General features: G+C 34.9%; 4 protein-coding genes and 1 pseudogene across 5 annotated transcripts; 3 read left to right on the top strand and 2 right to left on the bottom strand.

Moving 5' to 3' along the window:
* Nucleotides 1-7,490: 7,490 nt before the first annotated feature.
* On the top strand, nt 7,491-9,462 carry LOC107894418 (uncharacterized). Its single transcript, XM_016819695.1, has 2 exons — nt 7,491-8,865; nt 8,966-9,462. The coding sequence occupies exons 1-2, from the start codon at nt 7,491-7,493 to the stop codon at nt 9,460-9,462; spliced, it is 1,872 nt and encodes a 623-aa protein (XP_016675184.1).
* A 33,966-nt stretch (nt 9,463-43,428) lies between these two features.
* Nucleotides 43,429-44,238, bottom strand: LOC107894417 (uncharacterized). The gene is made up of 2 exons (XM_016819694.1): nt 44,036-44,238; nt 43,429-43,960 (listed from the first exon to the last, which is right to left on the bottom strand). The coding sequence occupies exons 1-2, from the start codon at nt 44,236-44,238 to the stop codon at nt 43,429-43,431; spliced, it is 735 nt and encodes a 244-aa protein (XP_016675183.1).
* A 2,801-nt stretch (nt 44,239-47,039) lies between these two features.
* LOC107893134 (uncharacterized) lies at nt 47,040-50,244 on the top strand. Its single transcript, XM_016818054.2, has 3 exons — nt 47,040-47,458; nt 48,655-48,916; nt 50,062-50,244. Exons 1-3 carry the CDS (start codon nt 47,282-47,284, stop codon nt 50,127-50,129), a joined length of 507 nt encoding a protein of 168 aa, XP_016673543.1. The 5' UTR covers nt 47,040-47,281; the 3' UTR covers nt 50,130-50,244.
* A 288-nt stretch (nt 50,245-50,532) lies between these two features.
* LOC107893132 (FT-interacting protein 3-like) lies at nt 50,533-53,625 on the bottom strand (annotated as a pseudogene).
* A 10,756-nt stretch (nt 53,626-64,381) lies between these two features.
* On the top strand, nt 64,382-74,029 carry LOC107893131 (transcription factor IIIB 90 kDa subunit). Of its 2 annotated transcripts, none has more exons than XM_016818052.2 (19): nt 64,382-64,890; nt 64,986-65,067; nt 65,445-65,517; nt 65,786-65,874; nt 65,969-66,045; nt 67,394-67,450; nt 67,577-67,689; nt 67,798-67,877; nt 67,963-68,049; nt 68,831-68,911; nt 69,451-69,612; nt 69,728-69,832; nt 70,231-70,282; nt 70,386-70,504; nt 71,370-71,450; nt 71,880-72,017; nt 72,449-72,538; nt 72,980-73,033; nt 73,389-74,029. In XM_016818052.2, exons 1-19 carry the CDS (start codon nt 64,829-64,831, stop codon nt 73,599-73,601), a joined length of 1,815 nt encoding a protein of 604 aa, XP_016673541.1. In that variant the 5' UTR covers nt 64,382-64,828; the 3' UTR covers nt 73,602-74,029. The 2 variants fall into 2 exon arrangements, with proteins under 2 accessions (XP_016673541.1, XP_016673542.1); XM_016818053.2 differs by having other exon boundaries at nt 64,482-64,890; nt 67,810-67,877.
* Nucleotides 74,030-144,179: the final 70,150 nt, after the last annotated feature.

The following is a 144,179-nucleotide window of genomic DNA, read 5'->3' as shown; positions in this document are numbered from 1 at the left end:
TAATCAATATCTCTTTCTTCTCAGGCACAGTTGCTTTCCTTGATTCGGGCACAGTGTCTTCGACAAATCGTTGTCTCAGTATCTGTCTCATCTCTGGTCCTGTGGGTTAGTAACCTTAGTCCAGTGTATCAGAAAGCACATCTGTCTTTCCGAGACATAAGGAGTTAGACTCTGCCGTGATATATGAGCAAGGTCAAAGCATAAAAACCAAAACGAATCTCGTTCAACCCCGCTCCTCGGCCTTCTTTAAAAGCCTTGTGACTCCCATCCCATCAAGTCAGGACCCAAACACTGAAACTAGCCTAGCCCCGGTTAGGCGGAGCTCAATCCTTTTTGTTAAGGTTCGGGAATCATACATCCCTTATCTGTGAGTCGAGAAAGATTTCCATCGCTGGCGTACTTGAAGCAGAAAGCTAAATTCAAAGAGAGGGAAAACCCCTCGATAGAAGGAGTGAGACTATACCCTTACCCTTATCTATGAAAGACCTGTTTAGAGGGAAGCAAGCCTATGACAGAGCGTACAAGCCGAAAGAAGCAACCAAACCTACCAAAGAAAGCTGGCATAAGCAAAGCAACTAAGAAGCCCATAATAAGGTCCCTCATAAGGCGCTGCTATGCATCTTTCTATAGTCCACTGGAACGAACTCACAACTCAATGGGATAATTCGAGGTGCATTCCTAGGGGAACTATAGTCTCGGTCAGAGCTGAGTTAACCATAGCTTTTGATCAATAGGGAAGAAGAGGAGGAGAGGAATAAGAATAAGCTTTCCATGGGAAAGAACGATAAAGACTTGTTGACTCTTCAAAGGGAAGAAGAAAGTAGTCTTAAGAAGAAAGATTTGATGGATAAGTTCGTCAAAATAGTGGATTTTCTTTGGGAGACGAAGTCCATTTCTAAAGAACTAACGCCCGAAGGGAAATTAAAAGAAGTAAGAAAGGCACTCTTGAACTCTACCTTTCAGTTTTCCTCAATGTACCGTTCTTGGATTCCCAAACCAAACAAACCTGGCCAGCTAAGACCCATTACACAGCCAGACAAAGCCGATCTCATCGTAATGGACGCCCTTCCCCAGAAAGAAAATATTGTTTTTGAGGATCTTTTTTTGACTCAATCCCACGGCTTTAGGAAAGGAAGAGGGCCGAGAAGAAAGGATAACTCAGAGCTTCAAGTAGCTTCCCAATGTTCGATGCACAGGAGAGGCGTTAGAACTATTAAGCAGGAAACCTCCGGATATAGGGTTGACATTCTAACGTGAAAACTCTTTTAACCAATTCTCTTTTTGACCTCTTGACGGAAGATCTATCAACACCTTCCTTGATCCATTGACTGATCAAAGAATTTATCAAGGAATACTCAAGGGGATTTGGAGGACCAGCGAGGCGAGGGGAGTGAAAAGCCTCCAAGCTAGTAAAGGATTGGTTCTTCAACCGACGCAAAGACCTAGCGCTTTCCCCTTGAACTGGACTTGATTCCCGCACTTAGCTTAAGAGCTAAACTGCCGAAAGCCCTTTTCTATATAGTATCATCACAGCACCCGAAAAGCAGGGAAGGGAAAGGCTTACCGAACATGCCCGGCCCTAACTGAGTTAATTGATCAATCATCACCGCAACTTTGACTCTCAAACAGAAGAGACGGAAGAAGCGGAACATTTCATATAAGCAATCACCTATGCCCTAACAGCTTTCACCGAGTCTACCTTTAGAGCGACTTGCCCTCGAGTACAGGCTAACCAAAAGCTACAAGCGCACAGTTCGGCAAGCAAAGCAAACGGGAATCAATCAATCAAGACGCTGCATATAAAGAAGTGATCTACGACCTTCCCTAATTTCATGAGAACTCTTGCTCTTAGAAGTCAAAGAAAGCCTTAGAGCACAGAAACGGAACTATAAGTCCTAGCCCCGGAACAAGACAGATTGTCTTTGATCCTTATAACGGTTTGATAGAAAGAGCGAATAACCTGACTTGACTAAGAAAGAGTACAGGACCAAGACCGGAAAGTCACGCTTTGATCTCCTTTAGCAAGGAAAAAGCTTTCAAACGCGTATTCGCTGTTGCGAGCCGACTGAACAAGTGGATTTGATTCCTTTGCCTTCTGCCTTCATGCTGACCTAATACCCATCAACTATTATCCGCTGCCGCTTCTTCTTCTCCTCCGATCAAGACCGGAAGAAGGTAGGTCAGCTCGATCTAGCTATCCTGTTTCGGATTGGACGGGGATGAAGCTAGTCTTCTCTCTGGCATGGATAGGCTTTATTCTCGCTCAGCGAGTTTCTCACCTTCCGGGGACAGATGGGCTGGGTCGGGAGCTGTGACAATAGGAGTTTCAGTCTTAGGCTTTTCTGTGTACCCAGACAAAAGGAAAGGGGCTTATGTCTTCAGTTGCTTATTCTTTTTTACTCAATACTTATTTGTATATAACGATTTCATAAACTTACTTTGTATATTATTTTGTATCATATATTGTTATACCTTCATATTTAATATTTTATTTAAATTATCTTGTGAATTATCATTTTTTTAATAAATTTGTGTTTTACATATTTTATGCATGATTTGATTTGAACCTTGAAATTTATAATAACTATTTCAATAAATGTATATCCCAAGTTTTATGCAAATGTGTCAACTTATATATGTTATATAATTCTTCATTTTGTTTCATACATATTTTTGTACATCATTTTATTTTGTGTTATGATTATGTATAATTTCTTTATCTATGCTTAAAGATTATTTTGTTACATTATACTTAGAATGATTGTTAGATAAGGTTTATTGTATTTTGAGCATATTGCTTCATATGTTTTTTACAATGCATTAAATATTTCGGCTTCGTTTGGATGGGCGATTGACTACGGTGCGGTGCGTTTAACTTACTTTTTGTCTCACGCTACAGTATCGCTACAGTATCTAATCTCACCGCCACCGCTGTTTTTACACTAACCGCAGCTAAACGCACCGCCCATCCAAACTCACCCTTCATCAATTTTAAAATGAATAAACATGTTTTTAAGTGAATTTCTAAGTTTTTGTTATTCAAAATTTGAAGTAAGGCAATATCTAGTGTTTGGGGAATTTGGGAAATTGTGCTCAATCGTACTGGGTATGTCTTTCTCGAAGAACCAAATATTTAGATAACCTCTTTTATGATTTTTCAAAAGTCAAAAATTGATCACAGCTTAAAGGTATAAGGGATCATATCCAATCGTACTGGGTATGAAACCACATATCTTTGGAACGAGAGATTTTCGATCACCAACTTGAACTATTTAAACATTTTTATATATTTCAAAAAAATCTTTTCTTTTAAATCTTTAAGGACAGCATCAAATCAATTTGGTACCAGTTTTTGGGCGTAATGAGGGTGCTAACCCTTCCTCATACGTAACCGACTCCCGAACCCTTTTTTTTACCTAAACCAAATTTACCTTGTTTTTTTTCATTAAATAAAGCATTTTAATAGGCGATCCAATCACACCTAAATCAAAAGATTGGTGGCGACTCCACACTCGATTTTTAAAGTCGATCCCCATTATTTTCAAAATAAAATAGGGTTTCGACAGCTTGGCGACTCCACTGGGGATTGAACAAAGAGAGTCAGGCCATAAAATTGATTGTTTGCTGTCCTTTTAATTGAAAATTTGTTTTGAAAAAATATATGATCCTTTTAATTGCCACTGCTTGTGTGATAGTTGTGTTTCGAATCTTGTCCAATAAATATGGCATTACATTGCATGACTGTTGTGGTTATACCTATTAAGTGGGAGTAAGAAACTATGCTTTCGTGAGGTTCTCACCTTCGTATGGGCTAGTGGATTACTTCCGGAATACATCCGTACCTATGATTCCGTGAGATTTTCATCTCCGCATGGTCATAGGGAAATGTATTCCCCTGAATCGAACTCGATCTATATGAGCCTATAATGGGTGAGGATCGAGGAATCTGCTGGTTTGGGTACCTTTACTCTAGAACCAAGCTTCATATAGTGAACCTTAAGAACTATCCTTAGGTAGAGCCGCGTTGAACCTTAGTTATCACCCATTTGTGTGTTATGATTATTTTTGTTGTTATACTTGTGTTTATTGTGCATATTTGATACTAATTTGTGCTTTGTTTTGATTGTGTTTTGCATGGCATTACATATTAAAGGAGGTGTTGGTTCGTGTTCAATTGCTAAATTAGAAAGTTTAACATGGAGAGTGAATTTCTAAGTAAAGTTGAGGATAATGCGTCCGTCCGTACATGGTCTGAGAAATTGCAAACTGAGAAAAGAGATAGCTTGACAGAAGGATATACATCAAAGTTGCAGAATTTTACCCGTATCATTGTAACACAGAATGAGCTGCAGGAGTTGAAGGATATATGGACTAGTTGGGATGAGGGCACTAAACAGTTGTTCTACCAAAGTTATGGTGATATACCGTACTTGCTCGATGTTAAGGTGGATAAGCGATTGTTCCGAGGTATGGCTTAATTTTGGAATGCTGCTTATAATTGTTTTACATTTGGAGAAATAGATTTGGTTCCCACCTTAGAAGAATACACTGCTTTGTTGAGAAGTCCAAAGGCTCAAGTTAGGAAAATTTATGCTAAGCTTACTAATAGTCAAACTTTTGCTAAGAGGTTGGTGAATATTTTGGGGATGAGTGAATCTTGGGTCACTGCTCGAATTCAACAGAAAGGGGATAGCAAGTGTGTTCCTTGGGAAAATTTGAAGGATCTGATTTTGACGCACCCAGATGAGAAGAAAATGGTTGAAATTTTTGCCCTAAGCATCTATGGGTTGGTGATTTTTCCTAGGGCTTTAAGACATGTTGATGAGGCAGTAACTGATTTGTTCGATCGTCTCGGGAAAGGAGTCACACCTGTACCCGCAATATTGGCCGAGACGTTCAGATCTTTGAGCATGTGCCGGAAGGCCGGGGAAGGTTAATTTATTGGCTGCGCACAACTGTTAATGGTATGGTTTCACGGGCATTTTTGGAAAATAGATAAGGTATCGTATCGAGTTTTCTCTGAAGGTTACTCCTCGTTAAAAGAAGAGATAGCGATGCAAAGGAGAGACAATATTTCAGAAGAGAAATGGATAGAAATTCTCCAAAATCTCAAGGAAGGAGATGTAGAGTGGAAGGCTTTCTAGATGGTTCCCGACGAAATCTTGTATCGATGTGGAGATTATAATTGGGTGCCGTTTAGGAATCTGGGGAGCTACGGGATATACTCCTTTACTTGCGCTAAAGCAGTATAAATCGAGGCAGTTTATACCTACGACGCGCGGGTTGGCCCAGTGTGAACTTCTGTATAAAGGAGATCATTATAGGAAGAAGGTTCGAGAATTGTCTGATGCTTGGAGGCAGATGCATTGGATGAAAAGGTTGACTGTTGGTTCTATAGTAACACCCGAATATAATGGATGGTTTAGGAAAAGAGTCAATGACAATATTCCTAGACCAAGTTCAGAAAGCGCTCGACCAACTGAGGAACAGTTACAAATTGCCCCGTCGGAGTTGGAAATTATAAAACAGGATTTTGAGAAGAAGAGTTCCGAGTTTGGGAAGAAAATCGAGCAGTTGGAAGAAGAAAAGATGCACTTGAAGTTGGAAGTGGAGATTCAAAAGTCAGAGGTAGAAAAACTACAGAAAAGAAAGGGTAAAGTTGAGGAAGATTTAGAAAGTTTAAAAACAGATTATAAGAAGCTACGCTTATCAATGAGGACTGCTGGGCTAGGAAAGACTTCGGAACAATGGCGCCAAGAGGTTCGAGAAGAAAAGACTAAGGCAGATCAATGGGAAAAGAAATTCCAGGGGGCTCAAGCTCGGAATGAAGCCTTGGAGAGAAGTTTATCGGAGAGTAAGAATGAAAAAGATGAATTAAGAGCCAAAGTAGCTGAACTTGAGAGATCTCTGTGTTTATACCGGAATCGCAATTCTGTGACAGAGTTGAAAGCAAGCTTAAGTAAGTTAGAGGTGATGAAAGGAAAAATAGAAGAACTAGAAACAGCATTGCAAAATTGTGAAATGAGGATTGAATTCTTGGAGGCAAATGAGGAGCAATGGAAGAATCAGCTTCATTATTCTCAAGACCAGGTGAGAAACAGAGACTACATCATGGGAGAAACTGTAACACAAATTCGAGAAGTAGCTGACTACTTACAGTCCATGGCAGTACAGGTAGACGTGTTAAGTGTGAAGTACGAGCTGGAGTCAGATAGGGGGTAGGAACTAGCTTCATTACTTAGGAAAATTAAGGCCCTGAGTGTTAGGGCGAAGTCGTATTTGTAACTCAATTTTATGTAAAGAGTTTTATTTTCTAGTGAAATTTTCTAAAAGGAATTGAATCAGAATTGATGCCTCCTTTGCATTCATGCATTTGCATTACATTACATCATATGCATTAAAGATTGTAATAAGATTCTAATTAATTAAAAAATTATTTCAATAATCTGTAAACCAACCAAAATACACCAAATACGCATACTTACGGTACGAGGAAAAATACTAAGTCAATGGACAAAAGACTGGAAAAGTTGGAACAAATACAAAAGGATATGCAAGAGCAAATACAGTTACAGATGCAAGAACGGCTTGATAAGATGCAGCAAGAGATGAAAGAACAGATGATGGAGACTCAAAGAGAGATGATAAGTCAGTTGTCCCAACTGCTGATTGGAAGAATGGATAAGGGAAAAGGTCCAATGGATAACATGGGAGAAAGTAATGATGACCCCCAATATCCTCCTGGCTTCACTCCTGTTCATATGCAGACACAACCAGAAATTAATTTGCAGAAGCCATCTGTTACAATCAGGCCTCAGCAGTTTCAAGCTGGGGTTTCGGTTCCAATAAATTTTCAAGCTGGTTCAGGTTATAATCCTGGTAATAACTCACATAATCCAATGGTCCCTAATTTGGATGAAGTTGCAAAAGAGGAAAGAGCAAAGGCAGAATCACAAAGGCAGTTAGAAGAACGGTGTAAGTGGCTGGAAGAAAAGGTCAAAGCAATGGAGGGTGGTAACAGACACCCTGGGATTGATGCAAAGGATTTGAGTTTAGTGCCAGACTTAGTATTGCCATACAAGTTCAGGATGCCAGAATTTGAGAAATACAATGGAACGAGTTGTCCTGAAGCCCATATCACTATGTCTTGCAGAAGGATGACAGGGTATGTTCATAATGACCAATTACTGATTCATTGCTTCCAGGATAGTTTGGTGGGAGTAGCTGCTAAATGGTACAATCAATTGAATCGAAACAGAATTAGTTCATGGAGGGACTTAGCACAGGCATTCATGAAGCAATACAGCCATGTGACAGATATAACTCCTGATAGAATTACTCTGCAGAATATGGAGAAAAAATCAAATGAAAGTTTCAAGCAGTATGCTCAGAGATGGAGGGAAATGGCCATTCAAGTTTAGCCACCGCTCTTAGAAAAAGAAACCACAATGCTCTTCATTAATACTTTAAAAGCTCCGTTTATAACGCATATGCTGGGAAGTGCCACGAGAAGTTTTGCAGATGTGGTCATGACAGGAGAAATGATTGAAAATGCTATAAAAAATGGAAGGATAGACGCAGGAGAAAGTACTAAAAAGTCTGTGCCACGGAAGAAGGAGAATGAGGTGAACAATGCGAACCTGGGATACTCGAAGTCTATTACTGTGAGTCAACCAAAGGCAACAACTGCTGGTCAGGGTTCATCACGTCAAGAGTCAGGGACTAGGCAAAATAATGAGAAAATTCAATTTACACCGATTCCTATGACATACAAGGAGTTGTATCAAAGTTTATTCGATGCACATGTGGTGGCACCTTTTTACCTAAAGCCCATACAGCCTCCGTTCCCTAAATGGTATGATGCTAATGCTCAATGTGAATATCACACAGGAATTGTGGGTCATTCGATAGAAAATTGCACCACTTTTAAGAAATTGGTTGAGAGATTTATCCAGATGGGTATTGTGAAATTTGATAATGCGCCCAGCGTTGAAAATCCACTGCCTAATCATACTGATGGTGGGGTGAATGCAATAGAAGGAGGTACTGGAAAAAGAATCAAGAGGGATGTTTCGGAAGTAAAGACTCCTTTGAGACGAGTCTGGAAAGAGATGGTAAGAAAGGGATTGGTTACTTCAAGCATAGAAGGAAATGATAATGGGATGGAAGATTATTGCGACTACCATCATAAAGAGGGACACAGAATCCAGGAATGTGAAGAGTTCAGAACTGTTGTTCAGGGCCTGATGAATAATAAGGAAATGAAGTTTTATGAGGAGATTAATGAGGAGGAATATATATGTGCGCCAGAATCCGCATCAAGCTCAAAAGTCAATTATCCTGTAGTTATTATCTCGCGTCCTAAGAATGAAGTAGGAGTTCAAATGGCGCCAAAGATTATAATTCAGAAGCCCGCAATTTTCTCTTACAAGGATAATAAACAAGTCCCATGGAACTATGAATGTAATGTGACTATTCCGGGAAAGGAGAATTCAGCTAGCCTGTTAAAGGAGGATCAAAATATAGGATCTCATACACGCAGTGGAAGGCGATATGATACCCGAACAGAATTGGTGAAGGAAAGAGAGATGTTGGTTGAGCAAAAAAAAGGAAAAGCAGTCGAGCTCGATGTGCCTGTTAATGAACCAGTGAAAGAAGAAGAAGCTAAGGAATTCTTGAAGTTTATGAAACATAGTGAGTACAGTGTAGTAGAACAATTGCGTAAACAGCCGGCCCGCATATCTATATTGGCTCTACTCCTGAGTTCTGAGGTGCATCGGAGTGCATTAATGAAGGTGCTAAATGAGACATATGTAACCAACGATATTTCTGTCAGCAAGCTGGATCGGTTGGTTAACAACATAAGTACAGATAACTTTTAATGGTGACGAAATTCCACCAGGAGGGATGGGATCTACCAAAGCTTTGCATATAACGACCAGATGTAAATGATACACGCTGCCAGGGGTATTGGTAGATAACGGTTCAGCATTAAATGTGTTGCCTTTGTCCACACTGAATAAGTTACCTGTGGACAGTTCTCATATGAAAGGGTGCCAGAACATAGTACGAGCATTTGATGGCACAGAGAGGAGAATCATGGGGAGAATTGAGGTACCCTTGTTAATTGGCCCAACCACGTATGAAGTAGATTTTCTAGTAATGGATATAAAGCCCTCTTACAACTGTTTGTTGGGAAGACCTTGGATACACTTGGCAGGGGCAGTATCTTCATCATTACATCAAAAACTGAAGTTGGTGTCAGAAGGGCGGTTGATAACAGTAAATGCTGAAGAAGATATTATCGCAGCTGTAAACAGTAATGCACCATATGTAGAAACAGATGAGGAAGCCAGTGAATGTTCTTTCCGGTCTTTGGAATTTGTGAATGCAACATTCGTCACTGAGGGAAGTAGGATTCTGGAGCAAAAAATGTCCAAAACTACGATGATGGGTTTATAGTTGACAGTGGGTCGAGGAGCTATGCCAGGAAAGGGACTTGGAAGATGCCTTCAAGGAAGAATTGCAGTTCCAATGCTGAAAGACAAACATGATCGCTTTGGTTTGGGGTTCAAGCCAGATGCAAGGTAAAGGAAAAAAGAGCTGGAAAGAAGACAAGAAAGACGAAGAGCCCGAGTGAGTGGTGGGGAAATTAAGTGGGAGCCCATGATAATTCCTCATATCTCCAAGTCATTTGTATCAGGTGGCATTATTTATCCCGAACGGGGAATGTTGGAGAAAGAAAGCATGGAAGAAGCATTGGGAAATGTGTACATTAATGCCATATTTGAAGAGACAATTGAAGAGGGGATTTCGTCAAATATTCGTCCATATGAACCTGAGAGTGTTCTAAACAATTAGACTGTTGAAGATCTCCCTGTAGTTTTTAGAGCTTATTCAGAGTAATGTTCGAAACAAACTTGTTGTTTTAAGCCTAAAAACAATAAAGATTTCTTTGTGAAATAGGCTCGTGTTCAAACATCATTATTTCAATGAAGTACATTTTTTGCTATCATTTTGAGTAAATGTTATTCTTCTCATAAGCAATTCTTTCTATCTAAATAATTATCTTAATTCTTTCTTCAATTCATAAATACGTCATACAAAGCAATCAAATTCATTCATTCTTTGTATATTTTTGTACCTTTAATAGGTCCCTAGATATCAATGTCATGAGCGACGTTGTTACTGATTCAGAATCACTATTTGAACAAGACATGTGTTTAGAGGGATCTCAGAACTTTGAAGATGACAGAGACTGTGATTTATCTCTAGATTTGTTAAGGATGGTAGAACAAGAGGAAAAGCAAATTTTGCCTCACAAAGAAACTGTAGACATGGTAACTTTGGAGGAGGGGAAAGTTGTAAAAATTGGAACATGCATAGCTGAAGAAACAAAGCGAGATCTTGTTGAGTTACTTCGGGAATTTAAAGATGTTTTTGCATGGTCGTACCAGGATATGCCTGGTTTAAGCCCTGATATTGCGGTACACTGCCTGCCCATAAGAGAAGATTGTAAGCCAGTACAGCAAAAGCTTCGACGAATGAGACCAGATATTGTCTTAAAGATCAAAGAAGAGGTTAAAAAGCAGTTTGATGCAGGATTCCTTCAGGTGATCAAGTACTCAGAATGGGTAGCCAATGTGGTGCCAGTTCCTAAGAAAGACGGCAAGGTACGAATGTGTGTGGATTATAGAGATCTAAACAAGGCGAGCCCAAAGGACAACTTCCCTGTGCCTCACATTGATACACTAGTGGATAATACAGCTGGTTACTCGTTATTTTCCTTCATGGATGGTTTCTCGGGGTATAATCAGATCAAGATGCATCCTGAAGACATGGGAAAGACTACTTTTATAACCTTGTAGGGTACATTCTGTTACAAGGTGATGCCATTTGGGTTGAAAAATGCTGGAGCGATATATCAAAGAGCCATGGTAACTTTATTTCATGATATGATGCACAAAGAAATTGAAGTGTATGTTGATGATATGATAGCCAAATCTCGAACTGAAGAGGAGCACATCCAAGTGTTGAGAAATTTGTTCATGAGATTGAGGAAATTTCAGTTAAAGCTTAATCCAATAAAGTGCACTTTCGGGGCTAGATCAGGAAAGCTATTGGGCTTTGTGGTCAGTAAGAAAGGAATTGAGATTGATTCAGACAAGGTCCGGGCTATATAGGAGTTGTCTCCACCACGTACCCAAAAAGAAGTTCGAGGTTTCCTTGGAAGATTAAATTACATTGCGCGGTTTATTTCTCAATTAACGGAGAAGTGTGACCCTATATTTCGTCTTCTTAAAAAGCATAATCCAGGGGAATGGGATGATGAATGTCAAAAGGCTTTTGATAAAGTTAAAGAGTATTTGTCAAGCGCTCCAATATTATCACCCCCAAGTTCAGACAAGCTGTTGATATTGTACTTGACCGTGTTCGGTAATTCAATGGGGTGTGTGCTTGGTCAACATGACGAATCAGGAAGAAAAGAAAATGTGATATATTACCTCAGTAAGAAATTCACTGAGTGTGAGTTGAGATATTCGCCAATTGAAAAATTGTGTTGCGCTTTGGTTTGGACAGCACGAAGATTGAGGCAATATATGTTATATCATACAACCTGGCTAATTTCAAAATTGGATCCTTTAAAGTATATGACGGAGTCAAATGCTTTGAATGGAAGGATGGCTAGATGGCAAGTTTTGCTTTCTGAATTTGACATAATCTACACGAGTCAAAAAGCTATAAAGGGGAGTGCAATAGTGGATTTTCTGGCCAGTCGAGCCCAGGAAGATTATGAGCCCTTGAATTTTAACTTCTCGAATGAGGAGATAGTGTATGTAGCAGCTGCTAAGGAAGACAGTGCAAAAGGTCACTATTGGAAATTGAATTTTGACGGAGCCTCAAATGCAATGGGTAATGGAGTTGGGGCAGTTTTGGTATCCCCAGATGGAAAACATTATCCATTTACATGTAAATTGGATTTTGATTGTACAAATAATATGGCAAAATATGAAGCATGTATCATGGGGCTCAGAGCAGCTATAGAACGCAAGATCAAATCGTTGGAAGTATATGGAGATTCTGCATTAGTAATTTACCAACTTCGAGGTGAATGGGAGACAAGAGATTCCAAGCTAATCAATTATAGAAGGCTGGTGTTGGGGTTAGTAGAGGAATTTGATGATATTACTTTTAATTATCTCCCACGTGAAGAAAACCAGATGGCAGATGCCTTGGCTACTTTGGCTTCCATGATCAAAGTAAGCCAACAAGAGGATGTGAAGCCTATTCAGATGAGTATTTATGAAGCCCCGTCTTATTGTTATAATATAGAGGAAGAAGAAAAGGATGATCATCCTTGGTATCAGGATATATTGCGGTATGTAAGAAATCGTGAGTATCCAGATCAAGCTACGGAAAATGATAAAAGAACGTTGAGAAGGCTTGCTTGCGATTATGTTTTAGATGGAGAAATCTTATACAAAAGAAGAAAAGATCAGGTACTTTTGAGATGCGTGGATGCTGTGGAGTCTAAGAAAATTTTGGAAGAAGTGCACGAAGGGGTTTGTGGAACTCACGCCAATGGGTTCACAATGGCCAGACAAATTATGCGGTTTGGATATTATTGGTCTACCATGGAAGGGGACTGCATCAATTATGCTAAGAAATGTCACAAATGTCAAATTTATGGTGATAAAATTCATGTACCTCATTCACCCTTACATGTCATGACTTCTCCATGGCCATTTTCCATGTGGGGCATGGATGTCATAGGGCCAATTTCACCTAAGGCTTCAAATGGGCATCGTTTCATTTTTGTGGTCATTGATTATTTTACCAAATGGGTGGAAGCTGCTTCGTACGCCAGTGTAACTAAATCGGCAGTCAGTAGATTTTTAAAGAAGGAAATTATATGTCGATACGGAATGCCTGAGAAAATTATATCTGATAATGCACTGAATTTGAACAATAGTACAATAGCAGAGGTCTGTAGTCAGTTTAAAATCAGACATCATAACTCGTCACCATATCATCCGAAGATGAATGGGGCAGTGGAAGCAGCTAACAAAAATATCAAGAAGATTGTGGGGAAAATGACCGAAACTTACAGAGATTGGCATGAAAAGTTGCCATTTGCTCTTTATGCTTATCGAACATCTGTCAGAACTTCTACTGGGGCAACACCGTTCTCATTGGTCTATGGAATGGAAGTAGTTCTGCCTATTGAAGTGGAGATACCTTTTCTTCGAGTTTTGTTAGAAGTGAAGTTAGATGAAGCAGAATGGATACAGTCTCGTTATGATCAGTTGAATTTGATTGAAGAAAAAAGGCTAAAAGCTATTCAGCATGGACAGATGTATCAAAAAAGAATGATGCGAGCTTATGACAAAAAGATTCACCCAAGAGAGTTTCATGAGGGAGATTTGGTTTTGAAGAAAATTCTCCCCATACAAAAAGACTTCAGAGGTAAATGGATGCCGAATTGGGAGGGGCCCTATGTGGTGAAGAAAGCTTTCTCTGGTGGTACTTTAATACTGGCTGAAATGGATGAAAGAAATTTATCTAATCCAGTGAACTCAGATGCAGTCAAAAAGTACTACACTTGACAAGGGAGGGAAGCCAAAGTGAAAACCCGTAAAGGGCGCTTTGGGGCTTTCAAAAAAAAAGAGGCTAAAGTGAAAACCCGCAAAGGGCACTTTGAGACCCAATAACAACAACAACAACAACAATAATAATAATAATAATAATAATAATAATAATAATAATAATAAAGAGAGGCCAAGGTGAAAACCCGCAAAGGGCGCCTTGTGACCAAAGGGGATTTGAGTTGAAAACCCGAAAAGGGCAGTTCAAATATGGATCCAAAGTATGGGGGCTGTGATCTTGATATACTTGAATTAACCATGAAAGGGATATGTTGCATCTTGGGGCATTAACAAAGTGCTTTTGATCTCTTAAACACATATTGAGTTTGAATTGGTCTTCAAGAAGTTTGTACAGAGAAGCTCAGGTTGCGATAACAAGGGTACCTAATATTCATCTTCAGTAAAGTGGTCATCTTTATCTTTCTTTTTCCAGATACACATTTCCAAATTAATGGCCAATGTTGTTCTTTTTGATAATTGACTTTGAATTCAAGATTAATTTCCATTCTTGTTCATTATCACGAGTTGATTGCAAGCATGTTGCATTGGCATAATGATGAATAAACTAGTGATGTTTTCACAAAAGAAGTTTTGCATATTACTCTAGGAGTTTCTAGATAAATACAAGAATTTGAAGTAGAATAATTGTTTAGAACATGCCCAAGTTCAAGGATAAATTTGAATAAATCGCCTTTTGAGATCTCTGTTCAAATGATGACAGTATTTTTCTCGAGGAGAAAGAAACGACATTTTGTATTCATACAAAGAGCAAAAATACACATTTTGCTATAACACCTGAGGAGTGAGGTAGCAAATTGATGAGAGAAAGATTCAACTAGGAGTTGCAAAGTTTTGTCTCAAAAAGAATAGTAGAAGGGATATGGGAATTACAATGGGGCAAGCTCGCCAGACATGATAAGTTTTTTCTTTGGGATACTTCTTCAAGAGGATGTAGAATATTAATGAACAATGAATGACGATACCCTAATTTGTTAAAATGGAATCATCCTCATTTTTTGCATATATTATGCATACCACATTTAGTTAGGAGCATTGAGTCATTTCGATCATAGCATCCTAATTATTTGGCATAAGCATGTGCATATAAAATAAAGTCTACAGGATAGGTCCCCCAGAGAGCAATATAACAATATTGGTAGAGAATGGAAGATCTTATCTCCCTGAAGTTGCAGCGGAGCAGATCTCCATAGATGATGAATCTTATCTCCATGTATCAGCAATGGAGTAGATTTTACTACCAAGCCTCATCTCTCTGAGGTAGCAAGGAAGCGGACTAAGAATTGAAGATTTTATCTCCCTGAGATTGCAGCGGAGCAGATCTTCGCAGATGGTGAATCTTATCTCCATGTATCGGCGATGGAGCAGATTTTAGTCACTGACCTTATTTCTCTGAGGTAGCAAGAGAGCAGGTTGAAGAATGAGTCTTATCTTCCTGAGGTAGCAAGGAAGCAGATTGAGAATTGAAGATTTTATCTCCCTGAAGTTGCGGCGGAGCAGATCTTCATAGATGGAATCTTATCTCCACGTATCGGCAAGGGAGCAGATTTCACCACCAAGCCTTATCTCTCTGAGGTAGCAAGAGAGCAGGTTGAAGAATGAGTCTTATTTTCCTGAAGTAGCAAGGAAGCAGACTGAGAATTGAAGATCTTATCTCCATGTATCGGCAATGGAACAGATTTTACTTACCAAGCCTTATCTCTCGGACGTAGTAAGAGAGAAGTTTGAAGAATGAATTTTATCTTCCTGAGGTAGCAAGGAAGTAGACTAAAAATTGAAGATTTTATCTCCCTGAAGTTGCAGTAGAGCAGATCTTCGTAGATGATAAATCTTATCTCCATGTATTGGCAATGGAGCAGATTTAAGCCTTAAGAGCAGGTTGAAGATTGAAGTCTTATCTTCTTGAGGTAGCAAGGAAGCAGACTGAAGACTGAAGATTGAAGGTTGGAAGAGGCGAATCTTATATCCATGTACTGGCAATGGAGCAGATTTAAACCTCAAAGCCTCATCTCTCTGAGGTAGCAAGAGAGCAGGTTGAAGAATGAGTCTTATCTTCTTGAGATAGCAAGGAAATAGACTGAAATTTGAAGATCTTATTTCACTAAGACAGTAGCGGAGCAGATTGAAGATGGTGAATCTTATCTCCATGTATTGGCAATGGAGCAGATTTTACCACCAAGCCTTATCTCTCTGACGTAGCAAGAGAGCAACGGAGCAGATTTTCGTAGAAGATGAATCTCATCTCCATGTATCGGCAATGGAGCGGATTTGAGCCACCGATCCTATTTCCTTAAAATGGCAGTCAAGATTCAGCAAAATCGGGCAAAATTGGCCCTATTTGAAGTCTTTACTCTATTCTCGTTACATGACAATAAGCAAAGAGGAGCAGCTGTAATAGGACCATTTTGCCCGGGCCATTTACAAAACACCTAACCCAATTAAACAAATACCCCAAAACCCTTTACATAAAATTAAAACCCAATTCTAATAAATTCATTTTCTAACCAAATACCCCAAAATTTTAGCCCCAATTACATAACAGATGCCCAAATTCTAAGTCCCCAAACCCAATAAGAATTAGCCCTAAAACTCGAGGCCCAATACACCCAAAATTCTCAGCAGCACTAGGAGCTTCTGGAATGTACCAGAATAGGCCAAAAATTGGAACTCCCACGAGTGATTCCTCGCGCGCACACCTCTACTGTACGGCCAAATCTGCACAAAGAATATACCAGAAGGGATTACTAACAGAATACAGCTAATTATGTAATTATTTTATTGTATTTTAGAATACAACTTCATTTTGTGAAGGCAATTGTAGAAGAATCCAAGAATCATTATTATAGATGAAGTATAGGATAGGAGAGGTGGGGTTTGGCAATAAACATTAAAGATTCCCTAGTGTATTCCTTTCAACATTACATTTATCCTAATTTTTGTTTTATCTTGAGACTCTCATCCCATATCAAATTATTATTATTATTTTTACTTCTATTTAAGGTAGTTATGTAGCACTTTCAAAAGGCATCAGGTGGATGCTTGAATACAGTTATCTATCTCTTATTCATCAGACTATCCTCAGTTGCTTAGGTTTTTAAACTAATCACTTATCGAGAGATCACCTGTTAATAGAAGAGTGTCCCCTTTTATCAAGCTATCTGCTTACCATGGTCTAGTCATTCGCTTCTTAGTGTGAAAACTCTCTTCAGGGAATATTGAAACCCACCTGAGCATAACAACCTCATATGCCCGTAAAAGGAATAACAGAATAGAGCCCACCATGCATGTCCTTTATGTACTCCATGATGGTAACCACCCTACCATTTCATCACTTTCAGGGGTATATCTTATAAATACCTTCCAAGACGACGAGAAAGGGATCTTCCCTATTAGCAATCTTTAACAATTACCCTTAGCCTTCACATCAACCATCTTCCTTCTCTTATCTTTCTCCGGCTCTCCACCTATTTAGGTGAAATCGATCCCCTTTCCACGACTATTTTCCTCTCCTTAATTTTTCCCTTGTTGAGACTTATATAAAAAATTCTATATCTTTATAAAGCCATATTATTTTGAAAATTCTATACTAATTAGTTATGCAATATTAAGCTTTGATTTACATAATATAAAAATTTTAAATTTTTTACATCAAACACATACTAAATATGAGTACTACTACCAAATATAAATATATTCGTTTTTTTATATAATGTGACAGAAATATGATCTTATCTTAAAAACTGTAAAACTTGAAAAAACTGTGTTATACCCTTACCCCAATTGGGACACGTGGCAACACAAGAACCAACTAGGTCTAGATGGTCACTCAATGACCGACTATTCACGTGCATCGTACCCCCCGGCAAGAGGGGTCATCTGCCCTTAATCACCCGATTTGAATCATGTTAAGATATTTGTTATTAACGGGTGCATTCTCCTCGAAAGGGGACCATTTGGGAACCCTCACTTGCCTATAAATACCCTTAATGCACAACATAGAAGGGGCTCTCTCCTTTCCTCCCAAAAAATCCTAAGAGGTTATGTCCTCTCCATTTTCTTTACTTTTCTATCTCTCAATCCCGACGTGGGTGAACTGACTCCCCTCAGCACCAACCTCTCTCCTTTTTCTTTGCCTTGGTAAGCTGAGCGTGGACCAAGCACCAAGTACATCTTTTTACCATCTCTCGACAATATTAAAAAGGTAAAATAGTTCTCAAATCTCTAATAAATCCAATAACTCAAAACTCCCCATTCAATAGCGGCCATCAACGCCACCATTATTATTATTCTCATTATAAACAAATCATTTTGTCCTACCTGAAAAACTTCAGCTTTATCAGACTTCTTCGATGTTTTCTTTTAATATTATATTTATGTATAATGGTTATAACAAAAGCCTCCATAAAAACCCATATTTTTTCTCTTTTATGTACAATTATTCTCTTGATTTTCATGTTATATTTTCATTTTCATTAAGGCCCCCATTTTCCTCTTCCTTTTCCTTTCTTTTTATTTTTTTTGTGTGGGAGTAGGACCACTGTAAGGCTTCCCCTATATGCAGGAGTAGGACATTCGTTACTCTCTACATAATTTCGGTTTGCGAGAGCCAATGGTAGTGCGATTGACATATAATACCTCATTTTGTTAAATATGACTCTTATTTTCAGTCAAATTTGAGAAATAATCATTCAGTTAAACTCTGTTTATTTGTTTCAATCAAACACTGATTAGTTTAGATTATTTTATTATTATTTGACCTATGAATTTAAAATATAAATAGGCTCTTTTACAACCTTAGAAAATACACCCATTAGATATTAGAACTCATAACACATTTAAAGAATTTTGTGTTTACGTTTTGATGGTTCTTTGTTTTCGGGTTTTCGGGGTTTAGTTTTTATCTCCATCTTTTGTACTCTTCATTCTTTTGTCATTATAGTAAAATTATTTTTGCCCGTGGTTTTTTATCCTATTTGGAGGGGTTTTTCCACGTTAAATTTTTGTGTTCAATTTCTCAATTTATTCCGCTATTTTTTTTACTTGTTGCTTAATCGGGTCGATCCTAATAAGTAGTATCAGAGCTAGCTCAATTTTCATAGATCAACTCATTCAAAGATGACAATAACAATGTTTGAAATTGAGAAGTTCGATGGTGAGACCAATTTCAATCTGTGGCAAGTTCGAATGATGACAATTCTAGTTCAATCCGGCTTGAAAAAGGTTGTTACAAGGAAAAAGCCTGAGAATCTAAATAAAACAGAATGGGAAGAGCTTGATGAAAAGGCTTTGTTTGCAATCCAATTGTGCCTCGCGAATACGGTATTGCAGGAGGTATTGATGGAGAAAACCTCATCCGCATTGTGGAAAAGGTTAGAAACTCTTTATGCGACTAAGTCTTTGGCTAACCGTTTAGTGTTGAAACAACGTCTATTTACGTTTCGCATGAACGAAGGTGAGCTTCTTAGAGATCATATCAGTCAATTCATTACTCTTTTAAATGATTTAAAGAATGTTGAGGTTCATATTGATGATGAAGATTAGGCTATGCTATTATTGTGCTTTTTTACCCCTTTCATACAAGTTTTTCAGGGAGACCCTAATTTTTGGCAGAGACAAACTCTCATTCGAAGATGTGAAGGGTCATTTGTTGAGTAGAGACAAACTCGACAATGAGTTTCATTTGGATAGCAAGGCAGATAGGCAAGCTTCCATTTTGGTAGCATCAAAGACACGAGACAAAATGGTTTGCTATTGTAGAAAGTTCACGTTAAAGCAGATTGTTATAAACTGCGAAATAAAAGAGCTACTGAGAGTAACGAGGAAGATGTAGCTGATGCTAATTTGGCCTATGAAAACGGTGATGATTTCTTGTTAGTGTCAACAAGCGATAAATCCAAGCTTACATCCGAGTGGATCCTAGATTCGGGTGTTCTTTCCACATGTGTCCCAATAGAGGATAGTTCTCTATATACAGTTCGGTTGAAGGTGAAGTTATACGCATAGGAAACGATTCACCTAGTAAGTTAATTGGTATTGGTACTGTTAAAATTAAGATACACGATGGGGCGATTATGACACTCTCAGATGCTTGTATGTACCTGATATACGAAAGAATCTCATCTTATTGAGTATTTTATACTTGAAAGGATGCAGAATCAACATCAAGTTGAGTGGCATTAAAGTATCTCGTGGAGCTCTCATTTTGTTAAAAGGTAAAAGAACCGACAATCTTTATATTCTGGAAGATTTTATAGTGACCGGTGAAATTGGACGTCCCTCGTCCGTTATGGAGTCGAAGTCAACTTATTTGGAGTGGAGGCAACTTGGTCATAGGAGGGAAAAAGGTATGACCGTTTCGTTAAAGAGAAGTTCTCTTTTAGATACAGGTTTTGAAAAGTTAGGGCACTGTGTTTGTGAAAATCAGACTCGGGTTAGTTTTGATTTGGTAGTGTACAAGTCGAAGGTTAGAAGTCTTCCAGTTTCTAAGCACAAATTCGACTCAGTTAACTCCTTGCATAGTTCAAGATAGGCTCGTGGCGGGCTTAAGCAAAGATGGCATTGTGGAAATATGAGTCAATGTAGAGATTTGTTAAATATGACTCCTATTTTCAGTCAAATTTGAGAAATAATCTTTCAGTTAAACTCTGTTTATTTGTTTCAATCAAACATTGATTAGTTTAGATTATTTTATTATTATTTGACCTACGAATTTAGCCGATAAATAGGCTTTTTTTCAACCTTAGAAAATACACCATTAGATATTAGAACTCATAATACATTTAGAGAATTTTGTGTTTACATTTTGAAGGTTCTTTGTTTTCTGGATTTCGGGGTTTAGTTTTTGTACTCTTCGTTCTTTTGCCATTATAGTAAAATTATCTTTGCCCGTGATTTTTTATCCTCTTTGGAGAGGTTTTCCCATGTTAAATTTGTGTGTTCAATTTCTCAAGTTATTCCACTATTTTTTTTACTTATTGCTTAATCGGGTCGATCCTAACACATTTAAACCTCCATTTGTGTGCGAGAGCAACGATCAACCTCCAAATTGGGTTAACAAATAAATTTTATAACTATAGTATGCACACACTTAACACTTATTCAATTTTTACTCGTCAAAGGCTAAGGCCAAAAGTTATGTTCGCTACAATTATTTATAAGATGGATAGTCTTCCCGCTCATATTTCAATGAATACTTTGCACATTTTAAATCAGCAACATATAGTTCATACATTTTACATTTGATATCACTAGTAAACAATTTACACACCTCTTACATTTTATATTGCCAACAGATGGCCTAAACCTCTTATATTTTACATTTCCAATGATTGTATCCTTGGTATATATATGATAGATCTCCACTACATAACTCCAGATCATTCAATCAACAATTACACCACTTGAATATACATTATACATTCTCGGATTGTCAACTCGATAGGCCTACCACTCGCTAAAATTTAACAACGAATAAAAGTACCATCCGTCAATGCATTATTAAAAAAAAGGGTAGGCATAAATTTCAATAGCTTCACAAGGCATTTTATATACTAGATCGTCAGGTCAACACGCCAAACTACAAAGCAAAGTCTTAGGGATTTTTTCCTCTTTTCACCGTTCAATCATCGAAAGCATTTCTCCATACTCTCTCCTCTCACTTCCAAATTGCCACTTGCTACCTTTTTTACAGTAACTATCATCTGTGGAAGTAGCTTACATATGGTTTCGAGGTAGGCCACTTTCTAACCTACTTTTCGACTAGGAGTGTTGGAAAAATTTTGATTTAAAAAGGGTTTTCTGTCACAACATAAAATTAAAATTTTGAAAACTGACTCAATCTGTGATATTTATAGTAATAAAATTTTCTCAAAAAGTATTTGTGCTTTGAGCAGGACGGGTCCTAGACGTTCGCAGCTTTCAACTGAATTGTCTTCTCAGCTATTCTTGTACAATGAATCGCTTCGAGTGTAGGCTCAAACATTCATGAATCAAATACAGAACCAGAAACAATCTATTGCTTTTAAAAGGAAAGTAATTTTCTCTCAATAGAATTCAGTAGAATTGTTATTCTTAGAAAATAGAATTTATACTTAGGAAGTAATTTTTTTACTATTTTCGGATAAAATAAAAATATCTCAAAGTTGTGTCAAATAATACTTATTTGATATAAAAACTAGTTTCCTAGTTTATCTAGAAGAAGGGGGTGACACACCTTAGTTAAATATACCAGGGTTGCTGCCCCTCATATTTATATGAAAGGTTTTAGGCTTCTCTTGTATTGGGTCGAATTATATGTGATTCTTGGACTTTTAACCCAACACCTTATTGTTTAATCCAACCAATACATGTTTCTCTATTTCCCAAAATAAATATTATTTTTCTAAATTAATTTACCAATTAAATAGTTTTCTCAACCCAATTCTAATTTCGTTAAAATCATGACAAGCTTATCGTTAAAATCATAACAAGCTTATCTTAAAAGAATCACTGCGAAAATATATTTAATTTCCATATTCAACGGATTCACAATGACTAATTAATTTAATACTATTTTTGAATTTCAATTATTTGATTTAAATAATAATTTGAAAAACTTGAATTAACTTTTAAGTCATTTCCATGCTTGGAAAAAACATATTCATTTTCGAATGTAACCCATTTCACTAACTTTATCATTTCCATCAATTTATGTTCATTTGATTTTATATGCAACTCATTTATGGTTTCAAAGAGCTAGTAGATAGACCACTTGGTAACATGCAACCAGGGATAAAATATGTAAGCAAGTCCATGGTCATGGTATATGAAAGTTATGAAAGTCCGTACGATTTAATTGATAAGTTTGCCAAGAATGAGCTATCTGTTTATACAAGTCCGTATGTGCAAGATAAGACAGTTTGTTAGGACTATATTACGAGTTTGATTCCATATTAGGGAATTCGTTATTAAGTATCTGCCCATATGTTATTTATTGCTAAAGGTGGACCGCTATGAATGGGGTATTTATTGATGATCCGCCAGATTTGTTAGTTGGATATCATGAGTTGATTTTCTTATTAATTTGAAATGGGGGTTTTCCTTATGAATCCACCAGTATGTCTCGTAAAGCATAAATTCGAAGATTTGAGTCTGAAACAGGAATCCGTGAGGACCATGAGACAAATTTGAGTCTATTAGGACAAGCCACTAATAACAGTCTACAACAAGGTCTATACACCTAGATTGTCTTATTTGGATTCTTGTATATATATTAGTGCAAGATGCATTATGGTTTTCTTTCAGACATCTGCAAGTAAGAATCCGTAAAGATTTTCTCTCAAAAAAATAGTTGCATATGGGTTTGCCAAGACAACTAATGAAGAATATGTAGGGATAATCCGCCAAGCTTTCAAACATTTATTTGAATTCTTATATTACATTTGTGAAGTCTCATCAATGAGAGCTCTTTATGTGCAAGGTTGTGCAAGTATTTAAGCGATGGTATCTTTGAGGATAATATACCAAGTACAAAAGAGCCAGATTGTGCGACGTAAATACTACGCCAGTGAGATTGGTGAACCATCGTAGTGTAGACAGTCAGTATTTAATTCAAAACCATAAAGTGCCAGTTTATTTGCATGCTGCTAATACGAGGTATGGATAAGTCACTAAGTTCATTTGAACTTACTTTTGTGACATTATGTATTGCAGGTAGTAAAGGAATTTGATAGTTCATGGAGGGACCAGACCCTAGTAGTTGTACTTCCTAGTCGTAATATGCATACAACGGGATGACCTAGAGGCAGAGTCTCAAGGTTTGAGTCTTATTTATAACTAGTTTTAATAAGAATATTATTTCCAAACTAAGTAATATTCGGTATGTTTAAACTACTTTGTAAAATATTTTATAACTTAAGTTAAAGTTGTATAATTAAAATAAATTCATATGGTGTGATCAATTAGGTAATTGTATTTTAATAGCTACATTAAGTTAGAATGTCGAGATTTACATTAAAGAATGTGTTAGTAAATTTTCGATTATGAAGTGTAGCACCCTGTAGTCCAGATCCAACTATTGGGTTGAGTATGGGTGTTACAATTTACCCATTTCTTGGGCTATGAATTCTACTATTTTGAATGATGTTACATGCTGCAGAAGTCGTATATCCAATGCACCAGCTTTCGATTCCTTATCTATTTGAACTCAGGATTTTACTTACATCAAAATATACGAATCACACATACATAGTCCATCATCTACTCAGGATTAAGGTACTTCACACTATGAACGTCACAAATGAATAAATCCATTAACAAATTCAAGATCTATTCTACTTGGATCCTATCCAATGTATTGTCAGTTCAGTCAGTCACATCTATGTCTCTATCATCTAGGAGTCATCCACTCCAATGCTTAAGAAAAAACATCTCTCCAATTGGACTTGATAGACGACATATTAATCTTTCAATGGGTTTGCAAATTTCCAATTAGACTATGAACATGTTTAGTTTCATCTACTAATATAACTTGTCTTTTCATATTACGATCCGACCTCGTAATACCTCTTAATATTAGTTAAACCTTAGATAACTAGTGAGCCAATATTTGCTTCCATTTTGTTTTGCATGTTAAAATCATTGACAACAATATACAAATGGTATTAATGTAATTTATAGATATACACTTACCCTGATTGGGACATATGGCAACACGAGAACCAATGGAGTCTAGATGGTCACTCAATGACTGACTATCCGTGTGCATCATACCCCCTCCCCCCAATGGGAGGGATCGTCCATCCTTAACCACCCAGTTGAATCCACTGTTAAGCCATCCACTATTAACATATGCACTTGATTGAAAAGAGGATCATCTGGGAACCCTCTCTTGCCTATAAATACACCCAAAGCACAATATAGATGGGCCTATTTTCTTTCCTCCCAACAAATCCTAAGGGGTTAAATCCTCTCCATTTTCTTTACTTTTCCAACTCTTGATCCTGGTGTGAGTGAATCTATACTCCTCAATATTAAACTCCTCTCCTCTTTTTCCACCTTCATTGATATTATGTATCAACACACCAAAAATGAGATAGGACATTGATGTGAATTATGGTTAGGTACTATAATTGTAACAACATATAAAACAATGAAGCTTCCACTGGTCCAGAAAATGCTAACAATAAACAATAATACAATTGATTGTGGTTACTGTCAAGTTTCTGAAAACTACTCTCTTTTAAAGTTTCATTTATTTATTATTTTATTTTATTAAGATTTCGTATTAATATATTTTTATTTGAAAATTCTCAAATCTTTTACATGACGCATATTTTCGGGCAAGGATTTTATTTTACTTAAAAGTATCTTATTATGTTTTATAATATAAAAATCCTTTTACTTAAATTGTGACAGCCCTAGTGTGACCCCAGTCAGAAAGTGGTTTCGGGACCACAAAACCGAGTCATAAAAATAATTAATTGCTATATTCTATGCTTATTATATGTGTACATGCATATGTGGAGGTTTCATTCCCTAATTTTGCCAATTTCATGAGAAATTATTGAATAGGGATCAATATGAGACATGGTGAAATATGATAGGCTAATTTAAAATGGTCTATTAGTGCATGTACCAAAAAGGGTGGTTTTGCATGTCAATTTACCCAAAAGAAGTAGAGTGGCCGGCCAAGGGGTGATGGAGCTCCACTTATTCTAATTTAATATGTTTTGTTTAGTTAACAATTAAAATAAAAAGGAATTAAAAAAGGAAAAAGGTGAATAAAATAAGGAGGGAAGAGGGAGTGTTCATCTTTTTTTTTCTTGGCAATTGCCGTGAGTGAGGAGAAGGAAGGGAGACTTGGTTATTTGATTTTGGCTTGGAAGATGGCTAGAATGAGGTATGTATTGAATGATTCTTGAAAATCTATGCATGTTTGAGATGGTTAGTTCCAATTCTACTTATCCTATAGATTAGACTTAGGATTTTTGGGGTTGAAATTCGGCCAAGAAGTTTGAAACTCTTAGTAGATGTGTTAATGTCATTAAAATGGATAATAATGTAGGAGATGGTGAGTGGTTAATTTCTTTTAACTTGAAAGTTGAGGTTAAAATGGGTTAAGTGATTGCCGAATCTACTTTAGGGGTGGAGGATTGTGTTCATGTTATATTGAATAGGTAGAGGTTGTAATGAGGTTGAAATTGTTGAATTGTTAGTTGGGTAACAAATGAAGCAATCGGCTATATGGGATAAAAATGAGATGTTCATTTTAGTTGTTGTTTTATTTTTTGTGAGAAATGGGTCAAGTGTTCATGAGATGAAATGTTGTGATTTGAGGAATTATAGGTGATAGTATAGATATACATATTCGGCCATCACTTGGGAGCTTATGTGATGTTGAGTATAAAATTAGCAAGGTGATTGCCGAATGTCCAAGTATGCATATGCATGTGTGATTAGATTATTGAAAGTATGGTAATTGCATAAGGTTATTAGCCGAATATCTAAGAACACAAGGTAGCAAGATAAAAATTTTACCATGCCATTCCGTATGTCATAAAATCATTAAAATGTGAATACCAATATATGTAGCAAAGCGGTTGAATGAGTTAATTTATTTGTTTAAGCTCAAGATCCTAAAGGAGAGGCGTCCAACAAGGGGAAATCGAAGATCATCGAGTAGTCGACTTGGAGTTATTTTACCCAACACAAGGTAAGTCATTAAGCATATATTTGGTATTGATTTAAATAGTCATAATGTCTATGTAATTATGTCGAATGAAATGATAAATATATATACACGTATGCATGGGGTGATGAAAGTATTGAATGAAAAAGAAAAGAGGTGAGGTGTATTGAGATGTTGATTTCGGCACTAAGTGTGCGGGTATAAACAATTATGATCATGAGATTGGCACTAAATGTGCGGGTTTAAATTGCATAGCACTAAGTGTGCAAGTTTGATTATATAGCACTAAGTGTTCAAGTTTGATTATGTAAGCACTAAGTGTGCGAGTTTGATTATATAACACTAAGTGTGCGGACTTACTATATGTTTTTGAAGCACTATTGACACTAAGTGTGCGACCTTATTGAGTTGGTCACGGATAGCGGACGAGTAAGTGTCTTGAGTTCGTGGCTAATAGACGTTATGTTTATATTTGGAATTCTTGCTTGATAAGTTTTGAACCTATGTGATAATTATACTTGAAGTGACGTACATGAGATTCATCGTGGAATAGAGGGAATGTTATTTAGTTGCATGAATGTAACGAGAATGAAAACATCCATGGAAAATGCCTCAAATACCATGTTGAGTAGCATATGAAAAATTGATGTAGTACTTTGTATGATATTGAGCCGAAAGGTCTAAGGAACCATGGCATAGTTGGTATGGGTGGAGAGAATTAACCCCTTTTCACTTGTTTTCTCATGTGATAATTTATTAATGGATGATTATGTAATGCTTATGACTTACTGAGTTATATACTCACTCGGTGTTTGCTTGTCACCTACTTTAGGTTTCTTGGACTCGTCTTTTTGCATGCTTGGGACCGTCATCGAAGTCATCACACCAGCTAGCAAGTTTTGGTACTTTCTTCTTAGTCGGTCTAGGAGAACATTTCGGCATGTATAGGCTATTATGTTGTGTTTGAACTTTGGTATGTAAACTTTCAGCCATGCGAAAATGGCATAAATGTTAATTTGGACTTTGGGTCCTATGATATTTAGTTATAAATCTTAGTAAATGGGTTTTATAATGTGATCATGACTGATATTGGGCCAATTCGGTTTTGGTTGAATAATAGTTGAGGCCTATTCGATTTTTATGCCATATGTCATGGTTGATTATTTTTGGTGTTAAAATTCATGATATGGCAATAGTGTAGTAGGGAGATGTTTGACAATGATTAGCCTTTGGCATGGCTAGTCATGATCATAATTTGTGATATGTATGATGAATTATTAGTTAGATCAAGGAGAAATCACGAAATAGGCATAGTTGCTTTAGTAACAGATGCTGGCAGCAGCAGTGATGTGAGATTGAAAAATCACTAAAAATAGTAGGGATGGAATTAAATAATGAATAAATTATGTAATCGAAGCTCGATGAGTCTATTTTCATATGGAAGAAACGAAACGACCATATGAGCTGTATGTTAGGAGATAATTAAACTCTTGTGAAACAGGGCCAGAGCGATTTCTGGATCCCCTGTTCCGACTTTAGAAATTCACCATAAATTAATCAGAGACAATTAGAAGTCATGCCTTATATGTATAGATTCCCTTTTGAGTCTAGTTCCGGGGAAAATTTACGGAACTGGATTTCGAGTTTCAGAACTCAAGATATGATTTTTAAAGTGACTAGTACGCAGATTGGCAGCTTGTCTGGGAAATTTTTAATAAGTGGTTTGAAGTCTGTTAACACCTCGTGTTCGACTCTGGCGACGGTCTCAGGTTCGGGGTGTTACATAAATAGCTTAATATTTTGGTCGTTGTCTATAGGGAAAATGTGAATAAAAATCTAAAGTCAAGATACTTGTTGAACAAACTTTTTTATTAACAAAATAAAGGGAATCTAAAGTCAAGATGCTTGATGCATTTGTTTACAATTAATTCCGTTTTTATTAATTAACTGATTGTATTTTTTTATAAAAAATAAATAAATTTAAAAGTAATTTTTAAAAATATTGGACCAAAAATTAAATCGATGAAGAAATTCAATAATAGAATCAAATGAGGTAATTAAAATTAACTATACATATTAAATATAATGAAATATCACAAGGCTCGTTTTTTAAATTTTATTTCAAAATAAAAAACCAACACAAAAACATAGTTTCTATAGTAAAGCAATGTCAAACTAGTTGTTGCAATAATCAGTTTGGATCTCCTCCATTGTAGGGGTGAGCAAATGGCTTTGTGGTCGGTTTTTTAATATAATCTAAAATAATCGACTTGATTCGGTTCATTAAGTTAATTAATTGACTTATTATAGAATATATATTTAAAATAATGAAAATATAAATATAAATTATTTCGATCAAATCAATTGATTCGATCATAAAATTAAAATATCGATAATAAATTAAAATAATCAAAATAAATAGATCATATAACTGATTTAATTAACTTAACTAAATTGATCAATTAAGTGATCTGAATCCGCTTATGTTCTTTCCTACTCCATTGACATTTAAGACAAAACCTTGCACTAAATGAATCACTCAATCTCATACATCAAAAACTAAATAAGCATACTCTCCCTATTGATATGCATCTTCAAGTCATCAAGTATCATAAACAATTATAATTTTAATGAAAAACATCATGACTAAACCTCAATCAAAAAATGAGAGTAAACAACTATACAAGTTAATGCATGGTAGATTTATTTATGATTTGCGTCAATCATTTAAGCTCGAAAGCCCACCTAAAATTTGAAAAAAATTTAGAGTAAAAAGAATATATTCCGAAAAATGGACTTGGCAAAAATTTAGACCCACTTATAATATGAGCTAAACTCTAACTTGAATATTTAACATGACTGATAGGGATGAATTTTAGTCATTGGAAGTATAAACTCGAGTTTAAAAATTATTCCTGCAACCTAGGCCTCAAGACTTGCCAAGATGTCTTGAGACAGGCTATGTCTCAAGACATGCAACTCCTAATGCATTAAAACTTTCTCGAGACATATAATCTTATGTCTTGGGATTTAACTACCAAAGTGTTTCAAAAATATTTTAAACATTTTAGACACTTTAGTATTAACTCAAAAATATTTAAACAAAATAAAACATTTAAAAAATATTTTTGAATATATTCAAAGTTTTAAAAATGTTTTGAAAATGTTTAATAATATTTTCACGAAATGACTTACAAAAATATAATATATAATATTTTTAAAATATTGTTATAATGAAAACCTATCAATTATTCATTTTTATTTTCACTCTACTGAACAAAGACATAATGATTAAGAAAGCAATACTAATAATTAAGTAAGATATTATTGTAATTGCAATTTTCAGTATTGGAGGGGAAGCTTTTCAATATATATGATAAAGACGTCGCACCTTGAGAAAAGAACATGAGATTTGAGATGCTACAATCCAAATTATACCCATCTATCTATTGGATATTATCTTTTATGAAAAGTTCGATGATTAAGATTTAGTAATCATCGCAGGTTGCTGATCATGTACGAACATCTTGGTCATTGCATCAGCTGATGCATTCACTGCTCGGCCAACATGGTTAACAACCACTGTTCAAGGCCTAAAAAAAAGTCGCCTGAGATGGAGCAGTAGCGCATCTTCCTCTACAACAAATTTACCAAAGATAGGTTATCACTTTCTGCTTTGACGCTCTTATATCCCATTGATCAAGCTAATTCAAGTCCTTCAATTAACGCCCAGGCTTCAGCTTGCAGAACAGAACAAAATCCTATTTGTCGGTCACGTATCAATCCACCAACAGTTGCTTCCTCCCTTTCAACCGACACAACCCATCCACATTAAGTTTGACCCACCCTCTTCGTGGCCTTTCCCATCGAATAACAGTCTGATTACTGGCTTCATCATTCCTCAACTTCACCTTTGAATCAATCATATGTTTAGCCCAAACGAGACACTCACTTTTCAAAGCCATAGCTCCCACATTGTTTGAATAAAACATAAATGAATTCCTATTTTTCCACAGCTTCCAACAACACATGGCAAAAAGGGCCCCCCCCCCCCATTCCGCTTCCTCAACAAGAATACCTTCTGAATTTGAAAGGTTTTCTTGTAACCACTTATCCAGTGAAAGAGAGAAAAACCAGTTTTGAGACTGTGATGGAACAAGGCTTTTCCATAATACAACCGCTGCCCAACAATCCCGCATGGCACGAAGGTTGGATTCCCTTGTTTGGCCACAAATTGTGCAAAACTCATCCGTTGTCATTCCCCAATGATGGCGGACCGCATTTGTCTGTATTTTGTCATTGGGTAACAACCAAAGGAACTGCTTAATACGCTGAGAAAAGGAACCCCCCCCATATTAAAGCCCACTTTGGATTCTTATTATTCCAGCTTTGTTTTGCTAACTGTTCATGCGTCTTAGCAACCGGGAAAAGACCCCCGGATGACCATCGCAACGCTAATATATCTATGCTTGCCTCGTTCGATGGTGGTCTTATGGCTGCAATTCTTGATAATATATTAGCAGGCAAGTTACGAACAAAGATGTCCCAACTCCAACCACCTTCCTCGTTAACCACGTCTCAAAACGACATATCAGAACCCTCTACTGGAGTTACATAGCTATTATCCTGAAGCGGTCTTAAATTGGGATCTAAGGATCTGTCCAAAAAACTTATTGTTCTCCCATTCCCTACAGTTCAATAAACACCATCAAGAACATCAAACCAGATATCCCTCCAAAGGAATGAGCAATTGAAGCCGGCCATCTACTAATCACCCCATATTTATTACAAAGAACCTTCACCCAAAACGCATCGTTATTGGAGATAATACTAAATGCCACCTTTAGAATAAAAGCTTTATTCTGGTCTCCTACCCTCCTTAATCCAAGCCCTCCATTATCAAAAGGCATACAACATTTATCCCAACTCACTAGGGCAGATTTCTTGCTGCCATTGGTATTCCCCCATATGAAACCACGAACCAGCTTTTCGATTTCATTACACACTCAAGGAAGAAGCGTCGTTTGCATGAAATGGCTCGGAATGGCAAGGTGTACTGACTTAGCAAGAGAGACTCTTCCAGCTAGGATAAGAGAGTTAAACTTCTGAGAAGAGAAACTCTGAAGAATACAACTCTACTATCTTTATTATCTTGTTTTATGAATGTAGTACAAGCAGGTTATATAAAGAAAATATCAACAGCTTTAACAAACTGCAACTGCTTAACATATTCTTTTAATAGCAACTGCTGTTAACAACTTACTGGTATTATTTGACTACTCTAACATTCTCCTGGTTTTCTTCTTGTCTTTGGAGAACTGATGCACTAGCAATGGATATCACACGAAGTGCCTGTCGAATAGAGTCAAAAGCCTTGGGTGTGATTGGCTTGGTGAGAGCATCAGCAACCTGTTTGTCAGAAGGAACATAGTTGACTTGTAATGTGCCATCAAGCACTCTTTCTCCGACAAAGTGATGATCTATCTCAACATGTTTGACCTTAGCATGATGCGTGGGTTTGGCAGCCATGGACACAGTGGATGTGTTGTCGCACCAAATGACAGGAGTTTGACAGGGGACCACTCCAACTTCTTCTAATAGTTGTTTGATCCACAAAAGTTCAGACACGCAATTGGCAAGACTTCTGTATTCTGCCTCAGATGTTGATCGAGAGACAACAACCTGTTTCTTAGAACACCAGGCAATGGGATTGGATCCTAGATACACCACATAACCAGTTGTGGATCGTCTGTCTTCAATGGAAAAAGCCCAATCAGCATCGGAATAGCCAGTCAGTTGAAACGAACCGGTGGAGTAGAAGAGTCCATGATTAACAGTGCCATTTAGGTAGCGTAAAACACGCTTGACTGCTCTCCAATGAACCTCTCTTGGAGCATTCATGTATTGACTCAATTTGTTGACACAATAAGCCAGATCAGGTCGAGTGATACAAAGGTATTGCAGCTTGCCAATCGTACTTTTGTATAGAGAACCATCAGTTAAAAGTGGACTTTCATCAACTACCACCAATTTTGGAAAACCTACCATAAGTGTTGGTGTGGGTGCTGAAGTGGACATATCAGTACAAGCGAAAAGCTCATGAATGTACTTCTGTTGACTAAGAAACAGTCCCTTAGAGGACCGTTCAACAGTGATGCCCAAGAAAAAATTATGAGAGCCCATATCTTTAAGAGCAAACTTTGTATGAAGTAGCTGAACAACCCTGTCAATCTCGGAAGTTGAGCTCCCAGTTAAAACAATATCATCAACATAGACCATGAGCAACAGAACATTGTCAGAGGCAACACGTATGAACAATGACGGATCGGCCTTAGCAGCCCGAAAATCAAGTTGATCAACAAGATACTGCTTAAGTGTTTGCAACCATACGCGAGGAGCTTGGCGCAGCCCATAGAGAGCTTTATTCAGTTTACAGACAAGCTTCTCTCCATGAGGACCAGACTCTTCAAACCCTGGCGGTTGTTCCATGTAGATATCTTCAGCCAGCTCCCCGTTAAGGAAAGCATTGTTGATATCAACCTGCCTTAAAGACCAGTTTTTCATGACTGAGATAGCTAGAACTGTGCAAATCGTAGTAGCACAAACTACTAGACTGAATGTGTCGTGATAGTCGAAGCCAGCATGCTGCGAAAAACCCTTTGCAACTAGACGAGCTTTGTACCGGTCAACAGTACCATCGGCCCTTGTCTTCACCTTAAAGAGCCACTTGCAACCCACAACTCGTCTATCGGTTGGTAGAGAGCACAACGTCTAGGTGTTGTTGTGAAGGAGCGCCCGTAGCTCACTCTCCACAGTAGCCTTCCAAGATTCATAAGACATGGCAGCATGGATGGAGGAGGGAACATCATCAAGAGAAGAGGGTGCGACGGTGACATAAGCTTTAGGTTTAAACACTCCAACTTTACTACGGGTTACCATAGGATGTGTGTTACAGGAAATAGGTAATGGGGATGGATGATCGGGGATACGTTGAACTTGGGTGGAATTGGATGAAGAAATAGATGGGGTTGAAGGTTGAGAAGGACGGTTGAGGTGAGAAACTGAGCTAGGTGATAAAGGGCTACAGTTGTGTGAGGGAACAGGTGTAGTGGGTGAGGGAGTTGATGTTAAAGCACAAGGTGTAGGGTGGGTAGATGTCGGGGATAGGACAAGAAGTTTAGACCTGGACTTTGACTGTGGTATAAAGCTAGCAGGCTTAAGGCTATTATTATGAAAAAGAAACACGTTTTCATTGAAGGTGACATGACGGGTAATATATATCTTCCTAAAAGAATCCAAACAGCGGTACCCTTTATGAGATGGAGAGTAGCCTAAAAAGGTGCATGGTGTAGACCTAAACGCCAACTTGTGTTTGTTGTAGGGCCGAAGGTTAGGAAAGCACAGGCACCCAAAAACACGCATGAAGGTATAGTCTGGTGTGGTGTTAAACAACTTTTCATGTGGAGAAGCATGATTTATAGGATGAGAGGGCAATCTATTGAGCAAGTATATTGCACTAGCAAAAGCATCACTCTAGTAGACCAGAGGCATAGAGGCATGAACTAACATGGAAAGCCCGGTTTCGACAATTTGCCTATGCTTTCGTTCAACCAATCTATTTTGAGCTGAAGTATAAGGACATGTCAGGCGATGTACTATCCCTTGTTGAGCTAGATACCTTTTCAAGGCTTGAAACTCTCCACCACCATCTGTTTGCAGTGTTTTAAGCTTGTGTCCAATAACTCTTTCAACTTGCCTTTGAAAATGAGGAAACACATGAAGCACTTCAGACTTGGTTTTTAAGAAATAGATCCAAGTATACCTTGTATAGGCATCTGTAAAAGCAACATAGTAGCGAAAAGCACTGGAAGGAACTAGAGCTGGTCCCCAAACATCAGCAAGCACAAGTTGAAGCGGAGCAGTATACTCAGTTGTAGATTTCGGAAGAGGCTGTTTGTGTTCTTTGCCTAAGTGGCAAGCAATACAATGAAATAAGCTTTTATTAACACCAAGAGGAATGTTACATTTGTGTAGAGCCTTTGTAAGAATGTTTGTACAAGGGTGACCTAGCCTACAGTGCTAAACATCAAAAGGTACAGTAGATGTAGCAGTCAGGCCTTGAGTTGAGGTAGACGTTGTTGCACCAGAATCGGTCAAATGAAGCTTGTACAACCCACGCTGCTCCGACCCCTTAAGAAGAACCTCCCCCGTGTGCATGTCCCGAACCTAGCACTGTGAAGGAAGAAACTCAAAGATTACCTGATTATCTTTGGTAAACTTTGAGACAGACAAGAGATTTTTTGTGATGCCTGGCACAAGCAATAAAGAGCGCATGAACAATGGACGTGAATGAGTGAGTAAAGAAGACTGACCAGAAGATAGGACAGACAGAGCATCGCCATTGCCAACATAAACCTTACTTGGACCCTTGTATGGAGTGCTTTCTGCTAGAGAAGTAGGTGAATGAGTAAGGTGATGTGTTGCCCCAGAGTCAGGATACCAGGCATTGTCCTCAACAGTTTCATGTGTGGCAATGTACGCTTGAGGTTGAGGCTGAGGTGCTGTCAGACTAGACGTATTGACTGGAGAGCAAGTAGTGGCAGCAAATGGATTTGACCAAGGCATAGTAGACATTGGAGACTGATAAACCCAACTTGGTTGTGTATGGTGAGCAGGTACGGACATAAGTATAGAGGACATCCATGGTGACATAGGTGAACTTGCACCAAACATGCAAACATTAGCCTGTGAAGCTGGTGGAGGTCTATATCCAGCACTCTTGTACGATGCATCAAATCTATAATAAATATGATCAACAAGGTGTCCTTGTTTGTCGCATAACTGACATTGAAACCTCGAGCCAGACGCACGACCACGCCCTCGCCCACGAGCATTTGTAGATGGCGATACAGAGGTGTTGATTCAATTTCAGCATCTGCCTTCATGGGCTAGTGTAACGCCCCAATTTTCGGGAATTCTGTGAATATTGGCAAAATTTCATGCTTTGATTTTTGTCATTTGTGAGTGAAATTATGAAATAGAACCTATGTGAAAATGTTTGAAAATGCTATAGGCTAATTTGTAGTGGCCAAACAAATAGGAGTGCAAAATAGGAGGATTTGCATGACAAACCTCCCATTTTACATGAAGTGGCCGACCATCATGTTGTTGAAGACAATATGTGCACTTGATATCCATAATTTATGGTACAAAATGATAAAAATTGATAATGGGTTAGGTAAATGTTCCAGATGGGCATTTCATGCCTTTTGTATTAAAGAATTAAATGGATGAAATATGAAATTTTACTAAAAGAAAAAGGGGTGAAAAGAACAAAGTTTTGTCCATCTTTGTTCATCATAGCCGAAAGTTAGAGAAGAGAAAGGAGAGGAGAAAGTTCTTGAATGTTCGGTCACTTGGGGAAGAAAATAGAAGGTAAGTTCATGGTAGTTTGCTTCTATCTTGATGTTCATGAGTTCTTCTTGATTCTACCTTAACTCTTGAAGCATATTTTGGTTTTTAGTTGTGTTGTGAGCATTTAGTCATGAATTAAAATGAAGGAAATGGTTGTTGTTTCATGTTCTTTTGATGAAAAATGGAAGATAGGTGAAGTTGAGCCAAACAAATGAGCATGCATGTGCCTTAGATGCTAAAGGGAAAAATCGGCTAACATGTTGTGCTTTAAAATGATGAAATGAAGATTATACTTAGTAAATACATAGATATGTGATGATTGATTGGTGATATACATGTTTAAATAACATGCATGCAAGTTATGTGTGAAAGAGTGAATTTGGTAATAAATCTGCTTGGGACAGCAGCAGTAATGTGACTTTGGAAAATCACCATAAATTGTGGGAGATGAATTAGAAGCTGAATAAATTATGTAATTAAAGTTTAATGAGTCTAGTTTCAAATGAAATAAATGAGAACATATTTTGAATTCTGTACAATGAGAAATTTGATTCGTAATGAAGAGTGGTCAGATTAGTCAAATAGTGAAACATGGGAAAACTTTGAGAAAAATCTGGTATTGATTGGCTAAACCAAAAATTCTAAAAATTTTATGGATAGAAGATATATGAGTTTATTTTCATGGAAAATTAACGGAACTTGATTTGGAGTTTCGTAGCTCCAGTTATAAATGATTTAGTGACTATTGCTTAGCAAGACAGCTTGCAGTGAAATTTTGATTATGTGGTAAACATTGACAAAAAAATTGTTAATGGGTTGCTTATTGATTTCTTATAAGCTTACGATGATCTGTAGGTGTGGTTGGCTGAATATTGTAAGGGGTTAATACGTAGTTCGTATTTGAATAGTTAGATTAATGTGCTAGTAATCCAATTGTAGGCAGTTCGTGTGTGGATCTCGTCAGCATATCGTCGCAAACAGGTGTGTAACTAACACCCTCTTTCTTAGTCTAGATCGACAAAAGTCGAAATACCGAAAATCGGTATTTTGTAGATTTGCGAGTGTGTGAATGCTCGTGAGGTAAATCAATTAATGTTTTTGGTAAGCTGCAATGTTTGGACTGCAAAGTGCATGATTTCTGTGCCCTCGATTTTTTTGGGCTTAATGGGCCAAAATTGGAATGATGAGCCAAGGGGCCCAATTCGGTAAGAACACTCGGTACGTAATTCTGTTAGTACGTGAAAGGTAGGAATATGCATGAAAAACCCTAAAATAGATAAATTACTGAAATACCTTTAAAAGTGGAAAAATTTACAGTTTTACCCCTAGGAGATAAATTACCGAAATACCCCTAGGGTTAAATTGACTTAAATGCATGTTTGACTGTTATTATTTAATGCATGCCATGTTGTTATTATTTGATGCATGAGACTGGGATATTGACAGAGGAAGTATTGAAAGTGGCTTGTCCACGTACTGGAGGCTTTGCCTCAATTTACTGTTAACTGAGCAGCAAGGCTGCAACTGTGGAGTGTTGGGCTGGGTGGGTTGAGCTATTCCCCACATGGAGTGTAGGGCTGGTACGGGTGGAGTGTAGTGGTTGGTGGGTTGAGTAGTCTCCCAAAATGGGCTTGCATATGTTTATTGATGTTACATGTATTTTGAAATGGGCCTATGGGCCATACTGTTATCTGAATAAGGGGCTAAGCCCAGTTTATTGTAATCTGAAAAGGGCTCTGGCCCAGTGCCACTGTTACCTGAATAAGCTTAGGCCCAATGGGCATGAGCTGACTTGGGCTTTGAATGGGTTTTCCTTACACACTGAGTTTCCCCAAACTCACCCCTTCTTTAACCTTGCAGGTGAGCCTTGATGTGGGTGACTTGGAGCCGGAGGGGATTCAGAGTGGCCATGGTGAATACTTTTGGGTTTGAAAAAGAGACTGGTTTTCTTAAGTTATTTTTAATTACTATTTAATTTTTGGGTTGTAATAAGGCCATTTTAACTTTATTTTCTTCTTTGATTTTCTGGGATTATATTATTTTAAACAACTTTAAATTGATGGATAATAATTCAAATGGGTTAGACTTAGGACACGATTTCAAAATGATACTTGTTTTTTTTTAAATAACACGATGTCGCGAATATTCAATTTACCAAAGATAACCACTCAAAGAAATTTCAACTTGTTATAACCAAGTGTGGCAATGGATGTGGGCATATCTAGGATTGGATCCAATCAGAGAGCTTGGTACTTAAGCAGCCTTCATGGCTCACCTCCTCTATTATGGATACCTACCTAGTGCCCAGCTTCCATTCACTTGGTTAGTGTAACAAAAGTCGGCTTTTAAAACACTGAAAAGGGAACACGGGTTTTTGACTTCAAAGTGGCACGTCGGATTCGGCCTTAACGTCTGGGCCGAGTTTGGGGTGCTACAGCTAGTGAGTAACCATATTAACAGAAGCAGGAGTTTCAGTAACACAGAGTTGATGCGCCTCAGGGTCCAAAAGCATCGTAGTGACCCCTTGAACAGTTTAGGGTGTGGGACTAGCTATGATAATGGTGATTACAGACTCATATTTGAAGGGCAGCCCATTTAAAATAGCCGTGACATGCTTATGTTCACTAATAGACTCTCCACAATTGGCAAGATTAGCACAGTATCCTTTGATCTTTACTAAGTAATCACGCATAGACAATTCACCTTTTTTTCTGAGAGTGTAGGGCATGCCTATAGAACATTAGACGAGACGTGGTTTTGCTGCCATAGAGATCCACAATGGCATTCCAAATGTGAGCGCTGGTGTCCAAGCCAATAAGGTGGGGAAGAACCTCTGAACTTACAGAGGACAGAAGCCAAGATGCAAAAGCACTATCTTGTTGTTCAAACCGGACAAAATCAGCATTTTCCTGAAACTCCCCACCACTATTAGAAAGAAACTGTGGAGGAGCAACAGTTCTGGTATCTAAAAACCGCTGAAGCTTGAAAGTTTTAATCACCAAAAGAATCTGTTGACGCCACAACATATAATTAGTGTCATCAAGAAGGACACTAATCTTCTTGGTCGACAGAAACCTGCTATCAACCACACCATCAGGCAAGCTGGAAGCCATCGGAGATGCGCCAGACTGAACTGCAGATGGACTGGAGGGCCGAGACATGAAAGCCACAGAAACTAATTCACCAAGGATCAATGGCAGTCTGATACCAAGTTAAACTCTGACAAGAGAAACTTTGAAGAATACAACTCTACTATCTTTATTATCTTGTTTTATGAACGTAGTACAAGCAGGTTATATAAAGACAAATATCAACAGCTTTAACAAACTGCAACTGCTTAACATATTCTTTTAATAAGGAGCACGCTTCCCAACCATTGAATTTGCTCTTAACTTTGTCAATGAAGAATTGAAAAGTACCCAACGAAACTCTTTTGTGAAAAAGTGACATTCCGAGATACCTTCCCAAGTCATCAACCTGTTGAAATCCCAGCGTACCACATATCTCTGCAGCTAGATTAGAACCCTTATATTATCAGAGAAATATACTTGCGCTTTTGCAACACTAACCCAATGGCGGGGAAAAAGACAAAAAAAATCCACAATTCTTTTAACTGTTAATGCTTGTTCCATATCCACTCTACAAAAAAGAATAAGATTGTAAAAAAAAAAGATGAGAGATGGCCGATCCTCATCTAAAAAGTTGAATTGGAACCATTTTCCCCTTTCTACTGCTTGAGAGATTTAAGTGTCCTAGCCATTCCAAACACAAATAGATACGTGAGAATGGATCTTCTTATCTAACACCACGCTGCAGCTTGAACTCTCTTGGAAGTTTACTGTTCCATAGAAGTTGCATGGTTAAAAAAAGACAGTTCATGATCAAGTAGATAATTTTAGTAGAGAGACCAGCCTCACTTATAGAACAGATTCATACCTTTTTCGAAATCTACTTTGATAGCCATCCTTGATATTCTTCCTTTATACAAACACATAATATGAATAACTTCTATAATATTATTAAAAGTACTCTGACCTCTAATAAAATTGGCTTGACTCTAACCAATAAATTTTGATATAACCAATCTTATCAGCCTAAATTAAGATAGAAGTTCAGATCCTTCCACTTTGGGAATCAATACGAAAAGAGTTCCATATAATTCAATTGGGCCACCCTCAAAGCACATCTGAACTTGTTGGAACAAGGGCAGCAAAACAAAGTTAAACAAAGCAAAAGAAGAATTGAAGCAAAAATAAAAAATGGAGAGAGTTTGAATAAGAAGAAAACCTAACAACAAAACTAATTTTTTATTGATAATTTGAAAAATATAAGCAATTAAGTTACATAGAATTGGACAGTTACCTAATAATGTAACTGCTCCCACTAATGCATAGCAAATACAATATTTGAATTACATACAAAAGTAAGCTGACATACCAGCTATTATATCAAAATTCAAATAAAAAACTAATCTTACTAACTTTAATAACAAGTTACAAGTTACATGTCAACTTGAACAAGTTACAATGGGACCAAAATAAACAAAATGAATCAAACTAGCTGCTGCACTCAGTTCAGCTCCGATGTTGGTCTGCTTGATGAGCTGTTGCTGGTCACATGTTGCATTGCAGGCCATTGCTCAACACTCCTCTTTGAACTGTATACAACATACACCAATTTTGCTTCTTAAAACTTTAAACCTTGTAACACAGAGTGGCTTAGTTAAAATATCAGCTAATTGGTTTTCTGAACTACAGTGAACAAGGCTGACCTCTTTTGATTGTTCTGCTTCTCGAACAAAATGGAATTTGATTTTGAAATGTTTAGTCTTGCCATGAAAGATTGGATTTTTGGCTATGGCAACTGCTGATTGGTTGTGAACCCTGATCTCAGTGGCTTTACTTTGTTCTTCATTCAAATCACATAATAGCTTTCTAAGCCAAATGGCTTGATTCACAGCAGCTGCAGCTGCAATATATTCTGCTTCAGCTATGGACTGAGCAACAGTTTGTTGCTTCTTTGAGCTCCAACTGAAAACTCCTGAGCCAAGGGTAAAGAAGTAACCAGAAGTGCTCTTCATGTCATCAACAGAGCCAGTCCAATCATTATCAGAATATCCTATCAATTTAAGCTCTTTTCCTTTCTCAAACTTAACTCCATAGCTCAAAGTTCCCTTGACATATTTGAGAATTCTCTTAGCAACCTTAAAATGAATAACATCACAGCAGTGCATGAATCTCGAAAGGAGGCTAACACCAAACATAATATTAGGCTTAGGTGCTGTTAAGTAAAGCAAGCAACCTACTAGGCTTCAATATTCCTTCTCATAAACCCTTTCTTGATTTTCACTGCTAGTTAGCTTCTTCCATTGAGCCACAAGTGTGCTGACTGTTTTGCAGTTTAAAATGCAAAATCTATTGAGAATCTTCAAGGCAAAGACATGTTGGCTTATGAAGATACCTTGATCAGATTTATTTACTTCTATGCCAAGGAAGTATGTCATAACTCCCAAATCTGTCATTTCAAAGACTGCTTGCATTTGCTCTTTGAATTCATTAATTAATTCATCTTTGCTTCCAGTCACAAGCAAACCATCTACATAGAGTAATAGAATCAGCAAGGTTTCACCTTTTGACCTTTTTACATAAAGTGTAGCTTTACTAACACTTTTCTTAAACCCGAGCCTAGACAAGTATGTGTCAACCCTGTCATACTTGCTTCAAGCCATACAGGGACTTTTTCAGCTTAACCTTGTCCTCTTCTCCTAGGACCTTAAACCCTTCAGGTTACTCAATAAAAATATCCTCTTTGAGAAAGCCATTAAGAAATTCTAACTTGACATCCAATTGGTGAACCCTTCATTTTTTTTTAGTAGCTAAGGCAAACAGTAGCTTGATTGTGTCAAGCCTTGCTACCGGTGCAAAGGTCTCCATGAAATTGATGCAATATTGCTGACTGTAGCCTTTCACCACAAGCATTGCTTTGTGCTTGTTCAGTGAGCCATCAACATTATACTTGACTCTAAATACCCACTTGACACCTATGACTTTCTTATGATCTGGTCTGTCCAATAATTCCCAAGTGTCATTCTTGTGGATCATGTCTAATTCAGCTTCCATAGCCTTTTTCCAACTCTTGTCCCTAGCAGCTTCTTCAAAATCTAAAGGTTCCACTATTGCAACATCACATCTTTGGTAGATGTCTGCAATAGTTCTGGTGCCTCTCATAGGAGCATCATCAAAGTTTTTATTGCTGGGCTCATTTTCAACTAGTTCCAGGTTCTTGTCAAGTTGATATTCTTCAATCAGCCTTGCATCTGCTCCATTCCAGCTCTAAACCTTTTCTTCATTAAACCTTACATCCCTACTTACTAAAATTTTATTTGTTGAGGGATCAGACACTCTATAGTCCTTCTTAGTGTTACTATAGCCAACAATGATTCCTAGAACAACACTTCTTTCAGGCTTGGTTCTCTTTTCAGCTGGAATGAAGACATAACAAACATAGCCAAACACTTTCAAGTATGAAGCAGTTGGCTTGAATCCATGCCAGGCTTCAAAAGGAGTCTTTTCCTTCACAGCATAAGTAGGTAGCTTGTTGAGCAGATATATTAAGGTGTTCATAGCCTCAGCCCAAAATTTGTTTGGCAGCTTGCTTTAAAATAACAAACATTTGGCCATATCAAGCACAGTTCTATTCTTCTCTCACATACTCCATTTTGCTGAGGAGTATAAACATTTGTGAGCTGACGATGAATTCTAGATTGCTCACACAATTTTTAAAACCTTTTAGATAGGTACTCAGTGCCATTATCAGTTCTCAAAGCCTTGATCTTGCAACCAGTCTGGTTTTCAGCTAAAGCTTTGAATTTGCTAAATGCTTCAAACACTTCAGACTTCTGTTTTAAGAAATAAACCCAACAAAATCTGGTCAAGTTATCTATGAACAGTACAAAATACTAGCTGTCATTCAAGGAAGGAGTCCTCATTGGCCCACAGACATCAGAATGGACCAACTCAAGTCTGTCTCGAGCCTTCCATGCCATATTAACTAGAAAAGGCAATCTAGCCTGCTTACCAAGCTGGCAGACTTCACAAACAATGTCTCTAGCCTTAACCTTAAATGTGTCTTCTACAAAATTCAACTTATGCAACAGATCAAGTGATCTAAAATTGACATGGCCTAGTCCCTATGCCAAAGACCATCATTATCAGCAAGACTTGTGTAAGCCTTCTTCTCAAGTTGATTCACATTAAGCATAAAACACCTATTAGTCATTGCTACTGTGACCAACTCCTGACCATGTGTGTCTTCAACAATACAAGTGCTATTCTTAAAAACCAGTGAATACACTTTTTCTACTAGCTGTCCAACACTAAGTAAATTCTGATCTATATTAGGAAAAAATAGTACATCAGAAATTACTTTGTTACCTGAACAAGTGTTGATCACCACATTACCTCTTCCTTTGGCTTCAATCATGCTCCAATTATCAATTCTGATTTTAGAGGCAACACTTCTGTCAAGGTTCTTGAACAACTTTTCATCAGCTACCATATGGTGTGTGCAGCCATTATCCACTTGCCAGTCACATTTGACTTTGATTGAGGATGTAAAACAAGAAGTTGTGGAAACACGCTCCTCCTGAGCTTGAAGGTCTTCAGCAGCTTGAGTTTGCATTTGCTACTGACTTTGTGCCTTTTTTTTGTTCTTGTACACCTTCTCAACATGGCCAAGCTGTTTGCAACTTTTGTACTGGATATCTATCCTGTACCAACAATATTTCTCCAAATGTATGGTCTTCTTGCAGTGAATGCATGATGGGAACCTTTTCTTACCTGCATCCCTCCTTGGTTTCTCCCTTTTATCGAGCCAAGGCTTCTTACCTTTATGGCTTGAACCTGAGTCTTCTTTGGCCTTTGCTTGGAAAGCCCTTTCAGGGTGCTCTTCCTGCCTGTTGGCCCTCCTTTGCTCAAGTGTATACCAGGAGTTTATCAGCTCAGATAGTGAGATGGTTGACAAGTCTCTCGAGTTCTCAAGTGATGAAATTTTGGACTCAAACTTCTCAAGGAGAGTGGTGACGACCTTTTCAACAACTCTGCTCTCACTGAAGTCTTTTCCAAGGAGTCTTATGCTGTTGACAGTCACCATTATCCTGTCTGAGTATTGCTTGATGGTCTCTGACCCTCTCATCTTCAAATTCTCAAAATCTCTCCTGAGATTGATCAATTGTTACTGTCTTGTTTTATCTGAACCTATGAACTCCTCATTCAGCTTCTCCCTTGCTTACTTAGGTGAGCTGCAAGCCATTATTCTGGTAAAGATCACATCAGACACCCCATTTTGTAAGCAAGCCAATACTTTATGCTTCTTAGTACTCTCTTCACTATGCTGTCTTATTTGAGCAATCGTGGGATTGGCATTCAATGGAGGTGGTCCAGCATCATTCTCTGCTACATTCCACAAATCTTGTGCCTTGAGATATGTCTTCATTTTTACCACCTAAATGTGATACTTTTCTCTAGTGAACACTTGTGGTGGAGGTAGAGTAAAGCTCATTTTATTGAAACAACTCAACAGCTTCAATTTCTTTCTTCTCGAGCTTTTTTTTCTCAAATAAAGCAACCAACAAAAGAGGCCCTCAAAGATGACAGGCTCTGATTACCATTTATTGGAACAAGAGCAGCAAAATAAAGTTAAACAAAGCAAAAGAAGAACTGAAGCAAAAATAAAAAACGGAGAGAGTTTGATGAGAAGAAAACCAAACAACAACACTATTTTTTCATTGATAATTTGAAAAATATAAACAAGTTCCATAGAATTAGACAGTTACCTAATAATGTAACTGCTCCCACTAATTCATAACAAATACAATCTTTGAATTACATACAAAAGGAAGCTGACATACCAGCTGTTACATCAAAATTCAAATAAAAAACTAATCCTACTAACTTTAATAACAAGTTACAAGTTACATGTCAACTTGAACAAGTTACAATTGGACCAAAATAAACAAAATGAATCAAACTAGCTATTGTACTCAGTTCAGCTCCAATGTTGGTCTGCTTGATGAGCTGCTGCTGGTCACATGTTGCATTGCAGGCCAATGCTCAACAGAACCAGCTGAAAATTTTGATCCTTCACAAGTACCCATTGGGATTGAAAGAAATGAACTTGAAACCCATCAATACTTGGGGCCTTTAAGGGCGCCATGCTGAACAAGGCTTTTATCACCTCCTCCGAAACACTGTTGTCCAAGGCCAGAATGTCTTCATCTTTCAAAATAGGGAAGCTGTTGTACAAAAGTAACTCTTCTAAGAACAAATCCTCCAATGAGTATAGCTGCACATATAACTTCACTGCCTCAGCTTTCAAAATTTCATTGTTATGACACTATTCACCATGATCAATCTTAAGTCCACCAATAAAATTCCTCCTTCTCCCTAAGGTTTGGTTATGAAAGTATTTAGTATTCTGGCCCCCAAATGCAAGCCACTCACACCATGCTTTCTACACTAGGGGGACTCTTTCCAGTCCAAAACTACTTCTAATTCCGATCTGATCTGAATTTCCAACTGCCTTAGATAAGATGATTCGCTTTGATCAAGGGAGGCCTGAATCCTTCTCAATCTATTGCTAAGGCTCCTCTTCATCGAGAAAATGTTACCAAAAGTAACTTTGCTCCCCGCATATTGTGTTTATATATGAACTCGAAAAATAACTTTTTATGTATTTCTTGGGGCATTTATTTTAGAAATCTCGAAGCAGTTGAGTGATAACATTGTATGAGTATGATTATGAACATATAATTAAAGAAGGAAAGGTAACGGTGTGGTATCTAATGTATTCGTATTTAATGATATTCTAAAAAATAGTGATGGATGGTATAATTTGAATAAATTGGTGGAGTCAGAAAAGGTTGGCAGGAGTCCTGGGTTTCTCTAAAATAATTTTTTTATTTAGACTCTTTATAATTTATAAAATTTTAAATTAATAATAATAAAATTACACTTTAGCCCCCAAATTGATAAAATTTTAATTTAATCCTTTAAAATTTATAAAAATATAGATTATTAAAATGATAAGATTACATTTTTACTATCATAAAAATATATAATTTAATTCCGCCTCCCAATCAAGATCTAAGTAAATCAAAGGTAAGATGATAAAGTTAACTTGAATAACCAAACTCAATAGCAACCAAAAAAAAGCTTAACTTTGAAATGGGAAAAAGATTGAAAAAAATAAATGGGGAGTTGAAATAAGAAGATGGTACAAGGAGAGTAGAAAGAAAGAGAGGGAGCATAAAAAACCTTGAAGAAAATGGAAGGAATAAAGAAAATAAAAGAGAAGGGAGAACCAGAAAATTTCAACTTTGAAAGAGAAAATTAAAAAAAAAATGGAAGTATCGTGAGTTTTAGGAAGAAGAAAAATGGAGTTCAGAAATGCTTTTGGCTAAGAAAAGCTAAAAGATTTAGCTTTTTCATATGAGTAAAAATGTTGTTTAAAAGTCAAAATTTTCAAGCAAAAGATGCTTGCTTAGTATAATTTTAAAGTCAAAAGTGTTTTTTAAACTAAAAGTGCATAAGTAAACAAAGCCTTAATCTATGATCTTATTTTCATTTATGTCGTTTTTCAATCTGAAATACTTGAGGCCAATCAATAGGATTTATATTTCTTTTACCCGGGTGGGTTATTGAAAAATAAATAAAAGGTTAAAAGTAATGATGAAATAAGAAAGGGTTAAAATTACATTGGCAGAAAGTGTGAAAAAGAATAAAACAACAAGAAATAGGAAAATTATAGATATAAGAAGTATGGTATTTTACTTCTAATCATTATTAAAGTTTTAAAGTTCATTAAATTTATGTTCATCTTAATAAATATTCGCTTAATAATAAAATATTAATAACATATGGATTATTATTGGACTAAAAATTAATTTTCTATTTTAAAAAAAACAATATTAAAAAATTTTAAATTAAAATATGTATATAAAAATATTAAAAATCATTAATTTGTTATAATATAAAAAGAGATGGAGAGAATATGAAAGCAATAAAGAATGTAATTTATCGATCAAGCACATAATTTATAATATTTTATTAGAGTCTTTATTTATAAGAATAAGAAGTATAAAAAATATAGATATATAATTCATTTAAAGCATATTAAAACTTTATCTTTATCACAACAGACGTCCACTTAATAACATATTCATAATATAATCTAATTTTTACTTAACAAAATAATTCTCTCCCTCTATTTTCTTTCCAATTGTTTTTACCCAACCCGATACCCGACCCATTTAGACCGGAATAATCCAACTTCCTTTTTTTCCACCAAACATCATCGTTAACAGCGAGAGTCACCCAAACAACAAAACAATTCTTCGATTTCGTCGAAGCTCTCTTTAAAAATTTCTAATTTACTTCAAAACCCCATTTCTCCAATTCCCAACTTTTCATCAAAGAAACTCATTTCGCTGTTGTTTTTGTTTTCAAATTATTATCAGTTGTTTAAAGCTTGGGATACAATGGAGTTAGCCCTGAACATTTCGTCTCCAACAATATTTCCCATAAATTCAACACCAAAATTGAAAAAAGTTCACAAAATTTCTTATGGTTTCGGATCCAATGGATACTACCCGATCTCTAAAATCTGCGCTGTTTGTTCCAATGGCTCTGTTTCATCATCATCTTCTTCTCATGGGGTTAGTTTAGTTCCATTTCTTTCCTTTCACACTTTTTCTTTCATAAATTTTATCTATATTCATATTAAGCTGTGATGCGTTCACTAAATTTTCTTAGTTGAAGAATTGTAGGATGAAAAGGGAACCTTTTTTTTTGTTAATTTTAGTTTGTCATTTTTTTTTTGCTAATTGAATCACAGTGAATATTTCCTGCTAAAAAATGCTATTGTATGTGAATTTCTTTTCAATTTATATTTTTTCCTTGTTTGGTTTGTTCTGATTTTATTTAGACTTCTACTTCTAAGATGTTGAACTTTAAATTTCACCATTTTTATGCATTAAGAAAAGCTTTAAGAAGGTATAATAGTGCTCTTATTTAATCTTCATTAACCTTTAGAAACACACATGCAATGGCAATTTTGGTCTAACTAGCGGCTGCCCATTGAAAAATTATATAAACTTGTTTACAATTTGGATGTTGCATTTTTTGTTTTCTATGCCCGGTTATGTCGACTACTACATTTTTCTTGAAATACCAATGTCCGGCACCATGTCGGATCCATATTCAGAAATAAGTACCTATAGGGATATGGTCCTTTCAAAGATTTTTTTAAATACATGAAAAATGTAGGCTTATTCGGACATAGGTCCCTATAGAGACATGACCCTTTCAATGGTTATTCAAAATACGTGCAAAAACTTTGAAATTTTTACAAAATACTGTGTCGGATACATACCTGTATCACACATTCACGCTCAATCTGAGTAAGAAAGGTAAACACCAAATTACAGAAGACACATTGGATAGGAACCCCAACAATATGCTTAAACAATTAAGAAATCCAATAAAGAAGTTAATGTTTTTACTTTTTGTATAGAACTATTTTAGAAATGGTACTAAATTTTACTATATTTTTCATTTTTAACCAACTTTTGAATTTTATTTAGACTTTTTTTCATTCTAGAAGCTTTTTACAAATGCGAATAGTAAAATGCAAGTAGCAATAGAACCAATCAAACTAATCCTTTATTGTTTGGAAAACTTGTTGATTTTTTTTTATTGTGTTGCTTTTATTAGGTTCATCGAAAATCATTATCAGATTACTTTGTTGTGGTCGCTTTGATATCTGATACTGTTAAGATAATTGTGCTGTCGGGTTGTCTGAATATTTTGATTCTGATGTGCCATTAAATAAGTTGTCTATGACGTGTATCAGGCTGAGGCAAGGGCTGTGGGTGATGCACACAGACGAAGAAGCAGTCTCGAATCACTATTTTGTTATGACAAGCCTATCCCCGAGGAGCGAATTGAAGAACCAGTTGGGGTATCGTTGGCTGAAAAATTAGTTGGAGATAACCCCCGTTGCACTGATTGTCAGGCCAAAGGTGCTGTCCTTTGTACCACTTGCTCTGGTTCAGGATTATATGTGGACTCAATACTAGAGAGCCAGGGTATCATTGTCAAAGTCCGCTGCCTAGGTAAAGTTAATTCTTCTTCAATGATTTTATTTGTTTGTATAAGGATTTTTATGCTGTCAATGTCCTACATCTGTTCATGTACTTATTTTGCATTACTATAAAAGGCAACTATTCTCAATCCGAAAACCTGAATCTGCATGAAAACAGATGGAGTTCTAAATACAATCCTTAAAAACTGTTTTATTATGTGAAGGTTTCTCATGAAATGATTAAATTAGGATTAATTACTGGACTCGCTCCAGTGGATACCTTGGGAAAGCAAGAAAGTAAAATTAGGGTTTTGCATTGATGCTTCTAGATTAACAAAACTTCAAATTATATTGAGTATCTATAGGTCATTTCTTGCCTTAAGGCTCTCAGTGTTTCTTGGTGGAATGGATTATGTTTTTACATTGGCAAAACAAACTGTGCTATTCATATTAAAGTTGATGCACATGGATTGGCTGGACTACTCTACCTATTAACACTGTGATTGTGGTTTCTGTGACGTCTCTTTTCATCCAGTTATGATAGACTTTGTAGAACACAATAGCTTGTCAAAACTCCCTTGGTCGTTGCTATCACATTGAGGGCCAGCTGAGCATTCTAAACCCTTAAACATAATGAGTCATTAGATTTTTATTTTTTGCTTCAAAGGAGGCTGCGATTTGTGAATAAGAGAAGAGGTTGATGATATTGGATTCAAACCCCAAAAATCTGTTAGATATCGCCTCTTAAAGATGAAACATGAATTAACTGGATAGAACTTCAGGTTACATATGCCCTAAGTTTTTATTTTTGCTCTTTTAGGAAATGATTATGGGAAGGGATTTACATACCGGATTTGAACCCGCATTTGTTAGATGCGGACTTCTTAAATGTGACAGCATGTATCAACTGAACTAAGCTTCGTGCCCTATGTGTCCTAATGTGTTCTTTTTGCTGCTTCAAAGCAGATCACAGTCTAATATTATGGGTAGGGATTGTATGCATTGGATTCGAATCCCGGACTTGTTAGATGCCTCTTTTAAAAGTGGTTATATGAATCAATTAGATTAAGCTTTCGGTTCCATGTGTTCAAACTTTTTTTAGCATGGTTTGCTGTAATGTTTATATGCTCTGCTGAAATGTTGTAATAATAACGTATGGAATTTGTTACTGTTCAGGTTGCGGAGGAAGTGGTAATATAATGTGCTTGGAATGTGGTGGCCGAGGTCATCTAGGATCCGAATAATTCGTTGGACTCTTCACCTCTTTGGAAAAATTGTTTTAGCCTTTCATTTTTTTACATATATCTGTTTATACATTCTATCTTCTCATAACGTTGAAAAATTATATACTTAAAGTTATATTCCTGTTTTTTATATATAATAAATCAATAAAAAGTAATTATAATAAGATTTAAACTTAAAACATTATACACAATTGAATAATTACTGAATCTTTTTTTATAAAATAATAATTATTGTGGAATTATTTTTGCTATTTCGAAATCTAATCAACAATTATATTTTTTAAATTACCAACATGTAATTACTAAATGAAAACATGTGGCCAAATGCAAGCGCGCCTAGTTTGCCTTTAACAATGCCAACGGTCACCTTGCCCAACTACTCAAAACATGATGTCAAAATAAATACGTACAACATCTATTATTTATTTATCAGAATTTATATGAATATTTATGAATAAAAAAGTTACACCAATAAAATATGAATAAAGTATCAAATTTTTCAGTCTACATAATTTGATCAGAAAGCGACGGTAGTCGCCGGAAGAAGTTGATCGGAAGGGATGGCATGTCGTCTCGAAACCTAGGGTGGCGGATATAGTAAAATCCTGCGCCTAACACTAACACCTTCAACGGTACCAAGTAAAATAACAATGAAACAAATAGGCAAAACACTAAAAAGATGCCTGTAGCTCTTGGATCCTTCCAACTAAACAATGCCTCTAAACGCTCCCCTTGGACTGCTACATCACCTAACAATGTTTGAATCCGACTTGCTAGTACCCGTAGACGATCGTATCGTATTCGTATAGTATCTGATGATTTATTGGTCAGGAATTCATCGAATTCTTCATCCAGCTCATCGGGACTCTCAACATCCACATATGAGAGTCTCGACTCCACGTTGTATGGGATCCGTCGACAATAACGAAGTCTTAGTGCTAGGATCAAGAAGGCGTACATGAATGTCGTGGGGAGCACTAGATGCGAACATACCACCGCGGCTACAAGCAACCCATGAACTAAAACCGTAGTTGGAGGGTGAACCCACGTGCGAATCTCATCTAACCAACGTACCAAACTTGCCACACGTGATAAACACCCCACAACCCTAAACCAATTTGCCTTGCTCCTCCTCATGCTCCACACGTGTGTATCACTGTCCAACATGAATTGAACCACTTCTTGTCCTAAAGCTGGCTCGGACCTGGCTAACCTAGCCGTCACTATGCGCATGGCCGTGTAACGCAGTATGTCTTGCTGGGCTGGACCTAATGGGCTAACATGGTGCATTCTTGGTAACATTGGGCTCCCATAAGCTTGGATTAGGCTTAGCCATGATGAACAACAAAATCGAATGGCTATCTCAATTTCACCCATTTTCTTAACCCCATCGGTGACAATACAGTGAGGGTGTAGGAATTTCGGTACACCTTGTTCGTATCTAATGTCGATAACCGTATACGTACTTTACCAATACTTACATCTTTATCACCCTTATACCTTCCATTATCGAATACGCCTATAGTAAGTACCGTACATGGATCATATACATCCCACGTATATTGCTCGTTCCAACGAGGATTAAATAGATCAAGAATCGTACGTGTACGAATCCACTTGGGTCCATATTTGGCCACCACGTAAGCATCGGTGGTTCCACACGGACCATCCTTGGTCTTGACAGGTAACATATTGTTGGCCCCTCGGATCCCAACATCCAGCAACCCAATTGGAGGCTTAGTTAGCTGCTTAGCCGTAGCTCGAACATCACTGGTCACGTGAGCAGCTTCGTCAAGCACGTGATACCCACCTTCTAAACACACTCTGACGTGGATTCTCCCTGCGTAAGGCTTGTTTTCACCTCCAATCAAATTGAACCACCTCGATTTTACCTCCGTTTTGTCATCTGTCCTCCTATCAATGCTTGACACGTGGATTTTAACATCACCCACTGACTGCCTGTTACTCGCATCTTCAACTTTGACCACCAAAAACGGCTCAAATGGCTCAGCCGCCACAAAAACCAAATCCTCATTCCAAGCTGACCCAACTTCAGTCCTACTGGTTTTAAAAAGTTGAGCACCAAGCAGAGCCTTAACATAGATCTCAGGACTCCGAACCTTAGCTTCGGATACCAAATCAAGCTGTAAATCTTGGGTTTGGATAACCGTTAGTCTCAAATACCAAAGCTTTGGAGACAAGTAAACCTTAGCTCGGGTTTCGGGTATTAACCCACCCGAATCCGACTGCCAAGCTTCCTGGAAGGCTTCGTCGGCCTGAGTCCCGACCCAAACGGCAACCATCACATCATTTCCGGTTTCGGATTCGGATTCAAGACTATACCATTGAGGAGCTAACGGACTATCCGGCGGAACCCTTTTCGGCACTTCTTGCAAATCAAACGACACCGTTCCTAACCAACTCTCCACCAAAGATGAAGGAGCTTCTTCGTTTTTCCCTTCTTCAGTCCAAACTGAAACTTCTAAAGAACTTGAATTCAATCCCTCTTTATCGAACGCGAAAACTTGGTCCCAGTCTCTGTTGATTTGGGTTTTGGCTTTGATACTATGAGTGCCGATGACTATCTTGGCATGAAGAGGACAAGCCAGTTCTTTGTTGGCTACTTTTGCTTTTACGACTCTGACGTATAAAAATGGCATAGGGTCTACGAGATCGTACCCCATACGGTTATGGTCGCCGGAGAGTGATCGGAGTTCGAGGTTGTTGATGATAAGTTCAGTACTTTTTCCTGTTTCTGCCTTGTCTTTAGCAGTCTCTGTTGGCGGCTCTTCTTTATTCGCCAATGGTTGGTTATTCTCCTCTTCCGGCGCTGGATTCGTTTCTGAAGTGGAAGCTGCGACGGCGTCTTGTGGGTTACTACTCTCTGGCGGCGGTGGGTTTGGTTTCTCTTCTTCTTTGGGTGCTTCTTCTTTGTTTTCCTCGGCTGGCTTTTCTTCCTCCGGTGGCTTCTCCTCTGCTGTCTCTTCTTTCTGCTCCGCCGAAGTTGGAGCAGCTTCTTCATCAACATAAAAAATTTTAACACCAATCTCACCTTTAACCTGGGAAAAGACACTCCTTTTCTCCAAGGAATAATAAACAAGACTCTCAGCTCCGGCACTAACAAAAACAGTGCCAGCCAACTTGATTTTCCCGAGAAAATTGCTTCTTTTCCTAATTTTCTTATCATTGTAGAGGTTGATCTCCAAAATCTCGGAGGCCATTGAACCGATATCATGAACCAGGAACTCCAGCTTCTCATCCCAGACAGGGTTCAGATCTCTGAACTTGGTCTTTGTCCTTCTTCTTTGACCAGCGAAATCAACTATAGCGTAAGCACTAGCTGTTCCTTGCCCATCTTTGGGCATCAGGTTATTGGCGTTGCAGATTTCAACAATCAGCTTCCTGGTGCAATTTTCTGCCATTTTTTATTTGGAGGGGTCGTGGAAAGAAAGCAATAAAGCTAGAAAATGAGAGAGAGCCGTTGTTTTGAGAGCGCTGGTAGGAGGGTTTATAAAGGGAGGCTTTCAAATTGAAAGCGAGTGGAGCGTGAACGACTCAGCCATGATAAATGAACCGTATTGAATGATGCTTTTCAATTAATATAAATAAATAAAATCCATTTTGATGGAATTTTTTAAATGCAGTCAAATATATTAAATAACATAAAATATTTTACCTACATTTATCTAAACACTAAAATTTATTAAAAAAAATTCAAAAATAAATTTTCGAAAATCATTTTCACTAAAATATGGAAGGCCAAAATATAAATAAAGTAGACTGAACGAACAAAATTAGAGGCAGTGGTGGGTGGATGACTTTATTAACGGCCGGAGGACCTTCCTTAACAATTGAGACCATATGAGTGCACGTTAATTTCAAAATCCATTCCCCCAAGGAAACTATGCCGAAGTAACCAAATTTTGCGTTCAAAATTTTCTACAATAGCAGGAGCGTCTGTCTTCCCTCAAAATAATTCAGTCGTTCAACTATTTTTACAGTAAAATTAACTTATTATTTTAATTATAACAACACTATTTTAAAATTATTAAACTAATTATATATATTATTTTTTATACAATTAATATTTAATTCATCATTATTATTGTATTTATCAATTTCAAATAAGTTTAATATCTTTTTTATCCATCCAAAATACATAATTTATCAATATATGTTTAACAAGGGAAAGTTTTTAATCAAATAGTTAAACATTTTTAATTAAAGAATTTTGACATACATGATATATGTGAATAGATTATAAAAAATATGATAGTTAGAACTATTAAAATATTTGTTGATAAATTAATAAGAGAGAAAACAAAAAGGAGAAAGCAGTGGTGCGAAAAAAGCCAATTTACCTACGATACACTGTAAGTTGATCCCTCCTATATACATATCCATTAAATTTATTATCTTACCTATATATATATAGAGAGAGAGAGAGAGATTTTTACTAGATTGTGTGTAACACTCCTTACCCGTGTTCGACGCCGAAACAATGTATGAGGCATTATCAGACTTATATCACAACATACATGCATCTTCGAGTCATAAACTTGCATCCGAATTAAAACTTTTGCACAACATTCATATTGTCCCTTAATCGAGCTTACGAGGCCCAAAACATACATTGAGATCGGTTTGAAACTAAACCAAGATCTTAAGAAAATTTTATGAAACTTAGAAAAATTTTGAAGTTTTAGGGGCACACACCTATGTGGGTCAATGGACACGCCTGTGTGGCATGTCACAGCCTGTGTGCTTAAGCCGTGTCGATTTTAGGGTGCATTCTATTTATGACATCAGCATCAAATGGTAGTCACACAGCCAAATCACACACTCGAGTGCGAGCCAGTATGGTCGATTTTATTTTTATGATTTTTTATAAGTTAGGTGCAGACTTCACACGGCCAGGGCACATGCCCATGTTCTAAGGCCGTGTCATTCATATGGCCTTGACACATGTCCGTGTCTCATCCCGTGTGGCCAATTCTAGACATTCTATTTTGCCAAATTAAGATGCAGGGGGTACACAGCCGGATCATATGCCCATGGGGCAGACCGTGTGTCACACACGGCCTAGGCACATGCTCGTGTGTCTACCCATGTGGACGAAATAGGCCGTTTTAAGGCCACATTTCTCACCCTTTTTATAACTAACCTGCAAACAAACATCCAACACACAAATATATCCAAACCAAGCAACCAAATAAACCAAAACACGAAGTTTTCATCTACCTTTATAGCTTAATACTTATTTACTTAAGTTTACCAAAATGACTTCATTCATTATCCTACCAAATCCAACTTCAAACACATATTTTAACAAATATATCCATATTACCAAATTACATCCTTTAAACTTTATTCCTATACATGCCATATAAACCATAAGTTGTGTACAAAAGCTACCAGTGGAAATCTGAATGTTGATTCGATCCACCGATATCCTCAAATCTACAGAAACGGTTAACACATAAAGTGAGCTTATAAAAGCTTAGTAAGTTCATAGGCTCACAATAACAATCTTACCAAAACTCACTAATAATTCAGTAAATAAGTATTTCACAACAATTCCTGCCAATCACAATCACAACAATGAATTTATTTAATTGAGCTCAATGTCAAATGTTTCCATAAATTCCAACACTTAGCTTTATTTGTCACTTACCAACTCTTGTCAAATTAAAGAACGTCTTACGGATTTGAGTATGTGGTATACTCGGTGCCACAATTCACTTAAATCTTTTACAATGCTATAACTCAGTATGGTTTTTTTTACTGAAATACCATACCTACATTTCACAACTTAGTATCGGTTTCTTCTCTGAAATACCATACCTATATTTCATAACTCAGTATAGTTTCTGAAATACCATACCTACATTTCACATTTTGTCATGGATCAACCATGGACTTTTAAGTCAATTCATCACTTGTCTCAACACGAACCTACTCAATCCTGCGTTTTTTTTTTCAATTTGAACTTTCAACTTAATTTCTACATTATTTCACAACATAAACAATTCAGTAGCAACCATATGAAATAATACATTATATCATTTCCAATTTAACAAATAATCATACAAGTTCAACCATATGAACTTACCTGGCCAATTCGTAGAAATTGTAGAAGTTCAGAGACTAATCGACAATTTTCTCTTTTCTACGCCTTTCTTTAGATTCTTGATCTATAATATAAAATTTTCCATTCATCAGCATCAAACTCAATTCTAATTCATTTCACACTTTATACTCTTAAATTTTTAAAATTACGCATTTACCCCAAAATTTACAGTTTTTACTTAACCCACCAATTTAGTAAATTTTCCTCATATAACACTTTATCAAACTAATTTGGACTATTTCACAACCTTTGTTATTCAGAATTTTCACATCAAACCCTTATTTCTAACTTTTTCACAACTAGGTCCTAAAATCAATTTCTCTTAAATTCACTTGATAAAATCATCATAAAATGAAATTAAAGCCTCAAACACATGATAATTCATCATAAACTTCCAGCACTCACTCATGGCAACTTTCAATTTTGTCCATAGAATTAAAAACTAATGAATTAAACACTTGGACCTAGTTGTAAAAGTACCAAAATAAAAAAAATTGTAAGAAATAATCAAGAATTGAACTTACTTGCAGCAAAAATATGAAAAACCAGCTTAGAGAAACTCTTTAATGGCTGTTTTTGGCTGGAGAAAGATGAAGAATTGCCTAGAAATTCAATTACATCCTTTTTAACTATTAACTTTATTTGTTTTCCAATTTTGCCCTAATTTCACTTTGTTTTCTTGCCTATTTCATGCCCAACCGTCCAGCCCATATTTTTTAAGGTCTAGTCTAATTCCCTTTTTAAATCCTTCCTTATTATACACTTAGACTATTTAATCACTTTAGTAAATTCTGTACATTTTACAATTTAATCCTTTTCAATTAATTAACTATTCAAACATTAAAATTTTCTAACAAAACTTTAATACTAACTCAATAACACTCCATAAATATTTCTAAAAATATTTATGGCTCGGTTTATGGATTCAAAGTCTCAATACTTCGTTTTTTTACCCAATTTACCTAATAATTTCTTTTTAAACACATAATTTACCAATTCCAAAAATTCTTCCATTATCACTCTTAAATTATAAATATTAATTTATTAAGTTTTTTCAACTCACTCATCAAATTTAGTGGTCTCAAATTATTATTTCTAACACCACTGAAAATTAGGCCGTTACATTGTGGTATACCTACTATGTGACTAAAAGCAATTATATAACAAATTTATAAAAAATATATAAAAATTAAATATGACTTTAGTCAAATGGTAATGTTGAAGGAACGAAAGCCATGGCGTTTTGGTTCAAATATTTTCATATGCATGTGTTTTCTAGATTTTATATAAAATATAAAAAATAAAATACACTTAAAATAAAATATATTGTTTGTATAAAATAATGTTTTTTAATAAATTCACGACCAAGTTGGGTGACACCTACTCCGTTAAAATCTTAAATAATAGTATAGATAGACAAGTATGAAATTATGTTAGTTCTATAAGTTTTCTTAAGCTTTGAAAGGTCTAAAAGGTCCTTAATAAAAAAAAATCAAGTAAACCCTTAGGAAAAAAGGTACACCAAATTGAATACTTAAGTGAAAAAAAAAAATCAATTAAGCTCTTATTGATTAGTTTGACTATTAACAAATGTTGATGTGGCTATTGAAAGTAGAGGTGTGCATGGGTCGGGCGGCCCGGCCCGGCCCGAAGGTCCGCCCGAAAAATGAGAGGGTTTGGGTAAAAATATAGGCCCGAAAAATGGGCTTAGACAAAAACTGAAACCCGTTTAAAAAACAGGCCGGGCCTCGGATAAGATTTTTTTGGCCCGGACCCGGCCCGAATTTATATTAAATTATTTTTAATCATTTTTTTATTTTTAACTTTACTCTTTTAACTTTACTTATATTTTTCCACTTTCATTTTGTCAGTTAGTGCTGCTGCCTTCCTCCCTTTTTTCCCATTTTCAAAACCTAAATCCCTAGCTCACACCACCTCCACCAATCCACCGATCCATCGATCCAGTGTCTGTTGGCCACCTCCAGCTAGCCTCAAGCTCAGCTCAACTTCTTCATTTTTGTTTCTTCATTTGCAGTCTCGGTAGCCAATCTCGGTGCTCCCCAAAGTTTGGTCCTTACTCCTTAGTCCTTACTAAGGCTCCCCATAGGCCTATACTACTGGCTGCTGCTGTTGAAGACTGCTGCTGTGCCTTTATCGCAGAAAGCCCCTTCTTCACGGTAAGCTTCTTCTTCTTCTTCTTCTTTACTGCTGCATCTTCTTCTTCACTGCTGCATCTTCTTCTTGCAGGTTTTTGACAGTGCAAAAATAATACAAAAATGAAACGTGTATATAAACTCTTAATTATATAAACTATCTTAGGGTTTAAATTATTTAATTTAATTTAATGAGTTGAAATTGTGACAATTTCATAAATTAATAAACAAAATACATGTGTACACAAAAGAAAGATTTTGTTAATTTCATCACCTGTTTATTTTTTTCGTCTTAGAATTTATACATTTTATAAATTAATAAGTTTAGCTTTAAATATTTATTAATTTATGTTGGCTCTAAAAATTCAAAGAAAAAGTTAAATTAACTATATCAGTTCATCACCATGCTCCTTCTCAACTTATCCCACAAACATGAGTTAATTTTTAATGTCTATTTTAAATTGGGGAAAAACTGAGGTAGAGGCAAAATCAATTGCTTCAAACGACGCCATTACTGTTTTTTAGATGTGGTGGCATTAAGGGGCTAAGACCATCAGATCATAACGTTGTGTATAAGAATAGAAAAAATGTTGGAAGAAGGTTATGCCATCAAATTCCCAAATTTTGATTGGTAGAAATAATGTCAACAAGATGCTAGACTGATGTTTAAAGATGTTGATCCATAAAATAGGGATGATTATTTAATTTCAACCACTGAAACCAAGCATCATCAATGCTACTTAATTATATAAACTATCTTAGGGTTTAAATTAAATTTTGTTACAATAATTAATTTGTTTAACTCTGAAAATAAAGAAAAATTATAACTTACATTTTGTATGCATTTTGATGTATTATTATTATTATTATTTAATGGAGTGTTTGACGAAATTGATTTGTCACGTAATTTTTTCTGTTAGGATACATTAGTAGATTTGTGAGTGAAATGTCCTTCATCATGATATCGATGTTTTCCTTTTCTTTTCAATTAAAAAAAATCCAATCATATGGGAATTTAGTAAATCTTCTAATTAAGCTTCAATTTAACTAAGGAGCATTCCAAATGATAAGTGTATTTACTGGATTATGCTATACTCAACCTTAATCTTATAACCAATGTAATGATACTTATTATTATAATAATAATGCATGTGGAATTGTGGATTAATTTACTCCTGTCGATGCATGCTTCTGTTATGTTTCTGTATTTACTATTTTTTAAGCTTTATATTTTATTTCAATTGTATTTTAATTTTTAAATCAACATTCAAAATTCTTTTAAATAAAATTTCAAAACATAAAATTTTAATTTAGAACTAAATAAGTTAATAAACTTTAATTTATATTTAAATAAAAAGCTTTAAATTAAATTGTCTTCGTATGAAAATTATAAATTGTATCATAATTATCAGATATTTTTAGTATGAAAATTAATTATCTTTTGGTCTATTTGGATTTTAGGACTTAATTTTTATGACTATGGCTAGTTCGAACAGTCCTATACCTGTGGATGATGGGTTTAATGAGTATGAAAGTGTTGCTAAACGTCAAAAGTCTACCACTTCAAAGGTGTGGGATGAAATGACAAAGCTTGAATGCGAGAACAAAAATGAATTGAAGGCACAATGTAATCACTGTAAGACTATCTTCTCTGCTAAATCTTCTAGTGGAACTTCTCATTTAAGACGTCATCTAAATAGTTGTTTGAAAAAAGTTAGTAAGGATATCACTCAATACACCATAGCCACTCAACCATCATTAGGAGGTGTTCCATTTATAAAAAACTACAAGTTTGATGCTGATGAGTGCCGTCAAGCTGTTTCTACTTTTCTTGTGTGTGGCAAGCATTCATTTAGGACAGTTGAAGAACTGGGATTTAGACACATGATGAGAATTGCTAGTCCTAATTTTAAGAATATAAGTAGATATACAGCTGCTAGGGATATCCTAATGTATTATGCAAAAGAGAGAGATCGTGTTAAAGAAGAGTTGGCTAAAGCACCTGGTTTAATTTGTCTAACTTCCGATAATTGGAACTTGGAGCATACTAATGATGAATATATTTGCATTACTGCTCATTGGGTTGACAAAGATTGGAAGCTACAAAAGAGAATCATAAGGTTTAGAGCTTTATTTCCTCCGTATGATGGTTTGAACATAGCGGATGAACTTGTTTTATGTTTATCTCAATGGGGTATAGACAAGAAAATTTTTAGCATCACTTTGGATAATGCTTCTTATAATGATGTTATGGTTTCTTGTCTTAAAAATCGTTTTCGTGCAAACCGAGCTATTTTGTGTGATGGTGCTTTTTTTCAAGTTAGATGTTGTGCACATATATTGAATCTTATAGTTAAAGCTGGTTTGGAACTTGCTGATGATGTTGTTAGTAAGATTCGAAATGGAATTAAGTACATAAAAAAGTCAGGAATTCGTAGGAAAAGATTTTATGATGTGGCCGACAAAAGTTTTCATTTGAATGTGACCAAAAAGTTGCGTCAAGATGTGTGTGTGAGATGGAATTCTACTTATTTGATGCTTGAATCTTCTCTTTACTATAAAGATGTGCTAGATTATTGGGGCCAAAGAGATAAAGATTATCAAATATTTGCACTTTCTAACGAGGAGTGAAGAAATGTTGCTATTCTTTGCAAATTTTTGAAAGTCTTTTATGATGTAACTTGTATTTTTCTGGTTCTAATTATCCAACGGCTAATCTTTATTTTAGAGGGGTTTGGAAGGTTCACAAGCTCTTGCTTGATACAGTTAAAGGTCCTCATTCGTTTTTAACTCCAATGGTTAAGCAAATGCAAGAGAAATTTAATAAATATTGGGCTGAGTATTCATTGATATTGTCATGTGCTGTAATTTTAGATCCTCGTTACAAGTTGAATTATGTGCAGTATTGCTTTACTACAATCTATGGTATTCATGCTTCAGATTTTGTTGAAACCATTCTTAGCAATCTTAGACTCTTGTTTGACGAGTATGTTAAGAGATTTAAATCCACGTCTTCCTCTTTGGCTGGGAGTTCTAATATTTCAGATAAAAATCTTGTTGATTCTAGTTTGGATGAACACAATGTTAATAGTGTTGATTTTGGTTTTGGGGGAGATTTTGATGAGAGTGATGACTATAAACGATATTTAAATGAATCTAGCACTATGAGTGGAAAGTCACAATTGGACATTTATTTGGAAGAACCGGCGCTTGAGTTGAATAGTCAAATAGATGTTTTGGATTATTGGAGCAAAAGTTCAGTTCGATATAATGAGCTTTCATTATTGGCTCGTGATCTTTTGGCAATTCCAATATCGACTGTAGCTTCCGAATCGGCTTTTAGCATGGGTAAGAAAGTTATCACACCTTTGAGGAGTTCACTTAAGCCAAAAACGGTTCAAGCCGTTGTTTGCTTGGATGATTGGATGCGAGCTAAGGGATTTTCAACAGGTAATTATTACTCTCGTTTTATTGTTGTAATTTTATATTATTTTTTATCAATTTGATTATCTAATTATTTATTTTTATTTCATGTTAGAAATTAGTTGCAAGAATGATGATGACGATGAAGACGATGAGGACGATGAGGATGATGAGGATGATGTTTCTTCAATTGCTTTTTAGGTTATCTTTCTTTCTAATTGTTGATAATTTAATTTAGCTTATAATTTATAGTTTGTTATAAAATTAAATATATTGATTGGTTAATGTGTAGATATTCTGGTTGGTTGATTATATTTTGCAGGTTTTTGGTGTTGTTTTGGTGTTGTTGGTGATGCTGTTCTCACTGCTGCTGTTTAGTGCTGTTTTTTTTGTGCTGTTTCGGAGCTGTTTTGGAGCTGTTTTGATGCTATTTTGGTGCTATTTTAGTGCTACTTTTGTGGTGTTTTATTGTTCTTTTGCAGCTATTTATTATGTTATCTGTTGTCGTTTTTAATATTATTTCGATGTTGTAAAACTTTTATTTTATTATTAATTTGGTTATTATTTTAGTTCTAATTTGTTTCAATTTTAATATGACCACTTTTTTATTCTATTTCTAATTTGTATATTGTTTTAAGAAGGCCACCAACAGCCCACTTAAGGAATGATTAGTTTGCGTCAATTGCGTGTATTTGTTATGTGCGGCATGTTTAAGCATTGACTTATAAAACTCGATTTGTTTAACTTATAATAATTAAAACAAGTTAAATTCACTAATTTGCTATCAAGTATACTTGTTTCTCTTTCATTTTGATATTTAAAATATTTTATTTATTTATTTTTTATCATCATTAAAAGAAAACTGGTAATTGTTTTAGGTAATTTAGACAAGAAACACACGCTACATATCATTCTTTTAGCACATGTGTATATAATTTTTTTTATAAAATATATATTGTTCTAAATTAGCTAAAAAACAATTTTAAAACATTATAAAAAAGAAAAAATAAATAATATAAATAATTAAGATACGTTTTAAAAGTTTATAAAAATAGGGATAAATGTATAAAAATAAAATATATCATATGTAAAATATCTAAAAATATAAAAAAATTATCAAATAAACAAGTCTCATTTTTTATTTGTTTTTTGTTTTAATATTTTTAAATGAATTTGATTTATTATATTTTTAAAATTTTTATTTAATGAAATAAGAAAAAAAAATTAATATTGGTCGGGCCGGGCCGGGCTCGGGCCTATCAATTTTGTTTCGGGCCGGGCTTGGACAATTTTTCATGCCCATATTTCGGGCCGGGCCTGGCCCGGGCCTAGAAAACTGGCCGAAATTTTTTATGGGCCCGGCCCGGCCCATGCACACCTCTAATTTAAAGCAATGAGAAACTAACACATGTCGTACTACATGGATAAGTTTGATGATGTGGTATGTATTTTAAAAAATTATTATAAAATTTTAAAAATAATTTTTTTGGTCTAAATTCATTTTGAACATAAAGGTGTTAATAATTCACTTTGTTTTCACTAAAAACAATTATGGTGTTATTAGTTTTAGTTTTTTTTTTCTTGATGGTTATGTACATCACCAATGCAAAAGAGTTTTTTTGAGGATTTCTAACATTGTCATCGCTGTTGGGAAAAGATTTACGTATATCAAGAATGATGGAAGTGAAGAGTTCCATAAGCTAAGAAATTTACTAGAATTTGCAGAAATTAGAGAACAACAGTTGGACAAAATTTCCACCAGGAACCCTTGAAAACTTCACTACTAAAGTCTATGGAGGTCTTACATAGCCCGCATTCAACAACAATGGTTGTATGATGTTTCATACAGATTGCAGGGATGGGCAATTACTAATGAGATAAGAGGGGTACACCGCCATATCTCTTTATCTTCAACTTGGGCCACAACAATATCTCCACAACCATCTCTCAAGATATCGGGAAATTGAAGGGTCTTGGCATTCTTGATCCTTCGTACAACTGGTTGGAGAAGAAGGGTGAGTACATAAGGTCTGGAAGCTGAGAAGAGGGATCCATTTTCTTCAAGTCTTCAATGGCTTTGTTTTAGGGTTAAAAAGGAGATTTTAGGGCTAGTATACTATTCGGCTTATGACAATTTTGTTAAATAAAATTAATGAAAATTATGTGTCAATCATCTAGAAATTAGATGGCAAATTAAAATTCGCACATAAAATCCACTGTTAATGACTTAACAATCAGTGACAATCAAAAATCAAATAATTCAATCTCATTCTATAATATTTTATAAGTAAGTCATCAAAAACAGAAATAATAGCTATATTATTATGTAAAGTTGATTTTAATTACTCTAAATAATTTTTTATGTATTAAAAAAGTATTAAAAGCATGATACTATTTAAATTTACTTTAAATTATTAAACTCTAAATGCTAACTGATTTACATGAAAAAACCATCTAAAAATAAATCCATGTATATTACTACTTAACTGATTTAATGAAATTACTAGTTATCTCATATATATAAGGCGCGCAAAATTGTTACCTCCGTTTATGATAACGGTAAAACTGAGGGTTAGAGAAACACGTGCGCCGTGTTTTCTGCTCCGAAATTCCGAAAAATCTAAAGCTCACCTTGGAGTAGTGTCCTAATTTATCTAATTTCAGTAATTTTTTGGTTAAATTACTTAGTCTCTCTCCCCCTAAACCCTAACGTCATCTCTTAACTGTTCCTTTCCCCAACCCCTCCCAACTCAGTGACTCAGTCACTCTCTCCTCTCCTTCTCAATCTCCGATCTTTTCTTTTGGCCTTTTCTTCTTAAATTTCTTCTTCCAATTATTATTATAGCTCTCTTTTGGTCTAAATTAGTTTGTATAATTGTATAATTAATAACGCTCTTTTGAAAAATTCATACTTTTTCTCTTTGGTTGATGAGAAAAAGGAAGGAAAGGAAATAAAATAGCACTATATTTATTTATTTTAAATTCTGCGGAGGATGGTTTACTGTAATAATTGTTCCAGAAACGTTTCTGGAGAACGCCTTGATGAAGGTCTTTTGTAAGTGATTTTCTTGCTCATAAACAATGTTGGCTTGTTTTTTTTTTTGAGAAAATTTCAGTTTCCTTTTTCATTATTATTGATTTATACTGTAGGTCGTGTTCTTTTTGCGGGAAGGTGTTGGAAGAATACAATTTTGCAACCGAACCTCAATTCGTTAAAGATTCAGCTGGCCAGGTAATGTTTCTTTCTTTATATGTAATTTTTAATTTTGAAACTATGTAATACTAAATTCTAGTGGAATTGTTGTGATTTAGGATTAAGCTAGTTGATATGTATTGTTTCCTAAATTTTGTGCAAAATTGATTGTTGTTGGCATAGACAATTACGTCTTGCTAGCTATTTGTGGTTTCCTAACTATACGATTAAACAAAAGATGAAATTGGTCACTAATCTCATTGTGTCGGATGTATTTTAATTGACTGAAGTGCGCTGAATTGGGGAGTTCAAGTTTTGCTTCCCTTTGTTTAGTTTGTTGATAACTTGATCTTTGCTTTCATGTTTCTGACTCACATTTCTATTAATTTCTATTGCTCATTTCGCTTTGTTTCCAGAGCAAACTGTCCGGAAATTTTGTAAGGTCTGTTCAAGCTATTTCAGATTCACGTAGGCGTACTTTGGATTATGGTATGCTTTGTTAAGTTGCATCTATGCTATGCAAGAAGCTTTATGTTTCTGGCTTTTGATAAAGGATTATTGATACATTTCATCAAATTTGCTCTTTCTGGGTGTTCTGATTTCAAAACTTTTTGACGTCTTTATTGCAGGCTCAAATATTCTTTTATGTGTTATTTCAGTTTGTTGTTATGGTTAAATAATGTGTTAGCATTACAGTGCTTATTACAATGTGACTTATAAATATCTTGTTGTTTGTTTTAATTTCATGGTGATACAGCTTCTGAGCAAATGAGTGGCATGAAGAATGCATTACAAATTGATGATTATAGTGATGATGTTGTTCATACTGCTAGACGCTTTTATGAAGTATGTCTTGTTCTGCCTAACTTTCATTCCAATGCTTGCCGTTTTTGTTTTTTCCCCCTCAATATTTTAAGCTATTTTTATCTGTATTGTGAAGATCGGCCTTGAGCGGAATTTCACTAGGGGGCGCAGATCAGAGCTAGTACAGGCTGCATGTCTTTATCTTGCATGTCGGTGAGGAATTTCTTCTTTCTTAAATCTGTAATGTGGTTACATGGAAATATTGTTGCCTGAACTTGAACATGGTTTGTTGCCTGATTACATGCACGGGCACCTTCAAAAATAAGATTTCACACATAACTTATTGTCTCAGATAGGAACTTACGTATATTGTTGCGGTGAGGAATTTCTTCTTTCTTAAATCTGTAATGTGGTTATATGGAAATATTGTTGCCTGAACTTGAACATGGTTTGTTGCCTGATTACATGCACGGGCACCTGCAAAAATAAGATTTCACACATAACTTATTGTCTCAGATAGGAACTTACGTATATTCCTTAGTTTTTGCAAATTACTTAATTTTGTTGTCTGAAATTTGTTACTCAATGCAAAATTTTGACTAAAATATAGGGTCATGTAGACAGTAGTGATTCTTAACTACTTCAAACCTCTTGTTCCCATTTGCAAAATACCAAGTTTGATTCTTTACGTTCTATCCTTTTATATGGGAAGCATTTGATCTTTGTTCGTTTTGAATCTTACTTTCTGAAATCTGTGCGGTAGTGGCTACTTTTTCCATATTATATGCATAGGATATTTTCTTTGGGATGGATTTATGCCTTTAGATTATCATGTCCTTATATATGCTTCTTGGTCATGGAACTTGTGTGAATTAAGCTTAAGGAAAAGGAGGGTAATATTGTAATTCATACAGATTTTCTGTTGGCTGGGATTGCTTGCACCAGGAACTGAGGGTAAGAGTTGTATTTTAGGGCTTGATATTGGGTAAAAAGATGTGTTTGTGGCTGGGGTTTGAATGCAGAAAGAATATTGCTGGTTTGGGATTTGGATGGAAAAGGTTGGATGGGATCTCTTCCAGATAGTGGTTCACCATTTAAAAAACACAAGGTTCATGCTGCGTTTGTGAGTCCCACATCAAATATTCAAATTACCTTACACTTTCTTGAAAACTAGATCATTTCAGAGATATGTAAATCATTCAATGTATGAAAGAGTCAGGAGAGAGAGCACTAGGGGAGGGAGAGTAAGAGAGAAAGAAAGAGAGCCATGAAGAGCTACATAATTCATTGGCATTTTAAACCATAATCTGTAAGGTGCATACATTTTAATGTACTTTGTTTATTATGCCCCCTGCCCCCCCCCCCCCCAAGAAAAGGGGACAATGTGTTTTTATTTCATCATTTTTGTGGTGGCTAAATGTGCTGCCAAAGGTATATATATTAATACCATGCTTGAATGGTTTACTGTCCTTTTGATTTTCCTTATTATCACTTTTTTGGTTCTTTTTGTTCCTTGAACTGTGGCACTATTTCCCTCAACCATACAGTTCTTGGATTGCAGGCAAAAGAGAAAGCCGTTCCTTCTTATTGATTTTGCACATTATTTAAAAATAAATGTGTAAGGAATTTTCCTCCTTTTTGCCTCTTGTAAACAAAATTAATTTGCTTGGTAGTACTTTTCTCTCTGTTTTTGCCTGATGAGTTTCTTCTTGTTTTGGTCAACGTTCTTTTGTTTCTTCTTCAGTTATGAGCTTGGCTCTGTATATCTGCAGCTTTGCTATGTGCTGTACCTTGCTGACGGAAAAGATCTTCAGAAACTAATTGATCCTTCAATATTTATTCATAAATTTACAACTGGTAAGTTGTTTAATCAATTTCTATACCTTGAGATTCTTTAGTTGATTCTATGCTCCTGCTGTTTGTGCTTTGAACTCAGACATGCATAATAACCAATATGCTTTGTAGCTTTAATTCCAGAAGGGAATGATGAAGTTGTTAAAACTGCACGTGACATTTTAGCTAGCATGAAACGAGACTGGATGCAGGTGTGATTTTAGTAGAAGTAATTTTGATTCTGTGTATTATCCTTAATTTTTAGAGTTAATATCTTACCATAACATGAATTTACAGACTGGAAGAAAACCCAGTGGATTGTGTGGCGCAGCACTGTACATTTCTGCACTTTCACATGGTCTGAAGTTTCCTAAGTCAGAAATTGTAAGTTATAGTTCATATGTATTTTTTTTGTTTGTTGACTAACACAATCATATGTTCTTGATCCTTTTGCTTGAAAATCTTTAATTATTTTTTCATTTATATTATCTGGATGACAAACTTTGCAATTTTAATTTTATGAGTAGGACTTGCAATTTAGTAGATGTTTTAACTTCCAACAATGTCATGATTGTCCTAGAAGAGACACATGCTAAATAAGGTCCTAACTTATATTAGCTGGTTTTAGATTAGGTTCATGTCTGGACCTAAGCTACAGTAGGGATAGTTTTAGATGCTTAAGACTCCTCTGCAACCTATCATTGTAGTAATATGCACATGTCCATGATGCTATTTTTTTTAAAAAAATTTTTGGTTCTTTTTCTGTAAAGGGAACTTTAGCATCATGGTACTTAAGGTGGAGGCATAAAATAACTGAAGTTAATATGAAAAAAAATGAATATGAAAAGAAAAAGAAATCCACGTCAGCCTTAAGCCATAACAATACTAGATATATTTTAAAAAAATAATGCTTGATATTACCACTTAGCATCTGCAAGATAATGATTCTTTTTTTTCTTTTAGTTTAATTGATTTTATTATATTTATCTTTTGTCCTCGTGGACAGCTTTTGGTACTATATTCTTAGATGAGGTTTTCATCATTTTTCCAAGTTCCAATTTCTTCTTTACTTATATTTGCGTTAATTCTTATTTTTCCCTTCTCTGTCTCTCTCTCTCTCTCTCTCTCTCAAGTTGTTGGGTTAACTAAGCTCTCTGTTTATCAGATAAAGCATGTTTACATTTGTGAAGCAACATTGTCAAAGCGGTTGATTGAATTTGAGAATACTAACGCTGGAGCCTTAACGGTTTGTATCTCTTTACTTGTGCATGGTAATGCAGAACTACTTTGTTCCAGGAAACTGATAATGGAATAAGATTGTAAATTAGTAACCATGAAATGAAGAACCATAACTGATGTTTACAATAGTTTGGGACTTTTTTCACTTTTGATGTTGATGTGACTTCCTATCTGCATTTGGTACTAAGTAGAGCATGCTGGCATAATCTGTTCTATATGGATTGCAGCATCTTATGGGAGAAAAGCTATGTTGTTGTTGTTGTTGTTGTCGTCGTAATAGTAACACGTGTCATTGCTATATTATTTTTGTATGGTAGAATTTGATTATTAATCTTTACTGTTTTTACTCTTATTGATTGTGTCCACTCTAAGGAGTATCTAAATAATTTTATGAAAAATTTGATGCCAATTTTTTATCATTACCACAAGTGTTATGTTGTATTTGTTGTATTCTGCATATAGTTAACTTTTCCTCTGTTGCATTTATTTTCTAAATATTGATTTCATTTCTTGAAAATACCACCATTGTTTTAAACTTATGACCAGATGGAGGAGTTTACGGAAAAGGAGAGGGAGCTTCGAACTAGTTCATTAACTAGAAAACAACCAAATACTGGGTCAAAAGAAACCAGCTTAGATGAAGTGCTATGTAGGCACAAGGAGAGAAAACCTTTTGCCTATGGACTTTGTAATGAATGTTATGAAGAGGTGAGCACCCATGTACCTATTAGGCTTTCCCATCTTCTTTTGCCCTCTACAATTGTACCACTGGAAACTGTTCTATCATTGAAGCTGAAGTTCATGCTGTTACTGGTTGGTGCAGTTCATGAAGGTTTCAGGAGGGCTTGATGGAGGATCAGATCCACCTGCATTCCAGCGTGCTGAGAAAGAGAGACTGGCAAAATTATCTATTGAGGAAAATGCTAAAGTATGTTCTGTAATCATACTTTTCTAAAGGTTTAAGGACAGTGAAAGGTTGAAAATCCTAATTGTAATCACTTGATATATTTTACTTTGCGAGAGTCATGTGGGCACTCAAGTTATTCTCTCACAATATACTTCTCTCCCTTCCTCATGTGCTAACTGATCTCTTAATTTGGTGCTGCCATTCTTTCAGTTTAAACACATAGTAATGAGGCATATATTTATGGTTATGTTGCTTAATTATGAGAGATTAAACCGTCTCATTCTCTTGTGACCGGATACGTGATTCTTTTTTTCTTGCATTTTTTATTTTATTTATGATAAAGTTATCTTCAACATGGTTTTAACTCTGATTCTTCAGCAAGATATTTCAATTTTTTTGGTTGTTTTTGATAATTCCAGAGCATATCTAGCTGCACTTCTGCAAGTGGATCTGAAAAACCTGAAAATTGTGGTAAGTTTTATTGTCACGAGTAATCAAGCTTTACATGGTTTAGTAATTGGATCTTTTTGTCTAAATGCCCAAGATCTTTTTACTAGTAAAGGTATTGTTTCAGGAGCTTTAGAAGATGCAACTAATAAGGAAGCCATTGATGAGGGTGACAATGATAAATTACCTGGAGTTGATGGTAGTGATGATGAATCAGATAACTTCTCTGATATTGATGATTTTGAGGTGGGGAATTAGTCTACTTTCTTGTATTTTGACCTTGCATTGTCCATATGAACTTCAACCAGCAAAAGTACTTCGTGCTCAAAGTCAACTACCTAAGCGCTAAACTAGCTACATTGGTTATACAGAATATTCTTTTTAATATGTATACGTATTTGAGTTAATTCATTATATCAAGTTTCTAGAGCTTTGACTAGCTTAACTGTTTTGGCTTTTTTACTTGGATCAGATCATCTTTTTTCCGTGCATCCAAAAACCATCTAAGATGTTATACCTTTGAGTTGAAGTCAATTGGGCTTAAATGCAGCTTTGAATCATCACTATGGAATTAATACTAAACGCGTGGGTGGAGTTTTTGTCTTATGTAAACAGCATCACTATTGTTATAGTTTCTTCTGAGCTGCCCTGGGTCTAAATAATGGTTAATCCGTAAACTTAAGTCCTCAGAAATAAAAATTTGTCAAATTGAAAAGAGAAAAATTTCAAGGTTACCTAAATTAAATTAATTTTTCAGGTCTTTTCTTCATTGTTTCGAGTTCAGTTCATGTAACTTTCTCAGGAAGTGAGTTTGGTTGGTCTGGTACAGAATCAACCATAGTGACCTGAATTTATTCCTATCAATGACCTTCATTGCATACCTTTTCTCAACAATATTGTTTGTGCCTTCTAAACATGCTGTCTTTATTAAGCATGCATTTGATCTACTAGTGCATGTTTATTGTTTTAGCAGTATGCATTGTGTTTTAAACTTATTTTAGCAAGTGTTGGTTGATTTCATGTATATGGAACAGCAGTATATGTTAAGTTGTGTTACTTTGGTGTCAGTTTCTAATTATTCTTGGGGATTACTCAAATATTATATTTTCAGGTTGATGGTTATCTTCACAATGAGGAGGAGAAGCGTTTCAAAAAGATCATTTGGGAAGAAATAAACCGGGAATATCTTGAGGTGATTTGACTCATGACTCGTTGAGTGCTGCATTATTTTGGCCTACTCTAGTCTAATATCTTGCACATTAATTGCAATATCCATACATTGCCATGTGCTCAAGTATGGGAATCCAAAGAAGCATCTAGTAAATCTTTCTGGTTAAAAACATCTCTGAGAGGATAATTTCTCCTTGATTAGTAATTCAGATATATTTGAGTATCGAAGAGAGAATTTTAGATGTTTCTTCTCATATTTTTATGTTGTAAAATTGAGCCCCAGATCCAGTGAAATAGTTCAATGTAACTAATTTGAGTCTCAGTGCTTTAGTGTTAGTTTGAACTCAAGTGAAAAATAACTCAACTTTCCTTTCATGAGTTTTTTGAGAAAATAAAGATCTATCTTGCTATACGTTACAGGAACTTAATCAAACTGCTGCACTCTTTGCAGGAACAAGCAGCCAAGGAAGCAGCTGCAGCAGCTGCTAAGGAGGCTTGCATGGCCAACTATGATAAATGTCCAGAGGACCTCCAAGCTGCACAGGAGCTTGCCGCAGCTGCTGCAGAAGTAGTGGCAAAATCTAAAAAGGTGATTCTTGAATATCATGGAAAGTATAGAAGTTTTTTTATTTCTGAAAATCATTTGGAGAGGAATGCAAGCCACCTCTTGTGCTTTATTTCTTATTGATATACAGAAAATGTAAAACAGACTACGAATGGTATTGTGCATGATAGCTTGATCGCATGCATTCAATTCTTGATCTCTATTTCAGCTGACTATTGCCATTTTGGTTTGATTCTAAGGGGTTTATTTTTCCTCTCTTTTTTTATTAAAAAAAAAGAAAAAAAAATTATTATGAGCCTTGTTCTAAGCCTCACCATGTTACAATATTTTATTCTTATGTCCAACAATGACCGTCTCTAGATTATGCTACTTATCCTTTTAATATAATTACTCCAAGAATTTTTTTCCTGTATCTTGATTTTCTCTCTTTTTGCTTACTTTTGTTGTATTAACAGGAGAGGCTACAAAAGCGAGCTGCTGAAGCTAAAAATGCAGGTCCTGCTAAGACTGCTGCTGAGGCAACCCGACAAATGCTGGTTAAGAAGGTATCAGATAGCTTTACTTTCTTGTTTTGGCCTAAAGGGTACCACGTGGCTGAATAGACAAAGTTTCTGATATTTGCAATTTAGGATTCTTGGAATTTATTTTTAATCAATCTCATTCCCAGACAAACTCATCTAGATTTTTACAAGTTAGTGGATGAATTTGCTATGCCCCAATAACCAACTCAGGAGTTAAACAGAACGATCCTGAAAATAAAATGCTGATTTTGCTCAGATTTGTTGGACTTTAACAGGCGTAGAATTTGCACATTTCTGCAATCCAAACCTGTTGTCATAATCATGCTTTTGTTAAGCAGTAAAACCACAAATTTTTGCATGCATGTTTACTAGTAAAACCACAAATTTAGTACATCATATGGATTCTTTTAACCACATTGCTTAATTTTTGCCTTCATGTTTGATATTTATATGGCTTCCATGCAGAGACTAAGCTCAAAAATCAACTATGATGCATTGGAGAAACTCTTTGATGAACCGGTAAATTTATGTCTAATTTGCTTTAAATGTTTGAAGTTAATTATTAGACCATAGACTTGAACATACACACACAGGCGCTAAGTATTTTCTTTTACACAAATAAATACTCATTTGGCTGGTATGACTTGGGAGTGTTGGATGTGGATATGCTCAACTCTTTTTTTTTTGTCTTTCCTTGTATTTGAAGCATCATGTCCTCGTATGAGCCATATCCATGTTAGAATGTGTCGGACATAGATACTTGAGCATAACTGAAGAGTTAAGAGTAACATAGGCTGCTTGAGAGGGTTTTCGTTTTTTATGTTTTAAAAAACATACTTTATGAAGTTACCTTAAGATTTCTTTGGTATTACAGGTGGCTACAGAGAAATCCAAGAAACAAAGAATTGGATCAAATTCTGATGAAAAGGAACAGAAGGCCTCTAAAATTGGCAAAGATGAAGGTGATTATGATGAAGGAGATGAAGAAGATGGAGGAATTTATGATGATAATCCGGAATTTGACAAGCAAGTTTATGATTACGATGATAATGATTATGATTATGGTTATGATTATGATGGATATTGACTCGTCATCTTCATCTTTGGTAATAGAAATTGGCATCTCTAACAAACGGTTATTTTCAAAACTCCAAGAGATATGAACTCTACTCCTTTGAACAAAAGAAGCACATGAAAAAAGGAGATAAAAAATTTGGTTGCAGTTGATATTTTCAATTAAACGTTGTTGAGGGTACATTAGGGCTCTTTAACATAGAGCTCTTTAACATCATGTTGTTGTATTGTGTTAAAAATTCTAGAGTCTACTTTGGTATTTAGGCAGGTTAGGACTTCAGTTTTTCTTGGGGTTCAATATTAGGATTTCAGATTTTTAGTTCTTGTACACAATTCGTGCACAGTAAGGGAGAAAAAAAGTAATTAGTTCATGTGCAAATGTGACTGGACTGGCTTGAAGGCTCTGTATATTATTTATAATAAATATATTTTATTATTAAATATGAATTTGAGTTGGGTGAACTTTGAATTGATAAATTTCTATCCAAAATTCGCTGGTATGAGTTGTGCTTACCCGCCCTGGTATTGTATGTTTACAAATTATAAAATTAAAATAAAATATGTTATTTGTATTAAATTAATGTTTCTTAAAGTAAATTCATTCAAGTTACGAGGTCATTTTTTGGTTCCGATCATATTGAGTTTGATAATTTGAGCTTTTTCCGATTTGGGATTTTTTTTTTATGAAATGGTTGCATTAGGGTTTTTGTGTTTGTGTCAAAATTGACAAATTAAAAAGCATGCATTTGTCGTTGTATTCATTGTGTCATGTTCATTTTTCATCTACCAGTCCTGTTTAATGTATTATATATATTTTTAAAAAATTAAGGATTTTTTAAAAAAAAAAAAAGACATGATAATATTTTAATATTATTTGTGAAATTAAAATATTCTATTGATAGAGTATTAAAATATTTTATTCTAAAAAGAGTGGATATAAAAAAAAAAATTTATCCTATATATAATATATCGTTAGCTATTTAAAATACATACAGTGACATTTTTTGACTTCACAAGCATAATTAAAAAATAGCCACATATCTCCAATTGGTATTTAAAAATTAAAAATTAAATAAATGAGAAATATAACTTTTAACCCCACTTATAAAATTTTTTTAAAAATATTTTTTTATATCTATTTTAGAATTATTTTTAAAGATTGATGATTGTTACTTCTAATAAAATTGTTCCTCTCAATAAAATTGTTCAATGTTCGAATTTACATTCTCTCTTGAGAATATAAGGTGACTTGTCATTCCAATTATTATTTAAAATTTCCAACTTGAATACGAATAATATATATACACTTTTTTAAGTTATACATTATCGTGTAAGTGCAGATTGTTCCTTTGATTTTCAGTTTAGAATTGTATTAGCAAATAGCTATCTTGTGCAAATAATAGTGTAGAATATCCCCAGTTATGAAATCGAGGAAGATCTTGACAAATAGGGTTTCATTAGTTGTGCTTATAAATTTAACAACATGACCAGCACTGCAATGTGAAGGATCCTACTATCACCATCAAAAGCATAGATAATACATGTTTCAACTTATTACATTAAGATTGTTGTAACAGATTAACTCTAGCTATTGATTCCTTTGTCTTGTCCAAAATTACTGATAAAATTTATATACATATAGAATTATACATATGTTAAGTAGACACATATGGCGCCTAGTTGTAACTGTGTTTTTATAGTATGTGTTGAGGTATCAAATATATATAATTATATGTATGATTTATATTTTCAAGCGTTATTTGTGGATAAAAGCAAAAAAGTAGAGGCACATGGAATGACCCATTTCCGCCAGTTATTGCGCCATCCCATGCTTCATAACCGGATAATAATTGTAACAATCTTACCTAGCTCTAGTTGTTTGAATTTGATTTGATAATTAAATACGAATTTAAATTTGATGAAATTTTATTTTCAATTTTTTTTTTTAATTTGAAATAATTTTTTAATTCAATTATATTTGTTTTTTATACTTAACTTTAAACTTGAGTAGGTGTGTTCAACTTTAATGCAATTTCAGATTAATCTATTCTAATTGAAAATATAAAAAAGTAAATTAAGTACACAAGTTATTGACTCAAGTATTAATATCATTGTATTAAGCTTGCTTGATCTCTTTAGCTCTATATGACAATGATTGATTAAATTTGAACTTTTTCATTGTAACACCCTAAACCCATCTTAGACGTCCAAAGTCTAGAGGGTTACATCAAGGACACTAAAGACACCACATTTATAACGCAGTCAAAATGAACCATTCATCATGTAAGATTCACACACCAATAAACTAAGCATGAAGTCTTTCCAAACATCACAGTACCACAGAATATCGAATTTCCTACTAGTAGTAATTTAAAGAAGGATAAAAGCTTGACCAAGCTCCTGTGGCGCCGTCCCATTCAAGTTTGAGTACCACCTAAAATCCAATCAATAACAAAATGAGTTGTGAACTAAGCACATAAAAAAAGTTTGCTCAATTAGAGCTCATTTATAAAATAGTTTCGAATTTAAAGATTCGGTTTGATACAGGAGTAATTTCAGTTCAGATTCAGAATAGATTAATTATATATATAAGCAATTTCAGTTTCATATATGATATAGACCAGATTCGGATGCAATATTCCTACCCCCATCCGCTACACACTGTCTTCAGCCATCCCAACACACTGTTAAGGACATTCAATGCCCAACCAACCCTGCACACCTTAGAGTGTCCGTTTGACACTTTCACAGAGACGCAACTTAGTTGCTAGGTAGGAATGTGACAAAGCGCCAGAATAAGATTTATACGCATTGTGGCTTAGCCACTAATTCAGAACAGATTACTTCCTTCTTCACAATATCCCAACCCATGCAAATGTAGAGTACAAATATCCGTAGCATGTATTCAGTTATTCTAAATTATTTCACAAATAGATAAGACTGTTTAACATCAGAATAAGTATCATAGTACACATACAATTATGTTATTCACACATCAGTCTCAAAGTATCAGATAGATCTCATATAATCAAATTCAATCATTTATACATCGAGGAGGCCACTATCAGTGTTAAGCAACACCCATGCCTTTAAAAATAGGTTTCGGGCCCCAATAACATGCCACACGGCCTGGTCACACGCCCATGTCCTCTGCCCATGTTGTTCTAAAGCATAAACAGTGAATTACACGACGTAGACACATGCCCATGTCCCTGCCTATGTGACTCACACGACCTGGGAACACGCCCGTGTCCCTAGCCGTGTGGTCTTGCACCACAAACAGTGAGTTACATGACCTAGACACATGCCCGTGTCCGTTTCCTGTGTGAACCCTGCACTAATATGGCCACACACGGCCTGGACACACGTCCGTGTGGCATTAAATAGATAAATAGTGAGTTACACGGCCAACCACATGGCCTGGCATATTGCTGTGTGGCTCACACAGCCTGGACACATGCATGTGTGTCTAGCCATATGGCGTCGACAGCCACATTTTTCAGCAAAAGAAACTTGCAAAGTTTAAAGTTTTCGGCACGCACCTGGAGAGATTTCAAAGAAACAACAACAAAGAGAGTCTCTGAAGCCTAAAATGACCATCCAATAACTTAATCAACGAACTTTATCGACAATAACACACATTTTACATAGAATACTTTATGTCGAAGGTTTCGACACGAACCTTCAACGAAATCAAACTTACTAGAAAGTCAACAACAGTCACTCAATTTTTTGAGTTGTGGTTTGCTACTCCTGACACCCCCGCCTAAGAGGAAACCAAGCGACTAATTATCGAGATTACACAATATGTGTAACGACCTAATTTTCAGTGGTGTCGAAAACAGTGATTTGAGATCACTAAATCCGACAAGTAAGATTGAAAAAGATAGTAATTTAATATTTATGAGTCAAGTAAGAATTTATAAGAATTTGTGAATTGGTGAATTTGGTGAATTAAAAGAATTTATTAGGTCAAATGGGTCAAAAATGAGGTATCGAGACCTCGAATTTGAAAATTGAGTCATAAATATTTTTATAAATATTTATGAAGTGTCATTAAGTTAGTATTTAATTTTGGTTGAGAAATTTTAACATTTGGGTAGTCAATTAAATAAAAGGACTAAATTGTAACAAATGCAAAATTTGCTAGAAGGTTTAAATAGCTCAAGTGTTAAAAGGAAGAGGATTTAAAGGGAAATTAAGCCTAAAAGTGAATAGTCTGGAAGGCAAGGGCAAGAAAATCAGCAGAAAAATACGGGAAATAAGGGCAAAATTGGAAATTTTACAATTTTAACATATAAAATAAGGACAAAATCGAAAAATCTAGAGATATCTTCAAATTTTCTCAGCCAAAATGCCATATGAGGTCTCTAGAAAGATTTTTCTTTTTTTTTTCATATTTTTACATCATGTGAGTTTAATTCTTGTTTTGTCTTGATAATTTTTATGTTTTTATGACTTTTACAATTAGGTCCACTTATAGAATTCATTAGTTTTTGATTTTTTGGGTGGAATTGGAAGTTAACCTGGATGAGTAAGGGAATTTTATGATGAATTATTATGAAATTGAAGTTCTAATTTCATATTAAAGTGGCTTTATTAAGTAATTTTGATAGAAAATGATATTTAAGACCTAAGTGCGAAAAAAGTTTTGAATTAGAGGTTGGTGTTGAAATTCAGAATATCAAAGGTTGTGAAATAGTTTATAATGATAAAATAAAGTGTTAATTGAGAAAAATTAGTTCAATTGATGGGTGAATTGAGCAGGGACTAAATTGTAAAAACTATAAATTTTGGGGTAAAAGTGCAATTTTGAAAATTGAAGAGTATAAATTGTGAAGTGAAATAGAAATGAAATAAATGCTAATGAGTGAAAATATTTTACATTATAGATCAAGAATCCAAAGAAGAACGAGGAAAAGAAAAAGTTGCAGAATAGTCCCTAAATTTCAATATCTTCTACAAATTAGCCGGGTAAGTTCATATGGTTGAATTTACATGTTTATTTGTGAATGATTGAGTGATATAATGTGTTATTATATATGAATTTGCTGTGTGATTGTGAAAATTATGTTAAAATGAAAGAATAAAGGTGGAAATTCAAATTAGGAAAAATGCAAGATTGAGTACGTTCGTATCGTGACATGTGATGAATTGACGAATAAGACCATGGTTGATCCATGGCAAAGTGTGAAACGTAGGTATGGTATCATCCATAATGAGTTGTGAAACGTAGGTATGGTATTATCAAATCCATACTGAGTTAAGAAACGTAGGTATGGCATTTCCCATACCGAGTTGTAAAATGTAATTACGGTATTTCAATGAGAAAAATCGTACTGAGTTGTGAGTCGTGGCACCGAGCACGTACTCAATTTTGCAAGCAGTTTCCTAATTTGATAATAAGTAATACAATAGGAGCAAACCAAATGAAATAGATTGTGTAGTTGTTAATGTTGAGCTCAACTATGAGAAGTATTATAACAGTGGTTGTGAATGGCAGGGAAATTTAGTAAATATTTGGTTATTGTTTGGAAATATTATGTTTGCTAGGCATTACTTTTAAACCTATGAACTTACTAAGCTTCAATAAGCTTACTTGTGTGTGTTTGATAATTTTAGGTAGATTGGATTAAAGGGAAGTTGGTAGATTGGATCATCAAAACAAAGCTCACTATCCAGATCAATTCCAGTAGCTTTTGTTTTATGTTTAAATATTTATATGGCATGTATAGATTTTAAATGAAATGAAGTAAAGATGTTATAAACTAGTTAACAATATTTTGTACTAAAACAGTTTTTGGTTAGTCGCAGTAGTTCGATTTTGAAAATTCAGCATAAATTATGGAAATCGAATTAGAGGTTGAATAATATATGAAATTAAATCGTATTGAATCTAATTTTACATAGAAGAAATGCTGTAAGAAAAAGACTTTCATATTAGGATATATTTGAATTTTTGTGAGACAAGGTCAGAGTGATTTCGAGCTCCCCTATTCTGACTTTGGAAAATCATTAAAAATTATACAAAAATAATTATGGGTTATAATTTATATGCTTAAAATCCTTAATGAGTCTAGTTTCAAAAAAAAAAAACAAATAGAAACATTACCTAAATTCTTAATATAAGATAATTAATTTTAAGAAAAGAAAGGTCGAATTTGTCAAATAGTAGAACAGGGGTAACTTTGAAGAATAAACTGTACTTTTGGCTAATCCATAAATTTTTAAAATTTTATGGTAGAAATATATATGAGTCTAGTTTCAAATGCTTTTTATATATCTTAATTTATAATTCTGTAGCTTAAGACATAAATAATTTAGTGACTATGACTCGAGTGGACAGCTTTGATGTGAATATAAGTAAATAATGGAACTTTTGTGTAATTATTCTGTAAATTTCGGTAACATATTGTAACCCTGTTCTGGCGACGAATGTGGGTTAGGGATGTTACAATATGCTTGAGATGCTCAATTTAGAACATAAACTCCAGAATTTAACGAATTGACAGTGAAACTTACTTACTAACCTTTTTATCATTGCAATTAACGGCGTATGACTTCGTCTAGACCTGTACTTACTTACGACCGTGATCAAAATGAAGAAGAAAATTAAATATGTAACACCCCTAACCTGAATTTATTGTCAGAAAAGGGTTACACAGTATTACCAGAGTTTTCAGAACATTTACAGATAATTCATATAAATTATTATTCATTTTCCGACATTAACCATAATGTCCCTAGGATGGACCCTCGAGGCCTAAAATGAATATTAGGATTAGGTCGGAACTAAATCGGGAACGTAGGATATTTTTCGTGAAACTTAAAATTTTTCTCATGTACAGGGGTCACACGCCCGTGTTGGTAGGCCGTGTGAGCAAGTGACACAGGTCACACGGCCGTGCCCCTAACCCGTGTAACTCTCTGACTTGCAAAGCATGAAGATGTAGGTTTCATACGGCCAAGGCACACGCCCGTGTCTCTACCCATGTGCTCAGCCCTGAGTATTCAGTTTCTCAAATTTATGGTGCAGGGGACACACGGCCGAACCAGATGCCCATGTGCCAGGCCGTGTATCATATACGGTCAAGACACAGGCCCGTGTATCTACTCGTATGGACGAAAATAAGCTATTTTAAGGCCACTTTTCTTACCCTTTCCACTATCAACTTGCATGCATCATTTCCTTATACTAATATCGTCCATCCAAGCAACCAATTCAAGTCAAATATCAAGTTTTAAACCTAATGTGTCATCACACTACTCATTTGCATAAACTTACCATGTAATTCCATTCATTGACTACTATTAGATACTATTAAACACATGCACATAAACTAACATGTATGTATAAGAGCCATTCATAACCATATTACAAGTTTACTTTCTTTTCATTCCATCCTATACATGCCATATAAACCATAAGTTGTTTTACAAAATCTACAGGTAAAATTTGGATAGTGTGGCCCAATGTGTTGATCCAATCCTCCGTACTTTTTATTAATCTACAATGAACATTTAACACACAAAAGTAAGCTTATGAAAGCTTAGTAAGTTCATAGGCTTATGAAAGCTTAGTAAGTTCATAGGCTTTAAAATAAATCTTACCGAACAAATAATAGCAAAAATTAAACAGAGCATTTCATTAATATTCCCTACCAATTACAATTTCAAATGATGAATTTACTTGATTGAGCTCAATATCACAACTGATTGAATTCTATCACTTTAATTCATATAACACTTACCATTTCTTATCAAATTAGAGAATGTCTTACTAATTTGAGTGCATCGTTTGCTTATGCCATAGCCCAACTATGGTCTTACACATATATTACCATGGTTTTGCCATAGTCTTGCACATATCACAATGCCATAGCCCCTCTATGGTCTTTCACTTTATTACGATGTCATAGCCCAGCTATAGTCCTACACGTACACACATATACTGCCATGGTCCAACCATGGTCTTACTTTCATAATACCATAATCCAGTTATGGTCTTTTCACTGAAATGCCATAGCCCAGCTATGGTCTTACATTCCACACTTTTCCATGGTCCAACCATGGCCTTATTCGCCAATTCATCACTGATCATGGAACGATTGTACTAAATCCTGTGTTCTACTCAATTTGAACTTCCGATTTGATTTCCACATTTTTATAATATTCATAATTCAATAACAAAATATGAAATTATACATTATACCATTCCTAAATTAACAATTATACATGCAAATTCAACCACATGAACTTACCTGGGCTAATTTGTAGAATTTGTAAAGCTTCAGAGACTAGTGAGAAATTTTCTCTTTTTCGCATTTATCTTCAGATTCTTTATCTATAATATAAAATTTTCAATTCATTAGCATCTAATTCAATTTATAATTCATTCCACACTTTTTTCCCTTCAATTTTTGAAATTACACTTTTACCCAAAATTTTACAATTTTTACAATTTAATCCCTAATCAATTAACCCATCAATTGAGCTTATTTTTCTCAATTAACACTTTATATAATCATTTAAGGCTATTATAAAACCTTTTATATTCATAATTTCAGCACCAAACCCTAATTCTCAAATTTTTACAATTAAGTCCTAAAAATCAGTTTCTATTAAAATCACTTAATAAAATCATCATATAATGAAATTAAAGTTTCAAATCCATGATAATTCATCATAAAATTCCACCACTCATCCATATAAACTTTCAAAATCACTCATAGAATCCAAAACTAATGAATTAGTTAGTTTGACCTAATTGTAAAAGTCTTAAAACATGAAAATTTCAAAGAAAAAGCAAGAATTAAACTTAAATGTAACAAAAATATGAAAAAAAAATTTAGAAGGACTCTTCCATGGCTATTTTGGCTGAAGATTGATGAAGATATCTTTAGAAATTCAATTTAGTCATCTTTTAATTTTTACTTTAATTTAAAAATGACCATTTTGCCCCTTGTTCACATTAACTTCGTTATTTTCTGCATACTCATGCCGTCCAGCCTATATAATTTAGGCTCAAGTGCTTTTTAATTCCCTCTTGTTTAATACTTGAGCTATTTAATCACAATTTAACAAGTTTTACACCTTTTTCAATTTAGTCCTTTTTAATTAATTAACTATCAAAACATTAAAATTTCCTAACGAAACTTTAATACTAACTCAATGACACTCCATAAATATTTTTTAAAATATTTAATATTTATGACTCGGTTTATGAATTCGAGGTCTCAATACCTCGTTTTTGACCCAATTTATCTAATAAATTCTTTTAATTCACAAAATTTACTAATTCAAAATTATTTCTAAATTCACATTTGATTCATAAATATTAATTTACTAAAATTTTGAAATTACTTGTCGGATTTAGTGATCCCGAATCACTTTTTTCGACACCAATGAAAATTAGGTTGTTACAAATGAATCGAAAAGAAAAGAAAAGGAAAGCAGGAAAAAGGAAAAAAATAAAAAGAATAATGAAAAAAAAAGAAAAGAAGAAATGGAAGGTGGCAAAAATTTTAATTCCTAATAACTTCCAGTCAAATACTAGCACTTAGCAAAAAGAATGTTCCCTATCACATACCCTGGGATTTGAACTCGGAACCAAACAGAAAACAAATAGATGCTTAACCAGTGAACTAGTAGGCTCATTCTTGTCACAAGTTTATACTGAATTGAACTTAACTACATAACACATGGAAAACAGTTGTTTTTAAAAAAATAAAATAATCAAACTATTAACAACGCGACTTGAACTCCAAACCCTAATCACAAAAGCAGAGCACACAACCACAGATACAAAGACTTAATTACTGAAAATTCTCACAATTAAACTCTCAAAATTTTAGGGTGTTACAAGTCTCTCCCCCTAAAAGAAATTTCGACCTCGAAATTTACCTGACTCAAACAGATACAAATACTACCATTGGATCGATTCTTCAGGCTCCCACGTGGTTTCCTCAATACCGTGGTTCTGCCATAAAACTTTTACTAGAGGAATAATTTTCTTCCTCAGTACCTTAACATCACGTTCTAAGATCTAGGCAGGTTCCTCTTCAAATGTTAAATTCGGTCGCAATTCAATCTCGTCGACAAGAACAGTATGCGACGGATACGACCGATACCGTCTGAGCATCGAGACATGAAACACATCATGAATTCATTCCAGCTCCTACAGTATTTCTAATTTGTACGCAACTGGTCCAACACGCTTTAAGATATGGTAAAGCCCAATAAACGTCGGGCTTAGCTTGTCATTGCGTCCAAATCGGAGGACTTTTTTCCATGGTGATACCCTCAGGAATACCTGATCACTTACAAAAAACTCGATGTCCTTTCTTTTTAAATCAGTATAAGACTTCTACCGATCATATACGGCCTTCAGAAGGCCCCGAATTACTTTCACAACGCTTTCAGTTTCAGAAACTATCTCAGGACCTAGAATCTGATGTTCACTTAATTCTATCCAACATAACGGAGTACGACACCTATGACCATAAAAGGCCTCGTATGGTGCCATCTGAATACTAGACTAAAAGCTGTTATTGTATGCAAGTTCCGCCAACGATAGGTACTCCTCCCAACTACCCTTGAAGTCTATCACATAACCCTGAAGCATATCCTCTAGGATCTGAATAACTCACTTAGACAATCCGTCGGTCTGAGGGTGATAAGCAGTACTGAAATTAAGTCGGGTGCCTAAGGCCTCATGGAGTTTCTTTCAGAACTGAGATGTGAATCGCGGAATTGAGTTTGGGATTCTGTGTAGTCTCAAAATTTCAGCAATGTACTGTTTAGCTAACTTTTGTAAGGAGTAATCTATCCGGATAGGTATGAAGTAAGCGAATTTGGTCAATCAATCAATGACAACCCAAATCAAATCTTTCAATCAATGACAACCTAAATCGAATCTTTCTTGGTAGGGGTTAAAGGTAACCCACTAACAAAATCCATCGTTACCCGCTCCCACTTCCACTGAGGAATTTTAACTAGTTGAAGTAGACTGAAAGGTAATTAATGTTCGAGCTTAACCTTTTGGCACGTCAAACAGTAGGACACAAAAGTGACTTCCCCCAGTTTTAATCCGGACCACCAATAGAGTTTTCGGAGGTCCCGGTACATTTTGTTCCCACCAGGATACATAGCATAAGGACTACTATGCGCTTCCTATAGAATCGCCTGTCTTAACTCTTTATCATTAGGTACGTAAAACTAACTTTAAAATGCAACACATCATTGCTATTCAAGCTGAAATTGGAAGTCTCGTTCGAACCAACATGTTGTAATCGCTGAACTAAGGATTTATCGCTAAACTATTTAGCCCGAATCTATTCAATCCAAGTCGGTTTAACCTGTACTTCTACTAATAGCCCACCATCCTCAACTAAACTCAGACGAGCTAACATTGCTCTCAGATCGGTCACAGCTCTACGGCTAAGAGCATCAGCTACCACATTAGCCTTACCCGGATGGTACTCTATCATGCAATCATAATAGTAATTCAACCCACCTGCGCTTTTGAAGATTTAACTCTTTTTGAGTTAACAGATATTTGACTTTTGTGATTAATGTAAATGATATACTTTTCACTATAAAGATAATGTCTCCAGATCTTCAAAGCAAACACTATCGCAGCTAGCTCAAGATTATGAGTAGGGTAGTTACCCTCATGTGTCTTAAGCTATCGCGATGCATAAACAACCATTTTACCGTCTTGCACTAGAACACATCCTAACCCGACATGTGATGCATCACTGTATACCACAAACTCCCGACCTGATTCCGATTTAACTAAGGCATGAACTTGTCTTAGAATAGACTTAAGCTTATCGAAACTAGACTATTGTGCCTCAAACCATACGAACAGAGCATCTTACATAGTAGCTTCGTCAGAGGTGACACAATCAGAGAAAATCTTTTGACGAACCTTCGGTAGTAACTGACTAAACCTAGGAAGCTACGAAACTCAGATATATTTTTCGGTTGTTTTCATTCAACAATAGCTTCTATTTTCTTGGGATCGACTCAGATCCCTTCCACAGTTGCCACATGACCCAAAAAAGCAGCTTCCTTTAACCAAAACTTGCACTTACTGAACTTGGCAGGCAATTATTTTTCACGAAGTATCTGAAGTACAATGTGAATATGATTATCATGGTCAGTTTCAGTTTTAGTGTAGATTAGAATATCATCGATAAAAACCATTACAAATTGGTCCAAGTATTGTTGAAACACCCAATTCATTAAATGCACAAACACCGTCGGGGCATTTGTCATACTGAAAGGCATCACTAGGAACTCGTAATGTCCGTAACAAGTCCTGAAGGCAGTTTTGTACACATCAATCTCTTTGACCTTGAACTGATGGTAAGTAGAGCGTAAGTTGATTTTGGAGAAGACAGATTCTCCTTAAAACTTGTCAAACAAGTCGTCAATCCTTGGTAACAGGTACTTATTCTTGATTGTCAACTTGTACACATTCTCATCGACTTGTTTTTCTTTTTAATAAATAGTACCAGTGTCCCCTACGGAGACACGCTCTGTTGGATAAACCCTCTGTCGAGAAGTTCCAGAAGTTGCGCTTTTAGCTCAGTCAGCTACTTCCATGCCATGCAATAGGGTGTAATAGACACCAGAGCCGTACTTGGTAACAGATCAATACTAAAATCCTCCTATTGATCTGGAGGTACCTCGGGCAATTTCCAGGGGAAGACATCTGGGAATTCCCTCATAGTACGGATATTTCCTATAAAAAGCTGTGCAGGAATAGAATCGAATACGTAGGCAAGGTATGCCTCGCACCCCTTTCGGACTAACTAATCTGCTACAAGAGTGGATATTATATTAGAGAGGTAATCTCGACACTCACTAACCATGACCACCTCGTCATTCTTATTCGTTCTCAGGGTAACTCTCTTGATTGCACAATCTAAACTAATCTGATACTCTATGAGCCAATCTATTCCCAAAATCAAATCAAACTCATTAAAGGGTAACTCCATCAAATCAGCTGAAAATACCATACCCTGGAGCTCTAAAGGTACCTGCCTGTATACTCTATCAACCCGCACTAACTGTCCCAAAGGACAAATCACAGAAAACTCTCTAGCTGTATTTTCAGAAGTTAAACCCAGATTTACAGAAACAACACTAGCTATAAATAAGTTAGTAGAGCCAATATCAATGAGAGCATAGTACGGTATAGAATGAATAAAGAAAATACCTGCAATGATATCAGCATCATCACTATTGTAACACCATGATAAATTTGTTTCTGTTTCTGTAAATATCTGACACAAATGTGTATTTACTTTAGTGGTTAAGTATTCTGGGTATGTGTGAGAGGTCCCAAGTTCAAGCCTTACCTTTAGCAAATTTTGTTATTTTTAGATCTAAGCCTTATCTTTGATTGGTAGGCTTATATGAAATTATCTATAAATTCATATCAGAATGAGCCTACTAGTTCAAGTTGTAAGGGGGTTGTTATGTTGGAGGTCATGCGTTCGAATCCCAGCTTGAGCGGGGGTATTATTTTTGCTTTGTTGACTATTAGTGTTTTAGTGGAGTTGGGTTTTTGAGGAAGTCGTTGTCAGTGGGATAGTGGAGGGGAATTTGGGGGATTCTTGATAACTTATCTGATTTTATTCTATTTTATTTTATCCTTTCGTTCTTTTCCAAAAATTTCTCTCTCTTTCATAATTTCCCAAAAATTTGACGTTATTCCTCTTCTTTCTGCTCTCTGCCACATTTTCCTCATTCTCCTTCTTGCCGTCGTTTTTATTTTAGTTTTCTATTTACTGTCAATTTTTGTATCCCATTATTTCGGTGCTCTTTGTGCGTTAATGGTAAGTTTGGTAGGTGTGTTTTTATTTTGGTTAATGGATCATTGGTTAATGAGGCTCATTTGGTGTTTAGGAGAAGATCAAGGGGTTAGGGGTTTCCAATCGACACTTTAATTGTGTGAAATCTCTGTTAATCGTTTGAAGGTAAGGGTTTTAGTGGAATAAAAAGGTTGTTTATTTAAATATAGTTCAGTTTGGTGTCAATTTAAGAGGGTAATTCGGTGGTTTGTTGGATAATTTTAGGTGTTGTGTGACTTGGCAGTGTTTTTGCATCGAAACTGTACCAGGTGTGTACTTGAACCGCGAAAAATTGAGTTTTGGTAAAAACCAAAAGTGGCCATATCGACGCCACACGAGTGTATGGTAACCCGTGTGGTAGCATGTGTGCGAGACATGGTTGTGTGGTCAACGAAGGTATGGCCGTGCGCATCACACGATTATGTGGTGACGTGAGTGTGGCCGTGTGGGCCACATGGGCTAGGCCAAGTTGGGTGTGTGGGTCACATGGGCGTGTAGACCCACACGGGTATGTCACACAAGCATGTGGATTATTTGTCCAGGCCGTGTGGGCCACACGGGCAAAGGCCAATTTGGACATGTGGGCCCACATGAGTAATCTACACTGGCATGTGGGCTCATTTTTTTGAAATTTTCCCTAGAGTCGTACGGGTCGTACCAATCAACTGTGGGCCTACCGTTGGGTCGATAAGGGCTAATCAAACCTCAAAATTTTAGCTTTGATAGTATGATATTCTGTTCTAAGTATGTTAATGCTATGCATGTCTAAATGTTCTGATATCTGTACATAAGCATGTTGAGCTTGTCTAGTATGTTATTCTATATCTGTTTCTGTATATGATTGTGGGGTGGGATTTGTATATGAGGAGGAAATATTCTGTTCGGCGCTAAACTCCTATATTCTGGTAGCTCGGCTGCATATTATCTGATATGTGTCTTAAAGGCACGACACAGTGTGTAGGGTTGGGTGGGTATTTTTAACCTCACATAGTGTGATGGGATGGACGGAGTTGGTGTGTAGAGGATGGGGGTAGGATTTTTGTATATCTGTTTCTGAATATGAAACTGAATCTGTATCTGTATCTGACTGTGTATATAATCCTTTATGTTGCATGCTTAATTCTGTTGGGTTACACACTGAGTTTTTGTAAACTCACATCTATTGTATGTTTTGTCAGGTAACCTATAGACTTAGACGTATCGATGCGGTCGAGACTCAGCGGTGACCACTCATCCGTAAACTGTTTAAACTTAACTATTTAGGATTTTTGGTTTTTATTTGAGAGTTGTAAGTTCTAGGACTCTCTGGAGTAATGATTTTAAACTGTTGATTTTTGGGTTTTTTATTTTGGCATTCTTGATTAAATTATCTTATGGATTGAGGGTTTTTACGTAAAATGATATTTTCCTAACAACACGAATCGGATTTCCAAAAATGTGTTAGTTTTGTTAGACTTCTGCTGCAAGATAAGTTTTGGCAATTAATTAACGTTTTCGACTAAGAATATAAAATATTTTAAGATGATAAAATGGGATAGTTTAACATAACAATTCTGTTTTCAAAACCCATTCCTTGTGACATCTCCGGATTCGACCATAACGTCTAGGCTGGGTTTGAGGTGTTACATTTAGTGGTATCAGAGTCAAGTTCTAAAACTTGGGCTGTGAAATTTGGGTTTCAAAATTATTTTTCGAAAGTAATTGGTTTGTAAATATTCTTTTTGGATAAATTCGGAAAACATGTAGTACACCGATTCTTCGGCACTGATCCTGTATGTATTTCTGAATTTCTGAGAGAAAACTCTGAAAACACTATAGTTAGCACTTTCTGAGACTATACTGAGTAGTTGGAGACTGAAACCTTTGAAAATAATTCTGGACTTCTGATAATTTATGCATAAAACATCTATTAATAAATACTGAAACTGATGTATAAAATTTTAATGTAGATAAAACCTGAAACATACAATAAGTGCTCGTGGAACTCGCAGATGTGGCATTCGAGGCTGTGGTAGTGGCCGTAGAAGGCTCTAGCTGAGTCTTCCTCTCTAGGCAGTATGCCAAACTTAGATACGAGTAAGACACCAATTTCACCTGCTATTGAAATTGGGTTTCAAAGTCGCTTGGCTGGGGATGACGCACTGTCTCAAGCCATTCTGAGGATATTGGAGAGGGTCGCTGGATCCCATTCTGGAGCTGGAGGTTAAAGGTCGGTAATTAAACGACTCCGATCTAATGGTGCTGAGCTGTTTAGGGTTGTCACTAGAGTTTCCCCTAATGTGGCCGAGTATTGGTTGGAGGCTATCGGGAGAATCATGAATGATCTAGACTGTAGTCCTAAGCAGAAACTAAAGGGTGCAGTGTCTTTGCTTCACGATGAGGCTTATCAGTGGTGGCTGACGGTTGAGGAGGGTACTCAACCTGATCATCTGAATTGAGAATTCTTTAAGACCACCTTTCAGAGTAAGTACATGGGGGCAAGCTATGTGGATGCTCGTAGGCATGAGCTCATGAATCCCACGTAAGGCGATAGATCTATGGCCGAGTATGAGGTTGAGTTTCTGAGGTTAAGTCGCTACGCTTGAGGCATGGTGGCGTCTGAGTAATGAGATGTGCGTCCGTTTTGAGAACGGTCTGAGGGATAACTTGAGGGTTCTGATTGCTCTACAGAGGGAGCGGATGTTTGCAGTTTTGGTTGAAAAGGTAAAGATAGCCGAGGATGTTAAGTGCATGGAGCGCCAGAATAGGGATCGAGAGAGGGGTAGAAACAAGAGGGAACCGGAGACCTCTAGTTCTGTTCAATGACCTAAGAAAAAAGCCAGATCTGATGGGCCAGTTGGAGTAGGGGCTCCTGTTGCTCCTATTAGGATTTAGTTGTGCGATGATTGTGGTAGGTGCCATCTGGGCGAGAGTTGGAGGAGGATAGGGGCTTGTCTGAGGTGTGGGTCATTAGAGCATCGTATTTGAGAGTTTCCACAGAGGGCTAATCAGATCCAAGCTTCGGGACCAGGTTTTGCGCAGCCTCAGAGGGCAGTTCAGGAGCCACCTAGTGGCCATTGATAGGTTAGGGGTGGAAATGGTATGGGTCGTGGGCAGAGAGCGCCGGGTAGAAGTACTAGTCAGACTGAGGCGATGCAGCCTGCACTTGTTTATGCTGCACGACGCCGAGAGGGTAGAGATGCTCTTGATGTCATTACCGGTACATTTATTATATTTGATGTGCCTTATATTACTTTTATAGACATAGGTTTTATTAACTCTTATGTAGCTAACTCTGTATCTGAAAACCTGAGGATTCCTGTTGAGTATACTTCTAGTGAGATTACTGTACTAAGTCCATTAGAGCAGTCTCTTCGGGTTAGTAAACTCTATAGAGATGTTCCGTTAGTGGTATAAGGTGCTGTCTTTCTGAAAAATCTAATGGAGCTTCCATTTGGATAGTTCAATTTAATTCTGGGTATGGACTGGTTGGTTAAGCTTCGAGTCAGTTTAGACTGTGCCTCTAGGTGGTTCGTTCTGAGGAGCAAAGATGATATGGATGTGGTTGTGGTTGATGAGCATTGAGATTACTTGTCCAATTTGATTTTCGCTCTTGTGACTGAAAAACTGGTTCGAAAAGGGTGTGAGGAGTATTTGGGTTACGTTAGTGTTTCTGATTCTAGGGACTCTTCTATTGGGGATATCAGAATAGTGAGAGATTTTTCAGCTGTATTTCCTAAAGATTTACCGGGTTTACCTCCGAATTAGAAAGTTGAGTGTGGAATTGAGCTTCTACCGAATACAGCTCCAGTGTCTATCGTTCCATACCGAATGTCATTGAGGAGCTTATAGAGCTTAAGACTCAACTGCAAGAACTTTTGGATCGTGGTTTCATTTGTTTCAGTGTGTTTCCGTAGGGAGTACCAGTTCTATTTTTTAAGAAGAAGGATGAAACCATGAGGATGTGCATCTATTATTAGTAGTTGAATAAGTTGACTGTGAAGAATAAGTATCTGCTTCGTAGGATCGATGACTTGTTTGATTCTAGGATTGATCTTCGTTCTGGGTATCATCAGTTGAGGGTTAAGAAAGTTGATGTTCATAAGACTGCATTTAAGACTCGTTATAGACATTTTGAGTTCCTAGTTATGCCTTTTGGTCTGACAAATGCTATAACTGAATTCATAGATCTGATGAATCGAGTCTTTCAGCTATATCAGGATCAATTTATTGTGGTTTTCATCGATGATATTCTGGTATACTCTAAGACCGAGGATGAGCATGATAAGCATCTTAGAGTAGTGCTTCAGATACTCTATGAGAAACAGCTCTACGCTAAGTTGAGCAAGTGTGAGTTCTGGTTACGAGAGGTAACCTTTCTAGGGCATGCGGTTTTTTCTGAGGGGATTTGTGTTGATCCGGGAAAGATTGAGGCTGTACTTGGATGGAAACAACCTAAAAATGTATTGGAGATCTGTAGTGTTCTGGGTTTAGTGGGTTATTATCGGTGGTTTGTTGAAGGATTCTATCTGATTGCAGCTTATTTGACTAAGCTTCTGGATAAGGTTGTTCCATTTGTCTAGACTAATTCGCAACAATCAAGCTTTAAGAAGCTCAATTCTGTTCTTACTCAGCCTCCTGTTCTGATACAACTTGAATTCGGTAAGGATTTTATGGTCTACAGTAATGCATCGCATATCGGTTTAGGATGTGTATTGATGTAAGATGGAAAGGTGGTGGCTTATGTGTCTCGTCTGCTTAAGACACACAAAGGGAATTATCCGACGCATGATCTCGAGTTGGCTGCTGTGGTTTTTGTATTGAAAATCTAGAGGCACTATCTGTATGGTGAGAGGTGTATCATCTACACCGATCATAAGAGTATTAAGTATTTTCTTAGTCAGAATGAGTTGAATAGTAGGCAGCGCCGATAGATTAAATTGCTCAAAGATTATGACTGCACGATAGAGTATCATCCTGGCAAGGCCAATGTGGTGGCCGATGGTCTAAGTCGTAGAGTGATGACTAACCTGAGGGCGATGTTTGCTCGTCTTAGTTTGTTTGACGATGGGAGTCTATTTGCCGAGTTGCAAGTGAAGCTGACTTGGATTGATCAGACTCGAGATAAGCAGTTACGGGATGAGTCTCTAGGTTTGAGGTTCCGTCAGGTTGAGAGTGGTAGCACTTCAGATTTTAGGTTGAAAAATGATGGTGGGCTATGTTTTCGAGGACGGATCTGTGTACCGAAAGAATCTGGTTTGAGGCAGTCAATTCTGAAGGAGGCGCATAGTAGTCCTTATGCTATGCATTTCGATGGTATTAATATGTATTGCTATCTTTGTGAGTTGTGCTACTAGCCAGGTTTGAAACGTGAAGTTACTGATTTTGTTGCTCGTTGTCTGACATGCCAGCAAGTTAAGGTTGAGCAATCAGTTGCCTTCGAATCTGTTATAGCTAGTTAAGATTCCCTTGTAGAAATGGGAACGAGTGACAATAGATTTCGTTAGTGGGTGGCCCTTGACATCAACTAAGAAGGATTCTGTTTGGGTCATCGTGGATCGATTGACCAGGTCTGCTCACTTTTCCAGTTCAGATTGATTATTCTCTGTAAAAGTTAGCAAAGTTTTACATTTATGAGATCGTAAGAATGCATAGGGTTACTATTTCGATTATTTCTGATAGAGATCCTCGTTTCACTTCTCAGTTCTAGAAGAAATTGCATGAGGGCTATTCAGATACTGCATTCTATCCTCAGACTGATGGTCAATCTGAGAGGGCGATTCAGATACTGAAGGATATGCTTCGGAGTTGTGTGATAGATTTCTGAGGTAGTTGGGAGGAGTATCTGCCGCTAGCTGAGTTCGCCTACAATAACAGTTTCCAGTCTAGCATCTAGATGGCACCTTATGGGGCTTTGTATGGTCATAAGTGCCGTACTTCGCTATGTTGGACTGAGTTGGGTAAGTGTCAAGTTTTGGATCCTGAGTTGGTTTCTAAGATAGAAGACAATGTTAGACTGATTCGAGATCGTCTGAAAGCGGCTTCTGATAGATAAAAATCTTATGCAGATCTAAAGAGGTGTGATATTGTGTACTCTTTAGGGGACTTTATGTTTCTTAAGGTTTCTCAATGGAAGAAAGTTCTGAGAGTCGGTCGTAAGGGTAAGTTGAGCCCTAGGTTAATTGGGCCGTATTAGATTCTAAAGCGTATAGAACTGGTTATATGGCAGAATCTATTCATTGAGGAGGCCACGTGGGAACTTGAGGATTCGATGGGTCAGCAGTATCCTCATCTGTTCTGATAAGGTAAATTTCGAAGTTGAAATTTCTTTTAAGGGGTAGAGGATTAATGCCTTGATAAATTTGTTTTGTTTCTGTAAATATCTAACACAAATGTGTATTTACTTCAGTGGTTAAGTGTTCTGGGTTTGTGTGAGAGGTTCCAAGTTCAAGCCTTACCTTTAGCAAATTTTGTTATTTTTAGATCTAAGCCTTATCTTGATCAGTAGGCTTATGTTAAATTTTCTGTAAATTCATATTAGAATGAGCCTGCTAGTTCAAGTGGTAAGAGGGTTGTTATGTTGGAGGTCCTATGTTCGAATCCCAACTTGAGCAGGGGTATTATTTTTGCCCTGTTTACTGTTAGAGTTTCAGAGGAGTTGGGTTTCTGAGGAAGTGGTTGTCAGTGGGATAATAGAGAGGAATTTGGGGGATTCCTGATAACTTATCTAATTTTATTCTATTTTATTTTATCCATTTTTCTTCTCTAAAAATTTCTCTCTTTCAGAATTTCTCAAAAATCTGACATTATTCCTCTTCTTTCTGCTCTCTGCCACTTTTTCCTCATTCTCCTTCTTGCCGCTGTCTTCATTTCTATTTTCTATTTGCTTTCAAATTTCTGTATCCTGTTATTCCGGTGCTCTTTGTGTGTTACTGGTAAGTTTGGTAGCTGCGTTTTTATTTTGGCTAATAGATCATTGGTTAATGAGGCTCATTTGGTGTTTAGGAGAAGATCAAGGGGCTGAAGGTTTCTAATCGGTGCTGTAATTTTGCGAAATGAAGGTAAGGGTTTTAGTGGAATAAAAGAGTTGTTTATTTCAATATAGTTCGGTTTGGTATCGATTTAAGCGGCTAATTCGGTGGTTTGTTGGATAATTTTAGGGTTGTGTGGCTCAGTGGTGTTTTTGCATTGAAATCGTACCAAGTGTGTACTTGAAACGCGAAAAATAGAGTTTCAGCAAAAGCTAAAAGTGGCCACTATTGACGTCACACGGGCGTGTGGTAGCCCGTGTGGTAGGCCGTGTGTGAGACATGTCTGTGTGGTCAACGAAGGTATGGTCCTGTGCAGCACACGATCATGTGGTGATGTGAGTATGGCCGTGTGGGCGACATGGGCATATAAGCCTACATGGGTATGTCACACCAGCGTATGGATTATTGAGCCAGGTCGTGTGGGCCATGAGGGCAAAGGCCAATTTTGGCTTGTTGGCCACACGAGCGTGTGCGCCAGAACGAGTAATCCATACGAGTATGTGGGCCCATTTTTTGAAATTTTCCCTAGGGTCGCACGAGTTGTACCAATCAATTGTGGGCTTGCCATAGGGTCGATATGGGCTAATCAAACCCCAAAACTATAGCTTTTATAGTCTGATATTCTGCTCTGAGTATGTTAATGCTCTATGCATGTCTAAATGTTCTGATATCTGTACGTAAGCATGTTAAGCATGTCTAGTATGTTATTCTGTATCTGTTTCTGTATATGGTTGTGAGGTGAGATTTGTATATGAGGAGGAAGTATTCTGTTCGGTGCTAAACTCCTATATTCTGGCAGCTCGGCTCCATATTATTTGATATGTGTCTTAAAGGCGCGACACGGTGTGTAGGGTTGGGTGGGTGTTTTTAACCCCACATGGTGTGATGGGATGGACGGAGTTTGTGAGTAGAGGATGGGGGTAGGATTTCTGCATATTTGTTTCTGAATCTGAAATTGAATCTGAATCTATATCTGTATTTGACTGTGTAGATAATTTTGTATGTTGCATGCTTAATTCTGTTGGGTTACAAACTAAGTTTTTGTAAACTCACATCTATTGTCTATTTTGTCAGGTAATCCATAGACTTAGACAGATCGGTGTGGCCGAGACTCAACAGTGACCACTTATCCGCAAACTGTTTAAACTTCACTATTTATGATTTTTGGTTTTTATTTGAGAGTTGTAAGTTCTGGGACTCTCTGGACATTATGGTTTTAAACTGTTGATTTTTAGGTTGTTTATTTTGGCATACTTGGTTATATTATCTTATGGATTGAGGGTTTTTACGTGAAATGATGTTTTTCTAACAACATGAGTCGGATTTTTTAAAATGTGTCAGTTTTGTTAGACTTCCGTTGTAAGATAAGTTTTTGCAATTAATTAACGTTTTCGACTATGAATATAAAAGATTTTAAGATGATAAAATGGGATGACATCTCCGAATTCGACCATAACGTCTAGACCGGGTTTGGGGTGCTATAGCTGTCTTCGCGGTGTCTCTCCGTATATACTAAAGTCGGCTAACGAGCCTCAGTTTGACCAGCACCTCTACCCGATGCTCTCTGTCCTTTCCCAGATCCATTACCACCCCTACAGTACTACGACCTCTAGATGGTTGTTGTGCCACTTTCAAAGGCTGAACGAAATTCGGAGTTGGAGTTTGTACCGTAGCTGGCACTTGATCTGCTCGACGAGGGTTATCCCTATCTCGGTGCTCCATCAACTACAATGGAGGCACGCCCCTAACTTCCTCCAGCCTTTTGCCCGGATGGCGTTTCCCACAATCACTGCACAGTTGAATTTTAGCCACTACAGCTGGTGCTTCAGCCCTCGAGGGCCTGTTGAATCTCGTCTGTTTCTTAGGACGCTGACCAGAACCAGAGAGAGCCAAATCCCTTTTAATCTTGCTTTGATCCTTTTCACGATCATGCCGTTTACACTTAGTGTGCTTCACTTCTTCCACTATCTTTGGTTTATCAACTAGGACTGCAAGAACCCGCTCCCTCTGAGGAGCTATTAGAACTCGCAGATCATATCTCAATCCCTCATCAAACCTCACACACTTGTCGTAGTCCGACGCTACCAATGTCTGTGTATACCTACTTAGTCGCAGAACTTGGCTTCATATTCAGCCACAAATCGGTCACCTTGAGGTAGGCTCATAAACTTGCTTTAGCGCGCCTCAATATAACTCACCCCCACATACTTACCCTGGAAGGCGTTCTTGAAATAGTCCCAGTTCACCTGTTCGGGCTAAGCACCTTACTCAATTGCCAGCCACCACTGATAAGCTTCTTCTTGGAATAGGGACACAAGACCCCTCAATTTTTGAGTGGGAGTACAGTCAAGATAAGTTATAATACGCTCGGTAGCCTCGAGCCAATACTCAACAATCGTAGGAACAACTCCTATGACGCCCCTTAACAATTCAGCCCCATTCGACCGGAGTCGTTTAGTAACCGACTGTTGGCCTCCCGATCCCAAATAAGTCCTTGCGACTCTTTCCAGTGCTCGAATCATGGCTTGAGATAGTGTATCGTCCCCAGCCATCGGAGTTTAGGACTCCATATCAGCAGTGGGAGTACCAACTATTTCGCTGGTTTCCAAGTTAGGCATACTACATATAAAGGATGACTCTACTCGAGTTCCTCCTCAACGTCCTCGAATACCACATCCACGACTACCGTACTAACTCATTATGGCAATTTAGCGACAATGTCAGAGTGTGTAGATCAGTTCAGACATCCAATGAGATGATTTCATTAATTCACATCAAAACAAGTAACCAGACAACAGTTCAGGTAATACAACATTAAACAGAACAAAAATACTTACAGGATCAGCGTCGATATCTCGGTTATTCGTTAAAGTCTTAGTTTCCAGATTAATTCAAATACTAACTTGTCACCTAATTACTTTTATCACACATTATGAGCTCAAATGCAGTCCGAGTGTTGACAAATCTGGCTCTGATACCACTCAATGTAACATCCTAAACTCAACCTATACGTCTAGAACAAGTCTAGAGGGTTGCATCAAGGACACTAAAGACACCACAATTATAACGCAGTTTAAATGAACCACTCATCATGTAATATCCATACAACAATAAACTAAGCATGAAGTCTTTCTAAACATCAAAATACCATAGAATACCGAATTTCCTACTGGTTGTAATTTAAAGAAAGATAAAAGCTTGATCGAGCTCCCGTGGTGCCATCCTGTTTAGGTTTGAGTCTCATATGAAATCTAATCAATATCAAAATAAGTTTTTAACTCGGTGCGTAAAAGAAGTTTTTCAACTATAGCTCATTTATAAAGTAGTTTCGAATTCAAATATTCGATTTGGTACAGAAGTAATTTCAGTTCAGATTCAAAATAGATTAGTTATATATATAAGCAATTTCAGTTTCATATACGATACAAACCAAATTCAGATGCAATATTCCTACCCCCATCCGCTACGCACTATCTTCGGCCATCCCAACACACTGTTAAGAACATTCAATGCCCAACGAACCCTGCAGACCTTAGAGTGTCCATTTGACACTTTCACATAGATGCAACTTAGCTGCTAGATCAGAATGCGTGTAACGCCCCAATTTTCGGGAATTCTGTGAATGTTGGCATAGGTTTAATTATGTTAGTGGGCCTCTAGAAGGCCCAAGCTTAAGATAGAACCCGAAAATTTTAGTTAATTTTTGTTCCATAAGAAAAAGGGGGTGAAATTATGAAACAGAACCTATGTGAAAATGTTTGAAAATGCTATAGGCTAAATTGAAGTGGCCAAATAAATAGGAGTGCAAAATAGGAGGATTTGCATGACAAACCTCCCATTTTACATGAAGTGGCCAGCCATCATGCTGTTGTAGACAATATGAGCACTTGATATTCATAATTCATGGTACAAATTGATAATGGGTTAGGTAAATGTTTCATGATAATGGATTATGTAAATATTCCATGATAATGGGTTAGGTAAATGTTCCATGATGGGCATTTCATGTCTTTTGTATTAAAGGATTAAATGGATGAAATATGAAATTTTATTAAAAGAAAAAAGGGTGAAAAGAACAAAGTTTTGTCCATCTTTGTTCATCATAGCCGAAAGTTAGAGAAGAGAAAGGAGAGGAGAAAGCTCTTGACTGTTTGGTCACTTGGGGAAGAAAATTGAAGGTAAGTTCATGGTAGTTTGCTTCTATCTTGATGTTCATGAGTTCTTCTTGATTTTACCTTAACTCTTAAAGCATATTTTGGTTTTTGGTTGTGTTGTGAGCATTTGGTCATGAATTAAAATGAAGGAAATGGTTGTTGTTTCATGTTCTTTTGATGAAAAATGGAAGATAGGTGAAGTTGAGCCAAACAAATGAACATGCATGTGCCTTAGATGCTAAAGGGAAAAATCGGCTAACATTTTGTGCTTTAAAATGATTAAATGGAGACTATACTTAAGTAAAATCATAGATATGTGATGATTGATTGGTGATATACATGTTTAAATAACATGCATGAAAGGTATGTGTGAAAGAGTGATTTGGTAATAAATCTGCTTGGGACAGCAGCAGTAACGTGACTTTGGAAAATCACCATAAATTGTGGGTGATGAATTAGAAGCTGAATAAATTATGTAATTAAAGCTTATTGAGTCTAGTTTCAAATGAAATAAACCAGAATATATTTTGAATTCTGTACAATTAGAAATTTGATTCGTAATGAAGAGTGGTCAGATTAGTCAAACAGTGAAACATGGGAAACTTTGAGAAAAATCTGGTATTGATTGGCTAAACCAAAAATTCTAAAACTTTTATGGATAGAAGATATATGAGTCTATTTTCAGGGAAAATTAACAGCACTTGATTTGGAGTTTCGTAGCTCCAGTTATAAATGATTTAGTGACTGTTGCTCAGGAAGATAGCTTGCAGTGAAATTATGATTATGTGGTAAACACTGACAAAAATTTGTTAATGAGTTGCTTATTGATTTCTTATAAGCTTACTCTGATCTGTAGGTGTGGTTGGCCCAATATTGTAAGGGGTTAATATGTAGTTCGTATTTGAATAGTTAGATTAATGTGTTAGTAATCCAATTGTAGGCGGTTCGTGTGTGGATCTCGTCAGCATATCGTCGCAAACAGGTGTGTAACTAACACCCTCTTATAGACTAGATCGGCACAAGCCGAAAATCTGAAATGCCGAAAAGTCGGTATTTTGAGATCTTGCGAGTGTGTGAATGCTCATGAAATTAATAGTTTGATGTATATGGTAAATTAAAGTGATAAGACTGCAGAGTGCGCGATTCTGTGCATTTCGATATTTTTGGGCTTAATGGGCCAAAAAACGGGATAATGGGCCAACGGGCCCAAATTGGTAAGAAAACGCGGTAAGTGTTTCTAATCGCACGTAAATGGCTATGTTATGTATGAAAACCTTGAGAATAGTTAAATTACTTGAATACCCCTATGTATGCAAAATTACCATTATACTCCTAGGGTTACTTTTGACTGAAAAGCATGACGATCTGATTCTGTATGATGTATGCCATGATTATATATCTGTTGCATGGGGACTTGGGTTATACTATGGAGGAAGCGTCCTGGTGGCTATGCCACAATTATCTGATCTGGTGGCTCTGCCACATATATCTGTCTTGGTGGCTATGCCACAATTATCTGATCTGGTGGCTCTGCCACATATATCTATTCTGGTGGCTCTGCCACAATATCTATATCTGGTGACTTCGTCATAATATCTGGTAGCCTCGTTGTGATTTCTGTGGTGTGTAGCGGTTGGGTGGGTCGAGTAGTCTCCCCACATGGTGTAAGGCTGGTACGGGGGTGTTATGGATGAATCTGGGTTGGGTTTCTGCATAAACATGTAATATCTATTCTGTTCTGTTATGGGCCTATAGGCTTTATTCTGAATTCTGTTCTGGGCTAAGGCCAACTTATTCTATTTCTGTGGTTTGAGCTGATGTAGGCTATGGTTGGGTTAATTTACACACTGAGTTTCCCCAAACTCATCCCTTTTATTTTCATCCACGCAGGTAATCCCCAACCATAGTGGGCTTGGAGCTGTGAGGGAATTCGGAGTGGCCACCCGTTCTGAAAGTTTGATTTTCTTCTGGTGAACTAGACATCCTTTTATTTACGTTTGAAGTTTTGGGTTTTTAAATGTAATAAGGCCGCTTAATTATTTCTGATGGTTTTAATATGTATTACTAAGATAGGTATTACTTATTTTAACTGTTGAAATTGGATAGCTTTAGGGCGCGTTTTCAAAAACAACAATTGATTTCAAAATAACACGACAACAAGCAAAGCTTCCGCAATGAAAGTATTTTTCAAAATTAATCACTTTTCCTAAAAATGACTTAATCAAATCGGTTTCCTAGAAATATCCATGACGTTAAGGTGTGGCAATGGCGGTATGCATGTCTAGGATTGGATCCGAAGGGAGCTTGGTACTTAAACAGTTCGATGGACACACCACCTCTTTTCCGGTTTCCTACCTGGTGCACAGCTTCCATTCACTTTAACCTATAATTAAATTATCTTTTAAAACACTAAGTAAGTTTTTCTGGATCAACAATATAAAATATTTTGAACGCTTCGATGTGGCATGTTGGATCTGGCCATAACGTCTGGGCCGGGTTTGGGGTGTTACAATGCGACAAAGCGCCAAAATCAGATTTAGAACAGATTACTTCCTTCTTCACAATATCTTAACCCATGTAAATGCAGAGTACAAATATCCGTAGCATGTATTCAATCATTCTAAATTTTTTCACAAATAGATAAGAAAATTCAATATCAGAATAAGTATCATAGTACACATACAATTATGTTATTCACAAATCAGTGTTAGAGTACCAGGTAGTTCTCATATAATCAAATTCAATCATTCATACATTGGGGAGGCCAGTATTAGTGTTAAGCAACACTCACGGCCTCAAAAATAGGTTTCGGGCCCCAATAACATGCTTTACGACCTGGTCACACGCCCATGTCCTCTGCCCGTGTGGTTCTAAAGCATAAACAGTTAGTTACACGGCCTGGACACATGCCTGTATGACTTACATGGCCTGGGTACACGCCTTTGTCTTTGGTCGTGTGGTCTTGAACCACAAACAATGAGATACACGGCCCAACCACATGCTTGTCTCTATTGCCTGTGTGAACCCTGCATTAATATGGCTATACACGGCCTGGACACACGCACGTGTGCCTTGCCCGTGTGGCCCTATATCGATAAATAGTGAGTTACACAGCCTGGCATATGGTCGTGTGAGCTGGACACACGCCCATGTGCCTGATCATGTGGCGTTGACAACCACATTTTTCGGCAACACAAACTTATAAAGTTTTAGGTTTTCGGCACGCACCTGGAGAGATTTCAAAGAAACAACAACGAGGAGAGTCTCTAAAGCCTAAAACGTCCATCCAATAACTCAATCAACGAACTTTATCGACAATAACACACATTTTACACAAAATATTTTATGTCGGAGGTTTCGACACGAACCTTCAACGAAATCAAACTTACTAAAAAGTCAACAACGGCCACTTGATTTGTCGAGTTAGGGTTTGCTACTCCTGACACCCCCACCTAAGAGGAAACCAAGCTACTAATTATTAGAGATTACACAATATGCTTGAGATGCCCAATTCAGAACATAAACCCCAGAATTTAATGAATTCACAGTGAATCTTACTTACTAACCTTTCGATCAATGCAATTAATGGCGAATGACTTCATCTAGACTCATACTTACTTACGACCATGATCAAAATGAAGAAGAAAATTAAAGAATCGAAAAGAAAAGAAAAGGGAAGCAGGAAAAAGGAAAAAATAAAAGAATAATGATAAAAAAAACGAATGGAAAATGATGAAAATTTTAATTCTTAATAACTTCTAGTCAGATACTAACACTTAGCAAAATGAATGTTCCCTATCGCATGCCCTGGGATTCAAACTCAAAACTAGACATAATACAGACAGGTGCTTAACCAGCGAACCAACAGGCTCATTTTTGTCACAAATTTTCACTGAATTGAACTTAACTACATAACACCAATGGTTGTTTTTTTTAAAAAGAGTAATAATAAAACTATTAACAATGCGACTCGAACTCCAATCCCTAATCACAAAAGCAGAGCACACAACCACAGATATAGAGACTTAATTACTACAAATTCTCACAATTAAATTCTCAAAATTTTGGGGTGTTACATTTGTCCTATTAGTTTGTGAGAATAAGAGTTTCGTTTATACTCTTATTACCCAAATTAGTTTTATAAATGGTATGCAAACTAAATATATTAGCAATACATGTTTAATATGATACAACCTTTGAGTTGCTTGTCAGTTGTTAGTTAAATTGCAATTGAATGAACAATTAAAATATTAAAAAAGAAGATGGCTACAAGAATTAGTTATTCGATTCGAGAGACTTTTCTACGTTTGAGGGCCCTATCTAGAGACTTATCCACCATCAATCAACAATAGAAGACATGATTTAAGATCAATTCGATCATCTAATTGCAACTTCAATCCTATATGTCAATCTAAGAACACTCCTCCTACAAAGACTTTGCCATTGAAAACTTAGCTACAAATTGAACATGTAAAAATTTATTTTCAAAGCAATTGCACTAAATACAAGCTCATAATAATAAAAAATAATTTCTTTGTGTAATTCATAAATAATCAAGTAAACAAGTTTTGTTTAAATAGGCGTTATAGGCTTGCAAATCTTTAGCTAGTGTGAACATGATATTCTTGAAATTGTGCTTTAGTAAGACAGCTATATGGTATAAAATAAGCAAAGATATTTAAGGATTGAAGTTCTTTAGAATTTAGATCTCTTCATTTAAGGTAACATTATCATGCATAAAGTCCTTGTTTGATTGACATTCAACGTGATTCACTTCATAAAATTGTTTCTTAAAATCCTCAAAGTGATGTACAAAATAAATCAGGATTTTTCGGTCAAAAAATGCCAAAACATATGACAAGTTGCATAATTATCCTATTGCAAAGTGAGTTGTAATTGATGGTGCAATTGGGACATGAAACTATCATTAACATTCTCCCATTTGTCATTTTTGACCAAAAACTCAACATCAATCTAATGTAAGGTAAAATATGATCTTCATAACATTGCTCCCCTTTAATCCAAAGAACCGACTACAAAAGTAAATTATGAAATAAATCATCAATACAATAAGGTAAACAATATTAGCAAAAAGAAGAACATAGTATCTAAACTATAGCTAGTATTAACATTTATACTTAGTACATGTGTAACACCCTTTGCCTGACCCGATTACCGAGTTCAGGTATCAAGTGTCACAATCATTCCTAATACTTATCAGAATTTCTAGCTTGTCATGCTTACAAACTTAGATCATATTACCTACATTATTATTATTCAATCTTACTCAAATTCTGAAAAATAACATTCAAGTCCAAATTAAAACTCCTATTATTTTCCTTGTTATACAAACAATAAATTCTTACAGACATTCTATCGTATTAAACATGAATAATGATTTACAAGTTTTAATTTGGGACTTTGCTATAGATACTTTAAAATAATCTCCAAGGGATGACCTTTAAGGGTGCCCATCTATATGCATGATACAACTATCGTGCCCTTTGCGCAACTCTAGCGGTGTCTAGCTTGGTCCTTCCACATGAACCCCGAGTCATTCATTTACCTTACATACAAGGTAGTAGACTTATAAGTTGAAATGAACTTAATGAGTATTGTAACTCGATAACCATAAGAAATTTTTAAATTTTTGGGAGAAGTAAATTTTCATGCACAAAATTAAAACTCCCTGTATATTTTAGGGGATTCCACAGTTGGACTGGTGTTGTTGGCACCTATACTTTCTCTGCATCAACCAGTTGTGGACTTAACGACTGACTTAGCCGTTGGTGTACTCTTTCAGGTAACCCTTTTTTGGGGACTTAACCTTGTTTGGCTCCATCCCAGACTCCCATTTCACTTTCATGGCTTAGCTCATCAAAGAGAACCATATAGGTGAATATACGAAATGTCGACTATTACTTCTAGCAGACTAGCAATTGTCCTCACCCCAATGGTCGATTCCTCACCTTTATCCACTCATTCTATGCTAAACTCAACATATGTTTACCATATTACCTCAGCGTTCACCTTTTTTTAACTTAACCTTTGCCTAGACCCTCCCTTAAGGAGGTCTCAATCTAACATCCTCATTTGTGGTCTCAAATATAATCTTTGGTTGATTGATAAATACCCCTTTCTTTACAGACTCGTATTTTCAAGATAGTCTCTTATAACTTTTCCACTTCAGACCATTCTACTAAAATACTCCCAGTAATAGATAGCTCTCTACAGACTACCTCTTCCTCAGATTTCCCTGGGTGGGCCTTCAATTTGACAGTCCAAAATGGATATTCCCTGCTCTATGTAGTCCTGAAGGACTTTCGTTTCTCTCGTTATTCCCCGGCGAACTTCCCAACCAAAATACTCCTCGATAGACTTCTGATCGCGTTATTTCGTGATAGGTTTTAAATATTTATAATTAATAGTTCTTGAAACTAACTATTATTGCGATGTAGGCAAGTGTACTTATCGAACAGTAGTATAGTTTTAGTAAGACCGGATTGTCGAACCCAAAGGAACTAAAAGTACTAGTAATGATTGTCTTTTTATTATCTAGCCTAAGAATAAAGAGGTTTTGTTTTAACTAACTAATTATCTAAACTAAGAACTCATAGAGAATAGAATTGGGGAATTGCTTTTGGGAAAATCGATTGAATTAAAACAATACCTAAGGAAAAATCCACCTAGACTGTACTTGTTATTCTGGCTCCGAATCGGACGATTTATTCATATAACTTGTTTTGTAGAGATCCCTAAGTTATGTTCTTATCCCTATTCAACACTAATAACATCTAATCCCTAGATTGAATAATTGAGACCTTTCTCTAATTAACACCCTAGGGTTTCATTAACTCGATCTATGGATCCCCTTATTAGGTTTCACTCTAATCCGGGCAAAATCTTGTCACCTTATGTCTAGGCGCACAAACAACTCCGCTTAATTATGACAAATGTACTCTTAGACAGGGTCTATTCCTCCTCTGAATAAGAGCTTATCTTGAATCAGTATCCTGAGATATCAAAACAAGAATTAAGAACACATAATTAAGAACAAGTTAAATATTTATCATACAATTCAGAAAATAATAACAAGATTCGTCTTAGGTTTCATTCCCCTTAGGTATTTAGGGGGTTTAGTTCATAACTAAATAAGAAAACATCTCAGAATAACAAAGAATACAAAACATAAAGAAAACCTAAAACTCCTGAAGGGGAAATTGAAGAAAGATCTTCAGTCTTGATGATGAATTCGGCTTCTGAGATGGATCAATCGGCTTCCTTGGAGTAATTCCTTACTCCTTATTCTGTGTGCCCCCTTTTCTTCCTCCTCTAGGGTGTATTTATAGGCTTTAGAATGCCTAAGAGCTCTCAAAATTAGCCTTTTTCGAATTGGACTCAACTTGGGCTCGGCAGGGACACGCCCGTGTTCGAATACTTCAGGTTGTGCTCGAGCCTGCCAAATTGACATGACCGTGTGGTCTACCAGTGTGAGGAGGTCCAATCCATGTTGATTTCGTACTTTGGCCCATTTTCTCCGTTTTTGGCCTGTTTCTCGTTCCTTCGCTCTCTTATGCTCCCCTAAGTATAAAACATGAAATTAAAGCATTAGGAGCATCGAATTCACCAATTCTAATGGGAAATCATCCATAAAATGCGTTAAACATGGGGTAAAAATATGTATAAATTACGATTTATCAACTTCCTTCTTAAAAGAGTCATCGATAAACTTTCCTCTTTTTTCTGGCAACTTTTTTATCCATGAATATATACGGCTAGTATTTTTGTAATCATCTAGCTTTATTATAGTTAAAGTTGGTTTGCTCACCAACTTTAATGGGCTCTAATGGTGAATACCTATTTGCTTACACTTTGAACAAATTCCCCATTCTTCTCATATATACCTGCATTAGAATGCCTCTATGAGATCCACTTACCTTAGAAATTTGGCGAAGCCACTCATTACCATGCTTGCCCCCGTTTGCAGACTCTCTATGCTAATTTTATCAAACTACTCGTTCGTGAGTCATACAGTGATTTCCCCCTTTTGTGCCTTAACAAACATTCTGCTTACCATCCTAATGGACTATCCCATATTTCCTGTCTTAACAAACTATCCTGTGTCTCTTATCCTGACAGACTATCCCATGTTTTCTATCTCGGTGGACTATCTCGTGTTTTCTGTCTCGACGATTTATCCCATATTGCTTGTCTTGATGGACTATCCCATGTTTTTTGTCCCAACGTATTATCCCGTATTTCCTATTCTGATGGACTATCATGTATTTCTTATCCTGACGGACTATCTCATGTTTCTTATCTCGACGGACTATCTCGTATTTCCTATCTCAACGGACTATCTCATGTTTCTTATCTTGTTGGACTATCTAATATTTTTTTCTCAGTAGATTATCCCTTGTTTTCTGTCCCGATGAATTTTCTTGTGCTTCTTACTCTGAGAGTCTTTAAACCTCTTTCGAGGTGTCACTCCGTAGAGCATGTATACTATCGTCACGATGTTGCCCTAAAGAGCTTGCAGTTCACCATCACAATGTTGCTCTATGGAACCTATAAACCATCGTCACTATGTCATTCTAGCGACCAATAGATAATCACCCCAAAATGTCGCTCAATTCTCTTGAGTCCCAATAAAATTTACCCATTCCTCCATTACGCCATCTTTTCCTATTTTCATCTACCCAATCAAGGTAATTCCTCCATACTCTGTGTATAATTAAGATCATACCATTCATGCAAATCAAGGTATTTATTACATAACACACAGTAAGACACTTATTGAAAATGCCATGTGATAAACATTTGACATTCAACAATCATACTTTCAAACATTCATATACTTGTACAAGATCATGCATTCATAGCATACTCTTTCACCCTCATTGCACAAACAACGACTCAAATTCAAAGCAGACACAACACAAATCATACATAACACATTTCATTAACCATTCAAAGGTGGTGTACAAAATCTCACCTGAACTCTTTTATCCTCGCCAGCTTAGCTTTCCAAATGCCAAGGTTCCTTTGTCCTGGCAGCTAAGCATGACAACCAAAGTACCAATTAAACAAAAGACATTTATACTTTAAAAATCAATTTCCAGTAACATGCAGAAACTGTGACAACCCTAATTTGACCCTAGTCGGGAAGTGGTTTCGGGACCACAAAATCGAGTCATAAAAATAATTAACTATTATATTCTATGCTTATTATATGTGTACATGCATATGTGAAAGTTTCATGCTCTAATTTTGTCATTTGTATGTGAAATTATTAAATAGGACTTATGTGAAATAATTGTGGAAGGTGATAGGTAATTTTAAAAAGAGGGTCTATTAATGCATGTCACAAAAGGTTTGGACTTGCATGTCAAATATACATTTTTGTTTATAGTGGCCGGCCATGATGATGCTTTTATATTAAATATATGTATTATTATTAGTTAAATGGCTTTATACTTTATAATATAGATGAATAAAATAAAATAATAATAGAAAGAATGGTGAAGAAAACAAAGTCTCAGCTTTGTTCTTCTTAGCCGAATCTAAAGAAAGAAAAAAATGGAGCAAGACATTCGGCCATTTGAATCATAAGGCAGGTTAGTAAATTGTGTTAGGTTTTTTTTTAAATTCTAGCTTGTTTTAGGTTAATCATCATGTTTCTTACTTAGGCCATGTTAAAATTTTGGATTTGGGTGGTGAATGGAGCATTCGGCCATGGTTGTTAATGAAGAGATTGGATTATTTTCTTTATGTTTTGATGAATAAATGTTGATGAGAGAAGTTTGAACTAGTTAAAAGTTTAATTTGATAGTATTTATATGTGTAATAGCCGAACTTGGACTTGTTTAGTTACTTGAATAAATGTTTTGAAGTTAAACGCTAAAATATGAGTATTGCCATTTAGATGATTTGAAAAGAAAAGGGTAGATGTTTGAATGTCTAAAGGTTCGGTATTGTACATGAATTCTAATGATATGATTTTGTAAATTGCCGAATGAGCTATAGGAGTTCGAAAATGGTTTAATTTTCATGCTTAAATTCGGTTATATCCAATCATGGTTGGAGTTATTTTGATATGCATAGTATAAGGTATGTATGATTTGTGTTTTGGTTGCATAACTATACATGTTTAAATGATATGAATGCAAAGAGTTACGAAATAGTAAATTGTAGTAAATCTACTTGGGACAGCAGCTGTAATGTGATTTTGGAAAATCACCATAAATTGTGGGAGTGGAGTTAGAAGCTGAATAAACTATGTAATTAAAGCTTAATGAGTCTAGTTTCAAAATAAATCAACGATAACATATTTTGACTTTTGTACAATTAGAAATTTGATTCGAAGTAAAGGGTGGTCAGATTAGTCAAACAGTGAAACAGGGGAAACTTTAAGAAAATCTGGTATTGATTGGCCAAGCTAAAAATTCTGAAAATTTTATGGATAAAAGATATATGAGTCTATTTTCAGGGAAATTTTACAGCAATTGATTTGGAGTTTCGTAGCTCCAATTATAAATAATTTAGTGACTATTGCTCAGGAAGACAGCTTATTGTGAATTTGTGATTATGTGGTAAATATTGATAAAAATTTGTTAACGAGTTGCTTAATGTTTTCTTATAAACTTACTATGATCTATATGTGTGAAAGTCGTATATATGTAAATATATATTATATTCTGAAAGTAATACTTGAATAGTCGAATAATGACTAGTTTAAAATTGTTGAATTTAAACTCAAGAGCATAGAGAACCAAGGTTGGACAAGGGAAAAGGGAAAGTAGTTGAATAACCGATCCGAGACTGTTCGAAAATATTCGAGGTAAGTTTTGAGTAGTCACCTTTAGTATATAATTGATGATGCCTTGATATGTGATATTTATGTATGGCTTTCGAATCAAAATGTAAATGATGGTAATCATATGGAGCTTATATCCGAACGTAGCAAATGACTACTAATGTGATATGTTGAATAAGTTGTGTTAATATATGATTAAATATGCATGATATTTGATGTGTATCCGGGCTTAAAGACCCGCAGGCTATATGCTGGAATTATATCCGGGCTTAAAGACCCGCAGGCTATATACTGGAAATTATACCCGGACTTAAGGTCCGCAGGCTATGTGCTGGAATTATAACCGGACTTAAGGTTCGCAGGCTACGCGCTGGAAATATGTCCGGGCAAAAGTCCCGCAGGCTTCGAGCTGGTATTATTCCGGGTTTAAATTCCCGCAGGCTTGTGCTGGTAATTGGTTTCAAGTTCTAAGACCTGACAGGCTTAATGCCAGTAATTAAGTAAGACTACGATATTGAATGTTTGCAGTAAACCATCGTTGAGTAAGTACTATACATTTAAGGTGTTCAGGTACGTATTACTTACACATCGGTGATTTGATTTCGAAGTGAATCATAGCATCAAAGAAGAATATATATATATTTATATATATAAGTGTAATTGATGGTTATATTTGCGAATATGAGAATGATTTAATCGGTCATGGTATATTTGTATATGAATTATATATTAAAATTTCTTTATGTACTCATGTACATTCAGTCAATGATTTGTGAATTATTAGTATTAAAGAATGATACTTAAGTGTGAATGATTGTTATTTCTACGAGTAAAGCAATGACCTATTCGGTCAAATGTTGTTAATATATGAGATTATTTATTTTAAATGCATCGTATGAACTATTAGTAAAAGAAAAATATGTGTTGAGAATCTATGTTTATGTTTATGTGTATTCGGCCATGAAGCAATTTGAATTGAGAATAAGTCTGTTTAAATGAATGTTTTGATTTTCGATAAGTTTTAATTATTTGTGATGCTTAAAACTTACTAAGCTTTGAAAGCTTACTTCATTTGTTACGTTCTCTGTTTTATAGATTATTGATTCCAGTTACCTGCTCGGAAAGGGAATCGTCAGCTACTCGTCACACTATCTGTCATTTTGGGGTACTACTATATTTTGAAGCTAGTATGGCATGTATGGAATAGACTTAAGCGGATGATATTTTGAGATGTACTTATATATAAGCCATGTGAATATGGCTACTTTTGAATGTCGATACAAGTTTGAATTTCGATCTTTAACTGAGTTTGGCGATGTATATTTTTATTTTATTTTTTTATTGTGTATGTTTTTAAAATATTAAATTTTGAATCAGTAACTTTTCATAACCCACCCCGGAGACGGACACGGGTTATAGGGGTGTTACAATTTTATTGGTATCAGAGCTACGGTTTAGTCGATTCTAGGACTAACGTAGCGTGTGTGAGTCTAGCTATGCATGCCATAAAGTGTTAAAAGGATAGTGTGATGATTTCTGACAATTAAAATGTGTTTTTCGTATAGTAATGGATTCCGATCCCGATCGAGCAGTAGCTGATGATGTTGAGAGCGTAGCGCCTGCTCCCGCGATAGGGACAGCACCGATAGACTCTCAACCGAATGCTCGCAATCAAAATGATGAGGCTAAACAAGCCTTCTATGCTATGATGAACGATTGGTTTACCCAATATATTCGAACTAATCTGGCTGTTACACAACCCCCACCCCGACTAATACAACCCCTACACCTGTGGTAACTCCTATTGTTGACCCGTTGAGGTTGAGCAAACCCCCGGTTGATAGAATTCGAAAGCACGGGGCTACTGAGTTCAAAGTTACTGACAATGATGATGCCGAGCAGGCTGAGTTTTGGCTCGATAATACCATTCGTGTGTTTGATGAATTATCGTGCACACCCGATGAGTGCTTAAAATGTACTATATCACTGTTACGTGATTCTGCCTACTATTGGTGGAATACTTTAGTTTCAGTGGTGCCAAGAGAACGGGTCACTTGGGATTTCTTTCAAACCGAATTTCGTAAGAAATATATCAGTCAAAGATTTACCGATCAGAAACGAAAAGAATTTCTTAAGCTCAAACAGGGTTCTATGACAGTTACCGATTATGAGTGAAAGTTTGTCAAACTTAGTAGATATGCTCGGGAATGTGTTTCATCTGAGGCTATTATGTGTAAACGCTTCGAGGACGGGCTAAATGAAGATATTAAAATGCTTGTTGGCATTCTTGAAATCAGAGAGTTCGTAGTACTTGTCGAGCGAGCTTGCAAAGCCGAGGAGCTTAGTAGGAAAAAAAGGAAAGCTGATGTTGGAGCTGGAGAGTTTCGTAAAAGATCTTCGGGAAAGCCTTTTCAGCAATCATCGAAGAAATTTCAAGATGATTCAGGCCGATCTAAGAACACTTCGGGCTTTTCCAGACGAGACCGTGATCGACCTCCTATGAGTACGCGAGCCACATCAGTTGCCAGTGTTGGAAATGATCGTCGGGATAGGACCGAGTGCAAGTTTTGTGGAAAATGGCATTCGGGGAGTTGTAGATTTCATGATCACTCCTATTATAGATGCGGATCATCCGACCACTTCATCAAAGACTGCCCGAGGTTGTCAAAACGAAATGTGAATCAAAGTGGAAAACCGAGTACTGCTATAGCTCGAGGTAGACCACCTAGGAATACGAAAAATGTTAGTGGAGGCCAAAGAGTGTCTAGAGATGCTACAACCAGATCCGAGGCTCGTACTCCTGCGAGAGCATATGCTATACGCGCACGCGAGGATGCTTCTTCGCCTGATGTTATTACCTGTACTTTCACTCTCTTTGATACTGATGTGATTGCTTTGATTGACCCTGGTTCTACTCATTCATATGTATGTGAGACTTTAGCATCCAGTAAGACTCTACCTGTTGAGTCTACTGAGTTCGTAATCCGAGTGTCAAATCCCTTGGGTCGATATGTGTTAGTTGACAAAGTGTACAAGAAATGTCCCCTGATAATACGAGATTCATGTTTTCTGGCCGATTTGATGCTTTTACCATTTAATGAATTTGATGTTATTCTCGGTATGGATTGGTTAACTGTTCATGATGCAGTTGGAAATTGCAAAAGATGTGCAAATGATGAGATAATCCGAGTTGAGTCTACTGATATGAACGGGTTACCAACAGTTATATCCTCGATGTTGGCTCAGAAATATGTCAAAAAGGGGTGTGAGGCGTATCTTGCGTACGTACTTGATAATAAAGAATCAGAAGAAGCTTGAATCAGTATCAATGGTTTGTGAGTATCCAGATGTTTTTCCCGAGGAATTGCCAGGGTTACCACCTGTTCGAGAGGTAGAATTCGGCATCGAACTTGTACCTGGGACTACGCCAATTTTGATAGCTCTGTATCGTATGGCATCAACCAAATTGAAGGAATTGAAAGCTCAGTTGCAAGAGTTGACGGATAGAGGTTTTGCTCGACCGAGTTTCTCACATTGGGGTGCACCAGTATTGTTTGTGAAAAAGAAAGACGGAACTATGAGAATGTGCATCGACTACCGTCAATTAAATAAAGTGACAATAAAGAACAAATATCTGTTACCGCGTATCGATGATTTGTTTGATCAGCTGAAAGGAGCCTCAGTGTTTTCAAAGATAGATTTGAGATCGGGTTATTATCAGTTGCGAGTGCGAGACTCAGATGTGCCCAAAACTGCTTTCAGAACGAGATACGGTCATTACGAGTTCTTATTGATGCTGTTTGGGCTCACTAATGCCCCTGCGGTATTTATGGACTTGATGAATCGGATCTTCAGACAGTATTTGGACCGGTTTGTAGTTGTGTTTATAGACGACATTTTGATCTATTCGCTAGATGAAACTGAACATGCCGAGCACCTGAGATTAGTGTTGCAAATTTTACGTGACAAGCAGCTATATGCTAAGTTCAGTAAATGTGAGTTCTGGTTGAGAGAAGTTAGCTTTTTGGGGCATGTAGTATCCACATCGGGTATTCGTGTTGATCCGAGTAAAATATCAGCCATACTTGATTGGAAGCCTCCTAGAAATGTTACTGAAGTTCGGAGCTTTCTGGGACTTGTCGGTTACTACAGACGGTTTGTAAAGGGTTTTTTGATGATAGCCACACCAATGACGAAGCTACTTCAGAAAGATATTAAGTTCGAATGGTCAGAAAAGTGTCAGAAAAGTTTCGACCAACTAAAAATGCTTTTGACGGAAGCCCCAGTGTTAGTGCAGCCTGAATCCGGTAAAGAGGTTGTCATTTATAGTGATGCATCATTACATGGATTGGGTTGTGTATTGATGCAAGAGGGTCGAGTTGTGGCTTATGCATCGAGGCAATTGAAGCCACATGTGAAAAACTATCCGACTCATGATCTCGAATTAGCTGCCATAGTATTTGCTTTGAAAATATGGCGACATTACTTGTTCGGAGAGAGATGTCATATATATTCGGATCATAAAAGCCTCAAATATTTAATGACTCAAAAAGATTTGAATCTGCGACAAAGACGTTGGCTTGAATTGTTGAAAGATTATGATCTTGTTATTGACTATCATCCTGGAAAGGCTAACGTAGTTGCCGATGCTTTGAGTCGCAAGTCACTGTTTGCTTTGCGAGCAATGAATGTTCACTTGTCCATTTCATCCGATAATGTGTTAGTAGCAGAATTAAAAGCCAAACCGTTTTTGATTCATCAAATATGTGAAACTCAGAAAGTTGATGATGAATTGGTTGCTAAACGAGCTGAATGTGTTTCGAATGTGGATTCAGAATTTCAAATTCACAACAATGATTGTTTGAGGTTCAGAAGTCGATTATGTGTTCCAAGAAATTCGGAACTTATTTCAATGATTTTGAGCGAGGTTCATATCAACCGAATGTTAGTTCACTTGGGTAGTACAGAAATGTATAACGATCTGAAACGTCAGTATTGGTGGCACGGTATGAAACGAGACATTTCTGACTTTGTCTCGAAGTGTTTGATATGTCAACAAGTGAAAACGGAACATCAAGTGCCTTCGGGATTACTTCAGCCGATTATGATACCCGAATAGAAATGGGATCGAGCCACGATGGATTTTGTATCTGGGTTGCCATTGTCACCAAGCAAGAAAGATGCGATCTGGGTTGTTATTGATAGATTGACAAAGTCGGCTCATTTTATCCCCGTACGTACGGATTATTCACTTGACAAGTTAGCCAAACTGTATGTCTCTCAGATTGTAAGGTTACACGGGGTACCTACTTCTATTGTATCGGATAGAGATCTGAGATTCACATTGCGATTTTGGAAGAAATTGCAAGAAGCATTGGGTACCAAGTTGCATTTTAGCACCGCTTTTCATCCCCAGATCGATGGTCAATCCGAGCGGATCATTCAGATACTCGAGGATATGTTGAGATGTTGCATCCTTGAGTTTAGTGGTTCATGGGAACGATATTTGCCTTTGATTGAATTCGCTTACAACAATAGTTTTCAATCAAGCATTAAGATGGCACCTTACGAAGCTTTGTACGGTCGTAAATGTCGTACACCGTTATTTTGGACGAGCTTAGTGAAAGTAAAATTTTTGGGGTTGATTTGGTTAAAGATGCTGAGTAGAAAGTAAAAGTAATCCGTGAAAGTTTGAAAGCAGCTTCAGATCGTCAGAAGTCGTATGTAGATTTAAAACGAAAAGACATTGAATATCAGGTCGGAGACAAAGTGTTTCTTAAAGTTTCACCTTGGAAAAAAGTGCTCAGATTTGGTCGTGAAGGCAAATTGAGTCCGAGGTTCATTGGGTTGTATGAAATATCCGAACGAATTGGACCAGTCGCATACAGATTGATTTTACCCCCTGAACTTGAAAAGATTCACAACGTTTTTCATGTCTCGATGCTTCAACGTTATAGATCCGATCCATCGCACATAATTAATCCATCAGAGGTGGAAATTCAATCTGATTTGAGTTATGAAGAAGAACTGATTCGTAACTTAGCTCGTGAAGTAAAAGAGTTGCGAAACAAAAAGGTTCCATTAGTAAAGGTATTATGGCTCAAGCACGGGATCGAAGAAGCTACTTGGGAACCCGAGAACTCTATAAAAGAACGATATCCTAACTTATTCACTGGTAAGATTTTCGGGGACGAAAATTCCTTAAGTGGGGGAGAGTTGTGACAGCCCTAATTTGACCCTAGTCGGGAAGTGGTTTCGGGACCACAAAACCAAGTCATAAAAATAATTAACTGTTATATTCTATGCTTATTATATGTGTACATGCATATGTGAAAGTTTCATGCTCTAATTTTGTCATTTGTATGTGAAATTATTAAATAGGACTTATGTGAAATAATTGTGGAAGGTGATAGGTAATTTTAAAAAGGGGGTTTATTAATGCATGTCACAAAAGGTTTGGACTGGCATGTCAAATATACATTTTTGTTTATAGTGGCCGGCCATGATGATGCTTTTATATTAAATATATGTATTAATTATTAGTTAAATGGCTTTATACTTTATAATATAGATGAATAAAATAAAATAATAATAGAAAGAATGGTGAAGAAAACAAAGTCTCAACTTTTTTCCTTCTTAGCCGAATCTAAAGAAAGAAAAAAAATGGAGCAAGACATTCGGCCATTTGAATCATAAGGAAGGTTAGTAAATTGTGTTAGGTTTTTTTTTAAAAATTCTAGCTTGTTTTAGGTTAATCATCATGTTTCTTACTTAGGCCATGTTAAAATTTTGGATTTGGGTGGTGAATGGAGCATTTGGCCATGGCTGTTAATGAAGAGATTGGATTATTTTCTTTATGTTTTGATGAATAAATGTTGATGAGAGAAGTTTGAACTAGTTAAAAGTTTAATTTGATAGTATTTATATGTGTAATAGCCGAACTTGGACTTGTTTAGTTACTTGAATAAATGTTTAGAAGTTAAATGCTAAAATATGAGTATTGCTGTTTAGATGATTTGAAAAGAAAAGGGTAGATGTTTGAATGTCTAAAGGTTCGGTATTGTACATGAATTCTAATGGTATGATTTTGTAAATTGCCGAATGAGCTATAGGAGTTCGAAAATGGTTTAATTTTCATGTTTAAATTCGGTTATATCCAATCATGGTTGGAGTTATTTTGATATGCATGGTATAAGGTATGTATGATTTGTGTTTTGGTTGCATAACTATACATGTTTAAATGATATGAATGCAAAGAGTTGTGAAATAGTAAATTGTAGTAAATCTGCTTGGGACAGCAGCTGTAATGTGATTTTGGAAAATCACCATAAATTGTGGGAGTGGAGTTAGAAGCTGAATAAACTATGTAATTAAAGCTTAATGAGTCTAGTTTCAAATGAAATCAACGAGAACATATTTTGACTTCTGTACAATTAGAAATTTGATTTGAAGTAAAGGGTGGTCAGATTAGTCAAACAGTGAAACAGGGGAAACTTTAAGAAAATCTGGTATTGATTGGCCAAGCTAAAAATTCTGAAAATTTTATGGATAAAAGATATATGAGTCTATTTTTAGGGAAATTTTATAGAAATTGATTTGGAGTTTCGTAGCTCCAATTATAAATAATTTAGTGACTGTTGCTCAGGAAGACAGCTTATTGTGAATTTGTGATTATGTGGTAAATATTGATAAAAATTTGTTAACGAGTTGCTTAATGTTTTCTTATAAACTTACTATGATCTATATGTGTGAAATTCGTATATATGTAAATATATATTATATTCTGAAAGTAATACTTGAATAGTCGAATAATGACTAGTTTAAAATTGTTGAATTTAAGCTCAGGAGCATAGAGAACCAAGGTTGGACAAGGGAAAAGAGAAAGTAGTTGAATAGCCGATCCGAGACTGTTCGAAAATATTCGAGGTAAGTTTTGAGTAGTCACCTTTAGTATATAATTGATGATGCCTTGATATGTGATATTTATGTATGGCTTTCGAATCGAAATGTAAATGATGGTAATCATATGGAGCTTATATCCGAACGTAGCAAATGACTACTAATGTGATATGTTGAATAAGTTGTGTTAATTTATGATTATATATGCATGATATTTTATGTGTATCCGGGCTTAAACCCGCAGGCTATATGCTGGAATTATATCCGGGCTTAAAGACCCGCTGGCTATATACTGGAATTATACCCGGACTTAAGGTCCGCAGGCTATGTGCTGGAATTATAACCGGACTTAAGGTCCGCAGGCTACGCGCTGGAAATATGTCCGGGCAAAAATCCCGCAGGCTTCGAGCTAGTATTATACTGGGTTTAAATTCCCGCAGGCTTGTGCTGGTAATTGGTTTCAAGTTCTAAGACCTGACAGGCTTAATGCCAGTTATTAAGTAAGACTACGATATTGAATGTTCGCAGTAAACCATCGTTGAGTAAGTACTATACATTTAAGGTGTTCAGGTACGTATTACTTACACATCGGTGATTTGATTTCGAAGTGAATCATAGCATCAAAGAAGAATATATATATATAGATTTATATATATATAAGTATAATTGATGGTTATATTTGCGAATATGAGAATGATTTAATCGGTCATGGTATATTTGTATATGAATTATATATTAGAATTTCTTTATGTACTCATGTACATTCAGTCAATGATTTGTGAATTATTAGTATTAAAGAATGATACTTAAGTGTGAATGATTGTTATTTCTACGAGTAAAGCAATGACCTATTCGGTCAAATGTTGTTAATATATGAGATTATTTATTTTAAATGCATCGTATGAACTATTAGTAAAAGAAAAATATGTGCAGAGAATCTATGTTTATGTTTATGTGTATTCGGCCATGAAGCAATTTGAATTGAGAATAAGTTTGTTTAAATGAATGTTTTGATTTTCGATAAGTTTTAATTATTTGTGATGCTTAAAACTTACTAAGCTTTGAAAGCTTACTTCGTTTGTTACGTTCTCTGTTTTATAGATTATTGATTCCAGTTACCTGCTCGGAAAGGGAATCGTCAGCTACTCGTCACACTATCTGTCATTTTGGGGTACTACTATATTTTGAAGCTAGTATGGCATGTATGGAATAGACTTAAGTGAATGATATTTTGAGATGTACTTATATATAAGCCATGTGAATATGGCTACTTTTGAATGTCGATACAAGTTTGAATTTCGATCTTTAACTGAGTTTGGCGATGTATATTTTTATTTTATTTTTTTATTGTGTATGTTTTTAAAATATTAAATTTTGAATCAGTAACTCTTCATAACCCACCCCGGCGACGGACACGGGTTATAGGGGTGTTACAGAAACCTTTCAAAGTTTTTCCAAAAATCCTTAACTCATTTCTCTTTCCTCAAATCCATGAAGGCATAAAGATTAAGAATCTTACCGATTTATGAAATTCTCTATTGGTAGACATCAAACGCCAGTTCCAACTCTCCATGTAGAGCTTTCCCTTAAACATTCTCTTCTTCAAGGGAAGCTTAAGAAGAAAATGAAGATGATGAAACAAAAATGAGGAAAATCCCCTAGTAGAATAACATTTCTCACATATATAATCCCCCACACATGGTCATCAAAGACCCAATTCTAAATCATGAGTCGATAATCACTATGTTTCCTACTAAGGAACTGGCCAGTTACAACTTAACTAACCCATAATTAAAACTAAACTATTTGCCATTTAGTTACTAAATTTTTCCAAGATTTTCAATAAAACCTGTCGACTTTATATTTTATTTAATTAACACTCAACTCTTTCTTAATTTTGGGGCTTTAATAGGGATTGAGTATGACAACATGTCAAATAAAATTTCACCATTAAACCATAAAATAAACCAAATAAATACTAGCAAACAAAATAAATATATCATCAACAACACCAAAACATCAAAATGTGATTAGCAGAAGTACCAACTTAGTTTTTCTTGGTTCCATTCTCTTTTTTTTTTTATTATAAAAAACCCAAAAGTTTGATCAAGTTCCTTGAACAAGAAGATCAATCTTGTAGTATAACATATATTCATTTGTTAGTTAAAGAGTTTAATTTGATTTTCCCAGAGGGTCAATTGTTGGTCCATACAAGGCACCTCCTCATTCAGATGCTCAATCAACCTAGCTCTATCAACTGAAGTTGTATTGGTAGTTACAGGCCCAATTACAACTAGTGCAACACCTTGCACTCGTTTCTCCTTAACTTCAAAGTCTTCACCATTAGGATTTGAACTAGTAGTTGCATGTTTTGTAACACCCATAACCTGTATTCGTCGCCGGAATAAGGCTACAAGGAATTACCGATCAATTACAGCATATAACATACATTTCTCATACATGAATCCATTATCACATAAACATTAATCAAACATAATCATATTGTCCCTTATAAGGCTCTACAATACCTTAAAACATGCTTGGAAGAGGTTTGAGACTAAACTGATAACATTTGAAAACTTTGGAAAACTTAGAAATTTTTCATGCATACAGGGTTCACACGCCCGTGTGAACAGGCCCTATGCCTCACACATCCACCAGACACGCCCGTGTCTTAGGCCGTGTGGAAACAGGGCATACATACTGACTCACATCACATGGCCGGAGACATACCTTTGTGCCATGGCCGTGTAAAATATAAAGGGTATGCTGACTTGGCCACACGCCTATGTGCTAGCCCATATGCCATACATGGTCAGTAGACACTCCCGTATGTCTAAGCCGTGTAACTCTCTGACTTGTTTTAACTAAGTTACAGTAGACACAAGGTCGAGTCACATGCCCGTGTGCTCAACCGTGTGGGGCGCATATAGGCTTGGTTTAAGCCACATTTCTCACCCACATCAATCATACCTATACCAAATCATTTTAATTCAGTTCAATACATTCAAAGGCAACAAAAACATGCTATTTCATACACATTTCATGCCATTTATAAACCATTCATTCCACCCCTAAAATCATAACCAAAAACATACCACATCAATATGTCATAACCAACATTTTTCATCTAACTTCCTTATGCATATTCTCATCATATTATCAACTAATTCATGCCACAAAATATACCATTTCATCACCTTAAAATCAATCCACAACATGTCATTTTCCAAGCAATAATACACCAATTAACAACTAGCTATTTGAGTAACTCATAACCATCACAAGAACCATATTAAATATTCCAAAACACAAGGCAACTATTACCACATATATCACTTATCAAACTCATAAATCAAGCCAACTTAAATGGCTAAATACACACAAACATTACATCCTTTCACAACCAATACACATGGCTAATATCATACTCAAAACTTATCATTAACTCACTAGCCTATACATGCCATATACCATATTTACAAAGCATCCAAAAGTACCAACAAGTAGTCAATAATGTGATGATGGTTCCTGATGATCCCCGATGTCCGAGCTAGCTTTGATAATCTATAAAATAGGAAAGAATACACAAAATAAGCTTTAAAAGCTTAGTAAGCCATATACAAATAAAATTACCACATGATTCAACACCATTTCTATCAAATAGACAAACTATGAATAAGCACATATAAGTTCACAAACCTTTTCCAATGTATACATTTTCAATATCACATGCAAATTCATCAAATACTTCCCTTTTCAATATTCGTATGAATCTCGTATGTACCTGAGTCACTTAAATCGTTCACACATTCTTTCTCAACTTGACTTTTCGTTGAACCCTTCGAAATCATTAAGGATACTTGGAAATCATATATAGCTCGTACAATGCCATATCCCAGATATGGTCTTACATGTTATCACATATCGATGCCGATGTCCTAGACATGGTCTTACACAAAATCATATAACGATGCCAATGTCCGAGACATGGTCTTACACATAATCAAAATACAATACCGATGTCCCTGACATGGTCTTACATGTAATCACATCTCGGTAATCCTAATGTCATGACATTTGTATCCTATATTATTCCTAAGGTTTGTATGGGACTTTCGAATATCATAACTTCGTTGATTCTTACTTGTATTTGCTCGTTCAACATTCATAACAATTCAATAACAAATAAACATTTATAAATCAATTTAAAGGTATTTATTTGCATATGAACTTACCTTGTTTTCGGGATAAACGGACTGGATCGACTATTCAATAACTTTTGATTTTCCCCAATCTAAATTCGATTTCTTTTGTTCTTGATCTATATACATTCAAAATTAACTCAGTTATTCATAAAATCATTCAATTTAGTCCAAAAACACATATTTGGACATTTTTACATTTGAGCCCCTAAAGTTTCACATTTTTACAATTTAGTCATTATTTCACAAATACACAAAATTCACATAATTCAATAAGACCCATGCTTGGCCGAATTACCATAGTGCCCTTAGAAGCCCATATTTTTCATTTATTTCACATTTCAACCCCTCAATTTACAATTTTCACAATTTAATCCTATTTAGGCTTTTTCATCAAAAATCACTTTACAAAACATAAAAATTTACCAAAAAATATTCATTTTTCACCATCAAACATTCAAAAGCTCAAGCATTCATCAATGTAATTTCAAAAAATCATCAACACTTTCAAAAATTATGGCACGGGCTAGCTAGCACTCAAAGCAACGATCTCAAAAACGTAAAAATCATCAAAAATCGAGTTAAAATGGACTTACCAAATTACCTATGCAAGTGCCGAAGCTTTAAAGCTCAACCATGGCTTCCTTATTTCTTAATATTCGGTGGAAGAATGATAAAAGATGAAAGAATTTTTTTTTGTTTTATTTATCCATATTTACCAATTTACCTAATTATCCTTTAAAAATAAAACAAATTTCAAAAATGCCAAACCAAATCTTCAACTAACCAAAATAATAGTCTAATTAGATCATAAGGACTTCCAAATTTAAATTTCATAGCTAAAAGAAACTTTTAACATATGGAATGCCACTTTTGCATTTTATGCGATTAAGTCCTTTTTCTCAAATTGAGATATTAAACAATAAAATTAGCTCACGAAATTTTCACACATATATAATCAAATTATTTAAACATATAAAATAATATTAAAATAATTTTTTGACCTCAAATTTGTGGTTCCAAAACTACTATTCCGATTTAGCTAAAATCGGGCTATTACATGTTTCCCTCTGTTCTACTTATAAAAATACTTCAACTTAGGTTGTGGTGGCTGAGGAAATTTTCTTTCCTATGCATGTATTTCTTTTGTTGTAGCGGGATTTAGTAGATAATTAAGGGAAATGATACTAGGTACCTTTTGTTCTTGGTTTTTATGGGCTTAACAACCTCATCAAAGATTATTTGTGCAAGATCAACATGAATAAAAGAAGTTACCTTATACAGAAGTGCTTCCATCCATTTGTTAATGATTTATTTGGATGGAAGCCAATTCTTAGTTGCAATGGCTTGAACAACATCATAGTTTGGTTTGTGTTCTGATGTCTTGAAATCTTAACCTTCAGGCCAAGTAGTCTTGACATTGTTGTGTAGCAAGATGGTCATAATCTAGAACAAATTTATCATATTCTTCTCTTCTATGACATAAAAACTTGATGATGACTATAAGGTTGAAAATGAAGTAGTTCCCACGCACATAGGCTTGCATATAGTGTTTATCATCCTTATCAGTTATTATCTTCTAAAGATTAGCATAAAATTCAAGCACCACGTTCTTGACATAAGGTTCTGCGTGTGTCATAGTTTGCATTAGGTCATCCCTTTCTAGAAACACTTCAATATCATGTCTAATAAATTGAGATGCTTGGATATTTCTCTCATTAATGACACCTTTTTGAGCCATGAGTGTAACATATCTATAAAAATAAAATGGTACACTAACACATATCAATAGCGATACATACAAGTACTAATAAAAAAGAATACGTCCACTAATACGATATTAACTATCTTGAATTTCTATTCACCTTGATGTAACAATGCATGCTATTAAATATCTAAAACAATAAATGTTATTAAATTTCTCTTATTTTCTAATCTCCCTTACATTGAAGTGAAATTATTAGGGATGACAAAACCTGAACCATATGATGGATTTCAATCTGATCCATTCTGAATAGAGTGAATTTTTTCTTTTGAAAAGTGGATATGGAGTGAGGTGAGCTAGATTTTGTTTTGGACAGTGGATATGAAACAATTATGGTAATTGCTTATCCCGCCCTAACTTGCTCCACTATATGAAATTGTCATTTTATCTTGGTCTATATAACTATTAAAAAGGTAAAAATATAAAAATATATTTTAGAAAAAAATCCATATGTTTAAATTTTTTTGAAGAATTATGTTTAAATATTTACTTGCATTCCAAAAGATTGAAAATATTAAAGATAAGTAGCAAAAATTAAATTTAAGAGAAGTAGGGTAGGGCGGGAATAGATCATCCAACATCCATAGAAGTGGTAATGATCTTCAAAATTATACATCCATAGTGGAATGAGATGGGTGATGTAGCAGAACGTGTCAACCGTGAAACAATGATCGATTTAGCAACATTTACCGGCCACGCTCCATTTCCATTTCTATAAACTATACATCCCTCTATTTATTTTCCAAAATCAAAATCAACATTAAAAAAAAAGTAAAAATTATAAATTCAATTTTTTTCCTAATCGATTTACATAGCCATTTTTAAAAGCTAACATTTATTAAATTTGAAGTTTACATCTCAATATCTTCCTACTCTTTTATTTTCTCTAAACTGTAATCTCTTTTATAAAAAATAAAATTAAAAAAATATTTATGATGAATAATTTCATGTGTTAATTTGATTTTCAAATTGTAGTTGGACGTTGCATTGGTTAATGCTTATTTATTATATTAAAAAATTTAATAAAAATAATAACGAATTTTAATGTTTGATCTATTAGTCATAGGTGTTCATCTCATAACCTATATCGTGAATTTAAATCGTGACGTACAATAATAATTTGCTCTTGTGAAAAATGTTTGAGATAAAAATAATAGAATTAATCATTACAATCATCAACTAAATTCAAATTGAGAAATTATAATTTATCTAAACAATTCACCAAAATAAATATGAAATAAAACCACACAAAATGCTTTCTAAACCTAAGATTTCAAATTTATCAAAGCCTCCTCTTTACTATTAAGTTAAGATCTCACTAACAAGTAATTATTATTTTATATTATAATTCAAGAAACAAATATATATATATATATAAACATCTCACGTATTATTATTTTTTCCCAAGAAACCATTATAACCCTAAAAGAAATCCTATGCCTAAGGTGAGGGCTTTGCTAAGGAGCCTAATAACCACTTATTCATTAAAAATATAATTATTTTTTAATTTAAGAAGTAACCTTAAATGTATAAAAAAAACCTTTTTTTTCAATTAGTAAGTAAAAAAAGTTATTAAATAGTATTTATATTTGTCCATGAGTTGATTCAAAAGTTTGATTTACTACTAAAAATAATAAAATATTAATTCTTTATATTTTATAATTAAATTAATTTATTCAAAATTGAATTCTTAAAAAGAAACAATAGATAGTACAAGTTGAAGGGACAATAAAAAGGCATAACTCATGTTTTGTACACTCTTTTTAGACAATCATCAATGCTTTTCTGCAACAGATTAAGTTGAATGGAAACATCTCTACCTGTAAAAAAGGAAGTGCTTAGGTTGAATTCATAGGCCTCAATTAAAAAAAAAATAAAAGAGAGAGAGAGTAAAATATGATATTGATGATCACCTTGATGCTATTTAAAACTAGATAGACAGTAATAATTGGCCTATCATCTTATAGTTTCCTCAAATTCATGTATATGAAGATGCCAAAGTGCGCCCCCACTTTAGAAAAAAAAGATTAAAAGGGGAATTGCTCCAATAATTGCTATGTTAATCATCATTCATATTGATTAACAGCACACTTTGCTTTTAATTTCGTAAAATAAATTAGATTTATTAAATTTCATGATTTTATCTCTAAAATAGAAAATGAATTTCCAAGTCAAAATTGGGTTTGCATGTTTAATTTAGGATGATGTCAAATGTAACACGTTTGGTCTGTTTGAAAAGAAGCAAAGGTTTAGGAAGTAGTGAAGAATTTGGAGTTAGTTAGTGGTCCAATTCAAATTGTCGTTTCACAAAAGGAAAAAAAGAACATTAAGTTAGTCGAATTTGGAGTTTGATAAGATGGTTGTAAGATGTAAATTTAGAGAAATTATCACATCTAATTAGTGGATATATTATTATTATTATTAAGCTATTTATAGAAGGAATCTCATAGGGACACTTGTGGCTTCTGTTCACATCTCTTTTTCTTTTCTTTTTACCTTAATTTTGATTTTTGTTATACTTAAATTTATTTCTTTTCATACTTAGTATAATTTGTTGTCTTTATTTTATAAAATTATTAATTAATTCAAATAATTAATATAATTAATTATTTTAATTAAACGTTAATGTGAATTTATTTTAAAAACACCATTCTTACAAAAAAGAAGTTTTATTGCAATATGATGAGTTGGATTAGGTGTTTAAAATATCCATGTAAACATTTTAATAGAAATTATTAAAGGTGTTAATAATTTGGATGAATTAATGACATTTTAATATTAAAGAGATTAAATTATATTAAATAAAAATATAGAAATTAAATCACAAATTTAAAGATAATAGAGTAATCAAAACCATACCTAACATACTCATCCCTAAAATATGTAGTAATTGAATGTAATAAAATAAATAAATATTCAACACTATTCAACTTATTTGTTCAGGAGTTATATATATATATTATATTCGAATATTAAATTTATTGTTGATTATTAATTAAAAGTGTAAAAGAATACTAGCCAAAGAATATTTGAATTCATTACCAAAATTTGAATTATTCATTAAAAATTTCAGATATTTAAAGTGAATATTTAATTATATACTTGAAATTATTGTTTAAATTTTTATTTTTTTAAATAATTTAATAGATTACAATATTTTCTAATTAATGAAGTTTACATATTTTTATTGCAATTTTAAGAAAAAAAATATCATCTCTTTTTTCCTTAACTATTTTTATACTTTCGTTTTATATTTTGTAATTCCTTTTATCTTTTGATAGAAAGATATCGATAAAAGTAATTTGTCAACATTGATTTCTTCAATAGAAGAAAGTACAATCTTACCAATAAATAATGATTGAAAATTGTAACGCAAGTGTACGTGTCATTCAAGTAATATAATAAGAAGAAGATATCATTCTCACAAAGACCAATTTTTATGTTAATAAGTATCAACTATTCAGTTTTATCTAATCCAGGTCAATAAAATGAAATTTGATTACTAGATAAAACTGAATAGTTGATACTTAAAAAGTTGGATGAAGTGATTAAGAACAAACCTATTGGATTGATTAGGGCATTGTAATGCCCTCAACCTGACTCAAATTACCAGGTTCGAATCTCGAGTGTTACTACTCATAGTACATAACAAAATTCCGAAACAATTGACAGATACTCTTTACTTAAAACATTTTTCTTATTATTTAATTAAAAACACAAATTCAAAGAAACGAGAAAATATTTAAAAAAGAAAAGTATTACATTAGACTTGGCAGAACTTATAACAACACAAAAGGTTATTAAAGACTGACTTTTAAGGTGAAATCCTACAATACATCATTTTTCACTGTATGCATAATAACCCAATTCGTCGCTTCCTTAGCATAATCCTGGCACATTCTCTTACTATACTACCTGAAACATAAACATAACATTTATAAGTTCAGGAGAACTTAGTGAGAATTAATACAAAATACCTTGGCAGATACTTTTATAGTATCTAAATAAATATCTGTGCGCTAGCTACCATTCTCAACATCCTAATTCTGTTTCGGTGAATGTTTTCACAATTACAAGCTTACACTTACACACTAAATATTATACTCTTAGCGTACCAGTTCTCTCTTAACTATTCGACTAACTTAAGATCCTTCTAGACATTTTATTAATCTCTTCTTTCTCTTGAAACCATAAAAGTACTTTTCGAAAGAATAGACCTTCAGAGCCTACATCATACGAACTATCATTTCACACATACACTTATTCCAGAACGGCTGTTCACAGATGTTATTTACTGGTGGATTCTTACACCTTGATGGATTCCCTCGATAAGTTGGATACCACTAGTTTACCAAATCAAATCATTTTCTAATTCAAACTCAATACATGCCTATACTGATAATGAATTATCCAAATCGTTCGAAATAATTACCCATATATTTGTTATAGAACACAAATCTACCCAATGTGACAAACAACTCAAATTCCATAACATTTCAGAGTAAAGCATATTACTATTCAGATATGGTGGATACCAGATACTCAGATTTCAGCACTATATAACACAGTCGATCTCAAATTGTCAATTTCTTATGTCTTTCATAACTACAAATACACCCATATTAAAAACTAATAGATTACTATAGAGGATACTCTTTTTTTTCTAACATATAGATACACACTTCTTTTCAAGAACTCCTTTAAAAGCTTATTCGGCTACATCATAGATCTAATTCAATAAAATTAACTTCAGACGAACCATAACGTTATCATAGAAACATCATTCACAAAACGCTCAGAATTTATCCAAAACATACTACAAGGGCGAATAATCACATTCTAACATACATACTTAGTAGAGTACGCCACAATGGCCAAACAAAATACGCCATAAGGGCAACATACAAAATCACGTGTTTACTGTTCAGGTAGACTTTCACAGTAGGTTTCATGGGTTTCTCTCTCATAAACTTATACATAAATTTCATGTATCGTGATTTGTCAGTTCGATCTACACATTATTGAATGCTACACCATGAACATTCATACAGTCATATTTTACCATGAGTTTCAGCCACATGGATTTACATACTTTCATGTATTGTGATCTGCTAGTCCAGTCTTCATTTTACTGGAGGCTACACCATGAGTGTTTTCATATCATATATTGTCATGTGTCTAAATTACATGGTCTTACACTTATTTTCGTATCGTGATCTTCCAGTCCGGTTAGCATTATAATTATCCTACCAGAGGCTCTACAAAAGGGACATTACTCAAAATTCGCTTACCAGATTGTTCATACACTTGATCGATTCATAATTTTCCTTATATCAAAATTTACTTGCATATTTTCCAATCAACATTCTTTTCAACTGAACTTTATACATATTATCATAGCACACATATCATATTTACTATTCTTCCTATACTTATCAATTATCATAGACGCTATTATCATTTATATATATTTACTTTTACTTGAACGATTTTCATGCAAGAGTCAAGATGGAGACTTACTTGATACTCACCCACTATCGATCGAAGCTTTGAACTCAGACATCCTTCTCAAACCAACAGTAATAACTACTTCAAGAACATAGGATCACCATTAAAACTCATTCACATACAAATTACTATCATCCCAACCACTGACAACCCATATTGAAAGCCTTGTACTTACAACTTATTGTTCATATACCTCTTACACACTTACTTTTTAAGAACTTAGTACGTAGAGTTGTAATAATTACCCGAATATGGAATGACCACTGATTAAACCAAGAACCTTCGCTTCTAGCTTAATGAGGAAGAGATACAATTGGATTTAAGAAAAAGAATCAAAGAGTAACATTTTGGAGAAAAAGAAGAACCTTTCTCAGAACCCTTCTCACTCATATATATATAACCCAACCCACCCAGTGGAACTCAAAAAGTGTCACTCAATTCAGAATTTGTCTTTCTTAATGGCCTACATATTCTAAAAGAAGCATAAATGAGAATCCTGCAGAATAGATATTAGACCAGTCAATCTAGTTAGTTCCTAACCAAGTCACTTTATAATCCAACCAGCACAATACTAAGAAAAACATGACGTACAATGTATTTGGCTATAATTCATACCATAGATACCATTTCACTTAGCAAAATATTTCTCTTTTAATAGCAGAATAATCTGAAATAGAAATTTTCACTTACTTACACGGCAGTTACTAAACGCCCACACATATTCCCCAAAGGAAACAATTGGGTGGATTACACTTCCCCAAACATATTATTTCACCATTACACGCCTAAATCTTGGATTCATCATATTTGGGGTGTGACAAGCATCAAGTATGTTCCTATCTTGCAAATTAACTTGTTTGTGAATGCTACTAAAGTTAACCCTAACCTATTCAATTTAAATCTCGACCTTAATTCTCTTTTCCAAGAAAATTAATTAATTAACTAAAAAATATGATGCATCATCGTTTTAAGAAAATAGGATTTAGTTCATAATGAATTGAGAAAACAACACAAAAATAGATACACAATAAACTTAAATCAATATTAAAAAGTAAAAAGAAAATCTAGAAATGCTTTATCTTGGGTATCGAAGCAAATGATTGCCAGAAGATAAAGGCATATATGTGACTGGCTAGACTGATAGTATATTGGGCTGGACCCAAAAAGAATAGATCTTTAATCTGTTTTTGGATTTATTTACTTGTGACATTCAAAGTGTGGCATACCTAAATCCTGAGTGGATGACGGGCTATGTAAGTAAAAGCTTGAGTTCGAATAGGTAAGGTACCAAAAGTTGGTGCGTTAGGTATACAACTTTTACAATATGTAGCATCATTCGCAACAGTGGAATTCAAACTCTAAGACTTAGGTAAATGATATCCTCTCATTGGCATTACATGGTTGATGAAAAGTAAACATGACCATAGATTGTTCGTCTTTGTGATGAATGACTTGATTACTGTTTGATAATAATTGACTTTTTATGAAGAAAGATGTAATTGTTACCATGAGATAAAATAGGATCATATTGGAAGAACAGATTTATCTTAAAAAGATTAAGGATATCCTATGAGGGTAACACACTTATAACAAGGTCATTAGACAAGCACTGATCGAGTTGCTTTCATAATGGTATGTCATTGGGGAGAGCTTAGTTACAATATTATAGTGGAATGACTTTGTGGCTAAATGTGTTTATAATTAATAGGCAAAAAGCTGGAACTTAATTATAAATGATTTGAGCTCTAATTGCATATGTCCAATCGGTCCTTCCGCTAGCTCGTTGAAACAAAAAATAAATTGCATGTTAAATCAAATGAACAGAAATGGTAAAGCTAGAGAAATGAGAAACATTTGAAAATGAATGTGATTTTCTCCAAATGAAAATGAAAATGGCCTGAAAATGATTTTATGATTTTTAAATTAAATGAAGTTTGAAAATGTAAATAAATTATTGGCATAATTGCATAAAATACCCTCAATGTTTAGAGTTTTTGGTTTTGTGCCCTTACCTTTTTTTATTGAAACCCTCAACGTTATGTTTTTTCATAAATCAATCCAATTTTTACGGTAAACATAAGTTGACCGTCAGTCAAGCACCGGTCAACAAAGTAAGCCTATGTGGTGTGCCATATAAATACGTTGTCATAGATGATGTCATCTAAAAAAATTGTTTTAACAAATTTTTTTCATCTTCTTTCATCTTCTCCCTTTCTTTCTTCTACTGTAGTGCTATTATAGTATATATATAAAAAAGAAAAAAAAACCACCACAATTTTCATCAAAGCCCACACTTGCATTTCACTCTCTCAAAAACCCATTTCACTCTGCTACAACTTGTCTTAACCCTGTAGAACATGATTCCTCTTTCAAATTAATGATTCCAGGAATCACAAGCATTAATCCATGAATCGGTATCTCATCTTTCTCTTCTTTCCTCACTGTAAAACCCAAATTCATCTTAAATGGCATAAAGCTGTTGTTGTTCCCTTGTTTTTACATCCTTGAGATTAATCTCCATCCTTTCTCTATTGCAAAACAAACAAATAATATTAAATTTTTAGCACTTTTATTTCATTATAAACTACAATTCTTTAGCTTAAATGTGGTTCAATCTTTTCTTTACTTTGAGGTACCTTAGAACCTAGTTTGTGACTAATGGAACTATAATCACCATTAGTGTTCCAAAGTTGAACAGAACTCATCCAATTTTTCTTGTCCTTATTATTATTGAAGTTGTTATTGTTATAATCTTCTTCCTTTTTCTTAGTGATTAAGGCACCATCTTCTTCACTTTGATTATTTTCCTTTTTGTTCTTCAATAGAATGAACTCTTTTAAAACTAATTCAACATTTCTTGACATACATTGCACTGACTCCTTTTTCAAAGCTACAATGGTTGCAATCAAACAGAAAATCAAATTTACATTTGATAGATTAATTAGAATCCCAAAACAAAAAAAACCCAAGTTATAAAATCGATCAGAAAAACAAAAACAAAGCTCAAGACAAACATTTTTTAATTGAAGCTCGCAATCGAGAGCTGGGTTTTTCTTTTTTGAAAAAAAAAGAAATCAAAAGGAACCCATTAATAAGGGGAAAAAATGGGGTGTGATTTATATGGATTGAAGAAACAAATCATCGTTGACAAGGAGAATGCAAAGAGGAAGTTTACGTTTAAAAGCATTGATCTTTCTCATTTCTTTTTCCAACTTTTTTCACACATAGAATGCTACAGTAGAAGACAAAAAGGGAGAAGAAGAAAGAAGATGAAAAAAATTGAAAAAGAAATTGTTAAACAATTTTTTTAGATGGCGTCATCTATGATATCGTGCTTATATAGCACGCCACATAGGCTTACTTCGTTAACCGCCGCTTGATTGACGGTTAACTCACATTTACTGTTAAAATTGGGCTAATTTCTAAAAAAAACATAACGTTGAAGGTGTCAATTAAAAAAAAAGGTAAAGGGCACGAAACCAAAAACTTCTAAACGTTGAGGGTATTTTATGCAATTATGCCTAAATTATTTGGTCATAGTAAATCCGTTGAATGTAAAAATATTAAATATATTTTCTCATAAATTCTTTTATAGTAAGGTCTTTATGGTTTAATAGAATTAGAATTAGGTTGGAAAAATTATTTAATTGAGAAATTAATTTATTTAAATTACTTGATATGTTTATTTTGGGAAATAGAAAAATAAATATCAAGTCAAATCGAATTACAAAGTACTGAGTTAAAAGTTCAGGAAGTATTTGTAATTGGGCCCAATATGTACCAAAAATTGAAATGAAAAAAAAAAGTTGGCAAAATATTGCACACTTTCATGCAAAATAAGAAAGAAAGAAATTGTTTTTTCTATTCAATTGCTTAAGCAAATAAGGTGTGTTTTTTCAAGTGCACCACCCTACCTATTTATACAAAATCCACATACTAATTTTAGGCTTTTTCCACCTACCACTAACTACACAAAATAAATTCAGATTTAATTTACTAATTTTGGCTTTTACAATGTCAAAATCTAACTAGCCCCTCAAATGTCCCAAATTTACAATTCGATCCCTCCTCCATTTCCCATGCTTCAATTAGCATTTTGTTTGCTTGTCTTTGATTTAAAGTGCTCGAATTTCGTTCTTGACAATAATTAAGCACAAAATGCACCAATTATACGGATTAATTCGAGAATAAGTCGAGTTGAACACGTAAATTATGCAAAATAAGCAAGCTATCAAATCCCCCCTACTTAGCTCATGCTTGCCCTAAGGTATATTGTACTTTCATACATTAGAAATTTTTCGATAACTTATCAGAAATCAAGCGTCTTTTCCGCATCCATGATCAATGCAAACAATATAGGTAAAAAAAATGAATAAGTGCTCAAAATACCTAATTTGATCAACAAGTGTCTATAAAATTGAAACATGTAAATTAAATCATTTCACTAAATTGAGTTTGAACCAAAATTTGCAAGGTATTATTCCCAATTAATCATGCAGTAAATTTTTGGGACGTAGTCAAACCTTTTTACGCTAACTAGGATGACAACCCAACCACACTAACCCAATTACTCAGTTCGACACGTCTCCAAACAATCCTTTTTTTTTTGGCAGCCGGTTAGTGAAATGTTTGCAAGTTTTCGATTCATCACTTGAACATTTTTACGCGAGATGAGATGACACCCAAGCACTTTATTTCAGTTACTAAATTAGGCCACTTTTTCGAAACATTCATTCATAACTTGAGCCTTATTTATTTATATATTTTTTAAATTAAATTAATTTATTTATTTACAAGAAAATATAATATTTTTACCAAACAATCAATTTTCATGAAAAATCTAATTACATATATCAACTTTAAAACACATATGTCGATGATATTTCAACACTTTAATTCAAAATTTACGTAATTGTCCAAATTAACTAAGTAAAGAAATTAGAGGCTCAATGTCAAACAAATTATCGAATAAATCCAGCATAAGATTGAACATATGCAAAAGAGAAACATGCAGCAAAAGACAATCAACCATGCATACTTACCATTTCAATCCCCTTCACTTAATCTATGTTTGTCCTCAAGCATGTTTTATATGCAATAAAGTATAGTAACTCAAACAACAAGCAAAGAGAAAGGTTAAGAATACTCTCCATTTGTTTCTAATGATGTTGTCGGCATTGGGAGTAACGACTTTGTAGGATGTCGAGGATTGTGGAGACTTGGGTTTCCATTGTCTTAAGTCATGCCTCTACAGATGAATGAGGTTGTTTCTCTTGCTCTCTAGTAGTGAAATTTGGACGTTGGTGAAAGACTTTATTGCTGCGAGTAGTTCGTGTACCAGGAGTGGACGTTGTCGAATGTTGTCATACCTTACGCGATGCTCTAGGTCGAAAAGTTCAGAGACCCTCGTAATTGTCCTTCGGTGGGTAGTGTAGGTATGGCAGAATGCCTGCACACTTTCACACAAACTAAGAAAGAAAGAAGTTGCTTTTTCTATTCAATTTTTTAAGCAAATCAGGTGTGTTTTTTCAAGTGTACCACCTTACCTATTTATACAAAATCTACATACTAATTTTAGGCTTTTACCACTAACTATGCAAAATAATTTCAGATCTAATTTACTAGTTTTGGCTTTTACAATGTCAAAACCTGACTAGCCCTTCAAATGTTTCAAATTTACAATTTGGTCTCTCTCTTTTTTCCCATGCTTCTATTTAACCTTTTGTTTGCTTGTCTTTGATTTAAAGTGCCCGAATTTCGTTCCTGACAATAATTAAACACAAAATGCACCAATTAGTAGGGATTAATTCGAGAATAAGTTGAGTTGAACATATAAATTATGCAAAATGAATAAGCTATCAATACGGGAGAGGCCCAAAAGTCCCTCTTATTTATCTTATTTATGAGAGGGACGATAAATCCCTAGTTTGTTTAACTAGAGTTGCCACCTCACCTACTTTTAGTTAGACTAGGAGTACGTTTTTCTATTGAAATAGGCTTCCATAATTCAACAAGGGTTTTACCTCTTCTCCATATAAATAGAAGGCACCTGTAGGGCTAAATAAAAAACTTTCAGATATTGTTACTTTGCTTGAAAATAGTGAGAGTTTAGTCTTTAAGTATTATATATATATTCCTGAATAACAATTCTATCGGTTTCTATTGAGAAGATATTTTACTTTCACATTGAAAGTAAAGAATACTATTTTCGGTTCTATGTTTGATTCGAATCATTCGAGCCCACACTCGAAGAAGTTCGTGGTACGAGAAAAGAGGAAAAGACTGTTCGGTTGAATGCTAGGAACAACAAGGATCTTTTTAGTCGAAAACCCAGGTGCAATTTTGTTAAAGGGTTTATTACTATAAATATCACAAACCAGTTTTGTTTTCAAATTTTTTATTTTTTGTTGTGCAAGAAAACCGTTTTCAAATTAGATTTTTTTCCAACATAGGTGAAGCCAGTTTTGGTATAAAATGTGAACTTACGAATATTCGATGTTTGGAATGGTAACTTAGGAATATAAATTGGTTTGAAATCTTATACTAGGGATTGGTACTTAATGAAATTGCTTAAAATGTTGCCTTATTAGTGATCTATATATATGAATGATTATGTAAATGTGGTAGATGTTAATAATTTTCATAAGTGTTAAAATTCGATATTTATTTATGAACCCTAATGTTAGAAATGTAGAGTTGAGAATGATATAATTAAGTTGAAATGGTATGCAATTGAAGTGAATTTATCTCTAGGTGGAGCTTGTTGGTGTCAAAATAGTATTATTGAGAAATAGTATGTCACATCACAACGTCGAGTGTTTGTCGTCACGATGAGACTGAGTTGCCATGTCACAACACGATGTTGAGTATTGATCACTACGAAGAGACCTAGTCAGTATTTTACGTCACAGAGATGAACCCCCTGACATCGTAATGTCAATCCAGTGTTTTAAAATTTTTACAATTTGGTCTTAATTTGACCTCGGGTTAGCTTTACAACTTTCATAAGCTCATTTAAGAACCAAAAACGATTGTATATCATATTGTATGCATGTATTGGTTTAAATTAATCATTTAATAATATAAATTGAATGTAGTTTGATTGAAGTTGCTTTGACAACAAATGTGACACCTTTTAACTCGAACTCGACGATTGGTTCAAATAACAATGTGTTACATTTTGTGTATTCATCTCTAAAGTCAAAAGCCTGGTTGGATAAATCGCATTGTTTGACATAGATTTCCCCAATGTTTCATTCTCTTGTGTTATCAGATTTTCAAATTTAGTAGTAAGCATATGCAGCTTTGATCGCTTTACTATGCTTGTACCTTTATGAGTTGTTTGAAATCTCGAGCCTCTTTTTCACTCTTGAATTTAAAGATCTATTTAAAATTTTGTCCATCTACCCTACAAAAGATTGCACTAACAACTTTTGAATTAACATTTTCAAGCCTCTCTTCTTCTATAGTCCATTACACTTTAGGTTTTTAGTTCTTAACACCTAATTCTTTAGTAAACAAATTACCCCAACCATTTAGAATATAGCTTGTAACACGTCAAAATTGATCCTTTAGAAGGAACCAAGTATGACGTGTCACTACTTAGAAAATCATCCATCTTTAATATTGGTCCTGGCAAAAACTTTGTATAATTTGTAGTGTTTGAATTAAACCTTTAATAAAATATTAAAATAAAGTATAAGCTAACTAGCGTATAAACTTCGATAAGATAATTTCATTAAAGCATTGTTTAACAACCATAAGTTTCGATTACAATTCCATCTCAAAATAAAACTAGACATCACCCTCATATGTCATGCATAGTACAAATTAATAAATGTCTCACAGCAGCAAATATCCTCTGGTGTAATCCTTTAGAAAGTCTTCCTTCAACAATAGGCCTAAGAAAGAAAAGGGTAACAGGGTAAGTTCAAAAGAACTTAGTGAGTTCCATATAGATATTAAGCAGAATGCTAATAACACAATCTAATATTTCAAAGGAATCATTCAACATTACAGAGTATGCCCAATGGCGTATACAAAACTCAGACTTAGTACGCCAATGGCGTGTCACATAGGCGAATACTATATGCCAACACATCATAACTCAGACAGTTAATTTTCATGCCAGCCACATACCTAGAGTTCAGAGTCAGATTCTAATCAGATGTTTCTGTTTCATTCATATACATTCTCTCATTATAGCTCCCATTTCAGAATCATTCAGTAGCATTTTTAATTGTGTTATGCAAATTCGGTTTGTAATATATATCTGCCCTACCGGAGGCTACATAACATATTTCCTTTAACTCCATTTTCGTAGATTAGTTTATAATGACTTGACATGAAAATGGCCTATACTTCTTATCCCAAACATACGGAACTCAAACTAATGACTTTGGATAGACAACCATTTTTCGCACACAGATACACTAATCATCCTTTACAGAGTAAGAATACTTACCTTACAATGTTATAAAGTAAAGATAATCATATCACATGGAACTAAGAAGAAACTCACCAGAAAAATGACAAAAGTTTAAACAGTAGGTCGTTGGCTTTTGTCACTTGGACCTTCAGTAGTGCCTTGTGCTAAAAATAAGGTTATTTAAACATATCAGATTACTACTTCATCAAATCTAAACATGCATGCATAAAACATTAACACTTAACCCAGAACCAGGAAGTTTCCTTCCTTACACAACAATTTGACACTTATGCATGTAGAATTGAAAGCATGTAAATAGCCTTAAAAATAACTTAGGGTTCATCAGTAATTAATAGAGAGCTATGGCAAACGTATAAGTTGGCTTACTACAGCGAACCCAACTTCAGATAGGTTTTCTGGATTTTGGTTTTCAGGAAATACAAAGAAGATCAAGGAGAAAGATGAACACAAAGAAAACGTAAAGGTTTTCAGTGAAGGCACTACTATATTTATATACTTAAGCATGGAGACAAGGCTTAGTGGAAAAATCAAATAATTCTACTAACATTCTTGATTTTCGTGATTAAGTGCGCTTATAAAAAATTAAGTCTTTTCACCTACAGTAGCTTAGTTCCATTCTAACTAAGTCTCAATTTAACTAACTAAATTTCTTTATTTAATAATAAACAAATCCATTTAGCAGTAAACCAAGTGAGTTTGCCAAAGCATCTGGGTGGCATACACTTAACGGAAGAGTCCGCCAAACTGTAGATCTTCGCCAAGCTAAGAGTTCGCCAAATGGCGTATACAAATAATTCTATACTTAGCCGAAACAAATAGTTTACTTATTCATCTCTACACTTAATTCACCAAAACACTTTAAACAATAATCAGATACCAAGACTTCGCCGGGCGGGCTGTTACATATCTCTAAGCTCTTTCATCTATGGATTTGATAAAGGCTATCATCTTGATCTTCCAATAGGCATAGGTTGCACCATCAAGCATAGTAAGACAAGACACTGAAGCACCTTCCATTGCACACAAATATCAATATTAGGATGTCCATTAGGTGTGTTTAATGGGAGGCTTTGATCCCAATTGTTGAGTCCAAAATTGATATTTGTAGGTAAAAAAAAGAGTAGTGTTTAAAGCACCAATAATGAAAAATGCAAAAATTCTATGAACATATGATATCTTTATGTAGTTCAATTTCCCTACATCTACGAACCTTGCCCATTGAGAATATTCATTATCTTAACACCTTGTACAAGTACTTTAAAGCTCTAACACTCACCAATTTTAACTTTTGACCTTTATACCTAATATATAAATATCCCCTCTCTAATTTTTTCCCTTAAAAATTTAAAAACTTAACCAAATCACTTACTTAATTATTTCACTTAATGCACTCAAATAAACGTTTCACGTTAAACAATACAAAGTGATTTGAGTTCAATATATCACCTATACACAAATCTCCACAATATATAAAATTTAAATTATACCTCCAAATTTCTTTCCTTTGGCTGTTTTTGGCAAATATATTTTTTTGTTGTTGATGTTTAAACTTCTTTAATAGATATATACTCACACCAATAGACAAAGTATCGATTTGATGTCCCATCCAATTGCTTACTCATTTGTCTTTTTTTAACTTATGTTTAGAGTAAGATATTCTAAAATGTAGGCAAAGAGTTAAAATAAATAATTAAAACAGCTGGACTAGCGGCAGCAGCAGAAGTAATGAGAAAGAACACAGTGGGCAAAAAAATAAATAAATAAAAAGGGGGCGTCAGTGTCAACACTAAGCACAGTGAAGATTCCTTTGGTTTGCATATATTTGCACTTGCAGTGATAAATGTAGGAAAGTAGGCAGTTTTCCATTTGTAGATAAACTCCAAAATCCCATCAAAACCTTGTACTTCTTGCATAAGTGGCAATCTACCTAACACCCATTCCATCACCCCATGCATTGCAACACTATCAATTTAGCTCTTAATTTACTTTTTTCTTTTTGTATTAACCCTCTTAAATTATACCCTTTTGTATTTTAGTTTTGTTGTTTGCTTTACTATTTAAATTATCAATTTATTCTACCTTACCCTAGAGTATCAAACTGCATGGCATCATCCACAAGTAAATTAAAACAAAATAATAATTTAAGTACTACAATGAATAAAAATAATTTAGTTACCAAAAAAAAAACAACTCAATGCCTTGGCCCCTTGGCTTTCTTGATAAATAAATAAATACATTGTAATTCTTTATTTTTTTAAATAATACTTCAACCCTAAAAATTGATATTTCAATTTAAGTCCTTTTAATACAATTTTTAACATTCACCTTCAAAATTGTATAATTTTATTTTGCCCTACCTATATAATATTCATGACAATTAGATTATTTAAATATTAATAATATAAAAAAAAGATTATAGAAGTTACATTAATTTTAGACTAATAAAGATGTAGCACTCTATATATATATATATATATATCAATAAATATTAATCCGTAAGGTGATATTTATATAAAAGATGTAATTAAAGAAATATTTAGGTTAAAATACTAATAAAGTTCTTTATTGGTTTCACTTTTTAAATTAATTTTTTTTATTTTTATTTTAGGTTTAGTATTATATTTATTTAATTTCATAAGCATATTTAAAAAATTATTTTGTGTTTCATTTTTTAATATATTTATTTTTAGGGTGAATATTTGAGGCACTGGTAATATAAATTTTTTATTCTATAAATAACTTTAAAAAATTGATGTGTCTTTTTTTAAAAATATTTATTTATTTTCTAATATTTTATTATACCTTTATAGAACACTTATCAATCATTGACATTGCTTGTGGAGTCTAAAAACTCCACCGGTAGTGTACCAACTAATTTCCCTTATTTTAAATATTTCTTATGGGAAATATTTAGTATACTGCATGTGGAGTTTTTAGATTCCACAAGCAGGGGCGAAGGCAGAACAATTTTGTAGGGGGCAGATGAAATTTTAATTTTTTTTATAGTCTATATCTTTATAATTTTTGAATGATTAAATTAAATTTTTATAATTTTAAGGGGGTCAAAGTATAATTTTATATTTATTAATTTAAAATTTTTAAAAAATTTCAAGGGCCTAAATAGCAATTTTACATTTTAGGGGGCCGAGGCCCCTATCAGCCCCTAGATTCGCCCTTGTTCCACAAGCAGGGTTAAGAGGTTGACAAGTGTCTTATACAAATATAATAAAATATTAGAAAAAAAATCTTTAAAAACTTGCTTGTGAAATAAAAAAATATAGTGCCAAATACTCACCATTTTATTATATTCTATAAGATACATATTATTATCATCTTAATTTTATTTGTGAAGTCTAAATATTATTTTATTTTATGGTTTGTACCCACTTCTACTGAATGTACTGATGCTATGGTTTATTTATATAACAATTAATGGCTACTTTTTGGTTTTCTTTAAAGGCTAGTTTTTAAAGGTAAAGGCTAGTTTTTTTTTTTAATTACAAGTTAGAGATTAAAATTTTATTTGGATACAAATTTTGAATGCAGTAAAAATATAAAGTTGTTTGTCAAATAAACAGCCACTGTTGATGATTTGTTAGATTTGTCCAATGGTCGAAATTATTCACAGATTTAAATAAAAATACTAAAATTAAAAACTAATTTTAATTTAAAAAATAAGTTAATCTAAAATATGAGCTGAGCTATCATATATTTTTGCTGGTGATGTGTTGATGCATTTTTTCTCGTTGGCAAGGCAGACGGTAGTGCGAGCTTGGAGCCCTTTTATCATTAAATCCCTTAAAAAAAATTAAGTAAGCATCAAATTTAATATCAAAATTTGCCACTATTAACTAGTATTGGTATGTTTAATGCCTTATTAATGATAGAAGGCTTCATGTTTGGGGTGCTTTTTATATCTTAATGCTTGTAAAACGTTTTATATTGATAAATTGCCTTAAGAAAAATATTAAATATTAAATAGTACTTTAATAATATAACATAATATAATATGGGTATGCTTAAATGGGTTGAGAATTAATTATTTACAAAAATGAATAAATTTAAATAAAATTTAAGGTTCATATTATAGAGTAGGTCAAATTTAGACAATAATATATAATATTAATACCATACGTAAATTCAATCCAAGCTAATACCTCTAACTCCATAAAAGAAAGCATGTAATTAGTACCTTACTTTATTTTTTTCTTAAATACTTGAAATAAAATTTAGATTAAAAATTAAATAAATTTATTTACGAATCAAATTTCGAGTTGATTTAAAAGAAGAAGGCTGGCTTAGCCCAACAACCTATTTTATTATCCAAAAAAGAGTAAAATATTAAAAATATTTTTATATTAATATATTATTTTTCATTCTTTCAAAAAAATATTTTTTATCATTTAAATTGAATTTGAGTTAGATGGAAGGAATGATAATATCTTGTTCCAACTTGAACTAGACTGAAAAGAGTATACTAAACCGGACGGTCCACCCAATAAACAGAGAGATTAAACAGCAAATAAGAAATTCTTGATTACTTGAAATGGGTTGTGTATGTATATACTTTTGACAATATTTTAAAGAGGAAAATGCCGGTAAATTTTGGGGGGACACCGACCAGCATCTGGTTCTGCTTTTAGGGCACATGTATTTGAGCGTTTTTGCTAGTCTCACCTCGTGTGCGTTTCACCATTTTTGTTACTAAGTTTTTAGATTATAGTTTAATTATTTAATTATATTTTTGGAAAACATATACTTCTAATATAAATCCTTTTATTCAATTTTAAAAATATTTACTAATTACAATTTCTAATATATTATCAGTGAAAATAATATTTACTAAAAATAATTATATACTAGAAAGAAAAATAAACTAAAGGTTAAATATAATAAAAGCTTTTGTATTCTTCGTAAATTTAGAATTTAGTCTTTAGTCTTTATACTTTTATTTTTAGGAATTTAGTCTCTGTACTTTAAAATTTCAAAATTAAAGTTTAACTGTTAAAACCATTTTGTTAAATACATGTTCATTATAATGTCATTTTTAGTTATATTGCTACCAAATAAGTTTTTTTTTTCAAAATATCACACCAACAAATTTAATAAAAAAATTAACAGCGTTAACAATTTAAACTGAATTTTGAAATTTAAAAAATAGAGAGACTAAGTTACTAAAATTAAAAGTATATGAACTAAATTCTAAATTTATGAAGAATACGTGGACTTATAGTGTATTTTAAGCTTAATTGAATTTTTTTTATACATAGCTTCAATAAGTAGGGTTTAAGTGTCTATTTTTTGACATTTATTTATTTACTATACCCTAAATGTAATATGTATTATCTTTCAACGTTGTTTGTAGAATTTAAAATTTTTATTAATATTTGATATATCATTAGTATTAAAAGATGGTATTTATCACCCTCTTAAAATTTACCTGTAATTTTAAATTTTTTACCATTAGTATATCAAATACTTTAACTATTGAGTACACCACCGTTGAAACGTATTAATTCCACAACATCCATTTATAACTTTTTTTAATATTTAATTACTTTTCCGTGTGTTATCTTTTAAACTAGATTTGTGGAATTTAAAATTTTCATTAATACTTTCTAGATATATCAAATAATTTTTCTTAAATGGGTTAATACTTTAAAAGTTGGCACATGTTCATTTTTCTTAAATGATATATCAAATATTGAGGATATTTCAGTTTATATGTATATATATATTTAAAAATTTATACTCCTTTAAAACATTATTTATTTTTCTTAATAACTATTTATATATACTTCTTTTCAATATTTTTTCAAAGAATATATATATATATATTCACCCTTATAATGGTGTCTAATGTGTATTAAGGAATAAGAGGTTTCTAATGTCTATTACTGGGAGTTTAGAATATATGAATCGATTTCACCTGGTTGAACAGATTTTTGGCTGTGCCGACTAATTAATTTCTCCCAACCGAATTAATCAAGTGGTAGCTACACGCCTACACCATTTTACTATATTAAATAAATGTAGCTTTGAGTGATCAAAGAAAGCAAAGCAAAGCACCGTTGTATGGAATAAAAGCTAAGTTCTTGGGCAAGGAAAAAAAAAAAGAAAGGAAAGGGAGGACAGAAAAAACCCAGAGTCGGTTCCTGTTTTATACTTCTAAATCCCACCATAAAATGTAAATAAAAATATTAATTAAATGATAAATGATGGGTTGGGTTGAGAACACGTATTTAACTACGTACAATAGAAATATAAAAAAAGGGGAGACAAAGTGTTCGAAGTTTAAGCCAACCTTGAATACCTATTTTGGTCCTCTCGTTTAATATAAAATGTTATTAACACAGAAGATGGCAGTGCTACTGTAAGCCATGTTTTGCTTAACGTCACCCTTTCTTTATTTTACTAAAATTATTAATTACTATACCACCATTTTTTGACCATCACTTTGGATGGACTGTTTTGCTTCTCTTTCAGATTTTATTATTATGAAAAATTCAAAAACAAAATTATATAAATAACAGCGAGCCCAGCTTTCCATGCATTCCTTCACATGCATTTAGCCATATTAGCCGAAACCCTAATTTCCTTCTCCATCCCTCTTTTCTTCTTTGTTTCTTTACCATTTTGACCAGTACTCTTTCTCTTTCTGTTGGCTACCCAAGTGTCCTATAAATAAGAATATGTTAAGTTTCGGTCAAACCAAGTTCTACTTTCTTGAATATAATTTCATGATTTGTATTTAAATAGAGTCAAAGTAGTTTTAGTTATATAGAGAGAGAGAGAGAGAATTTAAAGTATTAGATGAGGACTAAAATGTTGTCTTAAGTAAAAAAGAGTGAATTATCTTAGAATTGAAATTACCATATGAAAGTAAAGAAGCTAGGTAGGAACAATAATAGCCAATGCGT

Source organism: Gossypium hirsutum, chromosome A13, assembly GCF_007990345.1.
Source record: "Gossypium hirsutum isolate 1008001.06 chromosome A13, Gossypium_hirsutum_v2.1, whole genome shotgun sequence".
Taxonomy (NCBI): domain Eukaryota; kingdom Viridiplantae; phylum Streptophyta; class Magnoliopsida; order Malvales; family Malvaceae; genus Gossypium; species Gossypium hirsutum.
This window is presented reverse-complemented; position numbering and strand designations above follow the sequence as displayed.

Excerpts from the sequence above, each read along its gene's own strand:
- LOC107894417 (XM_016819694.1), bottom strand. The coding sequence starts at position 44,238 with ATGAAGACATATCTCAAGGCACAAGATTTGTGGAATGTAGCAGAGAAT. Across the intron at positions 43,961-44,035 it reads ATGGCTTGCAGCTCACCTAA|GAGAGATTTTGAGAATTTGA; the intron begins GTAAGCAAGGGA and ends GATCAATCTCAG.
- LOC107893134 (XM_016818054.2), top strand. The coding sequence starts at position 47,282 with ATGGAGTTAGCCCTGAACATTTCGTCTCCAACAATATTTCCCATAAAT. Across the intron at positions 47,459-48,654 it reads CATCATCTTCTTCTCATGGG|GCTGAGGCAAGGGCTGTGGG; the intron begins GTTAGTTTAGTT and ends GACGTGTATCAG. Across the intron at positions 48,917-50,061 it reads TGTCAAAGTCCGCTGCCTAG|GTTGCGGAGGAAGTGGTAAT; the intron begins GTAAAGTTAATT and ends GTTACTGTTCAG.
- LOC107894418 (XM_016819695.1), top strand. The coding sequence starts at position 7,491 with ATGCTGGGAAGTGCCACGAGAAGTTTTGCAGATGTGGTCATGACAGGA. Across the intron at positions 8,866-8,965 it reads TCGGTTGGTTAACAACATAA|GGGTATTGGTAGATAACGGT; the intron begins GTACAGATAACT and ends ACACGCTGCCAG.
- LOC107893131 (XM_016818052.2), top strand. The coding sequence starts at position 64,829 with ATGGTTTACTGTAATAATTGTTCCAGAAACGTTTCTGGAGAACGCCTT. Across the intron at positions 65,875-65,968 it reads CTGCTAGACGCTTTTATGAA|ATCGGCCTTGAGCGGAATTT; the intron begins GTATGTCTTGTT and ends TGTATTGTGAAG. Across the intron at positions 68,050-68,830 it reads AGTTTCCTAAGTCAGAAATT|ATAAAGCATGTTTACATTTG; the intron begins GTAAGTTATAGT and ends TCTGTTTATCAG.